This window comes from Chlamydotis macqueenii, chromosome 4 (assembly GCF_036417535.1).
Source record: "Chlamydotis macqueenii isolate bChlMac1 chromosome 4, bChlMac1.mat, whole genome shotgun sequence".
Taxonomy (NCBI): domain Eukaryota; kingdom Metazoa; phylum Chordata; class Aves; order Otidiformes; family Otididae; genus Chlamydotis; species Chlamydotis macqueenii.
In genome coordinates this window covers 27,039-166,650 of record NC_141559.1, presented here as the reverse complement: position 1 = coordinate 166,650, position 139,612 = coordinate 27,039, and positions in this window count along the sequence as shown.

Sequence of the window (139,612 nt, the reverse complement as noted above, 5' to 3'; positions counted from 1 at the left end):
GTCCGATGATCGTGATTTTTGCGGATTATATGTCAGTGGGCGCACCTGTGCAGCTGGTGGTAAATGGAGAAGCCCTGTTGGTCAGGGAAAGCCCGGAGCCCCGATGTCTGTGGTGCTGTAGATGCGCTGGGAATGGCCCATGAGGAGCATCAAGAGCTTGACTGGCTGGCACTTTCGGTGTGGAAGCAATTGTCCAACGTTTGTGATTTCGGGGGATTTTTTTTCAGTGGGCGCCCAGGTTTAGCTGGTGGTAAATTTCGAAGCCCTGTTGGTCAGGGAAAGCTCGGAGCACCGATGTCTGTGGTGCTGTAGATGCGCTGCCAATGGCCGGTGGGGAGCAGCAAGAGCTTGACTGGCTGGCACTTTTGGTGTGGGAGCAATCGTCCGACGTTTGTGATTTCGGGGGATTTTTTTTCAGTGGGCGCCCAGGTTCAGCTGGTGGTAAACGTCGAAGCCCTGTTCATCAGGGAAACCCCAGAGCCCCGATGTCTGTGGTGCTGTAGATGCGCTGCCAGTGGCCGGTGGGGAGCATCAAGAGCTTGACTGGCTGGCACTTTCGGTGTGGGGGCAATCGTCCGACGTTCGTGATTTTTCAGGGTTTTACTTTCAGTGGGCTCCCAGGTGCAGCTGGAGTTAAATTTCGAAGCCCTGTTGGTCAGGGAAAGCCCGGAGCCCCGACGTCTGTGGTGCTGTAGATGCGCTGGGAATGGGCGGTGAGGAGCAGCAAGAGCTTGTGTTGCTGGCAATTTCGGTGTGGGAGCAATCGTCCGATGGTCGTGATTTTTCGGGGTTTTTTTTCAGTGGGCGCCCCGGTGCAGTGGGTGGTAAACGTCGAAGCCCTGTTGGTCAGGGAAAGCCCGGAGCCCCGATGTCTGTGGTGCTGTAGATGCGCTGCCAATGGCCGGGGAGGAGCAGCAAGAGCTTAACAGGCTGGCATTTAAGGTGTGGGAGCAATCGTCCGACGTTTGTGATTTCGGGGGATTTTTTTTCAGTGGGCGCCCAGGTGCAGCTGGTGGTAAACGTCGAAGCCCTGTTGGTCAGGGAAAGCCCGGAGCCCCGATGTCTGTGGTCCTGTACATGCGCTGCCAATTGCCCATGAGGAGCATCAAGAGCTTGACAGGCTGGCACTTAAGGTGTGGGAGCAATCGTCCCACGTTTGTGATTTCTGGAGATGTTTTTTTGAGTTGTCGCCAACGTGCAGTGAGTGGTAAACACCAAAGTCCTGTTGGTCAGGGAAAGCCCGGAGCCGTAATGTCTGTGGTGCTGTAGATGTGCTGGGAATGGCTGGTGAGGAGCAGTAAGAGTTTGACTCGCTGGCACTTTTGGTGTGGGAGCAATCGTCCGATGATCGTGATTTTTCGGGGTTTTATTTCAGTGGGCGCACCTGTGCAGCTGGTGGTAAATGGAGAAGCCCTGTTGGTCAGGGAAAGCCCGGAGCCCCGATGTCTGTGGTGCTGTAGATGCGCTGCCAATGGCCCATGAGGAGCATCAAGAGCTTGACTGGCTGGCACTTTCGGTGTGGAAGCAATTGTCCAACGTTTGTGATTTCGGGGGATTATTTTTCAGTGGGCGCCCAGGTTTAGCTGGTGGTAAATTTCGAAGCCCTGTTGGTCAGGGAAAGCTCGGAGCACCGATGTCTGTGGTGCTGTAGATGCGCTCCCAATGGCCGGTGGGGAGCAGCAAGAGCTTGACTGGCTGGCACTTTTGGTGTGGGAGCAATCGTCCGACGTTTGTGATTTCGGGGGATTTTTTTTCAGTGGGCGCCCAGGTTCAGCTGGTGGTAAACGTCGAAGCCCTGTTCATCAGGGAAACCCCAGAGCCCCGATGTCTGTGGTGCTGTAGATGCGCTGCCAGTGGCCGGTGGGGAGCAGCAAGAGCTTGACAGGCTGGCACTTTCGGTGTGGGAGCAATCGTCCGATGTTCCTGATTTTTCAGGGTTTTACTTTCAGTGGGCTCCCAGGTGCAGCTGGAGTTAAATTTCGAAGCCCTGTTGGTCAGGGAAAGCCCGGAGCCCCGACGTCTGTGGTGCTGTAGATGCGCTGGGAATGGGCGGTGAGGAGCAGCAAGAGCTTGTGTTGCTGGCAATTTCGGTGTGGGAGCAATCGTCCGATGTTCGTGATTTTTCGGGGTTTTTTTTCAGTGGGCGCCCAGGTGCAGTGGGTGGTAAACGTCGAAGCCCTGTTGGTCAGGGAAACCCCGGAGTCCCGATGTCTGTGGTGCTGTAGATGCACTGCCAATGGCCGGGGAGGAGCAGCAAGAGCTTAACAGGCTGGCATTTAAGGTGTGGGAGCAATCGTCCGACGTTTGTGATTTCGGGGGATTTTTTTTCAGTGGGCGCCCAGGTGCAGCTGGTGGTAAACGTCGAAGCCCTGTTGGTCAGGGAAAGCCCGGAGCCCCGATGTCTGTGGTCCTGTACATGCGCTGCCAATTGCCCATGAGGAGCATCAAGAGCTTGACAGGCTGGCACTTAAGGTGTGGGAGCAATCGTCCGACATTTGGGATTTCTGGAGATGTTTTTTTGAGTTGTCGCCAACGTGCAGTGAGTGGTAAACACCAAAGTCCTGTTGGTCAGGGAAAGCCCGCAGCCGTAATGTCTGTGGTGCTGTAGATGTGCTGGGAATGGCTGGTGAGGAGCAGTAAGAGTTTGACTCGCTGGCACTTTTGGTGTGGGAGCAATCGTCCGATGTTCGTGATTTTTCGGGGTTTTTTTTCAGTGGGCGCCCAGGTGCAGTGGGTGGTAAACGTCGAAGCCCTGTTGGTCAGGGAAAGCCCGAAGCCCTGATGTCTGTGCTGCTGTAAATGCGCTGGGAATGGGCGGTGAGGAGGAGCAAGAGCTTGAGTGGCTGGCACTTCCGGTGTGGGAGCAATCGTCCGATGTTCGTGATTTCGGGGGATTTTTTTTCAGTGGGCGACCAGGTTCAGCTGGTGGTAAATGTCGAAGCCCTGTTGGTCAGGGAAAGCCCGGAGCACCGATGTCTGTGGTGCTGTAGATGCGCTGCCAGTGGCTGGTGAGGACCAGCAAGAGCTTGACTGGCTGGCACTTTCGGTGTGGGAGCAATCGTCCGACGTTATTGATTTTTCGGGGATTTTTTTCAGTGGGCGCCCATTTGCAGCGGGTGGTAAACGTCGAAGTCCTGTTGGTCAGGGAAAGCCCGGAGCCCCGAGGTCTGTGGTGCTGTGGATGTACTGGGAATGGCTGGTGAGGAGCAGTAAGGGCTTGACTGGCTGGCACTTTTAGTGTGTGGGAGCAATCGTCTGATATTCATGATTTTTCGGTGTTTTTTTTCAGTGGGCGCCCTGGTGCAGCTGGTGGTAAATGTCGAAGCCCTGTTGGTCAGGGAAAGCCCGGAGCCCCGATGTCTGTGGTGCTGTAGATGCGCTGCCAATGGCCGGTGAGGAGCAGCAAGAGCTTGACAGGCTGGCACTTTCGGTGTGGGAGCAATCGTCCGACGTTCGTGGTTTTTGGGGATTATTTTTCAGTGGGCACCCAGGTGCAAATGGTGGTATATGTCGAAGCCCTGTTGGTCAGGGAAAGCCCAGAGCCCCGATGTCTGTGGTGCTGTAGATGTGCTGGGAATGGGCGGTGAGGAGCAGCAAGAGCTTGACTGGCTGGCACTTTCGGTGTGAAAGCAGTCATCCGAATTTCGTGATTTTTGGGTGTTTTTTTCAGTTGGCGCCCAGGTGCAGCTGGTGGTAAACGTCGAAGCCCTGTTGGTCAGGTAAAGCCCAGAGCCCCGATGTCTGTGGTGCTGTAGATGCGCTGCCAATGGCCGGTGAGCAGCAGCAAGAGCTTGACTTGCTGGCATTTTCGGTGTGAAAGCAGTCGTCCGAAGTTCGTGATTTTGGGGGGTTTTTTTCAGTGGGCGCCCAGGTGCAGCTGGTGGTATACGTCGAAGCCCTGTTGGTCAGGGAAAGCCCGGAGCCCCGATGTCTGTGGTGCTGTACATGCGCTGCCAATTGCCCATGAGGAGCATCAAGAGCTTGACAGGCTGGCACTTAAGGTGTGGGAGCAATCGTCCGACGTTTGTGATTTCTGGAGATGTTTTTTTGAGTTGTCGCCAACGTGCAGTGAGTGGTAAACACCAAAGTCCTGTTGGTCAGGGAAAGCCCGGAGCCGTAATGTCTGTGGTGCTGTAGATGTGCTGGGAATGGCTGGTGAGGAGCAGTAAGAGTTTGACTCGCTGGCACTTTTGGTGTGGGAGCAATCGTCCGATGATCGTGATTTTTCGGGGTTTTATTTCAGTGGGCGCACCTGTGCAGCTGGTGGTAAATGGAGAAGCCCTGTTGGTCAGGGAAAGCCCGGAGCCCTGATGTCTGTGGTGCTGTAGATGCGCTGCCAATGGCCCATGAGGAGCATCAAGAGCTTGACTGGCTGGCACTTTCGGTGTGGAAGCAATTGTCCAACGTTTGTGATTTCGGGGGATTATTTTTCAGTGGGCGCCCAGGTTTAGCTGGTGGTAAATTTCGAAGCCCTGTTGGTCAGGGAAAGCTCGGAGCACCGATGTCTGTGGTGCTGTAGATGCGCTGCCAGTGGCCGGTGGGGAGCAGCAAGAGCTTGACTGGCTGGCACTTTTGGTGTGGGAGCAATCGTCCGACGTTTGTGATTTCGGGGGATTTTTTTTCCGTGGGCGCCCAGGTTCAGCTGGTGGTAAACGTCGAAGCCCTGTTCATCAGGGAAACCCCGGAGCCCCGATGTCTGTGGTGCTGTAGATGCGCTGCCAGTGGCCGGTGGGGAGCAGCAAGAGCTTGACAGGCTGGCACTTTTGGTGTGGGAGCAATCGTCCGAGGTTCGTGATTTTTCAGGGTTTTACTTTCAGTGGGCTCCCAGGTGCAGCTGGAGTTAAATTTCGAAGCCCTGTTGGTCAGGGAAAGCCCGGAGCCCCGACGTCTGTGGTGCTGTAGATGCGCTGGGAATGGGCGGTGAGGAGCAGTAAGAGCTTGTGTTGCTGGCAATTTCGGTGTGGGAGAAATCGTCCGATGTTCGTGATTTTTCGGGGTTTTTTTTCAGTGGGCGCCCAGGTGCAGTGGGTGGTAAACGTCGAAGCCCTGTTGGTCAGGGAAAGCCCGGAGCCCCGATGTCTGTGGTGCTGTAGATGCACTGCCAATGGCCGGGGAGGAGCAGCAAGAGCTTAACAGGCTGGCATTTAAGGTGTGGGAGCAATGGTCCGACATTTGTGATTTCGGGGGATTTTTTTTCAGTGGGCGCCCAGGTGCAGCTGGTGGTAAACGTCGAAGCCCTGTTGGTCAGGGAAAGCCCGGAGCCCCGACGTCTGTGGTGCTGTAGATGCGCTGGGAATGGGCGGTGAGGAGCAGCAAGAGCTTGTGTTGCTGGCAATTTCGGTGTGGGAGCAATCGTCCGATGTTCGTGATTTTTCGGGGTTTTTTTTCAGTGGGCGCCCAGGTGCAGTGGGTGGTAAACGTCGAAGCCCTCTTGGTCAGGGAAAGCCCGGAGCCCCGATGTCTGTGGTGCTGTAGATGCACTGCCAATGGCCGGGGAGGAGCAGCAAGAGCTTGACTGGCTGGCATTTAAGGTGTGGGAGCAATCGTCCGACGTTTGTGATTTCGGGGGATTTTTTTTCAGTGGGCGCCCAGGTGCAGCTGGTGATAAACGTCGAAGCCCTGTTGGTCAGGGAAAGCCCGGAGCCCCGATGTCTGTGGTGCTGTAGATGCACTGCCAATGGCCGGGGAGGAGCAGCAAGAGCTTAACAGGCTGGCATTTAAGGTGTGGGAGCAATGGTCCGACGTTTGTGATTTCGGGGGATTTTTTTTCAGTGGGCGCCCAGGTGCAGCTGGTGGTAAACGTCGAAGCCCTGTTGGTCAGGGAAAGCCCGGAGCCCCGACGTCTGTGGTGCTGTAGATGCGCTGGGAATGGCTGGTGAGGAGCAGTAAGAGTTTGACTCGCTGGCACTTTTGGTGTGGGAGCAATCGTCCGATGATCGTGATTTTTGCGGATTATATGTCAGTGGGCGCACCTGTGCAGCTGGTGGTAAATGGAGAAGCCCTGTTGGTCAGGGAAAGCCCGGAGCCCCGATGTCTGTGGTGCTGTAGATGCGCTGGGAATGGCCCATGAGGAGCATCAAGAGCTTGACTGGCTGGCACTTTCGGTGTGGAAGCAATTGTCCAACGTTTGTGATTTCGGGGGATTTTTTTTCAGTGGGCGCCCAGGTTTAGCTGGTGGTAAATTTCGAAGCCCTGTTGGTCAGGGAAAGCTCGGAGCACCGATGTCTGTGGTGCTGTAGATGCGCTCCCAATGGCCGGTGGGGAGCAGCAAGAGCTTGACTGGCTGGCACTTTTGGTGTGGGAGCAATCGTCCGACGTTTGTGATTTCGGGGGATTTTTTTTCAGTGGGCGCCCAGGTTCAGCTGGTGGTAAACGTCGAAGCCCTGTTAATCAGGGAAACCCCAGAGCCCCGATGTCTGTGGTGCTGTAGATGCGCTGCCAGTGGCCGGTGGGGAGCATCAAGAGCTTGACTGGCTGGCACTTTCGGTGTGGGGGCAATCGTCCGACGTTCGTGATTTTTCAGGGTTTTACTTTCAGTGGGCTCCCAGGTGCAGCTGGAGTTAAATTTCGAAGCCCTGTTGGTCAGGGAAAGCCCGGAGCCCCGACGTCTGTGGTGCTGTAGATGCGCTGGGAATGGGCGGTGAGGAGCAGCAAGAGCTTGTGTTGCTGGCAATTTCGGTGTGGGAGCAATCGTCCGATGGTCGTGATTTTTCGGGGTTTTTTTTCAGTGGGCACCCCGGTGCAGTGGGTGGTAAACGTCGAAGCCCTGTTGGTCAGGGAAAGCCCGGAGCCCCGATGTCTGTGGTGCTGTAGATGCGCTGCCAATGGCCGGGGAGGAGCAGCAAGAGCTTAACAGGCTGGCATTTAAGGTGTGGGAGCAATCGTCCGACGTTTGTGATTTCGGGGGATTTGTTTTCAGTGGGCGCCCAGGTGCAGCTGGTGGTAAACGTCGAAGCCCTGTTGGTCAGGGAAAGCCCGGAGCCCCGATGTCTGTGGTCCTGTACATGCGCTGCCAATTGCCCATGAGGAGCATCAAGAGCTTGACAGGCTGGCACTTAAGGTGTGGGAGCAATCGTCCGACGTTTGTGATTTCTGGAGATGTTTTTTTGAGTTGTCGCCAACGTGCAGTGAGTGGTAAACACCAAAGTCCTGTTGGTCAGGGAAAGCCCGGAGCCGTAATGTCTGTGGTGCTGTAGATGTGCTGGGAATGGCTGGTGAGGAGCAGTAAGAGTTTGACTCGCTGGCACTTTTGGTGTGGGAGCAATCGTCCGATGATCGTGATTTTTCGGGGTTTTATTTCAGTGGGCGCAACTGTGCAGCTGGTGGTAAATGGAGAAGCCCTGTTGGTCAGGGAAAGCCCGGAGCCCCGATGTCTGTGGTGCTGTAGATGCGCTGCCAATGGCCCATGAGGAGCATCAAGAGCTTGACTGGCTGGCACTTTCGGTGTGGAAGCAATTGTCCAACGTTTGTGATTTCGGGGGATTATTTTTCAGTGGGCGCCCAGGTTTAGCTGGTGGTAAATTTTGAAGCCCTGTTGGTCAGGGAAAGCTCGGAGCACCGATGTCTGTGGTGCTGTAGATGCGCTGCCAATGGCCGGTGGGGAGCAGCAAGAGCTTGACTGGCTGGCACTTTTGGTGTGGGAGCAATCGTCCGACGTTTGTGATTTCGGGGGATTTTTTTTCAGTGGGCGCCCATGTTCAGCTGGTGGTAAACGTCGAAGCCCTGTTCATCAGGGAAACCCCAGAGCCCCGATGTCTGTGGTGCTGTAGATGCGCTGCCAGTGGCCGGTGGGGAGCAGCAAGAGCTTGACAGGCTGGCACTTTCGGTGTGGGAGCAATCGTCCGATGTTCCTGATTTTTCAGGGTTTTACTTTCAGTGGGCTCCCAGGTGCAGCTGGAGTTAAATTTCGAAGCCCTGTTGGTCAGGGAAAGCCCGGAGCCCCGACGTCTGTGGTGCTGTAGATGCGCTGGGAATGGGCGGTGAGGAGCAGCAAGAGCTTGTGTTGCTGGCAATTTCGGTGTGGGAGCAATCGTCCGATGTTCGTGATTTTTCGGGGTTTTTTTTCAGTGGGCGCCCAGGTGCAGTGGGTGGTAAACGTCGAAGCCCTGTTGGTCAGGGAAAGCCCGGAGTCCCGATGTCTGTGGTGCTGTAGATGCACTGCCAATGGCCGGGGAGGAGCAGCAAGAGCTTAACAGGCTGGCATTTAAGGTGTGGGAGCAATCGTCCGACGTTTGTGATTTCGGGGGATTTTTTTTCAGTGGGCGCCCAGGTGCAGCTGGTGGTAAACGTCGAAGCCCTGTTGGTCAGGGAAAGCCCGGAGCCCCGATGTCTGTGGTCCTGTACATGCGCTGCCAATTGCCCATGAGGAGCATCAAGAGCTTGACAGGCTGGCACTTAAGGTGTGGGAGCAATCGTCCGACATTTGTGATTTCTGGAGATGTTTTTTTGAGTTGTCGCCAACGTGCAGTGAGTGGTAAACACCAAAGTCCTGTTGGTCAGGGAAAGCCCGGAGCCGTAATGTCTGTGGTGCTGTAGATGTGCTGGGAATGGCTGGTGAGGAGCAGTAAGAGTTTGACTCGCTGGCACTTTTGGTGTGGGAGCAATCGTCCGATGTTCGTGATTTTTCGGGGTTTTTTTTCAGTGGGCGCCCAGGTGCAGTGGGTGGTAAACGTCGAAGCCCTGTTGGTCAGGGAAAGCCCGAAGCCCTGATGTCTGTGCTGCTGTAAATGCGCTGGGAATGGGCGGTGAGGAGGAGCAAGAGCTTGAGTGGCTGGCACTTCCGGTGTGGGAGCAATCGTCCGATGTTCGTGATTTCGGGGGATTTTTTTTCAGTGGGCGCCCAGGTTCAGCTGGTGGTAAATGTCGAAGCCCTGTTGGTCAGGGAAAGCCCGGAGCACCGATGTCTGTGGTGCTGTAGATGCGCTGCCAGTGGCTGGTGAGGACCAGCAAGAGCTTGACTGGCTGGCACTTTCGGTGTGGGAGCAATCGTCCGACGTTATTGATTTTTCGGGGATTTTTTTCAGTGGGCGCCCATTTGCAGCGGGTGGTAAACGTCGAAGTCCTGTTGGTCAGGGAAAGCCCGGAGCCCCGAGGTCTGTGGTGCTGTGGATGTACTGGGAATGGCTGGTGAGGAGCAGTTAGGGCTTGACTGGCTGGCACTTTTAGTGTGTGGGAGCAATCGTCTGATATTCATGATTTTTCGGTGTTTTTTTTCAGTGGGCGCCCTGGTGCAGCTGGTGGTAAATGTCGAAGCCCTGTTGGTCAGGGAAAGCCCGGAGCCCCGATGTCTGTGCTGCTGTAGATGCGCTGCCAATGGCCGGTGAGGAGCAGCAAGAGCTTGACAGGCTGGCACTTTCGGTGTGGGAGCAATCGTCCGACGTTCGTGGTTTTTGGGGATTATTTTTCAGTGGGCACCCAGGTGCAAATGGTGGTATATGTCGAAGCCCTGTTGGTCAGGGAAAGCCCAGAGCCCCGATGTCTGTGGTGCTGTAGATGTGCTGGGAATGGGCGGTGAGGAGCAGCAAGAGCTTGACTGGCTGGCACTTTCGGTGTGAAAGCAGTCATCCGAATTTCGTGATTTTTGGGTGTTTTTTTCAGTTGGCGCCCAGGTGCAGCTGGTGGTAAACGTCGAAGCCCTGTTGGTCAGGTAAAGCCCAGAGCCCCGATGTCTGTGGTGCTGTAGATGCGCTGCCAATGGCCGGTGAGCAGCAGCAAGAGCTTGACTTGCTGGCATTTTCGGTGTGAAAGCAGTCGTCCGAAGTTCGTGATTTTGGGGGGTTTTTTTCAGTGGGCGCCCAGGTGCAGCTGGTGGTATACGTCGAAGCCCTGTTGGTCAGGGAAAGCCCGGAGCCCCGATGTCTGTGGTGCTGTACATGCGCTGCCAATTGCCCATGAGGAGCATCAAGAGCTTGACAGGCTGGCACTTAAGGTGTGGGAGCAATCGTCCGACGTTTGTGATTTCTGGAGATGTTTTTTTGAGTTGTCGCCAACGTGCAGTGAGTGGTAAACACCAAAGTCCTGTTGGTCAGGGAAAGCCCGGAGCCGTAATGTCTGTGGTGCTGTAGATGTGCTGGGAATGGCTGGTGAGGAGCAGTAAGAGTTTGACTCGCTGGCACTTTTGGTGTGGGAGCAATCGTCCGATGATCGTGATTTTTCGGGGTTTTATTTCAGTGGGCGCACCTGTGCAGCTGGTGGTAAATGGAGAAGCCCTGTTGGTCAGGGAAAGCCCGGAGTCCCGATGTCTGTGGTGCTGTAGATGCACTGCCAATGGCCGGGGAGGAGCAGCAAGAGCTTAACAGGCTGGCATTTAAGGTGTGGGAGCAATCGTCCGACGTTTGTGATTTCGGGGGATTTTTTTTCAGTGGGCGCCCAGGTGCAGCTGGTGGTAAACGTCGAAGCCCTGTTGGTCAGGGAAAGCCCGGAGCCCCGATGTCTGTGGTCCTGTACATGCGCTGCCAATTGCCCATGAGGAGCATCAAGAGCTTGACAGGCTGGCACTTAAGGTGTGGGAGCAATCGTCCGACATTTGTGATTTCTGGAGATGTTTTTTTGAGTTGTCGCCAACGTGCAGTGAGTGGTAAACACCAAAGTCCTGTTGGTCAGGGAAAGCCCGGAGCCGTAATGTCTGTGGTGCTGTAGATGTGCTGGGAATGGCTGGTGAGGAGCAGTAAGAGTTTGACTCGCTGGCACTTTTGGTGTGGGAGCAATCGTCCGATGTTCGTGATTTTTCGGGGTTTTTTTTCAGTGGGCGCCCAGGTGCAGTGGGTGGTAAACGTCGAAGCCCTGTTGGTCAGGGAAAGCCCGAAGCCCTGATGTCTGTGCTGCTGTAAATGCGCTGGGAATGGGCGGTGAGGAGGAGCAAGAGCTTGAGTGGCTGGCACTTCCGGTGTGGGAGCAATCGTCTGATATTCATGATTTTTCGGTGTTTTTTTTCAGTGGGCGCCCTGGTGCAGCTGGTGGTAAATGTCGAAGCCCTGTTGGTCAGGGAAAGCCCGGAGCCCCGATGTCTGTGCTGCTGTAGATGCGCTGCCAATGGCCGGTGAGGAGCAGCAAGAGCTTGACAGGCTGGCACTTTCGGTGTGGGAGCAATCGTCCGACGTTCGTGGTTTTTGGGGATTATTTTTCAGTGGGCACCCAGGTGCAAATGGTGGTATATGTCGAAGCCCTGTTGGTCAGGGAAAGCCCAGAGCCCCGATGTCTGTGGTGCTGTAGATGTGCTGGGAATGGGCGGTGAGGAGCAGCAAGAGCTTGACTGGCTGGCACTTTCGGTGTGAAAGCAGTCATCCGAATTTCGTGATTTTTGGGTGTTTTTTTCAGTTGGCGCCCAGGTGCAGCTGGTGGTAAACGTCGAAGCCCTGTTGGTCAGGTAAAGCCCAGAGCCCCGATGTCTGTGGTGCTGTAGATGCGCTGCCAATGGCCGGTGAGCAGCAGCAAGAGCTTGACTTGCTGGCATTTTCGGTGTGAAAGCAGTCGTCCGAAGTTCGTGATTTTGGGGGGTTTTTTTCAGTGGGCGCCCAGGTGCAGCTGGTGGTATACGTCGAAGCCCTGTTGGTCAGGGAAAGCCCGGAGCCCCGATGTCTGTGGTGCTGTACATGCGCTGCCAATTGCCCATGAGGAGCATCAAGAGCTTGACAGGCTGGCACTTAAGGTGTGGGAGCAATCGTCCGACGTTTGTGATTTCTGGAGATGTTTTTTTGAGTTGTCGCCAACGTGCAGTGAGTGGTAAACACCAAAGTCCTGTTGGTCAGGGAAAGCCCGGAGCCGTAATGTCTGTGGTGCTGTAGATGTGCTGGGAATGGCTGGTGAGGAGCAGTAAGAGTTTGACTCGCTGGCACTTTTGGTGTGGGAGCAATCGTCCGATGATCGTGATTTTTCGGGGTTTTATTTCAGTGGGCGCACCTGTGCAGCTGGTGGTAAATGGAGAAGCCCTGTTGGTCAGGGAAAGCCCGGAGTCCCGATGTCTGTGGTGCTGTAGATGCACTGCCAATGGCCGGGGAGGAGCAGCAAGAGCTTAACAGGCTGGCATTTAAGGTGTGGGAGCAATCGTCCGACGTTTGTGATTTCGGGGGATTTTTTTTCAGTGGGCGCCCAGGTGCAGCTGGTGGTAAACGTCGAAGCCCTGTTGGTCAGGGAAAGCCCGGAGCCCCGATGTCTGTGGTCCTGTACATGCGCTGCCAATTGCCCATGAGGAGCATCAAGAGCTTGACAGGCTGGCACTTAAGGTGTGGGAGCAATCGTCCGACATTTGTGATTTCGGGGGATGTTTTTTTGAGTTGTCGCCAACGTGCAGTGAGTGGTAAACACCAAAGTCCTGTTGGTCAGGGAAAGCCCGGAGCCGTAATGTCTGTGGTGCTGTAGATGTGCTGGGAATGGCTGGTGAGGAGCAGTAAGAGTTTGACTCGCTGGCACTTTCGGTGTGGGAGCAATCGTCCGATGTTCGTGATTTTTCGGGGTTTTTTTTCAGTGGGCGCCCAGGTGCAGTGGGTGGTAAACGTCGAAGCCCTGTTGGTCAGGGAAAGCCCGGAGCCCCGATGTCTGTGGTGCTGTAGATGCACTGCCAATGGCCGGGGAGGAGCAGCAAGAGCTTGACTGGCTGGCATTTAAGGTGTGGGAGCAATCGTCCGACGTTTGTGATTTCGGGGGATTTTTTTTCAGTGGGCGCCCAGGTGCAGCTGGTGGTAAATGTCGAAGCCCTGTTGGTCAGGGAAAGCCCGGAGCACCGATGTCTGTGGTGCTGTAGATGCGCTGCCAATGGCCGGTGAGGAGCAGCAAGAGCTTGACAGGCTGGCACTTTCGGTGTGGGAGCAATCGTCCGACGTTCGTGATTTTTGGGGATTATTTTTCAGTGGGCACCCAGGTGCAAATGGTGGTATATGTCGAAGCCCTGTTGGTCAGGGAAAGCCCAGAGCCCCGATGTCTGTGGTGCTGTAGATGTGCTGGGAATGGGCGGTGAGGAGCAGCAAGAGCTTGACTGGCTGGCACTTTCGGTGTGAAAGCAGTCATCCGAATTTCGTGATTTTTGGGTGTTTTTTTCAGTTGGCGCCCAGGTGCAGCTGGTGGTAAACGTCGAAGCCCTGTTGGTCAGGGAAAGCCCAGAGCCCCGATGTCTGTGGTGCTGTAGATGCGCTGCCAATGGCCGGTGAGCAGCAGCAAGAGTTTGACTTGCTGGCATTTTCGGTGTGAAAGCAGTCGTCCGAAGTTCGTGATTTTGGGGGGTTTTTTTCAGTTGGCGCCCAGGTGCAGCTGGTGGTATACGTCGAAGCCCTTTTGGTCAGGGAAAGCCCGGAGCCCCGATGTCTGTGGTGCTGTACATGCGCTGCCAATTGCCCATGAGGAGCATCAAGAGCTTGACAGGCTGGCACTTAAGGTGTGGGAGCAATCGTCCGACGTTTGTGATTTCTGGAGATGTTTTTTTGAGTTGTCGCCAACGTGCAGTGAGTGGTAAACACCAAAGTCCTGTTGGTCAGGGAAAGCCCGGAGCCGTAATGTCTGTGGTGCTGTAGATGTGCTGGGAATGGCTGGTGAGGAGCAGTAAGAGTTTGACTCGCTGGCACTTTTGGTGTGGGAGCAATCGTCCGATGATCGTGATTTTTCGGGGTTTTATTTCAGTGGGCGCACCTGTGCAGCTGGTGGTAAATGGAGAAGCCCTGTTGGTCAGGGAAAGCCCGGAGCCCCGATGTCTGTGGTGCTGTAGATGCGCTGCCAATGGCCCATGAGGAGCATCAAGAGCTTGACTGGCTGGCACTTTCGGTGTGGAAGCAATTGTCCAACGTTTGTGATTTCGGGGGATTATTTTTCAGTGGGCGCCCAGGTTTAGCTGGTGGTAAATTTCGAAGCCCTGTTGGTCAGGGAAAGCTCGGAGCACCGATGTCTGTGGTGCTGTAGATGCGCTGCCAATGGCCGGTGGGGAGCAGCAAGAGCTTGACTGGCTGGCACTTTTGGTGTGGGAGCAATCGTCCAACGTTTGTGATTTCGGGGGATTTTTTTTCAGTGGGCGCCCAGGTTCAGCTGGTGGTAAACGTCGAAGCCCTGTTCATCAGGGAAACCCCGGAGCCCCGATGTCTGTGGTGCTGTAGATGCGCTGCCAGTGGCCGGTGGGGAGCAGCAAGAGCTTGACAGGCTGGCACTTTCGGTGTGGGAGCAATCGTCCGACGTTCGTGATTTTTCAGGGTTTTACTTTCAGTGGGCTCCCAGGTGCAGCTGGAGTTAAATTTCGAAGCCCTGTTGGTCAGGGAAAGCCCGGAGCCCCGACGTCTGTGGTGCTGTAGATGCGCTGGGAATGGGCGGTGAGGAGCAGCAAGAGCTTGTGTTGCTGGCAATTTCGGTGTGGGAGCAATCGTCCGATGTTCGTGATTTTTCGGGGTTTTTTTTCAGTGGGCGCCCAGGTGCAGTGGGTGGTAAACGTCGAAGCCCTGTTGGTCAGGGATAGCCCGGAGCCCCGATGTCTGTGGTGCTGTAGATGCACTGCCAATGGCCGGGGAGGAGCAGCAAGAGCTTAACAGGCTGGCATTTAAGGTGTGGGAGCAATCGTCCGACGTTTGTGATTTCGGGGGATTTTTTTTCAGTGGGCGCCCAGGTGCAGCTGGTGGTAAACGTCGAAGCCCTGTTGGTCAGGGAAAGCCCGGAGCCCCGATGTCTGTGGTCCTGTACATGCGCTGCCAATTGCCCATGAGGAGCATCAAGAGCTTGACAGGCTGGCACTTAAGGTGTGGGAGCAATCGTCCGACGTTTGTGATTTCTGGAGATGTTTTTTTGAGTTGTCGCCAACGTGCAGTGAGTGGTAAACACCAAAGTCCTGTTGGTCAGGGAAAGCCCGGAGCCGTAATGTCTGTGGTGCTGTAGATGTGCTGGGAATGGCTGGTGAGGAGCAGTAAGAGTTTGACTCGCTGGCACTTTTGGTGTGGGAGCAATCGTCCGATGATCGTGATTTTTCGGGGTTTTATTTCAGTGGGCGCACCTGTGCAGCTGGTGGTAAATGGAGAAGCCCTGTTCATCAGGGAAAGCCCGGAGCCCCGATGTCTGTGGTGCTGTAGATGCGCTGCCAATGGCCCATGAGGAGCATCAAGAGCTTGACTGGCTGGCACTTTCGGTGTGGAAGCAATTGTCCAACGTTTGTGATTTCGGGGGATTATTTTTCAGTGGGCGCCCAGGTTTAGCTGGTGGTAAATTTCGAAGCCCTGTTGGTCAGGGAAAGCTCGGAGCACCAATGTCTGTGGTGCTGTAGATGCGCTGCCAATGGCCGGTGGGGAGCAGCAAGAGCTTGACTGGCTGGCACTTTTGGTGTGGGAGCAATCGTCCGACGTTTGTGATTTTGGGGGATTTTTTTTCAGTGGGCGCCCAGGTTCAGCTGGTGGTAAACGTCGAAGCCCTGTTCATCAGGGAAACCCCAGAGCTCCGATGTCTGTGGTGCTGTAGATGCGCTGCCAGTGGCCGGTGGGGAGCAGCAAGAGCTTGACAGGCTGGCACTTTCGGTATGGGGGCAATCGTCCGACGTTCGTGATTTTTCAGGGTTTTACTTTCAGTGGGCTCCCAGGTGCAGCTGGAGTTAAATTTCGAAGCCCTGTTGGTCAGGGAAAGCCCGGAGCCCCGACGTCTGTGGTGCTGTAGATGCGCTGGGAATGGGCGGTGAGGAGCAGCAAGAGCTTGTGTTGCTGGCAATTTCGGTGTGGGAGCAATCGTCCGATGTTCGTGATTTTTCGGGGTTTTTTTTCAGTGGGCGCCCAGGTCCAGTGGGTGGTAAACGTCGAAGCCCTGTTGGTCAGGGAAAGCCCGAAGCCCTGATGTCTGTGCTGCTGTAGATGCGCTGGGAATGGGCGGTGAGGAGGAGCAAGAGCTTGACAGGCTGTCACTTTCGGTGTGGGAGCAATCGTCCGATGTTCGTGATTTCGGGGGATTTTTTTTCAGTGGGCGCCCAGGTTCAGCTGGTGGTAAATGTCGAAGCCCTGTTGGTCAGGGAAAGCCCGGAGCACCGATGTCTGTGGTGCTGTAGATGCGCTGCCAGTGGCTGGTGAGGACCAGCAAGAGCTTGACTGGCTGGCACTTTCGGTGTGGGAGCAATCGTCCGACGTTATTGATTTTTCGGGGATTTTTTTCAGTGGGCGCCCTGGTGCAGCTGGTGGTAAATGTCGAAGCCCTGTTGGTCAGGGAAAGCCCGGAGCCCCGATGTCTGTGGTGCTGTAGATGTACTGGGAATGGCTGGTGAGGAGCAGTAAGGGCTTGACTGGCTGGCACTTTTAGTGTGTGGGAGCAATCGTCTGATATTCATGATTTTTCGGGGTTTTTTTTCAGTGGGCGCCCTGGTGCAGCTGGTGGTAAATGTCGAAGCCCTGTTGGTCAGGGAAAGCCCGGAGCCCCGATGTCTGTGGTGCTGTAGATGCGCTGCCAATGGCCGGGGAGGAGCAACAAGAGCTTGACAGGCTGGCACTTTCGGTGTGGGAGCAATCGTCCGACGTTCGTGATTTTTGGGGATTATTTTTCAGTGGGCACCCAGGTGCAAATGGTGGTATATGTCGAAGCCCTGTTGGTCAGGGAAAGCCCAGAGCCCCGACGTCTGTGGTGCTGTGGATGTACTGGGAATGGCTGGTGAGGAGCAGTAAGGGCTTGACTGGCTGGCACTTTTAGTGTGTGGGAGCAATCGTCTGATATTCATGATTTTTCGGTGTTTTTTTTCAGTGGGCGCCCTGGTGCAGCTGGTGGTAAATGTCGAAGCCCTGTTGGTCAGGGAAAGCCCGGAGCCCCGATGTCTGTGGTGCTGTAGATGTGCTGGGAATGGGCGGTGAGGAGCAGCAAGAGCTTGACTGGCTGGCACTTTCGGTGTGAAAGCAGTCATCCGAATTTCTTGATTTTTGGGTGTTTTTTTCAGTTGGCGCCCAGGTGCAGCTGGTGGTAAACGTCGAAGCCCTGTTGGTCAGGGAAAGCCCAGAGCCCCGACGTCTGTGGTGCTGTAGATGCGCTGCCAATGGCCGGTGAGCAGCAGCAAGAGCTTGACTTGCTGGCATTTTCGGTGTGAAAGCAGTCGTCCGAAGTTCGTGATTTTGGGGGGTTTTTTTCAGTGGGCGCCCAGGTGCAGCTGCTGGTATACGTCGAAGCCCTGTTGGTCAGGGAAAGCCCGGAGCCCCGATGTCTGTGGTGCTGTACATGCGCTGCCAATTGCCCATGAGGAGCATCAAGAGCTTGACAGGCTGGCACTTAATGTGTGGGAGCAATCGTCCGACGTTTGTGATTTCTGGAGATGTTTTTTTGAGTTGTTGCCAACGTGCAGTGAGTGGTAAACACCAAAGTCCTGTTGGTCAGGGAAAGCCCGGAGCCGTAATGTCTGTGGTGCTGTAGATGTGCTGGGAATGGCTGGTGAGGAGCAGTAAGAGTTTGACTCGCTGGCACTTTTGGTGTGGGAGCAATCGTCCGATGATCGTGATTTTTCGGGGTTTTATTTCAGTGGGCGCACCTGTGCAGCTGGTGGTAAATGGAGAAGCCCTGTTGGTCAGGGAAAGCCCGGAGCCCCGATGTCTGTGGTGCTGTAGATGCGCTGCCAATGGCCCATGAGGAGCATCAAGAGCTTGACTGGCTGGCACTTTCGGTGTGGAAGCAATTGTCCAACGTTTGTGATTTCGGGGGATTATTTTTCAGTGGGCGCCCAGGTTTAGCTGGTGGTAAATTTCGAAGCCCTGTTGGTCAGGGAAAGCTCGGAGCACCGATGTCTGTGGTGCTGTAGATGCGCTGCCAATGGCCGGTGGGGAGCAGCAAGAGCTTGACTGGCTGGCACTTTTGGTGTGGGAGCAATCGTCCGACGTTTGTGATTTCGGGGGATTTTTTTTCAGTGGGCACCCAGGTTCAGCTGGTGGTAAACGTCGAAGCCCTGTTCATCAGGGAAACCCCAGAGCCCCGATGTCTGTGGTGCTGTAGATGCGCTGCCAGTGGCCGGTGGGGAGCAGCAGGAGCTTGACAGGCTGGCACTTTCGGTGTGGGGGCAATCGTCCGACGTTCGTGATTTTTCAGGGTTTTACTTTCAGTGGGCTCCCAGGTGCAGCTGGAGTTAAATTTCGAAGCCCTGTTGGTCAGGGAAAGCCCGGAGCCCCGACGTCTGTGGTGCTGTAGATGCGCTGGGAATGGGCGGTGAGGAGCAGCAAGAGCTTGTGTTGCTGGCAATTTCGGTGTGGGAGCAATCGTCCGATGTTCGTGATTTTTCGGGGTTTTTTTTCAGTGGGCGCCCAGGTGCAGTGGGTGGTAAACGTTGAAGCCCTGTTGGTCAGGGAAAGCCCGGAGCCCCGATGTCTGTGGTGCTGTAGATGCACTGCCAATGGCCGGGGAGGAGCAGCAAGAGCTTAACAGGCTGGCATTTAAGGTGTGGGAGCAATCGTCCGACTTTTGTGATTTTTGCGGATATTTTTTCAGTGGGCGCCCAGGTGCAGCTGGTGGTAAACGTCGAAGCCCTGTTGGTCAGGGAAAGCCCGGAGCCCCGATGTCTGTGGTCCTGTACATGCGCTGCCAATTGCCCATGAGGAGCATCAAGAGCTTGACAGGCTGGCACTTAAGGTGTGGGAGCAATCGTCCGACGTTTGTGATTTCTGGAGATGTTTTTTTGAGTTGTCGCCAACGTGCAGTGAGTGGTAAACACCAAAGTCCTGTTGGTCAGGGATAGCCCGGAGCCGTAATGTCTGTGGTGCTGTAGATGTGCTGGGAATGGCTGATGAGGAGCAGTAAGAGTTTGACTCGCTGGCACTTTTGGTGTGGGAGCAATCGTCCGATGATCGTGATTTTTCGGGGTTTTATTTCAGTGGGCGCACCTGTGCAGCTGGTGGTAAATGGAGAAGCCCTGTTGGTCAGGGAAAGCCCGGAGCCCCGATGTCTGTGGTGCTGTAGATGCGCTGCCAATGGCCCATGAGGAGCATCAAGAGCTTGACTGGCTGGCACTTTCGGTGTGGGAGCAATCGTCCGACGTTTGTGATTTCGGGGGATTATTTTTCAGTGGGCGCCCAGGTTTAGCTGGTGGTAAATTTCGAAGCCCTGTTGGTCAGGGAAAGCTCGGAGCACCGATGTCTGTGGTGCTGTAGATGCGCTGCCAATGGCCGGTGGGGAGCAGCAAGAGCTTGACTGGCTGGCACTTTTGGTGTGGGAGCAATCGTCCGACGTTTGTGATTTCGGGGGATTTTTCTTCAGTGGGCGCCCAGGTTCAGCTGGTGGTAAACGTCGAAGCCCTGTTCATCAGGGAAACCCCAGAGCCCCGATGTCTGTGGTGCTGTAGATGCGCTGCCAGTGGCCGGTGGGGAGCAGCAAGAGCTTGACAGGCTGGCACTTTCGGTGTGGGGGCAATCGTCCGACGTTCGTGATTTTTCAGGGTTTTACTTTCAGTGGGCTCCCAGGTGCAGCTGGAGTTAAATTTCGAAGCCCTGTTGGTCAGGGAAAGCCCGGAGCCCCGACGTCTGTGGTGCTGTAGATGCGCTGGGAATGGGCGGTGAGGAGCAGCAAGAGCTTGTGTTGCTGGCAATTTCGGTGTGGGAGCAATCGTCCGATGTTCGTGATTTTTCGGGGTTTTTTTTCAGTGGGCGCCCAGGTGCAGTGGGTGGTAAACGTCAAAGCCCTGTTGGTCAGGGAAAGCCCGAAGCCCTGATGTCTGTGCTGCTGTAGATGCGCTGGGAATGGGCGGTGAGGAGGAGCAAGAGCTTGACAGGCTGGCACTTTCGGTGTGGGAGCAATCGTCCGATGTTCGTGATTTCGGGGGATTTTTTTTCAGTGGGCGCCCAGGTTCAGCTGGTGGTAAATGTCGAAGCCCTGTTGGTCAGGGAAAGCCCGGAGCACCGATGTCTGTGGTGCTGTAGATGCGCTGCCAGTGGCTGGTGAGGACCAGCAAGAGCTTGACTGGCTGGCACTTTCGGTGTGGGAGCAATCGTCCGACGTTATTGATTTTTCGGGGATTTTTTTCAGTGGGCGCCCATTTGCAGCGGGTGGTAAACGTCGAAGTCCTGTTGGTCAGGGAAAGCCCGGAGCCCCGAGGTCTGTGGTGCTGTGGATGTACTGGGAATGGCTGGTGAGGAGCAGTAAGGGCTTGACTGGCTGGCACTTTTAGTGTGTGGGAGCAATCGTCTGATATTCATGATTTTTCGGGGTTTTTTTTCAGTGGGCGCCCTGGTGCAGCTGGTGGTAAATGTCGAAGCCCTGTTGGTCAGGGAAAGCCCGGAGCCCCGATGTCTGTGGTGCTGTAGATGCGCTGCCAATGGCCGGGGAGGAGCAGCAAGAGCTTGACAGGCTGGCACTTTCGGTGTGGGAGCAATCGTCCGACGTTCGTGATTTTTGGGGATTATTTTTCAGTGGGCACCCAGGTGCAAATGGTGGTATATGTCGAAGCCCTGTTGGTCAGGGAAAGCCCAGAGCCCCGACGTCTGTGGTGCTGTGGATGTACTGGGAATGGCTGGTGAGGAGCAGTAAGGGCTTGACTGGCTGGCACTTTTAGTGTGTGGGAGCAATCGTCTGATATTCATGATTTTTCGGTGTTTTTTTTCAGTGGGCGCCCTGGTGCAGCTGGTGGTAAATGTCGAAGCCCTGTTGGTCAGGGAAAGCCCGGAGCCCCGATGTCTGTGGTGCTGTAGATGTGCTGGGAATGGGCGGTGAGGAGCAGCAAGAGCTTGACTGGCTGGCACTTTCGGTGTGAAAGCAGTCATCCGAATTTCTTGATTTTTGGGTGTTTTTTTCAGTTGGCGCCCAGGTGCAGCTGGTGGTAAACGTCGAAGCCCTGTTGGTCAGGGAAAGCCCAGAGCCCCGATGTCTGTGGTGCTGTAGATGCGCTGCCAATGGCCGGTGAGCAGCAGCAAGAGCTTGACTTGCTGGCATTTTCGGTGTGAAAGCAGTCGTCCGAAGTTCGTGATTTTGGGGGGTTTTTTTCAGTGGGCGCCCAGGTGCAGCTGGTGGTATACGTCGAAGCCCTGTTGGTCAGGGAAAGCCCGGAGCCCCGATGTCTGTGGTGCTGTACATGCGCTGCCAATTGCCCATGAGGAGCATCAAGAGCTTGACAGGCTGGCACTTAAGGTGTGGGAGCAATCGTCCGACGTTTGTGATTTCTGGAGATGTTTTTTTGAGTTGTTGCCAACGTGCAGTGAGTGGTAAACACCAAAGTCCTGTTGGTCAGGGAAAGCCCGGAGCCGTAATGTCTGTGGTGCTGTAGATGTGCTGGGAATGGCTGGTGAGGAGCAGTAAGAGTTTGACTCGCTGGCACTTTTGGTGTGGGAGCAATCGTCCGATGATCGTGATTTTTCGGGGTTTTATTTCAGTGGGCGCACCTGTGCAGCTGGTGGTAAATGGAGAAGCCCTGTTGGTCAGGGAAAGCCCGGAGCCCCGATGTCTGTGGTGCTGTAGATGCGCTGCCAATGGCCCATGAGGAGCATCAAGAGCTTGACTGGCTGGCACTTTCGGTGTGGAAGCAATTGTCCAACGTTTGTGATTTCGGGGGATTATTTTTCAGTGGGCGCCCAGGTTTAGCTGGTGGTAAATTTCGAAGCCCTGTTGGTCAGGGAAAGCTCGGAGCACCGATGTCTGTGGTGCTGTAGATGCGCTGCCAATGGCCGGTGGGGAGCAGCAAGAGCTTGACTGGCTGGCACTTTTGGTGTGGGAGCAATCGTCCGACGTTTGTGATTTCGGGGGATTTTTTTTCAGTGGGCACCCAGGTTCAGCTGGTGGTAAACGTCGAAGCCCTGTTCATCAGGGAAACCCCAGAGCCCCGATGTCTGTGGTGCTGTAGATGCGCTGCCAGTGGCCGGTGGGGAGCAGCAGGAGCTTGACAGGCTGGCACTTTCGGTGTGGGGGCAATCGTCCGACGTTCGTGATTTTTCAGGGTTTTACTTTCAGTGGGCTCCCAGGTGCAGCTGGAGTTAAATTTCGAAGCCCTGTTGGTCAGGGAAAGCCCGGAGCCCCGACGTCTGTGGTGCTGTAGATGCGCTGGGAATGGGCGGTGAGGAGCAGCAAGAGCTTGTGTTGCTGGCAATTTCGGTGTGGGAGCAATCGTCCGATGTTCGTGATTTTTCGGGGTTTTTTTTCAGTGGGCGCCCAGGTGCAGTGGGTGGTAAACGTTGAAGCCCTGTTGGTCAGGGAAAGCCCGGAGCCCCGATGTCTGTGGTGCTGTAGATGCACTGCCAATGGCCGGGGAGGAGCAGCAAGAGCTTAACAGGCTGGCATTTAAGGTGTGGGAGCAATCGTCCGACTTTTGTGATTTTTGCGGATATTTTTTCAGTGGGCGCCCAGGTGCAGCTGGTGGTAAACGTCGAACCCCTGTTGGTCAGGGAAAGCCCGGAGCCCCGATGTCTGTGGTCCTGTACATGCGCTGCCAATTGCCCATGAGGAGCATCAAGAGCTTGACAGGCTGGCACTTAAGGTGTGGGAGCAATCGTCCGACGTTTGTGATTTCTGGAGATGTTTTTTTGAGTTGTCGCCAACGTGCAGTGAGTGGTAAACACCAAAGTCCTGTTGGTCAGGGATAGCCCGGAGCCGTAATGTCTGTGGTGCTGTAGATGTGCTGGGAATGGCTGATGAGGAGCAGTAAGAGTTTGACTCGCTGGCACTTTTGGTGTGGGAGCAATCGTCCGATGATCGTGATTTTTCGGGGTTTTATTTCAGTGGGCGCACCTGTGCAGCTGGTGGTAAATGGAGAAGCCCTGTTGGTCAGGGAAAGCCCGGAGCCCCGATGTCTGTGGTGCTGTAGATGCGCTGCCAATGGCCCATGAGGAGCATCAAGAGCTTGACTGGCTGGCACTTTCGGTGTGGGAGCAATCGTCCGACGTTTGTGATTTCGGGGGATTATTTTTCAGTGGGCGCCCAGGTTTAGCTGGTGGTAAATTTCGAAGCCCTGTTGGTCAGGGAAAGCTCGGAGCACCGATGTCTGTGGTGCTGTAGATGCGCTGCCAATGGCCGGTGGGGAGCAGCAAGAGCTTGACTGGCTGGCACTTTTGGTGTGGGAGCAATCGTCCGACGTTTGTGATTTCGGGGGATTTTTCTTCAGTGGGCGCCCAGGTTCAGCTGGTGGTAAACGTCGAAGCCCTGTTCATCAGGGAAACCCCAGAGCCCCGATGTCTGTGGTGCTGTAGATGCGCTGCCAGTGGCCGGTGGGGAGCAGCAAGAGCTTGACAGGCTGGCACTTTCGGTGTGGGGGCAATCGTCCGACGTTCGTGATTTTTCAGGGTTTTACTTTCAGTGGGCTCCCAGGTGCAGCTGGAGTTAAATTTCGAAGCCCTGTTGGTCAGGGAAAGCCCGGAGCCCCGACGTCTGTGGTGCTGTAGATGCGCTGGGAATGGGCGGTGAGGAGCAGCAAGAGCTTGTGTTGCTGGCAATTTCGGTGTGGGAGCAATCGTCCGATGTTCGTGATTTTTCGGGGTTTTTTTTCAGTGGGCGCCCAGGTGCAGTGGGTGGTAAACGTCAAAGCCCTGTTGGTCAGGGAAAGCCCGAAGCCCTGATGTCTGTGCTGCTGTAGATGCGCTGGGACTGGGCGGTGAGGAGGAGCAAGAGCTTGACAGGCTGGCACTTTCGGTGTGGGAGCAATCGTCCGATGTTCGTGATTTCGGGGGATTTTTTTTCAGTGGGCGCCCAGGTTCAGCTGGTGGTAAATGTCGAAGCCCTGTTGGTCAGGGAAAGCCCGGAGCACCGATGTCTGTGGTGCTGTAGATGCGCTGCCAGTGGCTGGTGAGGACCAGCAAGAGCTTGACTGGCTGGCACTTTCGGTGTGGGAGCAATCGTCCGACGTTATTGATTTTTCGGGGATTTTTTTCAGTGGGCGCCCATTTGCAGCGGGTGGTAAACGTCGAAGTCCTGTTGGTCAGGGAAAGCCCGGAGCCCCGAGGTCTGTGGTGCTGTGGATGTACTGGGAATGGCTGGTGAGGAGCAGTAAGGGCTTGACTGGCTGGCACTTTTAGTGTGTGGGAGCAATCGTCTGATATTCATGATTTTTCGGGGTTTTTTTTCAGTGGGCGCCCTGGTGCAGCTGGTGGTAAATGTCGAAGCCCTGTTGGTCAGGGAAAGCCCGGAGCCCCGATGTCTGTGGTGCTGTAGATGCGCTGCCAATGGCTGGGGAGGAGCAGCAAGAGCTTGACAGGCTGGCACTTTCGGTGTGGGAGCAATCGTCCGACGTTCGTGATTTTTGGGGATTATTTTTCAGTGGGCACCCAGGTGCAAATGGTGGTATATGTCGAAGCCCTGTTGGTCAGGGAAAGCCCAGAGCCCCGACGTCTGTGGTGCTGTGGATATACTGGGAATGGCTGGTGAGGAGCAGTAAGGGCTTGACTGGCTGGCACTTTTAGTGTGTGGGAGCAATCGTCTGATATTCATGATTTTTCGGTGTTTTTTTTCAGTGGGCGCCCTGGTGCAGCTGGTGGTAAATGTCGAAGCCCTGTTGGTCAGGGAAAGCCCGGAGCCCCGATGTTCGTGGTGCTGTAGATGTGCTGGGAATGGGCGGTGAGGAGCAGCAAGAGCTTGACTGGCTGGCACTTTCGGTGTGAAAGCAGTCATCGAATTTCGTGATTTTTGGGTGTTTTTTTCAGTTGGCGCCCAGGTGCAGCTGGTGGTAAACGTCGAAGCCCTGTTGGTCAGGTAAAGCCCAGAGCCCCGATGTCTGTGGTGCTGTAGATGCGCTGCCAATGGCCGGTGAGCAGCAGCAAGAGCTTGACTTGCTGGCATTTTCGGTGTGAAAGCAGTCGTCCGAAGTTCGTGATTTTGGGGGGTTTTTTTCAGTGGGCGCCCAGGTGCAGCTGGTGGTATACGTCGAAGCCCTGTTGGTCAGGGAAAGCCCGGAGCCCCGATGTCTGTGGTGCTGTAGATGCACTGCCAATGGCCGGGGAGTAGCAGCAAGAGCTTAACAGGCTGGCATTTAAGGTGTGGGAGCAATCGTCCGACTTTTGTGATTTTTGCGGATATTTTTTCAGTGGGCGCCCAGGTGCAGCTGGTGGTAAACGTCGAAGCCCTGTTGGTCAGGGAAAGCCCGGAGCCCCGATGTCTGTGGTCCTGTACATGCGCTGCCAATTGCCCATGAGGAGCATCAAGAGCTTGACAGGCTGGCACTTAAGGTGTGGGAGCAATCGTCCGACGTTTGTGATTTCTGGAGATGTTTTTTTGAGTTGTCGCCAACGTGCAGTGAGTGGTAAACACCAAAGTCCTGTTGGTCAGGGATAGCCCGGAGCCGTAATGTCTGTGGTGCTGTAGATGTGCTGGGAATGGCTGATGAGGAGCAGTAAGAGTTTGACTCGCTGGCACTTTTGGTGTGGGAGCAATCGTCCGATGATCGTGATTTTTCGGGGTTTTATTTCAGTGGGCGCACCTGTGCAGCTGGTGGTAAATGGAGAAGCCCTGTTGGTCAGGGAAAGCCCGGAGCCCCGATGTCTGTGGTGCTGTAGATGCGCTGCCAATGGCCCATGAGGAGCATCAAGAGCTTGACTGGCTGGCACTTTCGGTGTGGGAGCAATCGTCCGACGTTTGTGATTTCGGGGGATTATTTTTCAGTGGGCGCCCAGGTTTAGCTGGTGGTAAATTTCGAAGCCCTGTTGGTCAGGGAAAGCTCGGAGCACCGATGTCTGTGGTGCTGTAGATGCGCTGCCAATGGCCGGTGGGGAGCAGCAAGAGCTTGACTGGCTGGCACTTTTGGTGTGGGAGCAATCGTCCGACGTTTGTGATTTCGGGGGATTTTTCTTCAGTGGGCGCCCAGGTTCAGCTGGTGGTAAACGTCGAAGCCCTGTTCATCAGGGAAACCCCAGAGCCCCGATGTCTGTGGTGCTGTAGATGCGCTGCCAGTGGCCGGTGGGGAGCAGCAAGAGCTTGACAGGCTGGCACTTTCGGTGTGGGGGCAATCGTCCGACGTTCGTGATTTTTCAGGGTTTTACTTTCAGTGGGCTCCCAGGTGCAGCTGGAGTTAAATTTCGAAGCCCTGTTGGTCAGGGAAAGCCCGGAGCCCCGACGTCTGTGGTGCTGTAGATGCGCTGGGAATGGGCGGTGAGGAGCAGCAAGAGCTTGTGTTGCTGGCAATTTCGGTGTGGGAGCAATCGTCCGATGTTCGTGATTTTTCGGGGTTTTTTTTCAGTGGGCGCCCAGGTGCAGTGGGTGGTAAACGTCAAAGCCCTGTTGGTCAGGGAAAGCCCGAAGCCCTGATGTCTGTGCTGCTGTAGATGCGCTGGGAATGGGCGGTGAGGAGGAGCAAGAGCTTGACAGGCTGGCACTTTCGGTGTGGGAGCAATCGTCCGATGTTCGTGATTTCGGGGGATTTTTTTTCAGTGGGCGCCCAGGTTCAGCTGGTGGTAAATGTCGAAGCCCTGTTGGTCAGGGAAAGCCCGGAGCACCGATGTCTGTGGTGCTGTAGATGCGCTGCCAGTGGCTGGTGAGGACCAGCAAGAGCTTGACTGGCTGGCACTTTCGGTGTGGGAGCAATCGTCCGACGTTATTGATTTTTCGGGGATTTTTTTCAGTGGGCGCCCATTTGCAGCGGGTGGTAAACGTCGAAGTCCTGTTGGTCAGGGAAAGCCCGGAGCCCCGAGGTCTGTGGTGCTGTGGATGTACTGGGAATGGCTGGTGAGGAGCAGTAAGGGCTTGACTGGCTGGCACTTTTAGTGTGTGGGAGCAATCGTCTGATATTCATGATTTTTCGGGGTTTTTTTTCAGTGGGCGCCCTGGTGCAGCTGGTGGTAAATGTCGAAGCCCTGTTGGTCAGGGAAAGCCCGGAGCCCCGATGTCTGTGGTGCTGTAGATGCGCTGCCAATGGCCGGGGAGGAGCAGCAAGAGCTTGACAGGCTGGCACTTTCGGTGTGGGAGCAATCGTCCGACGTTCGTGATTTTTGGGGATTATTTTTCAGTGGGCACCCAGGTGCAAATGGTGGTATATGTCGAAGCCCTGTTGGTCAGGGAAAGCCCAGAGCCCCGACGTCTGTGGTGCTGTGGATGTACTGGGAATGGCTGGTGAGGAGCAGTAAGGGCTTGACTGGCTGGCACTTTTAGTGTGTGGGAGCAATCGTCTGATATTCATGATTTTTCGGTGTTTTTTTTCAGTGGGCGCCCTGGTGCAGCTGGTGGTAAATGTCGAAGCCCTGTTGGTCAGGGAAAGCCCGGAGCCCCGATGTCTGTGGTGCTGTAGATGTGCTGGGAATGGGCGGTGAGGAGCAGCAAGAGCTTGACTGGCTGGCACTTTCGGTGTGAAAGCAGTCATCGAATTTCGTGATTTTTGGGTGTTTTTTTCAGTTGGCGCCCAGGTGCAGCTGGTGGTAAACGTCGAAGCCCTGTTGGTCAGGTAAAGCCCAGAGCCCCGATGTCTGTGGTGCTGTAGATGCGCTGCCAATGGCCGGTGAGCAGCAGCAAGAGCTTGACTTGCTGGCATTTTCGGTGTGAAAGCAGTCGTCCGAAGTTCGTGATTTTGGGGGGTTTTTTTCAGTGGGCGCCCAGGTGCAGCTGGCGGTATACGTCGAAGCCCTGTTGGTCAGAGAAAGCCCGGAGCCCCGATGTCTGTGGTGCTGTAGATGCACTGCCAATGGCCGGGGAGGAGCAGCAAGAGCTTAACAGGCTGGCATTTAAGGTGTGGGAGCAATCGTCCGACTTTTGTGATTTTTGCGGATATTTTTTCAGTGGGCGCCCAGGTGCAGCTGGTGGTAAACGTCGAAGCCCTGTTGGTCAGGGAAAGCCCGGAGCCCCGATGTCTGTGGTCCTGTACATGCGCTGCCAATTGCCCATGAGGAGCATCAAGAGCTTGACAGGCTGGCACTTAAGGTGTGGGAGCAATCGTCCGACGTTTGTGATTTCTGGAGATGTTTTTTTGAGTTGTCGCCAACGTGCAGTGAGTGGTAAACACCAAAGTCCTGTTGGTCAGGGATAGCCCGGAGCCGTAATGTCTGTGGTGCTGTAGATGTGCTGGGAATGGCTGATGAGGAGCAGTAAGAGTTTGACTCGCTGGCACTTTTGGTGTGGGAGCAATCGTCCGATGATCGTGATTTTTCGGGGTTTTATTTCAGTGGGCGCACCTGTGCAGCTGGTGGTAAATGGAGAAGCCCTGTTGGTCAGGGAAAGCCCGGAGCCCCAATGTCTGTGGTGCTGTAGATGCGCTGCCAATGGCCCATGAGGAGCATCAAGAGCTTGACTGGCTGGCACTTTCGGTGTGGAAGCAATTGTCCAACGTTTGTGATTTCGGGGGATTATTTTTCAGTGGGCGCCCAGGTTTAGCTGGTGGTAAATTTCGAAGCCCTGTTGGTCAGGGAAAGCTCGGAGCACCGATGTCTGTGGTGCTGTAGATGCGCTGCCAATGGCCGGTGGGGAGCAGCAAGAGCTTGACTGGCTGGCACTTTTGGTGTGGGAGCAATCGTCCGACGTTTGTGATTTCGGGGGACTTTTCCTTCAGTGGGCGCCCAGGTTCAGCTGGTGGTAAACGTCGAAGCCCTGTTCATCAGGGAAACCCCAGAGCCCCGATGTCTGTGGTGCTGTAGATGCGCTGCCAGTGGCCGGTGGGGAGCAGCAAGAGCTTGACAGGCTGGCACTTTCGGTGTGGGGGCAATCGTCCGACGTTCGTGATTTTTCAGGGTTTTACTTTCAGTGGGCTCCCAGGTGCAGCTGGAGTTAAATTTCGAAGCCCTGTTGGTCAGGGAAAGCCCGGAGCCCCGACGTCTGTGGTGCTGTAGATGCGCTGGGAATGGGCGGTGAGGAGCAGCAAGAGCTTGTGTTGCTGGCAATTTCGGTGTGGGAGCAATCGTCCGATGTTCGTGATTTTTCGGGGTTTTTTTTCAGTGGGCGCCCAGGTGCAGTGGGTGGTAAACGTCAAAGCCCTGTTGGTCAGGGAAAGCCCGAAGCCCTGATGTCTGTGCTGCTGTAGATGCGCTGGGAATGGGCGGTGAGGAGGAGCAAGAGCTTGACAGGCTGGCACTTTCGGTGTGGGAGCAATCGTCCGATGTTCGTGATTTCGGGGGATTTTTTTTCAGTGGGCGCCCAGGTTCAGCTGGTGGTAAATGTCGAAGCCCTGTTGGTCAGGGAAAGCCCGGAGCACCGATGTCTGTGGTGCTGTAGATGCGCTGCCAGTGGCTGGTGAGGAGCAGCAAGAGCTTGACAGGCTGGCACTTTCGGTGTGGGAGCAATCGTCCGACGTTATTGATTTTTCGGGGATTTTTTTCAGTGGGTGCCCATTTGCAGCGGGTGGTAAACGTCGAAGTCCTGTTGGTCAGGGAAAGCCCGGAGCCCCGAGGTCTGTGGTGCTGTGGATGTACTGGGAATGGCTGGTGAGGAGCAGTAAGGGCTTGACTGGCTGGCACTTTTAGTGTGTGGGAGCAATCGTCTGATATTCATGATTTTTCGGTGTTTTTTTTCAGTGGGCACCCTGGTGCAGCTGGTGGTAAATGTCGAAGCCCTGTTGGTCAGGGAAAGCCCGGAGCCCCGATGTCTGTGGTGCTGTAGATGCGCTGCCAATGGCCGGGGAGGAGCAGCAAGAGCTTGACAGGCTGGCACTTTCGGTGTGGGAGCAATCGTCCGACGTTCGTGATTTTTGGGGAATATTTTTCAGTGGGCACCCAGGTGCAAATGGTGGTATATGTCGAAGCCCTGTTGGTCAGGGAAAGCCCAGAGCCCCGACGTCTGTGGTGCTGTGGATGTACTGGGAATGGCTGGTGAGGAGCAGTAAGGGCTTGACTGGCTGGCACTTTTAGTGTGTGGGAGCAATCGTCTGATATTCATGATTTTTCGGTGTTTTTTTTCAGTGGGCGCCCTGGTGCAGCTGGTGGTAAATGTCGAAGCCCTGTTGGTCAGGGAAAGCCCGGAGCCCCGATGTCTGTGGTGCTGTAGATGTGCTGGGAATGGGCGGTGAGGAGCAGCAAGAGCTTGACTGGCTGGCACTTTCGGTGTGAAAGCAGTCATCGAATTTCGTGATTTTTGGGTGTTTTTTTCAGTTGGCGCCCAGGTGCAGCTGGTGGTAAACGTCGAAGCCCTGTTGGTCAGGTAAAGCCCAGAGCCCCGATGTCTGTGGTGCTGTAGATGCGCTGCCAATGGCCGGTGAGCAGCAGCAAGAGCTTGAATTGCTGGCATTTTCGGTGTGAAAGCAGTCGTCCGAAGTTCGTGATTTTGGGGGGTTCTTTTCAGTGGGCGCCCAGGTGCAGCTGGTGGTATACGTCGAAGCCCTGTTGGTCAGGGAAAGCCCGGAGCCCCGATGTCTGTGGTGCTGTACATGCGCTGCCAATTGCCCATGAGGAGCATCAAGAGCTTGACAGGCTGGCACTTAAGGTGTGGGAGCAATCGTCCGACGTTTGTGATTTCTGGAGATGTTTTTTTGAGTTGTCGCCAACGTGCAGTGAGTAGTAAACACCAAAGTCCTGTTGGTCAGGGAAAGCCCGGAGCCGTAATGTCTGTGGTGCTGTAGATGTGCTGGGAATGGCTGGTGAGGAGCAGTAAGAGTTTGACTCGCTGGCACTTTTGGTGTGGGAGCAATCGTCCGATGATCGTGATTTTTCGGGGTTTTATTTCAGTGGGCGCACCTGTGCAGCTGGTGGTAAATGGAGAAGCCCTGTTGGTCAGGGAAAGCCCGGAGCCCCGATGTCTGTGGTGCTGTAGATGCGCTGCCAATGGCCCATGAGGAGCATCAAGAGCTTGACTGGCTGGCACTTTCGGTGTGGAAGCAATTGTCCAACGTTTGTGATTTCGGGGGATTATTTTTCAGTGGGCGCCCAGGTTTAGCTGGTGGTAAATTTCGAAGCCCTGTTGGTCAGGGAAAGCTCGGAGCACCGATGTCTGTGGTGCTGTAGATGCGCTGCCAATGGCCGGTGGGGAGCAGCAAGAGCTTGACTGGCTGGCACTTTTGGTGTGGGAGCAATCGTCCGACGTTTGTGATTTCGGGGGATTTTTCTTCAGTGGGCGCCCAGGTTCAGCTGGTGGTAAACGTCGAAGCCCTGTTCATCAGGGAAACCCCAGAGCCCCGATGTCTGTGGTGCTGTAGATGCGCTGCCAGTGGCCGGTGGGGAGCAGCAAGAGCTTGACAGGCTGGCACTTTCGGTGTGGGGGCAATCGTCCGACGTTCGTGATTTTTCAGGGTTTTACTTTCAGTGGGCTCCCAGGTGCAGCTGGAGTTAAATTTCGAAGCCCTGTTGGTCAGGGAAAGCCCGGAGCCCCGACGTCTGTGGTGCTGTAGATGCGCTGGGAATGGGCGGTGAGGAGCAGCAAGAGCTTGTGTTGCTGGCAATTTCGATGTGGGAGCAATCGTCCGATGTTCGTGATTTTTCGGGGTTTTTTTTCAGTGGGCGCCCAGGTGCAGTGGGTGGTAAACGTCGAAGTCCTGTTGGTCAGGGAAAGCCCGGAGTCCCGACGTCTGTGGTGCTGTGGATGTACTGGGAATGGCTGGTGAGGAGCAGTAAGGGCTTGACTGGCTGGCACTTTTAGTGTGTGGGAGCAATCGTCTGATATTCATGATTTTTCGGTGTTTTTTTTCAGTGGGCGCCCTGGTGCAGCTGGTGGTAAATGTCGAAGCCCTGTTGGTCAGGGAAAGCCCGGAGCCCCAATGTCTGTGGTGCTGTAGATGCGCTGCCAATGGCCGGTGAGGAGCAGCAAGAGCTTGACAGGCTGGCACTTTCGGTGTGGAAGCAATCGTCCGACGTTCGTGATTTTTGGGGATTATTTTTCAGTGGGCACCCAGGTGCAAATGGTGGTATATGTCGAAGCCCTGTTGGTCAGGGAAAGCCCAGAGCCCCGACGTCTGTGGTGCTGTGGATGTACTGGGAATGGCTGGTGAGGAGCAGTAAGGCTTGACTGGCTGGCACTTTTAGTGTGTGGGAGCAATCGTCTGATATTCATGATTTTTCGGTGTTTTTTTTCAGTGGGCGCCCTGGTGCAGCTGGTGGTAAATGTCGAAGCCCTGTTGGTCAGGGAAAGCCCGGAGCCCCGATGTCTGTGGTGCTCTAGATGCGCTGCCAATGGCCGGTGAGGAGCAGCAAGAGCTTGACAGGCTGGCACTTTCGGTGTGGGTGCAATCGTCCGACGTTCGTGATTTTTGGGGATTATTTTTCAGTGGGCACCCAGGTGCAAATGGTGGTATATGTCGAAGCCCTGTTGGTCAGGGAAAGCCCAGAGCCCCGACGTCTGTGGTGCTGTGGATGTACTGGGAATGGCTGGTGAGGAGCAGTAAGGGCTTGACTGGCTGGCACTTTTAGTGTGTGGGAGCAATCGTCTGATATTCATGATTTTTCGGTGTTTTTTTTCAGTGGGCGCCCTGGTGCAGCTGGTGGTAAATGTCGAAGCCCTGTTGGTCAGGGAAAGCCCGGAGCCCCGATGTCTGTGGTGCTGTAGATGTGCTGGGAATGGGCGGTGAGGAGCAGCAAGAGCTTGACTGGCTGGCACTTTCGGTGTGAAAGCAGTCATCGAATTTCGTGATTTTTGGGTGTTTTTTTCAGTTGGCGCCCAGGTGCAGCTGGTGGTAAACGTCGAAGCCCTGTTGGTCAGGTAAAGCCCAGAGCCCCGATGTCTGTGGTGCTGTAGATGCGCTGCCAATGGCCGGTGAGCAGCAGCAAGAGCTTGACTTGCTGGCATTTTCGGTGTGAAAGCAGTCGTCCGAAGTTCGTGATTTTGGGGGGTTTTTTTCAGTGGGCGCCCAGGTGCAGCTGGTGGTATACGTCGAAGCCCTGTTGGTCAGAGAAAGCCCGGAGCCCCGATGTCTGTGGTGCTGTAGATGCACTGCCAATGGCCGGGGAGTAGCAGCAAGAGCTTAACAGGCTGGCATTTAAGGTGTGGGAGCAATCGTCCGACTTTTGTGATTTTTGCGGATATTTTTTCAGTGGGCGCCCAGGTGCAGCTGGTGGTAAACGTCGAAGCCCTGTTGGTCAGGGAAAGCCCGGAGCCCCGATGTCTGTGGTCCTGTACATGCGCTGCCAATTGCCCATGAGGAGCATCAAGAGCTTGACAGGCTGGCACTTAAGGTGTGGGAGCAATCGTCCGACGTTTGTGATTTCTGGAGATGTTTTTTTGAGTTGTCGCCAACGTGCAGTGAGTGGTAAACACCAAAGTCCTGTTGGTCAGGGATAGCCCGGAGCCGTAATGTCTGTGGTGCTGTAGATGTGCTGGGAATGGCTGATGAGGAGCAGTAAGAGTTTGACTCGCTGGCACTTTTGGTGTGGGAGCAATCGTCCGATGATCGTGATTTTTCGGGGTTTTATTTCAGTGGGCGCACCTGTGCAGCTGGTGGTAAATGGAGAAGCCCTGTTGGTCAGGGAAAGCCCGGAGCCCCGATGTCTGTGGTGCTGTAGATGCGCTGCCAATGGCCCATGAGGAGCATCAAGAGCTTGACTGGCTGGCACTTTCGGTGTGGAAGCAATTGTCCAACGTTTGTGATTTCGGGGGATTATTTTTCAGTGGGCGCCCAGGTTTAGCTGGTGGTAAATTTCGAAGCCCTGTTGGTCAGGGAAAGCTCGGAGCACCGATGTCTGTGGTGCTGTAGATGCGCTGCCAATGGCCGGTGGGGAGCAGCAAGAGCTTGACTGGCTGGCACTTTTGGTGTGGGAGCAATCGTCCGACGTTTGTGATTTCGGGGGATTTTTCTTCAGTGGGCGCCCAGGTTCAGCTGGTGGTAAACGTCGAAGCCCTGTTCATCAGGGAAACCCCAGAGCCCCGATGTCTGTGGTGCTGTAGATGCGCTGCCAGTGGCCGGTGGGGAGCAGCAAGAGTTTGACAGGCTGGCACTTTCGGTGTGGGGGCAATCGTCCGACGTTCGTGATTTTTCAGGGTTTTACTTTCAGTGGGCTCCCAGGTGCAGCTGGAGTTAAATTTCGAAGCCCTGTTGGTCAGGGAAAGCCCGGAGCCCCGACGTCTGTGGTGCTGTAGATGCGCTGGGAATGGGCAGTGAGGAGCAGCAAGAGCTTGTGTTGCTGGCAATTTCGGTGTGGGAGCAATCGTCCGATGTTCGTGATTTTTCGGGGTTTTTTTTCAGTGGGCGCCCAGGTGCAGTGGGTGGTAAACGTCAAAGCCCTGTTGGTCAGGGAAAGCCCGAAGCCCTGATGTCTGTGCTGCTGTAGATGCGCTGGGAATGGGCGGTGAGGAGGAGCAAGAGCTTGACAGGCTGGCACTTTCGGTGTGGGAGCAATCGTCCGATGTTCGTGATTTCGGGGGATTTTTTTTCAGTGGGCGCCCAGGTTCAGCTGGTGGTAAATGTCGAAGCCCTGTTGGTCAGGGAAAGCCCGGAGCACCGATGTCTGTGGTGCTGTAGATGCGCTGCCAGTGGCTGGTGAGGAGCAGCAAGAGCTTGACAGGCTGGCACTTTCGGTGTGGGAGCAATCGTCCGACGTTATTGATTTTTCGGGGATTTTTTTCAGTGGGCGCCCATTTGCAGCGGGTGGTAAACGTCGAAGTCCTGTTGGTCAGGGAAAGCCCGGAGCCCCGAGGTCTGTGGTGCTGTGGATGTACTGGGAATGGCTGGTGAGGAGCAGTAAGGGCTTGACTGGCTGGCACTTTTAGTGTGTGGGAGCAATCGTCTGATATTCATGATTTTTCGGGGTTTTTTTTCAGTGGGCGCCCTGGTGCAGCTGGTGGTAAATGTCGAAGCCCTGTTGGTCAGGGAAAGCCCGGAGCCCCGATGTCTGTGGTGCTGTAGATGCGCTGCCAATGGCCGGGGAGGAGCAGCAAGAGCTTGACAGGCTGGCACTTTCGGTGTGGGAGCAATCGTCCGACGTTCGTGATTTTTGGGGATTATTTTTCAGTGGGCACCCAGGTGCAAATGGTGGTATATGTCGAAGCCCTGTTGGTCAGGGAAAGCCCAGAGCCCCGACGTCTGTGGTGCTGTGGATGTACTGGGAATGGCTGGTGAGGAGCAGTAAGGGCTTGACTGGCTGGCACTTTTAGTGTGTGGGGGCAATCGTCTGATATTCATGATTTTTCGGTGTTTTTTTTCAGTGGGCGCCCTGGTGCAGCTGGTGGTAAATGTCGAAGCCCTGTTGGTCAGGGAAAGCCCGGAGCCCCGATGTCTGTGGTGCTGTAGATGTGCTGGGAATGGGCGGTGAGGAGCAGCAAGAGCTTGACTGGCTGGCACTTTCGGTGTGAAAGCAGTCATCGAATTTCGTGATTTTTGGGTGTTTTTTTCAGTTGGCGCCCAGGTGCAGCTGGTGGTAAACGTCGAAGCCCTGTTGGTCAGGTAAAGCCCAGAGCCCCGATGTCTGTGGTGCTGTAGATGCGCTGCCAATGGCCGGTGAGCAGCAGCAAGAGCTTGAATTGCTGGCATTTTCGGTGTGAAAGCAGTCGTCCGAAGTTCGTGATTTTGGGGGGTTTTTTTCAGTGGGCGCCCAGGTGCAGCTGGTGGTATACGTCGAAGCCCTGTTGGTCAGGGAAAGCCCGGAGCCCCGATGTCTGTGGTGCTGTACATGCGCTGCCAATTGCCCATGAGGAGCATCAAGAGCTTGACAGGCTGGCACTTAAGGTGTGGGAGCAATCGTCCAACGTTTGTGATTTCTGGAGATGTTTTTTTGAGTTGTCGCCAACGTGCAGTGAGTAGTAAACACCAAAGTCCTGTTGGTCAGGGAAAGCCCGGAGCCGTAATGTCTGTGGTGCTGTAGATGTGCTGGGAATGGCTGGTGAGGAGCAGTAAGAGTTTGACTCGCTGGCACTTTTGGTGTGGGAGCAATCGTCCGATGATCGTGATTTTTCGGGGTTTTATTTCAGTGGGCGCACCTGTGCAGCTGGTGGTAAATGGAGAAGCCCTGTTGGTCAGGGAAAGCCCGGAGCCCCGATGTCTGTGGTGCTGTAGATGCGCTGGGAATGGCCCATGAGGAGCATCAAGAGCTTGACTGGCTGGCACTTTCGGTGTGTAAGCAATTGTCCAACGTTTGTGATTTCGGGGGATTATTTTTCAGTGGGCGCCCAGGTTTAGCTGGTGGTAAATTTCGAAGCCCTGTTGGTCAGGGAAAGCTCGGAGCACCGATGTCTGTGGTGCTGTAGATGCGCTGCCAATGGCCGGTGGGGAGCAGCAAGAGCTTGACTGGCTGGCACTTTTGGTGTGGGAGCAATCGTCCGATGTTCGTGATTTTTCGGGGTTTTTTTTCAGTGGGCGCCCAGGTGCAGTGGGTGATAAACGTCGAAGCCCTGTTGGTCAGGGAAAGCCCGAAGCCCTGATGTCTGTGCTGCTGTAGATGCGCTGGGAATGGGCTGTGAGGAGGAGCAAGAGCTTGACAGGCTGGCACTTAAGGTGTGGGAGCAATCGTCCGATATTCGTGATTTCGGGGGATTTTTTTTCAGTGGGCGCCCAGGTTCAGCTGGTGGTAAATGTCGAAGCCCTGTTGGTCAGGGAAAGCCCGGAGCACCGATGTCTGTGGTGCTGTAGATGCGCTGCCAGTGGCTGGTGAGGACCAGCAAGAGCTTGACTGGCTGGCACTTTCGGTGTGGGAGCAATCGTCCGACGTTATTGATTTTTCGGGGATTTTTTTCAGTGGGCGCCCATTTGCAGCGGGTGGTAAACGTCGAAGTCCTGTTGGTCAGGGAAAGCCCGGAGCCCCGACGTCTGTGGTGCTGTGGATGTACTGGGAATGGCTGGTGAGGAGCAGTAAGGGCTTGACTGGCTGGCACTTTTAGTGTGTGGGAGCAATCGTCTGATATTCATGATTTTTCGGTGTTTTTTTTCAGTGGGAGCCCTGGTGCAGCTGGTGGTAAATGTCGAAGCCCTGTTGGTCAGGGAAAGCCCGGAGCCCCGATGTCTGTGGTGCTGTAGATGCGCTGCCAATGGCCGGTGAGGAGCAGCAAGAGCTTGACAGGTTGGCACTTTCGGTGTGGAAGCAATCGTCCGACGTTCGTGATTTTTGGGGATTATTTTTCAGTGGGCACCCAGGTGCAAATGGTGGTATATGTCGAAGCCCTGTTGGTCAGGGAAAGCCCAGAGCCCCGACGTCTGTGGTGCTGTGGATGTACTGGGAATGGCTGGTGAGGAGCAGTAAGGGCTTGACTGGCTGGCACTTTTAGTGTGTGGGAGCAATCGTCTGATATTCATGATTTTTCGGGGTTTTTTTTCAGTGGGCGCCCTGGTGCAGCTGGTGGTAAATGTCGAAGCCCTGTTGGTCAGGGAAAGCCCGGAGCCCCGATGTCTGTGGTGCTGTAGATGTGCTGGGAATGGGCGGTGAGGAGCAGCAAGAGCTTGACTGGCTGGCACTTTCGGTGTGAAAGCAGTCATCCGAATTTCTTGATTTTTGGGTGTTTTTTTCAGTTGGCGCCCAGGTGCAGCTGGTGGTAAACGTCGAAGCCCTGTTGGTCAGGGAAAGCCCGGAGCCGTAATGTCTGTGGTGCTGTAGATGCGCTGCCAATGGCCGGTGAGCAGCAGCAAGAGCTTGACTTGCTGGCATTTTCGGTGTGAAAGCAGTCGTCCGACGTTCGTGATTTTTGGGGGTTTTTTTCAGTGGGCGCCCAGGTGCAGCTGGTGGTATACGTCGAAGCCCTGTTGGTCAGGGAAAGCCCGGAGCCCCGATGTCTGTGGTGCTGTACATGCGCTGCCAATTGCCCATGAGGAGCATCAAGAGCTTGACAGGCTGGCACTTAAGGTGTGGGAGCAATCGTCCGACGTTTGTGATTTCTGGAGATGTTTTTTTGAGTTGTCGCCAACGTGCAGTGAGTGGTAAACACCAAAGTCCTGTTGGTCAGGGAAAGCCCGGAGCCGTAATGTCTGTGGTGCTGTAGATGTGCTGGGAATGGCTGATGAGGAGCAGTAAGAGTTTGACTCGCTGGCACTTTTGGTGTGGGAGCAATCGTCCGATGATCGTGATTTTTCGGGGTTTTATTTCAGTGGGCGCACCTGTGCAGCTGGTGGTAAATGGAGAAGCCCTGTTGGTCAGGGAAAGCCCGGAGCCCCGATGTCTGTGGTGCTGTAGATGCGCTGCCAATGGCCCATGAGGAGCATCAAGAGCTTGACTGGCTGGCACTTTCGGTGTGGAAGCAATTGTCCAACGTTTGTGATTTCGGGGGATTATTTTTCAGTGGGCGCCCAGGTTTAGCTGGTGGTAAATTTCGAAGCCCTGTTGGTCAGGGAAAGCTCGGAGCACCGATGTCTGTGGTGCTGTAGATGCGCTGCCAGTGGCCGGTGGGGAGCAGCAAGAGCTTGACAGGCTGGCACTTTCGGTGTGGGGGCAATCGTCCGACGTTCGTGATTTTTCAGGGTTTTACTTTCAGTGGGCTCCCAGGTGCAGCTGGAGTTAAATTTCGAAGCCCTGTTGGTCAGGGAAGGCCCGGAGCCCCGACGTCTGTGGTGCTGTAGATGCGCTGGGAATGGGCGGTGAGGAGCAGCAAGAGCTTGTGTTGCTGGCAATTTCGGTGTGGGAGAAATCGTCCAATGTTCGTGATTTTTCGGGGTTTTTTCAGTGGGCGCCCAGGTGCAGTGGGTGGTAAACGTCAAAGCCCTGTTGGTCAGGGAAAGCCCGAAGCCCTGATGTCTGTGCTGCTGTAGATGCGCTGGGAATGGGCGGTGAGGAGGAGCAAGAGCTTGACAGGCTGGCACTTTCGGTGTGGGAGCAATCGTCCGATGTTCGTGATTTCGGGGGATTTTTTTTCAGTGGGCGCCCAGGTTCAGCTGGTGGTAAATGTCGATGCCCTGTTGGTCAGGGAAAGCCCGGAGCACCGATGTCTGTGGTGCTGTAGATGCGCTGCCAGTGACTGGTGAGGACCAGCAAGAGCTTGACTGGCTGGCACTTTCGGTGTGGGAGCAATCGTCCGACGTTATTGATTTTTCGGGGATTTTTTTCAGTGGGCGCCCATTTGCAGCGGGTGGTAAACGTCGAAGTCCTGTTGGTCAGGGAAAGCCCGGAGCCCCGAGGTCTGTGGTGCTGTGGATGTACTGGGAATGGCTGGTGAGGAGCAGTAAGGGCTTGACTGGCTGGCACTTTTAGTGTGTGGGAGCAATCGTCTGATATTCATGATTTTTCGGTGTTTTTTTTCAGTGGGCGCCCTGGTGCAGCTGGTGGTAAATGTCGAAGCCCTGTTGGTCAGGGAAAGCCCGGAGCCCCGATGTCTGTGGTGCTGTAGATGCGCTGCCAATGGCCGGTGAGGAGCAGCAAGAGCTTGACAGGCTGGCACTTTCGGTGTGGGAGCAATCGTCCGACGTTCGTGATTTTTGGGGATTATTTTTCAGTGGGCACCCAGGTGCAAATGGTGGTATATGTCGAAGCCCTGTTGGTCAGGGAAAGCCCAGAGCTCCGACATCTGTGGTGCTGTGGATGTACTGGGAATGGCTGGTGAGGAGCAGTAAGGGCTTGACTGGCTGGCACTTTTAGTGTGTGGGAGCAATCGTCTGATATTCATGATTTTTCGGGGTTTTTTTCAGTGGGCGCCCTGGTGCAGCTGGTGGTAAATGTCGAAGCCCTGTTGGTCAGGGAAAGCCCGGAGCCCCGATGTCTGTGGTGCTGTAGATGTGCTGGGAATGGGCGGTGAGGAGCAGCAAGAGCTTGACTGGCTGGCACTTTCGGTGTGAAAGCAGTCATCCGAATTTCGTGATTTTTGGGTGTTTTTTTCAGTTGGCGCCCAGGTGCAGCTGGTGGTATACGTCGAAGCCGTGTTGGTCAGGGAAAGCCCGGAGCCCCGATGTCTGTGGTGCTGTACATGCGCTGCCAATTGCCCATGAGGAGCATCAAGAGCTTGACAGGCTGGCACTTAAGGTGTGGGAGCAATCGTCCGACGTTTGTGATTTCTGGAGATGTTTTTTTGAGTTGTCGCCAACGTGCAGTGAGTGGTAAACACCAAAGTCCTGTTGGTCAGGGAAAGCCCGGAGCCGTAATGTCTGTGGTGCTGTAGATGTGCTGGGAATGGCTGGTGAGGAGCAGTAAGAGTTTGACTCGCTGGCACTTTTGGTGTGGGAGCAATCGTCCGATGATCGTGATTTTTCGGGGTTTTATTTCAGTGGGCGCACCTGTGCAGCTGGTGGTAAATGGAGAAGCTCTGTTGGTCAGGGAAAGCCCGGAGCCCCGATGTCTGTGGTGCTGTAGATGCGCTGCCAATGGCCCATGAGGAGCATCAAGAGCTTGACTGGCTGGCACTTTCGGTGTGGAAGCAATTGTCCAACGTTTGTGATTTCGGGGGATTATTTTTCAGTGGGCGCCCAGGTTTAGCTGGTGGTAAATTTCGAAGCCCTGTTGGTCAGGGAAAGCTCGGAGCACCGATGTCTGTGGTGCTGTAGATGCGCTGCCAATGGCCGGTGGGGAGCAGCAAGAGCTTGACTGGCTGGCACTTTTGGTGTGGGAGCAATCGTCCGACGTTTGTGATTTCGGGGGATTTTTTTTCAGTGGGCGCCCAGGTTCAGCTGGTGGTAAACGTCGAAGCCCTGTTCATCAGGGAAAGCCCAGAGCCCCGATGTCTGTGGTGCTGTAGATGCGCTGCCAGTGGCCGGTGGGGAGCAGCAAGAGCTTGACAGGCTGGCACTTTCGGTGTGGGGGCAATCGTCCGACGTTCGTGATTTTTCAGGGTTTTACTTTCAGTGGGCTCCCAGGTGCAGCTGGAGTTAAATTTCGAAGCCCTGTTGGTCAGGGAAAGCCCGGAGACACGACGTCTGTGGTGCTGTAGATGCGCTGGGAATGGGCGGTGAGGAGCAGCAAGAGCTTGTGTTGCTGGCAATTTCGGTGTGGGAGCAATCGTCCAATGTTCGTGATTTTTCGGGGTTTTTTTTCAGTGGACGCCCAGGTGCAGTGGGTGGTAAACGTCGAAGCCCTGTTGGTCAGGGAAAGCCCGAAGCCCTGATGTCTGTGCTGCTGTAGATGCGCTGGGAATGGGCGGTGAGGAGGAGCAAGAGCTTGACAGGCTGGCACTTTCGGTGTGGGAGCAATCGTCCGATGTTCGTGTTTTCGGGGGATTTTTTTTCAGTGGGCGCCCAGGTGCAGCTGGTGGTAAATGTCGAAGCCCTGTTGGTCAGGGAAAGCCCGGAGCACCGATGTCTGTGGTGCTGTAGATGCGCTGCCAGTGGCTGGTGAGGACCAGCAAGAGCTTGACTGGCTGGCACTTTCGGTGTGTGAGCAATCGTCCGACGTTATTGATTTTTCCGGGATTTTTTTCAGTGGGCGCCCATTTGCAGCGGGTGGTAAACGTTGAAGTCCTGTTAGTCAGGGAAAGCCCGGAGCCCCGACGTCTGTGGTGCTGTGGATGTACTGGGAATGGCTGGTGAGGAGCAGTAAGGCCTTGACTGGCTGGCACTTTTAGTGTGTGGGAGCAATCGTCTGATATTCATGATTTTTCGGTGTTTTTTTTCAGTGGGCGCCCTGGTGCAGCTGGTGGTAAATGTCGAAGCCCTGTTGGTCAGGGAAAGCCCGGATCCCCGATGTCTGTGGTGCTGTAGATGTGCTGGGAATGGGCGGTGAGGAGCAGCAAGAGCTTGACTGGCTGGCACTTTCGGTGTGAAAGCAGTCATCCGAATTTCGTGATTTTTGGGTGTTTTTTTCAGTTGGCGCCTAGGTGCAGCTGGTGGTAAACGTCGAAGCCCTGTTGGTCAGGGAAAGCCCAGAGCCCCGATGTCTGTGGTGCTGTAGATGCGCTGCCAACGGCCGGTGAGCAGCAGCAAGAGCTTGACTTGCTGGCATTTTCGGTGTGAAAGCAGTCGTCCGAAGTTCGTGATTTTGGGGGGTTTTTTTCAGTGGGCGCCCAGGTGCAGCTGGTGGTATACGTCGAAGCCCTGTTGGTCAGGGAAAGCCCGGAGCCCCGATGTCTGTGGTCCTGTACATGCGCTGCCAATTGCCCATGAGGAGCATCAAGAGCTTGACAGGCTGGCACTTAAGGTGTGGGAGCAATCGTCCGACATTTGTGATTTCTGGAGATGTTTTTTTGAGTTGTCGCCAACGTGCAGTGAGTGGTAAACACCAAAGTCCTGTTGGTCAGGGAAAGCCCGGAGCCGTAATGTCTGTGGTGCTGTAGATGTGCTGGGAATGGCTGGTGAGGAGCAGTAAGAGTTTGACTCGCTGGCACTTTTGGTGTGGGAGCAATCGTCCGATGATCGTGATTTTTCGGGGTTTTATTTCAGTGGGCGCACCTGTGCAGCTGGTGGTAAATGGAGAAGCCCTGTTGGTCAGGGAAAGCCCGGAGCCCCGATGTCTGTGGTGCTGTAGATGCGCTGGGAATGGCCCATGAGGAGCATCAAGAGCTTGACTGGCTGGCACTTTCGGTGTGGAAGCAATTGTCCAACGTTTGTGATTTCGGGGGATTATTTTTCAGTGGGCGCCCAGGTTTAGCTGGTGGTAAATTTCGAAGCCCTGTTGGTCAGGGAACGCTCGGAGCACCGATGTCTGTGGTGCTGTAGATGCGCTGCCAATGGCCGGTGGGGAGCAGCAAGAGCTTGACTGGCTGGCACTTTTGGTGTGGGAGCAATCGTCCGACGTTTGTGATTTCGGGGGATTTTTCTTCAGTGGGCGCCCAGGTTCAGCTGGTGGTAAACGTCGAAGCCCTGTTCATCAGGGAAACCCCAGAGCCCCGATGTCTGTGGTGCTGTAGATGCGCTGCCAGTGGCCGGTGGGGAGCAGCAAGAGCTTGACAGGCTGGCACTTTCGGTGTGGGAGCAATCGTCCGACGTTCGTGATTTTTCAGGGTTTTACTTTCAGTGGGCTCCCAGGTGCAGCTGGAGTTAAATTTCGAAGCCCTGTTGGTCAGGGAAAGCCCAGAGCCCCGACGTCTGTGGTGCTGTAGATGCGCTGGGAATGGGCGGTGAGGAGCAGCAAGAGCTTGTGTTGCTGGCAATTTCGGTGTGGGAGCAATCGTCCGATGTTCGTGATTTTTCGGGGTTTTTTTTCAGTGGGCGCCCAGGTGCAGTGGGTGGTAAACGTCGAAGCCCTGTTGGTCAGGGAAACCCCGGAGTCCCGATGTCTGTGGTGCTGTAGATGCACTGCCAATGGCCGGGGAGGAGCAGCAAGAGCTTAACAGGCTGGCATTTAAGGTGTGGGAGCAATCGTCCGACTTTTGTGATTTTTGCGGATTTTTTTTCAGTGGGCGCCCAGGTGCAGCTAGTGGTAAACGTCGAAGCCCTGTTGGTCAGGGAAAGCCCGGAGCCCCGATGTCTGTGGTCCTGTACATGCGCTGCCAATTGCCCATGGGGAGCATCAAGAGCTTGACAGGCTGGCACTTAAGGTGTGGGAGCAATCGTCTGACGTTTGTGATTTCTGGAGATGTTTTTTTGAGTTGTCGCCAACGTGCAGTGAGTGGTAAACACCAAAGTCCTGTTGGTCAGGGAAAGCCCGGAGCCGTAATGTCTGTGGTGCTGTAGATGTGCTGGGAATGGCTGGTGAGGAGCAGTAAGAGTTTGACTCGCTGGCACTTTTGGTGTGGGAGCAATCGTCCGATGATCGTGATTTTTCGGGGTTTTATTTCAGTGGGCGCACCTGTGCAGCTGGTGGTAAATGGAGAAGCCCTGTTGGTCAGGGAAAGCCCGGAGCCCCGATGTCTGTGGTGCTGTAGATGCGCTGCCAATGGCCCATGAGGAGCATCAAGAGCTTGACTGGCTGGCACTTTCGGTGTGGAAGCAATTGTCCAACGTTTGTGATTTCGGGGGATTATTTTTCAGTGGGCGCCCAGGTTTAGCTGGTGGTAAATTTCGAAGCCCTGTTGGTCAGGGAAAGCTCGGAGCACCGATGTCTGTGGTGCTGTAGATGCGCTGCCAATGGCCGGTGGGGAGCAGCAAGAGCTTGACTGGCTGGCACTTTTGGTGTGGGAGCAATCGTCCGACGTTTGTGATTTCGGGGGATTTTTTTTCAGTGGGCGCCCAGGTTCAGCTGGTGGTAAACGTCGAAGCCCTGTTCATCAGGGAAACCCTAGAGCCCCGATGTCTGTGGTGCTGTAGATGCGCTGCCAGTGGCCGGTGGGGAGCAGCAAGAGCTTGACTGGCTGGCACTTTCGGTGTGGGAGCAATCGTCCGACGTTCGTGATTTTTCAGGGTTTTACTTTCAGTGGGCTCCCAGGTGCACCTGGAGTTAAATTTCGAAGTCCTGTTGGTCAGGGAAAGCCCGGAGCCCCGACGTCTGTGGTGCTGTGGATGTACTGGGAATGGCTAGTGAGGAGCAGTAAGGGCTTGACTGGCTGGCACTTTTAGTGTGTGGGAGCAATCGTCTGATATTCATGATTTTTCGGGGTTTTTTTTCAGTGGGCGCCCATTTGCAGCTGGTGGTAAATGTCGAAGCCCTGTTGGTCAGGGAAAGCCCGGAGCCCCGATGTCTGTGGTGCTGTAGATGCGCTGCCAATGGCCGGTGAGGAGCAGCAAGAGCTTGACAGGCTGGCACTTTCGGTGTGGGAGCAATCGTCCGACGTTCGTGGTTTTTGGGGGTTTTACTTTCAGTGGGCACCCAGGTGCAAATGGTGCTATATGTCGAAGCCCTGTTGGTCAGGGAAAGCCCGGAGCCCCGACGTCTGTGGTGCTGTAGATGCGCTGGGAATGGGCGGTGAGGAGCAGCAAGAGCTTGTGTTGCTGGCAATTTCGGTGTGGGAGCAATCGTCCGATGTTCGTGATTTTTCGGGGTTTTTTTTCAGTGGGCGCCCAGGTGCAGTGGGTGGTAAACGTCGAAGCCCTGTTGGTCAGGGAAAGCCCGGAGCCCCGATGTCTGTGGTGCTGTAGATGCACTGCCAATGGCCGGGGAGGAGCAGCAAGAGCTTAACAGGCTGGCATTTAAGATGTGGGAGCAATCGTCCGACTTTTGTGATTTTTGTGGATTTTTTTTCAGTGGGCGCCCAGGTGCAGCTGGTGGTAAACGTCGAAGCCCTGTTGGTCAGGGAAAGCCCGGAGCCCCGATGTCTGTGGTCCTGTACATGCGCTGCCAATTGCCCATGAGGAGCATCAAGAGCTTGACAGGCTGGCACTTAAGGTGTGGGAGCAATCGTCCGACGTTTGTGATTTCTGGAGATGTTTTTTTGAGTTGTCGCCAACGTGCAGTGAGTGGTAAACACCAAAGTCCTGTTGGTCAGGGAAAGCCCGGAGCCGTAATGTCTGTGGTGCTGTAGATGTGCTGGGAATGGCTGGTGAGGAGCAGTAAGAGTTTGACTCGCTGGCACTTTTGGTGTGGGAGCAATCGTCCGATGATCGTGATTTTTCGGGGTTTTATTTCAGTGGGCGCACCTGTGCAGCTGGTGGTAAATGGAGAAGCCCTGTTGGTCAGGGAAAGCCCGGAGCCCCGATGTCTGTGGTGCTGTAGATGCGCTGGGAATGGCCCATGAGGAGCATCAAGAGCTTGACTGGCTGGCACTTTCGGTGTGGAAGCAATTGTCCAACGTTTGTGATTTCGGGGGATTATTTTTCAGTGGGCGCCCAGGTTTAGCTGGTGGTAAATTTCGAAGCCCTGTTGGTCAGGGAAAGCTCGGAGCACCGATGTCTGTGGTGCTGTAGATGCGCTGCCAATGGCCGGTGGGGAGCAGCAAGAGCTTGACTGGCTGGCACTTTTGGTGTGGGAGCAATCGTCCGACGTTTGTGATTTCGGGGGATTTTTCTTCAGTGGGCGCCCAGGTTCAGCTGGTGGTAAACGTCGAAGCCCTGTTCATCAGGGAAACCCCAGAGCCCCGATGTCTGTGGTGCTGTAGATGCGCTGCCAGTGGCCGGTGGGGAGCAGCAAGAGCTTGACAGGCTGGCACTTTCGGTGTGGGAGCAATCGTCCGACGTTATTGATTTTTCAGGGTTTTACTTTCAGTGGGCTCCCAGGTGCAGCTGGAGTTAAATTTCGAAGTCCTCTTGGTCAGGGAAAGCCCGGAGCCCCGACGTCTGTGGTGCTGTGGATGTACTGGGAATGGCTAGTGAGGAGCAGTAAGGGCTTGACTGGCTGGCACTTTTGGTGTGTGGGAGCAATCGTCTGATATTCATGATTTTTCGGGGTTTTTTTTCAGTGGGCGCCCATTTGCAGCTGGTGGTAAATGTCGAAGCCCTGTTGGTCAGGGAAAGCCCGGAGCCCCGATGTCTGTGGTGCTGTAGATGCGCTGCCAATGGCCGGTGAGGAGCAGCAAGAGCTTGACAGGCTGGCACTTTCGGTGTGGGAGCAATCGTCCGACGTTCGTGGTTTTTGGGGATTATTTTTCAGTGGGCACCCAGGTGCAAATGGTGCTATATGTCGAAGCCCTGTTGGTCAGGGAAAGCCCGGAGCCCCGACGTCTGTGGTGCTGTAGATGCGCTGGGAATGGGCGGTGAGGAGCAGCAAGATCTTGTGTTGCTGGCAATTTCGGTGTGGGAGCAATCGTCCGATGTTCGTGATTTTTCGGGGTTTTTTTTCAGTGGGCGCCCAGGTGCAGTGGGTGGTAAACGTCGAAGCCCTGTTGGTCAGGGAAAGCCCGGAGCCCCGATGTCTGTGGTGCTGTAGATGCGCTGCCAGTGGCCGGTGGGGAGCAGGAAGAGCTTGACTGGCTGGCACTTTCGGTGTGGGAGCAATCGTCCGACATTCGTGATTTTTCAGGGTTTTACTTTCAGTGGGCTCCCAGGTGCAGCTGGAGTTAAATTTCGAAGCCCTGTTGGTCAGGGAAAGCCCGGAGCCCCGACGTCTGTGGTGCTGTAGATGCGCTGGGAATGGGCAGTGAGGAGCAGCAAGAGCTTGTGTTGCTGGCAATTTCGGTGTGGGAGCAATCGTCCGATGTTCGTGATTTTTCAGGGTTTTACTTTCAGTGGGCTCCCAGGTGCAGCTGGAGTTAAATTTCGAAGTCCTCTTGGTCAGGGAAAGCCCGGAGCCCCGACGTCTGTGGTGCTGTGGATGTACTGGGAATGGCTAGTGAGGAGCAGTAAGGGCTTGACTGGCTGGCACTTTTAGTGTGTGGGAGCAATCGTCTGATATTCATGATTTTTCGGGGTTTTATTTCAGTGGGCGCACCTGTGCAGCTGGTGGTAAATGGAGAAGCCCTGTTGGTCGGGGAAAGCCCGGAGCCCCGATGTCTGTGGTGCTGTAGATGCGCTGCCAATGGCCCAATGGCTCCGCGAAAGCCGCTATGATCTTTGTGCAAGCTGCGCAGAAGAAACAAGGCCCTAAACCGGCAAATGTCCAGCTACTCTCCCACGTGAAAAGGGTCAGCAAGGAAAGCTCTTGCTGCTCTTCACTCGCTCTTGCTAACAGCCCAGAAGCATTGCGACTCTTCTCTGGATGATTTGCCCACCAACACTTCACATCAGCTCAAGCCGGCTGCCCGGAGGAAAAGAGGCTAGGAAAGATCGTAGAAGGCACGGTTGTTGCCGCACGAGAAGTGCCTGCTCCGGAGGCTTCTTGCGAGCAGCGCTAAAAGCACGCGAACATCGCGTTTCTGTGCTTTCCTGAACAGCTTGCGCTGGGACAGTTACAGCCGTGTTTTGCAAGCTGTCCGGGGTTCTGAGGCACTAAAAGTGCGGATGTGTGGCGACTGTCCAAGACGAGAACCGGCTGCTCTGAAAGCCCTTCCTGCTCTTCACGTACGCTTTCTAGCAGCTCTACGGACACACACACGTCAGCCTCTTCACTGTCCTACACAGCTAGCACGCTGGCACTTACCGTCAACTGGGAACCAGCCGCGCAGAAGGCAGTCGCCCTCCAACCGGCGAACAGCGCATCATCGCGGCTACACGCGAGCTGGCCGCACTCGGAGCTTTCGCGGCTCTTCTCTCGCTCTTTCCCGCAGAGCTCCGGCGATGCACAACTCGAACCGCGAAAGCCGCAATGAGCTTTGTGCAAGCTGCGCAGAAGAAACAAGGCCCTAAACCGGCAAATGTCCAGCTACTCTCCCACGTGAAAAGGGTCAGCAAGGAAAGCTCTTGCTGCTCTTCACTCGCTCTTGCTAACAGCCCAGAAGCATTGCGACTCTTCTCTGGATGATTTGCCCACCAACACTTCACATCAGCTCAAGCCGGCTGCCCGGAGGAAAAGAGGCTAGGAAAGATCGTAGAAGGCACGGTTGTTGCCGCACGAGAAGTGCCTGCTCCGGAGGCTTCTTGCGAGCAGCGCTAAAAGCACGCGAACATCGCGTTTCTGTGCTTTCCTGAACAGCTTGCGCTGGGACAGTTACAGCCGTGTTTTGCAAGCTGTCCGGGGTTCTGAGGCACTAAAAGTGCGGATGTGTGGCGACTGTCCAAGACGAGAACCGGCTGCTCTGAAAGCCCTTCCTGCTCTTCACGTACGCTTTCTAGCAGCTCTACGGACACACACACGTCAGCCTCTTCACTGTCCTACACAGCTAGCACGCTGGCACTTACCGTCAACTGGGAACCAGCCGCGCAGAAGGCAGTCGCCCTCCAACCGGCGAACAGCGCATCATCGCGGCTACACGCGAGCTGGCCGCACTCGGAGCTTTCGCGGCTCTTCTCTCGCTCTTTCCCGCAGAGCTCCGGCGATGCACAACTCGAACCGCGAAAGCCGCAATGAGCTTTGTGCAAGCTGCGCAGAAGAAACAAGGCCCTAAACCGGCAAATGTCCAGCTACTCTCCCACGTGAAAAGGGTCAGCAAGGAAAGCTCTTGCTGCTCTTCACTCGCTCTTGCTAACAGCCCAGAAGCATTGCGACTCTTCTCTGGATGATTTGCCCACCAACACTTCACATCAGCTCAAGCCGGCTGCCCGGAGGAAAAGAGGCTAGGAAAGATCGTAGCAGGCACGGTTGTTGCCGCACGAGAAGTGCCTGCTCCGGAGGCTTCTTGCGAGCAGCGCTAAAAGCACGCGAACATCGCGTTTCTGTGCTTTCCTGAACAGCTTGCGCTGGGACAGTTACAGCCGTGTTTTGCAAGCTGTCCGGGGTTCTGAGGCACTAAAAGTGCGGATGTGTGGCGACTGTACAAGACGAGAACCGGCTGCTCTGAAAGCCCTTCCTGCTCTTCACGTACGCTTTCTAGCAGCTCTACGGACACACACGCGTCAGCCTCTTCACTGTCCTACGTAGCTAGCACGCTGGCAGTTACCGTCAACTGGGAACCAGCCGCGCAGAAGGCAGTCGCCCTGCAACCGGCGAACAGCGCATCATCGCGGCTACACGCGAGCTGGCCGCACTCGGAGCTTTCGCGGCTCTTCTCTCGCTCTTTCCCGCAGAGCTCCGGCGATGCACAACTCGAACCGCGAAAGCCGCAATGAGCTTTGTGCAAGCTGCGCAGAAGAAACAAGGCACTAAACCGGCAAATGTCCAGCTACTCTCCCACGTGAAAAGGGTCAGCAAGGAAAGCTCTTGCTGCTCTTCACTCGCTCTTGCTAACAGCCCAGAAGCATTGCGACTCTTCTCTGGATGATTTGCCCACCAACACTTCACATCAGCTCAAGCCGGCTGCCCGGAGGAAAAGAGGCTAGGAAAGATCGTAGAAGGCACGGTTGTTGCCGCACGAGAAGTGCCTGCTCCGGAGGCTTCTTGCGAGCAGCGCTAAAAGCACGCGAACATCGCGTTTCTGTGCTTTCCTGAACAGCTTGCGCTGGGACAGTTACAGCCGTGTTTTGCAAGCTGTCCGGGCTTCTGAGGCACTAAAAGTGCGGATGTGTGGCGACTGCCCAAGACGAGAACCGGCTGCTCTGAAAGCCCTTCCTGCTCTTCACGTACGCTTTCTAGCAGCTCTACGGACACACACGTGTCAGCCTCTTCACTGTCCTACACAGCTAGCACGCTGGCACTTACCGTCAACTGGGAACCAGCCGCGCAGAAGGCAGTCGCCCTCCAACCGGCGAACAGCGCATCATCGCGGCTACACGCGAGCTGGCCGCACTCGGAGCTTTCGCGGCTCTTCTCTCGCTCTTTCCCGCAGAGCTCCGGCGATGCACAACTCGAACCGCGAAAGCCGCAATGAGCTTTGTGCAAGCTGCGCAGAAGAAACAAGGCACTAAACCGGCAAATGTCCAGCTACTCTCCCACGTGAAAAGGGTCAGCAAGGAAAGCTCTTGCTGCTCTTCACTCGCTCTTGCTAACAGCCCAGAAGCATTGCGACTCTTCTCTGGATGATTTGCCCACCAACACTTCACATCAGCTCAAGCCGGCTGCCCGGAGGAAAAGAGGCTAGGAAAGATCGTAGCAGGCACGGTTGTTGCCGCACGAGAAGTGCCTGCTCCGGAGGCTTCTTGCGAGCAGCGCTAAAAGCACGCGAACATCGCGTTTCTGTGCTTTCCTGAACAGCTTGCGCTGGGACAGTTACAGCCGTGTTTTGCAAGCTGTCCGGGGTTCTGAGGCACTAAAAGTGCGGATGTGTGGCGACTGTCCAAGACGAGAACCGGCTGCTCTGAAAGCCCTTCCTGCTCTTCACGTACGCTTTCTAGCAGCTCTACGGACACACACGTGTCAGCCTCTTCACTGTCCTACACAGCTAGCACGCTGGCACTTACCGTCAACTGGGAACCAGCCGCGCAGAAGGCAGTCGCCCTCCAACCGGCGAACAGCGCATCATCGCGGCTACACGCGAGCTGGCCGCACTCGGAGCTTTCGCGGCTCTTCTCTCGCTCTTTCCCGCAGAGCTCCGGCGATGCACAACTCGAACCGCGAAAGCCGCAATGAGCTTTGTGCAAGCTGCGCAGAAGAAACAAGGCACTAAACCGGCAAATGTCCAGCTAATCTCCCACGTGAAAAGGGTCAGCAAGGAAAGCTCTTGCTGCTCTTCACTCGCTCTTGCTAACAGCCCAGAAGCATTGCGACTCTTCTCTGGATGATTTGCCCACCAACACTTCACATCAGCTCAAGCCGGCTGCCCGGAGGAAAAGAGGCTAGGAAAGATCGTAGCAGGCACGGTTGTTGCCGCACGAGAAGTGCCTGCTCCGGAGGCTTCTTGCGAGCAGCGCTAAAAGCACGCGAACATCGCGTTTCTGTGCTTTCCTGAACAGCTTGCGCTGGGACAGTTACAGCCGTGTTTTGCAAGCTGTCCGGGGTTCTGAGGCACTAAAAGTGCGGATGTGTGGCGACTGTCCAAGACGAGAACCGGCTGCTCTGAAAGCCCTTCCTGCTCTTCACGTACGCTTTCTAGCAGCTCTACGGACACACACGCGTCAGCCTCTTCACTGTCCTACACAGCTAGCACGCTGGCAGTTACCGTCAACTGGGAACCAGCCGCGCAGAAGGCAGTCGCCCTCCAACCGGCGAACAGCGCATCATCGCGGCTACACGCGAGCTGGCCGCACTCGGAGCTTTCGCGGCTCTTCTCTCGCTCTTTCCCGCAGAGCTCCGGCGATGCACAACTCGAACCGCGAAAGCCGCAATGAGCTTTGTGCAAGCTGCGCAGAAGAAACAAGGCACTAAACCGGCAAATGTCCAGCTAATCTCCCACGTGAAATGGGTCAGCAAGGAAAGCTCTTGCTGCTCTTCACTCGCTCTTGCTAACAGCCCAGAAGCATTGCGACTCTTCTCTGGATGATTTGCCCACCAACACTTCACATCAGCTCAAGCCGGCTGCCCGGAGGAAAAGAGGCTAGGAAAGATCGTAGCAGGCACGGTTGTTGCCGCACGAGAAGTGCCTGCTCCGGAGGCTTCTTGCGAGCAGCGCTAAAAGCACGCGAACATCGCGTTTCTGTGCTTTCCTGAACAGCTTGCGCTGGGACAGTTACAGCCGTGTTTTGCAAGCTGTCCGGGGTTCTGAGGCACTAAAAGTGCGGATGTGTGGCGACTGTACAAGACGAGAACCGGCTGCTCTGAAAGCCCTTCCTGCTCTTCACGTACGCTTTCTAGCAGCTCTACGGACACACACGCGTCAGCCTCTTCACTGTCCTACGTAGCTAGCACGCTGGCAGTTACCGTCAACTGGGAACCAGCCGCGCAGAAGGCAGTCGCCCTGCAACCGGCGAACAGCGCATCATCGCGGCTACACGCGAGCTGGCCGCACTCGGAGCTTTCGCGGCTCTTCTCTCGCTCTTTCCCGCAGAGCTCCGGCGATGCACAACTCGAACCGCGAAAGCCGCAATGAGCTTTGTGCAAGCTGCGCAGAAGAAACAAGGCACTAAACCGGCAAATGTCCAGCTAATCTCCCACGTGAAAAGGGTCAGCAAGGAAAGCTCTTGCTGCTCTTCACTCGCTCTTGCTAACAGCCCAGAAGCATTGCGACTCTTCTCTGGATGATTTGCCCACCAACACTTCACATCAGCTCAAGCCGGCTGCCCGGAGGAAAAGAGGCTAGGAAAGATCGTAGCAGGCACGGTTGTTGCCGCACGAGAAGTGCCTGCTCCGGAGGCTTCTTGCGAGCAGCGCTAAAAGCACGCGAACATCGCGTTTCTGTGCTTTCCTGAACAGCTTGCGCTGGGACAGTTACAGCCGTGTTTTGCAAGCTGTCCGGGGTTCTGAGGCACTAAAAGTGCGGATGTGTGGCGACTGTACAAGACGAGAACCGGCTGCTCTGAAAGCCCTTCCTGCTCTTCACGTACGCTTTCTAGCAGCTCTACGGACACACACGCGTCAGCCTCTTCACTGTCCTACGTAGCTAGCACGCTGGCAGTTACCGTCAACTGGGAACCAGCCGCGCAGAAGGCAGTCGCCCTGCAACCGGCAAACAGCGCATCATCGCGGCTACACGCGAGCTGGCCGCACTCGGAGCTTTCGCGGCTCTTCTCTCGCTCTTTCCCGCAGAGCTCCGGCGATGCACAACTCGAACCGCGAAAGCCGCAATGCGCTTTGTGCAAGCTGCGCAGAAGAAACAAGGCACTAAACCGGCAAATGTCCAGCTAATCTCCCACGTGAAAAGGGTCAGCAAGGAAAGCTCTTGCTGCTCTTCACTCGCTCTTGCTAACAGCCCAGAAGCATTGCGACTCTTCTCTGGATGATTTGCCCACCAACACTTCACATCAGCTCAAGCCGGCTGCCCGGAGGAAAAGAGGCTAGGAAAGATCGTAGAAGGCACGGTTGTTGCCGCACGAGAAGTGCCTGCTCCGGAGGCTTCTTGCGAGCAGCGCTAAAAGCACGCGAACATCGCGTTTCTGTGCTTTCCTGAACAGCTTGCGCTGGGACAGTTACAGCCGTGTTTTGCAAGCTGTCCGGGCTTCTGAGGCACTAAAAGTGCGGATGTGTGGCGACTGTCCAAGACGAGAACCGGCTGCTCTGAAAGCCCTTCCTGCTCTTCACGTACGCTTTCTAGCAGCTCTACGGACACACACGTGTCAGCCTCTTCACTGTCCTAAACAGCTAGCACGCTGGCACTTACCGTCAACTGGGAACCAGCCGCGCAGAAGGCAGTCGCCCTCCAACCCGCGAACAGCGCATCATCGCGGCTACACGCGAGCTGGCCGCACTCGGAGCTTTCGCGGCTCTTCTCTCGCTCTTTCCCGCAGAGCTCCGGCGATGCACAACTCGAACCGCGAAAGCCGCAATGAGCTTTGTGCAAGCTGCGCAGAAGAAACAAGGCACTAAACCGGCAAATGTCCAGCTACTCTCCCACGTGAAAAGGGTCAGCAAGGAAAGCTCTTGCTGCTCTTCACTCGCTCTTGCTAACAGCCCAGAAGCATTGCGACTCTTCTCTGGATGATTTGCCCACCAACACTTCACATCAGCTCAAGCCGGCTGCCCGGAGGAAAAGAGGCTAGGAAAGATCGTAGAAGGCACGGTTGTTGCCGCACGAGAAGTGCCTGCTCCGGAGGCTTCTTGCGAGCAGCGCTAAAAGCACGCGAACATCGCGTTTCTGTGCTTTCCTGAACAGCTTGCGCTGGGACAGTTACAGCCGTGTTTTGCAAGCTGTCCGGGCTTCTGAGGCACTAAAAGTGCGGATGTGTGGCGACTGTCCAAGACGAGAACCGGCTGCTCTGAAAGCCCTTCCTGCTCTTCACGTACGCTTTCTAGCAGCTCTACGGACACACACGTGTCAGCCTCTTCACTGTCCTACACAGCTAGCACGCTGGCACTTACCGTCAACTGGGAACCAGCCGCGCAGAAGGCAGTCGCCCTCCAACCGGCGAACAGCGCATCATCGCGGCTACACGCGAGCTGGCCGCACTCGGAGCTTTCGCGGCTCTTCTCTCGCTCTTTCCCGCAGAGCTCCGGCGATGCACAACTCGAACCGCGAAAGCCGCAATGAGCTTTGTGCAAGCTGCGCAGAAGAAACAAGGCACTAAACCGGCAAATGTCCAGCTAATCTCCCACGTGAAATGGGTCAGCAAGGAAAGCTCTTGCTGCTCTTCACTCGCTCTTGCTAACAGCCCAGAAGCATTGCGACTCTTCTCTGGATGATTTGCCCACCAACACTTCACATCAGCTCAAGCCGGCTGCCCGGAGGAAAAGAGGCTAGGAAAGATCGTAGAAGGCACGGTTGTTGCCGCACGAGAAGTGCCTGCTCCGGAGGCTTCTTGCGAGCAGCGCTAAAAGCACGCGAACATCGCGTTTCTGTGCTTTCCTGAACAGCTTGCGCTGGGACAGTTACAGCCGTGTTTTGCAAGCTGTCCGGGGTTCTGAGGCACTAAAAGTGCGGATGTGTGGCGACTGTCCAAGACGAGAACCGGCTGCTCTGAAAGCCCTTCCTGCTCTTCACGTACGCTTTCTAGCAGCTCTACGGACACACACGTGTCAGCCTCTTCACTGTCCTAAACAGCTAGCACGCTGGCACTTACCGTCAACTGGGAACCAGCCGCGCAGAAGGCAGTCGCCCTCCAACCGGCGAACAGCGCATCATCGCGGCTACACGCGAGCTGGCCGCACTCGGAGCTTTCGCGGCTCTTCTCTCGCTCTTTCCCGCAGAGCTCCGGCGATGCACAACTCGAACCGCGAAAGCCGCAATGAGCTTTGTGCAAGCTGCGCAGAAGAAACAAGGCACTAAACCGGCAAATGTCCAGCTAATCTCCCACGTGAAAAGGGTCAGCAAGGAAAGCTCTTGCTGCTCTTCACTCGCTCTTGCTAACAGCCCAGAAGCATTGCGACTCTTCTCTGGATGATTTGCCCACCAACACTTCACATCAGCTCAAGCCGGCTGCCCGGAGGAAAAGAGGCTAGGAAAGATCGTAGAAGGCACGGTTGTTGCCGCACGAGAAGTGCCTGCTCCGGAGGCTTCTTGCGAGCAGCGCTAAAAGCACGCGAACATCGCGTTTCTGTGCTTTCCTGAACAGCTTGCGCTGGGACAGTTACAGCCGTGTTTTGCAAGCTGTCCGGGCTTCTGAGGCACTAAAAGTGCGGATGTGTGGCGACTGTCCAAGACGAGAACCGGCTGCTCTGAAAGCCCTTCCTGCTCTTCACGTACGCTTTCTAGCAGCTCTACGGACACACACACGTCAGCCTCTTCACTGTCCTACACAGCTAGCACGCTGGCAGTTACCGTCAACTGGGAACCAGCCGCGCAGAAGGCAGTCGCCCTGCAACCGGCAAACAGCGCATCATCGCGGCTACACGCGAGCTGGCCGCACTCGGAGCTTTCGCGGCTCTTCTCTCGCTCTTTCCCGCAGAGCTCCGGCGATGCACAACTCGAACCGCGAAAGCCGCAATGCGCTTTGTGCAAGCTGCGCAGAAGAAACAAGGCACTAAACCGGCAAATGTCCAGCTAATCTCCCACGTGAAAAGGGTCAGCAAGGAAAGCTCTTGCTGCTCTTCACTCGCTCTTGCTAACAGCCCAGAAGCATTGCGACTCTTCTCTGGATGATTTGCCCACCAACACTTCACATCAGCTCAAGCCGGCTGCCCGGAGGAAAAGAGGCTAGGAAAGATCGTAGAAGGCACGGTTGTTGCCGCACGAGAAGTGCCTGCTCCGGAGGCTTCTTGCGAGCAGCGCTAAAAGCACGCGAACATCGCGTTTCTGTGCTTTCCTGAACAGCTTGCGCTGGGACAGTTACAGCCGTGTTTTGCAAGCTGTCCGGGCTTCTGAGGCACTAAAAGTGCGGATGTGTGGCGACTGTCCAAGACGAGAACCGGCTGCTCTGAAAGCCCTTCCTGCTCTTCACGTACGCTTTCTAGCAGCTCTACGGACACACACGTGTCAGCCTCTTCACTGTCCTAAACAGCTAGCACGCTGGCACTTACCGTCAACTGGGAACCAGCCGCGCAGAAGGCAGTCGCCCTCCAACCCGCGAACAGCGCATCATCGCGGCTACACGCGAGCTGGCCGCACTCGGAGCTTTCGCTGCTCTTCTCTCGCTCTTTCCCGCAGAGCTCCGGCGATGCACAACTCGAACCGCGAAAGCCGCAATGAGCTTTGTGCAAGCTGCGCAGAAGAAACAAGGCACTAAACCGGCAAATGTCCAGCTACTCTCCCACGTGAAAAGGGTCAGCAAGGAAAGCTCTTGCTGCTCTTCACTCGCTCTTGCTAACAGCCCAGAAGCATTGCGACTCTTCTCTGGATGATTTGCCCACCAACACTTCACATCAGCTCAAGCCGGCTGCCCGGAGGAAAAGAGGCTAGGAAAGATCGTAGAAGGCACGGTTGTTGCCGCACGAGAAGTGCCTGCTCCGGAGGCTTCTTGCGAGCAGCGCTAAAAGCACGCGAACATCGCGTTTCTGTGCTTTCCTGAACAGCTTGCGCTGGGACAGTTACAGCCGTGTTTTGCAAGCTGTCCGGGCTTCTGAGGCACTAAAAGTGCGGATGTGTGGCGACTGTCCAAGACGAGAACCGGCTGCTCTGAAAGCCCTTCCTGCTCTTCACGTACGCTTTCTAGCAGCTCTACGGACACACACGTGTCAGCCTCTTCACTGTCCTACACAGCTAGCACGCTGGCACTTACCGTCAACTGGGAACCAGCCGCGCAGAAGGCAGTCGCCCTCCAACCGGCGAACAGCGCATCATCGCGGCTACACGCGAGCTGGCCGCACTCGGAGCTTTCGCGGCTCTTCTCTCGCTCTTTCCCGCAGAGCTCCGGCGATGCACAACTCGAACCGCGAAAGCCGCAATGAGCTTTGTGCAAGCTGCGCAGAAGAAACAAGGCACTAAACCGGCAAATGTCCAGCTAATCTCCCACGTGAAATGGGTCAGCAAGGAAAGCTCTTGCTGCTCTTCACTCGCTCTTGCTAACAGCCCAGAAGCATTGCGACTCTTCTCTGGATGATTTGCCCACCAACACTTCACATCAGCTCAAGCCGGCTGCCCGGAGGAAAAGAGGCTAGGAAAGATCGTAGAAGGCACGGTTGTTGCCGCACGAGAAGTGCCTGCTCCGGAGGCTTCTTGCGAGCAGCGCTAAAAGCACGCGAACATCACGTTTCTGTGCTTTCCTGAACAGCTTGCGCTGGGACAGTTACAGCCGTGTTTTGCAAGCTGTCCGGGGTTCTGAGGCACTAAAAGTGCGGATGTGTGGCGACTGTCCAAGACGAGAACCGGCTGCTCTGAAAGCCCTTCCTGCTCTTCACGTACGCTTTCTAGCAGCTCTACGGACACACACGTGTCAGCCTCTTCACTGTCCTAAACAGCTAGCACGCTGGCACTTACCGTCAACTGGGAACCAGCCGCGCAGAAGGCAGTCGCCCTCCAACCGGCGAACAGCGCATCATCGCGGCTACACGCGAGCTGGCCGCACTCGGAGCTTTCGCGGCTCTTCTCTCGCTCTTTCCCGCAGAGCTCCGGCGATGCACAACTCGAACCGCGAAAGCCGCAATGAGCTTTGTGCAAGCTGCGCAGAAGAAACAAGGCACTAAACCGGCAAATGTCCAGCTAATCTCCCACGTGAAAAGGGTCAGCAAGGAAAGCTCTTGCTGCTCTTCACTCGCTCTTGCTAACAGCCCAGAAGCATTGCGACTCTTCTCTGGATGATTTGCCCACCAACACTTCACATCAGCTCAAGCCGGCTGCCCGGAGGAAAAGAGGCTAGGAAAGATCGTAGCAGGCACGGTTGTTGCCGCACGAGAAGTGCCTGCTCCGGAGGCTTCTTGCGAGCAGCGCTAAAAGCACGCGAACATCGCGTTTCTGTGCTTTCCTGAACAGCTTGCGCTGGGACAGTTACAGCCGTGTTTTGCAAGCTGTCCGGGGTTCTGAGGCACTAAAAGTGCGGATGTGTGGCGACTGTACAAGACGAGAACCGGCTGCTCTGAAAGCCCTTCCTGCTCTTCACGTACGCTTTCTAGCAGCTCTACGGACACACACGCGTCAGCCTCTTCACTGTCCTACGTAGCTAGCACGCTGGCAGTTACCGTCAACTGGGAACCAGCCGCGCAGAAGGCAGTCGCCCTGCAACCGGCAAACAGCGCATCATCGCGGCTACACGCGAGCTGGCCGCACTCGGAGCTTTCGCGGCTCTTCTCTCGCTCTTTCCCGCAGAGCTCCGGCGATGCACAACTCGAACCGCGAAAGCCGCAATGCGCTTTGTGCAAGCTGCGCAGAAGAAACAAGGCACTAAACCGGCAAATGTCCAGCTAATCTCCCACGTGAAAAGGGTCAGCAAGGAAAGCTCTTGCTGCTCTTCACTCGCTCTTGCTAACAGCCCAGAAGCATTGCGACTCTTCTCTGGATGATTTGCCCACCAACACTTCACATCAGCTCAAGCCGGCTGCCCGGAGGAAAAGAGGCTAGGAAAGATCGTAGAAGGCACGGTTGTTGCCGCACGAGAAGTGCCTGCTCCGGAGGCTTCTTGCGAGCAGCGCTAAAAGCACGCGAACATCGCGTTTCTGTGCTTTCCTGAACAGCTTGCGCTGGGACAGTTACAGCCGTGTTTTGCAAGCTGTCCGGGGTTCTGAGGCACTAAAAGTGCGGATGTGTGGCGACTGTCCAAGACGAGAACCGGCTGCTCTGAAAGCCCTTCCTGCTCTTCACGTACGCTTTCTAGCAGCTCTACGGACACACACGTGTCAGCCTCTTCACTGTCCTAAACAGCTAGCACGCTGGCACTTACCGTCAACTGGGAACCAGCCGCGCAGAAGGCAGTCGCCCTCCAACCGGCGAACAGCGCATCATCGCGGCTACACGCGAGCTGGCCGCACTCGGAGCTTTCGCGGCTCTTCTCTCGCTCTTTCCCGCAGAGCTCCGGCGATGCACAACTCGAACCGCGAAAGCCGCAATGAGCTTTGTGCAAGCTGCGCAGAAGAAACAAGGCACTAAACCGGCAAATGTCCAGCTACTCTCCCACGTGAAAAGGGTCAGCAAGGAAAGCTCTTGCTGCTCTTCACTCGCTCTTGCTAACAGCCCAGAAGCATTGCGACTCTTCTCTGGATGATTTGCCCACCAACACTTCACATCAGCTCAAGCCGGCTGCCCGGAGGAAAAGAGGCTAGGAAAGATCGTAGAAGGCACGGTTGTTGCCGCACGAGAAGTGCCTGCTCCGGAGGCTTCTTGCGAGCAGCGCTAAAAGCACGCGAACATCGCGTTTCTGTGCTTTCCTGAACAGCTTGCGCTGGGACAGTTACAGCCGTGTTTTGCAAGCTGTCCGGGCTTCTGAGGCACTAAAAGTGCGGATGTGTGGCGACTGTCCAAGACGAGAACCGGCTGCTCTGAAAGCCCTTCCTGCTCTTCACGTACGCTTTCTAGCAGCTCTACGGACACACACGTGTCAGCCTCTTCACTGTCCTACACAGCTAGCACGCTGGCACTTACCGTCAACTGGGAACCAGCCGCGCAGAAGGCAGTCGCCCTCCAACCGGCGAACAGCGCATCATCGCGGCTACACGCGAGCTGGCCGCACTCGGAGCTTTCGCGGCTCTTCTCTCGCTCTTTCCCGCAGAGCTCCGGCGATGCACAACTCGAACCGCGAAAGCCGCAATGAGCTTTGTGCAAGCTGCGCAGAAGAAACAAGGCACTAAACCGGCAAATGTCCAGCTAATCTCCCACGTGAAAAGGGTCAGCAAGGAAAGCTCTTGCTGCTCTTCACTCGCTCTTGCTAACAGCCCAGAAGCATTGCGACTCTTCTCTGGATGATTTGCCCACCAACACTTCACATCAGCTCAAGCCGGCTGCCCGGAGGAAAAGAGGCTAGGAAAGATCGTAGCAGGCACGGTTGTTGCCGCACGAGAAGTGCCTGCTCCGGAGGCTTCTTGCGAGCAGCGCTAAAAGCACGCGAACATCGCGTTTCTGTGCTTTCCTGAACAGCTTGCGCTGGGACAGTTACAGCCGTGTTTTGCAAGCTGTCCGGGCTTCTGAGGCACTAAAAGTGCGGATGTGTGGCGACTGTCCAAGACGAGAACCGGCTGCTCTGAAAGCCCTTCCTGCTCTTCACGTACGCTTTCTAGCAGCTCTACGGACACACACACGTCAGCCTCTTCACTGTCCTACACAGCTAGCACGCTGGCAGTTACCGTCAACTGGGAACCAGCCGCGCAGAAGGCAGTCGCCCTGCAACCGGCGAACAGCGCATCATCGCGCCTACACGCGAGCTGGCCGCACTCGGAGCTTTCGCGGCTCTTCTCTCGCTCTTTCCCGCAGAGCTCCGGCGATGCACAACTCGAACCGCGAAAGCCGCAATGAGCTTTGTGCAAGCTGCGCAGAAGAAACAAGGCACTAAACCGGCAAATGTCCAGCTAATCTCCCACGTGAAAAGGGTCAGCAAGGAAAGCTCTTGCTGCTCTTCACTCGCTCTTGCTAACAGCCCAGAAGCATTGCGACTCTTCTCTGGATGATTTGCCCACCAACACTTCACATCAGCTCAAGCCGGCTGCCCGGAGGAAAAGAGGCTAGGAAAGATCGTAGAAGGCACGGTTGTTGCCGCACGAGAAGTGCCTGCTCCGGAGGCTTCTTGCGAGCAGCGCTAAAAGCACGCGAACATCGCGTTTCTGTGCTTTCCTGAACAGCTTGCGCTGGGACAGTTACAGCCGTGTTTTGCAAGCTGTCCGGGCTTCTGAGGCACTAAAAGTGCGGATGTGTGGCGACTGTCCAAGACGAGAACCGGCTGCTCTGAAAGCCCTTCCTGCTCTTCACGTACGCTTTCTAGCAGCTCTACGGACACACACGTGTCAGCCTCTTCACTGTCCTACACAGCGAGCACGCTGGCACTTACCGTCAACTGGGAACCAGCCGCGCAGAAGGCAGTCGCCCTCCAACCGGCGAACAGCGCATCATCGCGGCTACACGCGAGCTGGCCGCACTCGGAGCTTTCGCGGCTCTTCTCTCGCTCTTTCCCGCAGAGCTCCGGCGATGCACAACTCGAACCGCGAAAGCCGCAATGAGCTTTGTGCAAGCTGCGCAGAAGAAACAAGGCACTAAACCGGCAAATGTACAGCTAATCTCCAACGTGAAAAGGGTCAGCAAGGAAAACTCTTGCTAACAGCCCAGAAGCATTGCGACGCTTCTCTGGATGATTTGCCCACCAACACTTCACATCAGCTAAAGCCGGCTGCCCGGAGGAAAAGAGGCTAGGAAAGATCGTAGAAGGCACGGTTGTTGCCGCACGAGAAGTGCCTGCTCCGGAGGCTTCTTGCGAGCAGCGCTAAAAGCACGCGAACATCGCGTTCCTGTGCTTTCCTGAACAGCTTGCGCTGGGACAGTTACAGCCGTGTTTTGCAAGCTATCCGGGGTTCTGAGGCACTAAAAGTGCGGATGTGTGGCGACTGTGCAAGACGAGAACCGGCTGCTCTGAAAGCCCTTCCTGCTCTTCACGTACGCTTTCTAGCAGCTCTACGGACACACACACGTCAGCCTCTTCACTGTCCTACACAGCTAGCACGCTGGCACTTACCGTCAACTTGGAAGCAGCCGCGCAGAAGGCAGTCGCCCTGCAACCGGCGAACAGCGCATCATCGCGGCTACACGCGAGCTGGCCGCACTCGGAGCTTTCGCGGCTCTTCTCTCGCTCTTTCCCGCAGAGCTCCGGCGATGCACAACTCGAACCGCGAAAGCCGCAATGAGCTTTGTGCAAGCTGCGCAGAAGAAACAAGGCACTAAACCGGCAAATGTACAGCTAATCTCCAACGTGAAAAGGGTCAGCAAGGAAAGCTCTTGCTAACAGCCCAGAAGCATTGCGACGCTTCTCTGGATGATTTGCCCACCAACACTTCACATCAGCTAAAGCCGGCTGCCCGGAGGAAAAGAGGCTAGGAAAGATCGTAGCAGGCACGGTTGTTGCCGCACGAGAAGTGCCTGCTCCGGAGGCTTCTTGCGAGCAGCGCTAAAAGCACGCGAACATCGCGTTTCTGTGCTTTCCTGAACAGCTTGCGCTGGGACAGTTACAGCCGTGTTTTGCAAGCTGTCCGGGCTTCTGAGGCACTAAAAGTGCGGATGTGTGGCGACTGTGCAAGACGAGAACCGGCTGCTCTGAAAGCCCTTCCTGCTCTTCACGTACGCTTTCTAGCAGCTCTACGGACACACACACGTCAGCCTCTTCACTGTCCTACACAGCTAGCACGCTGGCAGTTACCGTCAACTTGGAAGCAGCCGCGCAGAAGGCAGTCGCCCTGCAACCGGCGAACAGCGCATCATCGCGGCTACACGCGAGCTGGCCGCACTCGGAGCTTTCGCGGCTCTTCTCTCGCTCTTTCTCGCAGAGCTCCGGCGATGCACAACTCGAACCGCGAAAGCCGCAATGAGCTTTGTGCAAGCTGCGCAGAAGAAACAAGGCACTAAACCGGCAAATGTACAGCTAATCTCCAACGTGAAAAGGGTCAGCAAGGAAAACTCTTGCTAACAGCCCAGAAGCATTGCGACGCTTCTCTGGATGATTTGCCCACCAACACTTCACATCAGCTAAAGCCGGCTGCCCGGAGGAAAAGAGGCTAGGAAAGATCGTAGAAGGCACGGTTGTTGCCGCACGAGAAGTGCCTGCTCCGGAGGCTTCTTGCGAGCAGCGCTAAAAGCACGCGAACATCGCGTTCCTGTGCTTTCCTGAACAGCTTGCGCTGGGACAGTTACAGCCGTGTTTTGCAAGCTGTCCGGGGTTCTGAGGCACTAAAAGTGCGGATGTGTGGCGACTGTGCAAGACGAGAACCGGCTGCTCTGAAAGCCCTTCCTGCTCTTCACGTACGCTTTCTAGCAGCTCTACGGACACACACACGTCAGCCTCTTCACTGTCCTACACAGCTAGCACGCTGGCAGTTACCGTCAACTTGGAAGCAGCCGCGCAGAAGGCAGTCGCCCTCCAACCGGCGAACAGCGCATCATCGCGGCTACACGCGAGCTGGCCGCACTCGGAGCTTTCGCGGCTCTTCTCTCGCTCTTTCCCGCAGAGCTCCGGCGATGCACAACTCGAACCGCGAAAGCCGCAATGAGCTTTGTGCAAGCTGCGCAGAAGAAACAAGGCACTAAACCGGCAAATGTCCAGCTAATCTCCCACGTGAAAAGGGTCAGCAAGGAAAGCTCTTGCTGCTCTTCACTCGCTCTTGCTAACAGCCCAGAAGCATTGCGACTCTTCTCTGGATGATTTGCCCACCAACACTTCACATCAGCTCAAGCCGGCTGCCCGGAGGAAAAGAGGCTAGGAAAGATCGTAGCAGGCACGGTTGTTGCCGCACGAGAAGTGCCTGCTCCGGAGGCTTCTTGCGAGCAGCGCTAAAAGCACGCGAACATCGCGTTTCTGTGCTTTCCTGAACAGCTTGCGCTGGGACAGTTACAGCCGTGTTTTGCAAGCTGTCCGGGGTTCTGAGGCACTAAAAGTGCGGATGTGTGGCGACTGTCCAAGACGAGAACCGGCTGCTCTGAAAGCCCTTCCTGCTCTTCACGTACGCTTTCTAGCAGCTCTACGGACACACACGTGTCAGCCTCTTCACTGTCCTACACAGCTAGCACGCTGGCACTTACCGTCAACTTGGAACCAGCCGCGCAGAAGGCAGTCGCCCTCCAAACGGCGAACAGCGCATCATCGCGGCTACACGCGAGCTGGCCGCACTCGGAGCTTTCGCGGCTCTTCTCTCGCTCTTTCCCGCAGAGCTCCGGCGATGCACAACTCGAACCGCGAAAGCCGCAATGAGCTTTGTGCAAGCTGCGCAGAAGAAACAAGGCACTAAACCGGCAAATGTCCAGCTACTCTCCCACGTGAAAAGGGTCAGCAAGGAAAGCTCTTGCTGCTCTTCACTCGCTCTTGCTAACAGCCCAGAAGCATTGCGACTCTTCTCTGGATGATTTGCCCACCAACACTTCACATCAGCTCAAGCCGGCTGCCCGGAGGAAAAGAGGCTAGGAAAGATCGTAGAAGGCACGGTTGTTGCCGCACGAGAAGTGCCTGCTCCGGAGGCTTCTTGCGAGCAGCGCTAAAAGCACGCGAACATCGCGTTTCTGTGCTTTCCTGAACAGCTTGCGCTGGGACAGTTACAGCCGTGTTTTGCAAGCTGTCCGGGCTTCTGAGGCACTAAAAGTGCGGATGTGTGGCGACTGTACAAGACGAGAACCGGCTGCTCTGAAAGCCCTTCCTGCTCTTCACGTACGCTTTCTAGCAGCTCTACGGACACACACGTGTCAGCCTCTTCACTGTCCTACACAGCTAGCACGCTGGCACTTACCGTCAACTGGGAACCAGCCGCGCAGAAGGCAGTCGCCCTCCAACCGGCGAACAGCGCATCATCGCGGCTACACGCGAGCTGGCCGCACTCGGAGCTTTCGCGGCTCTTCTCTCGCTCTTTCCCGCAGAGCTCCGGCGATGCACAACTCGAACCGCGAAAGCCGCAATGAGCTTTGTGCAAGCTGCGCAGAAGAAACAAGGCACTAAACCGGCAAATGTCCAGCTAATCTCCCACGTGAAAAGGGTCAGCAAGGAAAGCTCTTGCTAACAGCCCAGAAGCATTGCGACGCTTCTCTGGATGATTTGCCCACCAACACTTCACATCAGCTAAAGCCGGCTGCCCGCAGGAAAAGAGGCTAGGAAAGATCGTAGCAGGCACGGTGGTTGCCGCACGAGAAGTGCCTGCTCCGGAGGCTTCTTGCGAGCAGCGCTAAAAGCACGCGAACATCGCGTTTCTGTGCTTTCCTGAACAGCTTGCGCTGGGACAGTTACAGCCGTGTTTTGCAAGCTGTCCGGGGTTCTGAGGCACTAAAAGTGCGGATGTGTGGCGACTGTGCAAGACGAGAACCGGCTGCTCTGAAAGCCCTTCCTGCTCTTCACGTACGCTTTCTAGCAGCTCTACGGACACACACACGTCAGCCTCTTCACTGTCCTACACAGCTAGCACGCTGGCAGTTACCGTCAACTTGGAAGCAGCCGCGCAGAAGGCAGTCGCCCTGCAACCGGCGAACAGCGCATCATCGCGGCTACACGCGAGCTGGCCGCACTCGGAGCTTTCGCGGCTCTTCTCTCGCTCTTTCCCGCAGAGCTCCGGCGATGCACAACTCGAACCGCGAAAGCCGCAATGAGCTTTGTGCAAGCTGCGCAGAAGAAACAAGGCACTAAACCGGCAAATGTACAGCTAATCTCCAACGTGAAAAGGGTCAGCAAGGAAAGCTCTTGCTAACAGCCCAGAAGCATTGCGACGCTTCTCTGGATGATTTGCCCACCAACACTTCACATCAGCTCAAGCCGGCTGCCCGGAGGAAAAGAGGCTAGGAAAGATCGTAGCAGGCACGGTTGTTGCCGCACGAGAAGTGCCTGCTCCGGAGGCTTCTTGCGAGCAGCGCTAAAAGCACGCGAACATCGCGTTTCTGTGCTTTCCTGAACAGCTTGCGCTGGGACAGTTACAGCCGTGTTTTGCAAGCTGTCCGGGGTTCTGAGGCACTAAAAGTGCGGATGTGTGGCGACTGTGCAAGACGAGAACCGGCTGCTCTGAAAGCCCTTCCTGCTCTTCACGTACGCTTTCTAGCAGCTCTACGGACACACACACGTCAGCCTCTTCACTGTCCTACACAGCTAGCACGCTGGCAGTTACCGTCAACTTGGAAGCAGCCGCGCAGAAGGCAGTCGCCCTGCAACCGGCGAACAGCGCATCATCGCGGCTACACGCGAGCTGGCCGCACTCGGAGCTTTCGCGGCTCTTCTCTCGCTCTTTCCCGCAGAGCTCCGGCGATGCACAACTCGAACCGCGAAAGCCGCAATGAGCTTTGTGCAAGCTGCGCAGAAGAAACAAGGCACTAAACCGGCAAATGTCCAGCTAATCTCCAACGTGAAAAGGGTCAGCAAGGAAAGCTCTTGCTAACAGCCCAGAAGCATTGCGACGCTTCTCTGGATGATTTGCCCACCAACACTTCACATCAGCTAAAGCCGGCTGCCCGGAGGAAAAGAGGCTAGGAAAGATCGTAGCAGGCACGGTTGTTGCCGCACGAGAAGTGCCTGCTCCGGAGGCTTCTTGCGAGCAGCGCTAAAAGCACGCGAACATCGCGTTTCTGTGCTTTCCTGAACAGCTTGCGCTGGGACAGTTACAGCCGTGTTTTGCAAGCTGTCCGGGGTTCTGAGGCACTAAAAGTGCGGATGTGTGGCGACTGTGCAAGACGAGAGCCGGCTGCTCTGAAAGCCCTTCCTGCTCTTCACGTACGCTTTCTAGCAGCTCTACGGACACACACACGTCAGCCTCTTCACTGTCCTACACAGCTAGCACGCTGGCAGTTACCGTCAACTTGGAAGCAGCCGCGCAGAAGGCAGTCGCCCTGCAACCGGCGAACAGCGCATCATCGCGGCTACACGCGAGCTGGCCGCACTCGGAGCTTTCGCGGCTCTTCTCTCGCTCTTTCCCGCAGAGCTCCGGCGATGCACAACTCGAACCGCGAAAGCCGCAATGAGCTTTGTGCAAGCTGCGCAGAAGAAACAAGGCACTAAACCGGCAAATGTCCAGCTAATCTCCCACGTGAAAAGGGTCAGCAAGGAAAGCTCTTGCTGCTCTTCACTCGCTCTTGCTAACAGCCCAGAAGCATTGCGACTCTTCTCTGGATGATTTGCCCACCAACACTTCACATCAGCTCAAGCCGGCTGCCCGGAGGAAAAGAGGCTAGGAAAGATCGTAGCAGGCACGGTTGTTGCCGCAGAGAAGTGCCTGCTCCGGAGGCTTCTTGCGAGCAGCGCTAAAAGCACGCGAACATCGCGTTTCTGTGCTTTCCTGAACAGCTTGCGCTGGGACAGTTACAGCCGTGTTTTGCAAGCTGTCCGGGGTTCTGAGGCACTAAAAGTGCGGATGTGTGGCGACTGTGCAAGACGAGAACCGGCTGCTCTGAAAGCCCTTCCTGCTCTTCACGTACGCTTTCTAGCAGCTCTACGGACACACACACGTCAGCCTCTTCACTGTCCTACACAGCTAGCACGCTGGCAGTTACCGTCAACTTGGAACCAGCCGCGCAGAAGGCAGTCGCCCTCCAAACGGCGAACAGCGCATCATCGCGGCTACACGCGAGCTGGCCGCACTCGGAGCTTTCGCGGCTCTTCTCTCGCTCTTTCCCGCAGAGCTCCGGCGATGCACAACTCGAACCGCGAAAGCCGCAATGAGCTTTGTGCAAGCTGCGCAGAAGAAACAAGGCACTAAACCGGCAAATGTACAGCTAATCTCCAACGTGAAAAGGGTCAGCAAGGAAAGCTCTTGCTAACAGCCCAGAAGCATTGCGACGCTTCTCTGGATGATTTGCCCACCAACACTTCACATCAGCTCAAGCCGGCTGCCCGGAGGAAAAGAGGCTAGGAAAGATCGTAGCAGGCACGGTTGTTGCCGCACGAGAAGTGCCTGCTCCGGAGGCTTCTTGCGAGCAGCGCTAAAAGCACGCGAACATCGCGTTTCTGTGCTTTCCTGAACAGCTTGCGCTGGGACAGTTACAGCCGTGTTTTGCAAGCTGTCCGGGGTTCTGAGGCACTAAAAGTGCGGATGTGTGGCGACTGTGCAAGACGAGAACCGGCTGCTCTGAAAGCCCTTCCTGCTCTTCACGTACGCTTTCTAGCAGCTCTACGGACACACACACGTCAGCCTCTTCACTGTCCTACACAGCTAGCACGCTGGCAGTTACCGTCAACTTGGAAGCAGCCGCGCAGAAGGCAGTCGCCCTGCAACCGGCGAACAGCGCATCATCGCGGCTACACGCGAGCTGGCCGCACTCGGAGCTTTCGCGGCTCTTCTCTCGCTCTTTCCCGCAGAGCTCCGGCGATGCACAACTCGAACCGCGAAAGCCGCAATGAGCTTTGTGCAAGCTGCGCAGAAGAAACAAGGCACTAAACCGGCAAATGTCCAGCTAATCTCCCACGTGAAAAGGGTCAGCAAGGAAAGCTCTTGCTAACAGCCCAGAAGCATTGCGACGCTTCTCTGGATGATTTGCCCACCAACACTTCACATCAGCTAAAGCCGGCTGCCCGGAGGAAAAGAGGCTAGGAAAGATCGTAGCAGGCACGGTTGTTGCCGCACGAGAAGTGCCTGCTCCGGAGGCTTCTTGCGAGCAGCGCTAAAAGCACGCGAACATCGCGTTTCTGTGCTTTCCTGAACAGCTTGCGCTGGGACAGTTACAGCCGTGTTTTGCAAGCTGTCCGGGGTTCTGAGGCACTAAAAGTGCGGATGTGTGGCGACTGTGCAAGACGAGAGCCGGCTGCTCTGAAAGCCCTTCCTGCTCTTCACGTACGCTTTCTAGCAGCTCTACGGACACACACACGTCAGCCTCTTCACTGTCCTACACAGCTAGCACGCTGGCAGTTACCGTCAACTTGGAAGCAGCCGCGCAGAAGGCAGTCGCCCTGCAACCGGCGAACAGCGCATCATCGCGGCTACACGCGAGCTGGCCGCACTCGGAGCTTTCGCGGCTCTTCTCTCGCTCTTTCCCGCAGAGCTCCGGCGATGCACAACTCGAACCGCGAAAGCCGCAATGAGCTTTGTGCAAGCTGCGCAGAAGAAACAAGGCACTAAACCGGCAAATGTCCAGCTAATCTCTCACGTGAAAAGGGTCAGCAAGGAAAGCTCTTGCTGCTCTTCACTCGCTCTTGCTAACAGCCCAGAAGCATTGCGACTCTTCTCTGGATGATTTGCCCACCAACACTTCACATCAGCTCAAGCCGGCTGCCCGGAGGAAAAGAGGCTAGGAAAGATCGTAGCAGGCACGGTTGTTGCCGCACGAGAAGTGCCTGCTCCGGAGGCTTCTTGCGAGCAGCGCTAAAAGCACGCGAACATCGCGTTTCTGTGCTTTCCTGAACAGCTTGCGCTGGGACAGTTACAGCCGTGTTTTGCAAGCTGTCCGGGGTTCTGAGGCACTAAAAGTGCGGATGTGTGGCGACTGTGCAAGACGAGAACCGGCTGCTCTGAAAGCCCTTCCTGCTCTTCACGTACGCTTTCTAGCAGCTCTACGGACACACACACGTCAGCCTCTTCACTGTCCTACACAGCTAGCACGCTGGCAGTTACCGTCAACTTGGAACCAGCCGCGCAGAAGGCAGTCGCCCTCCAAACGGCGAACAGCGCATCATCGCGGCTACACGCGAGCTGGCCGCACTCGGAGCTTTCGCGGCTCTTCTCTCGCTCTTTCCCGCAGAGCTCCGGCGATGCACAACTCGAACCGCGAAAGCCGCAATGAGCTTTGTGCAAGCTGCGCAGAAGAAACAAGGCACTAAACCGGCAAATGTCCAGCTAATCTCCAACGTGAAAAGGGTCAGCAAGGAAAGCTCTTGCTAACAGCCCAGAAGCATTGCGACGCTTCTCTGGATGATTTGCCCACCAACACTTCACATCAGCTCAAGCCGGCTGCCCGGAGGAAAAGAGGCTAGGAAAGATCGTAGAAGGCACGGTTGTTGCCGCACGAGAAGTGCCTGCTCCGGAGGCTTCTTGCGAGCAGCGCTAAAAGCACGCGAACATCGCGTTTCTGTGCTTTCCTGAACAGCTTGCGCTGGGACAGTTACAGCCGTGTTTTGCAAGCTGTCCGGGGTTCTGAGGCACTAAAAGTGCGGATGTGTGGCGACTGTGCAAGACGAGAACCGGCTGCTCTGAAAGCCCTTCCTGCTCTTCACGTACGCTTTCTAGCAGCTCTACGGACACACACACGTCAGCCTCTTCACTGTCCTACACAGCTAGCACGCTGGCAGTTACCGTCAACTTGGAAGCAGCCGCGCAGAAGGCAGTCGCCCTGCAACCCGCGAACAGCGCATCATCGCGGCTACACGCGAGCTGGCCGCACTCGGAGCTTTCGCGGCTCTTCTCTCGCTCTTTCCCGCAGAGCTCCGGCGATGCACAACTCGAACCGCGAAAGCCGCAATGAGCTTTGTGCAAGCTGCGCAGAAGAAACAAGGCACTAAACCGGCAAATGTACAGCTAATCTCCAACGTGAAAAGGGTCAGCAAGGAAAACTCTTGCTAACAGCCCAGAAGCATTGCGACGCTTCTCTGGATGATTTGCCCACCAACACTTCACATCAGCTAAAGCCGGCTGCCCGGAGGAAAAGAGGCTAGGAAAGATCGTAGAAGGCACGGTTGTTGCCGCACGAGAAGTGCCTGCTCCGGAGGCTTCTTGCGAGCAGCGCTAAAAGCACGCGAACATCGCGTTCCTGTGCTTTCCTGAACAGCTTGCGCTGGGACAGTTACAGCCGTGTTTTGCAAGCTGTCCGGGGTTCTGAGGCACTAAAAGTGCGGATGTGTGGCGACTGTGCAAGACGAGAACCGGCTGCTCTGAAAGCCCTTCCTGCTCTTCACGTACGCTTTCTAGCAGCTCTACGGACACACACACGTCAGCCTCTTCACTGTCCTACACAGCTAGCACGCTGGCAGTTACCGTCAACTTGGAAGCAGCCGCGCAGAAGGCAGTCGCCCTGCAACCGGCGAACAGCGCATCATCGCGGCTACACGCGAGCTGGCCGCACTCGGAGCTTTCGCGGCTCTTCTCTCGCTCTTTCCCGCAGAGCTCCGGCGATGCACAACTCGAACCGCGAAAGCCGCAATGAGCTTTGTGCAAGCTGCGCAGAAGAAACAAGGCACTAAACCGGCAAAGGTCCAGCTAATCTCCAACGTGAAAAGGGTCAGCAAGGAAAGCTCTTGCTAACAGCCCAGAAGCATTGCGACGCTTCTCTGGATGATTTGCCCACCAACACTTCACATCAGCTCAAGCCGGCTGCCCGGAGGAAAAGAGGCTAGGAAAGATCGTAGAAGGCACGGTTGTTGCCGCACGAGAAGTGCCTGCTCCGGAGGCTTCTTGCGAGCAGCGCTGAAAGCACGCGAACATCGCATTTCTGTGCTTTCCTGAACAGCTTGCGCTGGGACAGTTACAGCCGTGTTTTGCAAGCTGTCCGGGGTTCTGAGGCACTAAAAGTGCGGATGTGTGGCGACTGTCCAAGACGAGAACCGGCTGCTCTGAAAGCCCTTCCTGCTCTTCACGTACGCTTTCTAGCAGCTCTACGGACACACACGTGTCAGCCTCTTCACTGTCCTACACAGCTAGCACGCTGGCACTTACCGTCAACTTGGAACCAGCCGCGCAGAAGGCAGTCGCCCTCCAAACGGCGAACAGCGCATCATCGCGGCTACACGCGAGCTGGCCGCACTCGGAGCTTTCGCGGCTCTTCTCTCGCTCTTTCCCGCAGAGCTCCGGCGATGCACAACTCGAACCGCGAAAGCCGCAATGAGCTTTGTGCAAGCTGCGCAGAAGAAACAAGGCACTAAACCGGCAAATGTCCAGCTAATCTCCCACGTGAAAAGGGTCAGCAAGGAAAGCTCTTGCTAACAGCCCAGAAGCATTGCGACGCTTCTCTGGATGATTTGCCCACCAACACTTCACATCAGCTAAAGCCGGCTGCCCGCAGGAAAAGAGGCTAGGAAAGATCGTAGCAGGCACGGTTGTTGCCGCACGAGAAGTGCCTGCTCCGGAGGCTTCTTGCGAGCAGCGCTAAAAGCACGCGAACATCGCGTTTCTGTGCTTTCCTGAACAGCTTGCGCTGGGACAGTTACAGCCGTGTTTTGCAAGCTGTCCGGGGTTCTGAGGCACTAAAAGTGCGGATGTGTGGCGACTGTGCAAGACGAGAACCGGCTGCTCTGAAAGCCCTTCCTGCTCTTCACGTACGCTTTCTAGCAGCTCTACGGACACACACACGTCAGCCTCTTCACTGTCCTACACAGCTAGCACGCTGGCAGTTACCGTCAACTTGGAAGCAGCCGCGCAGAAGGCAGTCGCCCTGCAACCGGCGAACAGCGCATCATCGCGGCTACACGCGAGCTGGCCGCACTCGGAGCTTTCGCGGCTCTTCTCTCGCTCTTTCCCGCAGAGCTCCGGCGATGCACAACTCGAACCGCGAAAGCCGCAATGAGCTTTGTGCAAGCTGCGCAGAAGAAACAAGGCACTAAACCGGCAAATGTACAGCTAATCTCCAACGTGAAAAGGGTCAGCAAGGAAAGCTCTTGCTAACAGCCCAGAAGCATTGCGACGCTTCTCTGGATGATTTGCCCACCAACACTTCACATCAGCTCAAGCCGGCTGCCCGGAGGAAAAGAGGCTAGGAAAGATCGTAGCAGGCACGGTTGTTGCCGCACGAGAAGTGCCTGCTCCGGAGGCTTCTTGCGAGCAGCGCTAAAAGCACGCGAACATCGCGTTTCTGTGCTTTCCTGAACAGCTTGCGCTGGGACAGTTACAGCCGTGTTTTGCAAGCTGTCCGGGGTTCTGAGGCACTAAAAGTGCGGATGTGTGGCGACTGTGCAAGACGAGAACCGGCTGCTCTGAAAGCCCTTCCTGCTCTTCACGTACGCTTTCTAGCAGCTCTACGGACACACACACGTCAGCCTCTTCACTGTCCTACACAGCTAGCACGCTGGCAGTTACCGTCAACTTGGAAGCAGCCGCGCAGAAGGCAGTCGCCCTGCAACCGGCGAACAGCGCATCATCGCGGCTACACGCGAGCTGGCCGCACTCGGAGCTTTCGCGGCTCTTCTCTCGCTCTTTGCCGAAGAGCTCCGGCGATGCACAACTCGAACCGCGAAAGCCGCAATGAGCTTTGTGCAAGCTGCGCAGAAGAAACAAGGCACTAAACCGGCAAATGTACAGCTAATCTCCAACGTGAAAAGGGTCAGCAAGGAAAGCTCTTGCTAACAGCCCAGAAGCATTGCGACTCTTCTCTGGATGATTTGCCCACCAACACTTCACATCAGCTAAAGCCGGCTGCCCGGAGGAAAAGAGGCTAGGAAAGATCGTAGCAGGCACGGTTGTTGCCGCACGAGAAGTGCCTGCTCCGGAGGCTTCTTGCGAGCAGCGCTAAAAGCACGCGAACATCGCGTTTCTGTGCTTTCCTGAACAGCTTGCGCTGGGACAGTTACAGCCGTGTTTTGCAAGCTGTCCGGGGTTCTGAGGCACTAAAAGTGCGGATGTGTGGCGACTGTGCAAGACGAGAGCCGGCTGCTCTGAAAGCCCTTCCTGCTCTTCACGTACGCTTTCTAGCAGCTCTACGGACACACACACGTCAGCCTCTTCACTGTCCTACACAGCTAGCACGCTGGCAGTTACCGTCAACTTGGAAGCAGCCGCGCAGAAGGCAGTCGCCCTGCAACCGGCGAACAGCGCATCATCGCGGCTACACGCGAGCTGGCCGCACTCGGAGCTTTCGCGGCTCTTCTCTCGCTCTTTCCCGCAGAGCTCCGGCGATGCACAACTCGAACCGCGAAAGCCGCAATGAGCTTTGTGCAAGCTGCGCAGAAGAAACAAGGCACTAAACCGGCAAATGTCCAGCTAATCTCCCACGTGAAAAGGGTCAGCAAGGAAAGCTCTTGCTGCTCTTCACTCGCTCTTGCTAACAGCCCAGAAGCATTGCGACTCTTCTCTGGATGATTTGCCCACCAACACTTCACATCAGCTCAAGCCGGCTGCCCGGAGGAAAAGAGGCTAGGAAAGATCGTAGCAGGCACGGTTGTTGCCGCAGAGAAGTGCCTGCTCCGGAGGCTTCTTGCGAGCAGCGCTAAAAGCACGCGAACATCGCGTTTCTGTGCTTTCCTGAACAGCTTGCGCTGGGACAGTTACAGCCGTGTTTTGCAAGCTGTCCGGGGTTCTGAGGCACTAAAAGTGCGGATGTGTGGCGACTGTGCAAGACGAGAACCGGCTGCTCTGAAAGCCCTTCCTGCTCTTCACGTACGCTTTCTAGCAGCTCTACGGACACACACACGTCAGCCTCTTCACTGTCCTACACAGCTAGCACGCTGGCAGTTACCGTCAACTTGGAACCAGCCGCGCAGAAGGCAGTCGCCCTCCAAACGGCGAACAGCGCATCATCGCGGCTACACGCGAGCTGGCCGCACTCGGAGCTTTCGCGGCTCTTCTCTCGCTCTTTCCCGCAGAGCTCCGGCGATGCACAACTCGAACCGCGAAAGCCGCAATGAGCTTTGTGCAAGCTGCGCAGAAGAAACAAGGCACTAAACCGGCAAATGTCCAGCTAATCTCCAACGTGAAAAGGGTCAGCAAGGAAAGCTCTTGCTAACAGCCCAGAAGCATTGCGACTCTTCTCTGGATGATTTGCCCACCAACACTTCACATCAGCTAAAGCCGGCTGCCCGGAGGAAAAGAGGCTAGGAAAGATCGTAGCAGGCACGGTTGTTGCCGCACGAGAAGTGCCTGCTCCGGAGGCTTCTTGCGAGCAGCGCTAAAAGCACGCGAACATCGCGTTTCTGTGCTTTCCTGAACAGCTTGCGCTGGGACAGTTACAGCCGTGTTTTGCAAGCTGTCCGGGGTTCTGAGGCACTAAAAGTGCGGATGTGTGGCGACTGTGCAAGACGAGAGCCGGCTGCTCTGAAAGCCCTTCCTGCTCTTCACGTACGCTTTCTAGCAGCTCTACGGACACACACACGTCAGCCTCTTCACTGTCCTACACAGCTAGCACGCTGGCAGTTACCGTCAACTTGGAAGCAGCCGCGCAGAAGGCAGTCGCCCTGCAACCGGCGAACAGCGCATCATCGCGGCTACACGCGAGCTGGCCGCACTCGGAGCTTTCGCGGCTCTTCTCTCGCTCTTTCCCGCAGAGCTCCGGCGATGCACAACTCGAACCGCGAAAGCCGCAATGAGCTTTGTGCAAGCTGCGCAGAAGAAACAAGGCACTAAACCGGCAAATGTCCAGCTAATCTCCCACGTGAAAAGGGTCAGCAAGGAAAGCTCTTGCTGCTCTTCACTCGCTCTTGCTAACAGCCCAGAAGCATTGCGACTCTTCTCTGGATGATTTGCCCACCAACACTTCACATCAGCTCAAGCCGGCTGCCCGGAGGAAAAGAGGCTAGGAAAGATCGTAGCAGGCACGGTTGTTGCCGCAGAGAAGTGCCTGCTCCGGAGGCTTCTTGCGAGCAGCGCTAAAAGCACGCGAACATCGCGTTTCTGTGCTTTCCTGAACAGCTTGCGCTGGGACAGTTACAGCCGTGTTTTGCAAGCTGTCCGGGGTTCTGAGGCACTAAAAGTGCGGATGTGTGGCGACTGTGCAAGACGAGAACCGGCTGCTCTGAAAGCCCTTCCTGCTCTTCACGTACGCTTTCTAGCAGCTCTACGGACACACACACGTCAGCCTCTTCACTGTCCTACACAGCTAGCACGCTGGCAGTTACCGTCAACTTGGAACCAGCCGCGCAGAAGGCAGTCGCCCTCCAAACGGCGAACAGCGCATCATCGCGGCTACACGCGAGCTGGCCGCACTCGGAGCTTTCGCGGCTCTTCTCTCGCTCTTTCCCGCAGAGCTCCGGCGATGCACAACTCGAACCGCGAAAGCCGCAATGAGCTTTGTGCAAGCTGCGCAGAAGAAACAAGGCACTAAACCGGCAAATGTCCAGCTAATCTCCCACGTGAAAAGGGTCAGCAAGGAAAGCTCTTGCTAACAGCCCAGAAGCATTGCGACGCTTCTCTGGATGATTTGCCCACCAACACTTCACATCAGCTCAAGCCGGCTGCCCGGAGGAAAAGAGGCTAGGAAAGATCGTAGAAGGCACGGTTGTTGCCGCACGAGAAGTGCCTGCTCCGGAGGCTTCTTGCGAGCAGCGCTAAAAGCACGCGAACATCGCGTTTCTGTGCTTTCCTGAACAGCTTGCGCTGGGACAGTTACAGCCGTGTTTTGCAAGCTGTCCGGGGTTCTGAGGCACTAAAAGTGCGGATGTGTGGCGACTGTGCAAGACGAGAACCGGCTGCTCTGAAAGCCCTTCCTGCTCTTCACGTACGCTTTCTAGCAGCTCTACGGACACACACACGTCAGCCTCTTCACTGTCCTACACAGCTAGCACGCTGGCAGTTACCGTCAACTTGGAACCAGCCGCGCAGAAGGCAGTCGCCCTCCAAACGGCGAACAGCGCATCATCGCGGCTACACGCGAGCTGGCCGCACTCGGAGCTTTCGCGGCTCTTCTCTCGCTCTTTCCCGCAGAGCTCCGGCGATGCACAACTCGAACCGCGAAAGCCGCAATGAGCTTTGTGCAAGCTGCGCAGAAGAAACAAGGCACTAAACCGGCAAATGTCCAGCTAATCTCCAACGTGAAAAGGGTCAGCAAGGAAAGCTCTTGCTAACAGCCCAGAAGCATTGCGACTCTTCTCTGGATGATTTGCCCACCAACACTTCACATCAGCTAAAGCCGGCTGCCCGGAGGAAAAGAGGCTAGGAAAGATCGTAGCAGGCACGGTTGTTGCCGCACGAGAAGTGCCTGCTCCGGAGGCTTCTTGCGAGCAGCGCTAAAAGCACGCGAACATCGCGTTTCTGTGCTTTCCTGAACAGCTTGCGCTGGGACAGTTACAGCCGTGTTTTGCAAGCTGTCCGGGGTTCTGAGGCACTAAAAGTGCGGATGTGTGGCGACTGTGCAAGACGAGAGCCGGCTGCTCTGAAAGCCCTTCCTGCTCTTCACGTACGCTTTCTAGCAGCTCTACGGACACACACACGTCAGCCTCTTCACTGTCCTACACAGCTAGCACGCTGGCAGTTACCGTCAACTTGGAAGCAGCCGCGCAGAAGGCAGTCGCCCTGCAACCGGCGAACAGCGCATCATCGCGGCTACACGCGAGCTGGCCGCACTCGGAGCTTTCGCGGCTCTTCTCTCGCTCTTTCCCGCAGAGCTCCGGCGATGCACAACTCGAACCGCGAAAGCCGCAATGAGCTTTGTGCAAGCTGCGCAGAAGAAACAAGGCACTAAACCGGCAAATGTCCAGCTAATCTCCCACGTGAAAAGGGTCAGCAAGGAAAGCTCTTGCTGCTCTTCACTCGCTCTTGCTAACAGCCCAGAAGCATTGCGACTCTTCTCTGGATGATTTGCCCACCAACACTTCACATCAGCTCAAGCCGGCTGCCCGGAGGAAAAGAGGCTAGGAAAGATCGTAGCAGGCACGGTTGTTGCCGCAGAGAAGTGCCTGCTCCGGAGGCTTCTTGCGAGCAGCGCTAAAAGCACGCGAACATCGCGTTTCTGTGCTTTCCTGAACAGCTTGCGCTGGGACAGTTACAGCCGTGTTTTGCAAGCTGTCCGGGGTTCTGAGGCACTAAAAGTGCGGATGTGTGGCGACTGTGCAAGACGAGAACCGGCTGCTCTGAAAGCCCTTCCTGCTCTTCACGTACGCTTTCTAGCAGCTCTACGGACACACACACGTCAGCCTCTTCACTGTCCTACACAGCTAGCACGCTGGCAGTTACCGTCAACTTGGAACCAGCCGCGCAGAAGGCAGTCGCCCTCCAAACGGCGAACAGCGCATCATCGCGGCTACACGCGAGCTGGCCGCACTCGGAGCTTTCGCGGCTCTTCTCTCGCTCTTTCCCGCAGAGCTCCGGCGATGCACAACTCGAACCGCGAAAGCCGCAATGAGCTTTGTGCAAGCTGCGCAGAAGAAACAAGGCACTAAACCGGCAAATGTCCAGCTAATCTCCCACGTGAAAAGGGTCAGCAAGGAAAGCTCTTGCTAACAGCCCAGAAGCATTGCGACGCTTCTCTGGATGATTTGCCCACCAACACTTCACATCAGCTCAAGCCGGCTGCCCGGAGGAAAAGAGGCTAGGAAAGATCGTAGAAGGCACGGTTGTTGCCGCACGAGAAGTGCCTGCTCCGGAGGCTTCTTGCGAGCAGCGCTAAAAGCACGCGAACATCGCGTTTCTGTGCTTTCCTGAACAGCTTGCGCTGGGACAGTTACAGCCGTGTTTTGCAAGCTGTCCGGGGTTCTGAGGCACTAAAAGTGCGGATGTGTGGCGACTGTGCAAGACGAGAACCGGCTGCTCTGAAAGCCCTTCCTGCTCTTCACGTACGCTTTCTAGCAGCTCTACGGACACACACACGTCAGCCTCTTCACTGTCCTACACAGCTAGCACGCTGGCAGTTACCGTCAACTTGGAAGCAGCCGCGCAGAAGGCAGTCGCCCTGCAACCCGCGAACAGCGCATCATCGCGGCTACACGCGAGCTGGCCGCACTCGGAGCTTTCGCGGCTCTTCTCTCGCTCTTTCCCGCAGAGCTCCGGCGATGCACAACTCGAACCGCGAAAGCCGCAATGAGCTTTGTGCAAGCTGCGCAGAAGAAACAAGGCACTAAACCGGCAAATGTCCAGCTAATCTCCCACGTGAAAAGGGTCAGCAAGGAAAACTCTTGCTAACAGCCCAGAAGCATTGCGACGCTTCTCTGGATGATTTGCCCACCAACACTTCACATCAGCTAAAGCCGGCTGCCCGGAGGAAAAGAGGCTAGGAAAGATCGTAGAAGGCACGGTTGTTGCCGCACGAGAAGTGCCTGCTCCGGAGGCTTCTTGCGAGCAGCGCTAAAAGCACGCGAACATCGCGTTCCTGTGCTTTCCTGAACAGCTTGCGCTGGGACAGTTACAGCCGTGTTTTGCAAGCTGTCCGGGGTTCTGAGGCACTAAAAGTGCGGATGTGTGGCGACTGTGCAAGACGAGAACCGGCTGCTCTGAAAGCCCTTCCTGCTCTTCACGTACGCTTTCTAGCAGCTCTACGGACACACACACGTCAGCCTCTTCACTGTCCTACACAGCTAGCACGCTGGCAGTTACCGTCAACTTGGAAGCAGCCGCGCAGAAGGCAGTCGCCCTGCAACCGGCGAACAGCGCATCATCGCGGCTACACGCGAGCTGGCCGCACTCGGAGCTTTCGCGGCTCTTCTCTCGCTCTTTCCCGCAGAGCTCCGGCGATGCACAACTCGAACCGCGAAAGCCGCAATGAGCTTTGTGCAAGCTGCGCAGAAGAAACAAGGCACTAAACCGGCAAAGGTCCAGCTAATCTCCAACGTGAAAAGGGTCAGCAAGGAAAGCTCTTGCTAACAGCCCAGAAGCATTGCGACGCTTCTCTGGATGATTTGCCCACCAACACTTCACATCAGCTCAAGCCGGCTGCCCGGAGGAAAAGAGGCTAGGAAAGATCGTAGAAGGCACGGTTGTTGCCGCACGAGAAGTGCCTGCTCCGGAGGCTTCTTGCGAGCAGCGCTGAAAGCACGCGAACATCGCATTTCTGTGCTTTCCTGAACAGCTTGCGCTGGGACAGTTACAGCCGTGTTTTGCAAGCTGTCCGGGGTTCTGAGGCACTAAAAGTGCGGATGTGTGGCGACTGTCCAAGACGAGAACCGGCTGCTCTGAAAGCCCTTCCTGCTCTTCACGTACGCTTTCTAGCAGCTCTACGGACACACACGCGTCAGCCTCTTCACTGTCCTACACAGCTAGCACGCTGGCAGTTACCGTCAACTTGGAAGCAGCCGCGCAGAAGGCAGTCGCCCTCCAACCGGCGAACAGCGCATCATCGCGGCTACACGCGAGCTGGCCGCACTCGGAGCTTTCGCGGCTCTTCTCTCGCTCTTTCCCGCAGAGCTCCGGCGATGCACAACTCGAACCGCGAAAGCCGCAATGAGCTTTGTGCAAGCTGCGCAGAAGAAACAAGGCACTAAACCGGCAAATGTACAGCTAATCTCCAACGTGAAAAGGGTCAGCAAGGAAAGCTCTTGCTAACAGCCCAGAAGCATTGCGACGCTTCTCTGGATGATTTGCCCACCAACACTTCACATCAGCTCAAGCCGGCTGCCCGGAGGAAAAGAGGCTAGGAAAGATCGTAGAAGGCACGGTTGTTGCCGCACGAGAAGTGCCTGCTCCGGAGGCTTCTTGCGAGCAGCGCTAAAAGCACGCGAACATCGCGTTTCTGTGCTTTCCTGAACAGCTTGCGCTGGGACAGTTACAGCCGTGTTTTGCAAGCTGTCCGGGGTTCTGAGGCACTAAAAGTGCGGATGTGTGGCGACTGTGCAAGACGAGAACCGGCTGCTCTGAAAGCCCTTCCTGCTCTTCACGTACGCTTTCTAGCAGCTCTACGGACACACACACGTCAGCCTCTTCACTGTCCTACACAGCTAGCACGCTGGCAGTTACCGTCAACTTGGAAGCAGCCGCGCAGAAGGCAGTCGCCCTGCAACCGGCGAACAGCGCATCATCGCGGCTACACGCGAGCTGGCCGCACTCGGAGCTTTCGCGGCTCTTCTCTCGCGCTTTCCCGCAGAGCTCCGGCGATGCACAACTCGAACCGCGAAAGCCGCAATGAGCTTTGTGCAAGCTGCGCAGAAGAAACAAGGCACTAAACCGGCAAATGTCCAGCTAATCTCCCACGTGAAAAGGGTCAGCAAGGAAAGCTCTTGCTAACAGCCCAGAAGCATTGCGACGCTTCTCTGGATGTTTTGCCCACCAACACTTCACATCAGCTCAAGCCGGCTGCCCGGAGGAAAAGAGGCTAGGAAAGATCGTAGCAGGCACGGTTGTTGCCGCACGAGAAGTGCCTGCTCCGGAGGCTTCTTGCGAGCAGCGCTAAAAGCACGCGAACATCGCGTTTCTGTGCTTTCCTGAACAGCTTGCGCTGGGACAGTTACAGCCGTGTTTTGCAAGCTGTCCGGGGTTCTGAGGCACTAAAAGTGCGGATGTGTGGCGACTGTCCAAGACGAGAACCGGCTGCTCTGAAAGCCCTTCCTGCTCTTCACGTACGCTTTCTAGCAGCTCTACGGACACACACACGTCAGCCTCTTCACTGTCCTACACAGCTAGCACGCTGGCAGTTACCGTCAACTTGGAAGCAGCCGCGCAGAAGGCAGTCGCCCTGCAACCGGCGAACAGCGCATCATCGCGGCTACACGCGAGCTGGCCGCACTCGGAGCTTTCGCGGCTCTTCTCTCGCTCTTTGCCGCAGAGCTCCGGCGATGCACAACTCGAACCGCGAAAGCCGCAATGAGCTTTGTGCAAGCTGCGCAGAAGAAACAAGGCACTAAACCGGCAAATGTACAGCTAATCTCCCACGTGAAAAGGGTCAGCAAGGAAAGCTCTTGCTAACAGCCCAGAAGCATTGCGACGCTTCTCTGGATGATTTGCCCACCAACACTTCACATCAGCTAAAGCCGGCTGCCCGGAGGAAAAGAGGCTAGGAAAGATCGTAGCAGGCACGGTTGTTGCCGCACGAGAAGTGCCTGCTCCGGAGGCTTCTTGCGAGCAGCGCTAAAAGCACGCGAACATCGCGTTTCTGTGCTTTCCTGAACAGCTTGCGCTGGGACAGTTACAGCCGTGTTTTGCAAGCTGTCCGGGGTTCTGAGGCACTAAAAGTGCGGATGTGTGGCGACTGTGCAAGACGAGAACCGGCTGCTCTGAAAGCCCTTCCTGCTCTTCACGTACGCTTTCTAGCAGCTCTACGGACACACACACGTCAGCCTCTTCACTGTCCTACACAGCTAGCACGCTGGCAGTTACCGTCAACTTGGAAGCAGCCGCGCAGAAGGCAGTCGCCCTGCAACCGGCGAACAGCGCATCATCGCGGCTACACGCGAGCTGGCCGCACTCGGAGCTTTCGCGGCTCTTCTCTCGCTCTTTCCCGCAGAGCTCCGGCGATGCACAACTCGAACCGCGAAAGCCGCAATGAGCTTTGTGCAAGCTGCGCAGAAGAAACAAGGCACTAAACCGGCAAATGTCCAGCTAATCTCCCACGTGAAAAGGGTCAGCAAGGAAAGCTCTTGCTGCTCTTCACTCGCTCTTGCTAACAGCCCAGAAGCATTGCGACTCTTCTCTGGATGATTTGCCCACCAACACTTCACATCAGCTCAAGCCGGCTGCCCGGAGGAAAAGAGGCTAGGAAAGATCGTAGAAGGCACGGTTGTTGCCGCACGAGAAGTGCCTGCTCCGGGGGCTTCTTGCGAGCAGCGCTAAAAGCACGCGAACATCGCGTTTCTGTGCTTTCCTGAACAGCTTGCGCTGGGACAGTTACAGCCGTGTTTTGCAAGCTGTCCGGGGTTCTGAGGCACTAAAAGTGCGGATGTGTGGCGACTGTCCAAGACGAGAACCGGCTGCTCTGAAAGCCCTTCCTGCTCTTCACGTACGCTTTCTAGCAGCTCTACGGACACACACACGTCAGCCTCTTCACTGTCCTACACAGCTAGCACGCTGGCAGTTACCGTCAACTGGGAACCAGCCGCGCAGAAGGCAGTCGCCCTCCAACCGGCGAACAGCGCATCATCGCGGCTACACGCGAGCTGGCCGCACTCGGAGCTTTCGCGGCTCTTCTCTCGCTCTTTCCCGCAGAGCTCCGGCGATGCACAACTCGAACCGCGAAAGCCGCAATGAGCTTTGTGCAAGCTGCGCAGAAGAAACAAGGCACTAAACCGGCAAATGTCCAGCTAATCTCCCACGTGAAAAGGGTCAGCAAGGAAAGCTCTTGCTAACAGCCCAGAAGCATTGCGACGCTTCTCTGGATGATTTGCCCACCAACACTTCACATCAGCTAAAGCCGGCTGCCCGGAGGAAAAGAGGCTAGGAAAGATCGTAGCAGGCACGGTTGTTGCCGCACGAGAAGTGCCTGCTCCGGAGGCTTCTTGCGAGCAGCGCTAAAAGCACGCGAACATCGCGTTTCTGTGCTTTCCTGAACAGCTTGCGCTGGGACAGTTACAGCCGTGTTTTGCAAGCTGTCCGGGGTTCTGAGGCACTAAAAGTGCGGATGTGTGGCGACTGTGCAAGACGAGAACCGGCTGCTCTGAAAGCCCTTCCTGCTCTTCACGTACGCTTTCTAGCAGCTCTACGGACACACACACGTCAGCCTCTTCACTGTCCTACACAGCTAGCACGCTGGCAGTTACCGTCAACTTGGAAGCAGCCGCGCAGAAGGCACTCGCCCTGCAACCGGCGAACAGCGCATCATCGCGGCTACACGCGAGCTGGCCGCACTCGGAGCTTTCGCGGCTCTTCTCTCGCTCTTTCCCGCAGAGCTCCGGCGATGCACAACTCGAACCGCGAAAGCCGCAATGAGCTTTGTGCAAGCTGCGCAGAAGAAACAAGGCACTAAACCGGCAAATGTCCAGCTAATCTCCCACGTGAAAAGGGTCAGCAAGGAAAGCTCTTGCTGCTCTTCACTCGCTCTTGCTAACAGCCCAGAAGCATTGCGACTCTTCTCTGGATGATTTGCCCACCAACACTTCACATCAGCTCAAGCCGGCTGCCCGGAGGAAAAGAGGCTAGGAAAGATCGTAGCAGGCACGGTTGTTGCCACAGAGAAGTGCCTGCTCCGGAGGCTTCTTGCGAGCAGCGCTAAAAGCACGCGAACATCGCGTTTCTGTGCTTTCCTGAACAGCTTGCGCTGGGACAGTTACAGCCGTGTTTTGCAAGCTGTCCGGGCTTCTGAGGCACTAAAAGTGCAGATGTGTGGCGACTGTCCAAGACGAGAACCGGCTGCTCTGAAAGCCCTTCCTGCTCTTCACGTACGCTTTCTAGCAGCTCTACGGACACACACGCGTCAGCCTCTTCACTGTCCTACACAGCTAGCACGCAGGCAGTTACCGTCAACTTGGAACCAGCCGCGCAGAAGGCAGTCGCCCTGCAACCGGCGAACAGCGCATCATCGCGGCTACACGCGAGCTGGCCGCACTCGTAGCTTTCGCGGCTCTTCTCTCGCTCTTTGCCGCAGAGCTCCGGCGATGCACAACTCGAACCGCGAAAGCCGCAATGAGCTTTGTGCAAGCTGCGCAGAAGAAACAAGGCACTAAACCGGCAAATGTCCAGCTAATCTCCCACGTGAAAAGGGTCAGCAAGGAAAGCTCTTGCTAACAGCCCAGAAGCATTGCGACGCTTCTCTGGATGATTTGCCCACCAACACTTCACATCAGCTAAAGCCGGCTGCCCGGAGGAAAAGAGGCTAGGAAAGATCGTAGAAGGCACGGTTGTTGCCGCACGAGAAGTGCCTGCTCCGGAGGCTTCTTGCGAGCAGCGCTAAAAGCACGCGAACATCGCGTTCCTGTGCTTTCCTGAACAGCTTGCGCTGGGACAGTTACAGCCGTGTTTTGCAAGCTATCCGGGGTTCTGAGGCACTAAAAGTGCGGATGTGTGGCGACTGTGCAAGACGAGAACCGGCTGCTCTGAAAGCCCTTCCTGCTCTTCACGTACGCTTTCTAGCAGCTCTACGGACACACACACGTCAGCCTCTTCACTGTCCTACACAGCTAGCACGCTGGCAGTTACCGTCAACTTGGAAGCAGCCGCGCAGAAGGCAGTCGCCCTGCAACCGGCGAACAGTGCATCATCGCGGCTACACGCGAGCTGGCCGCACTCGGAGCTTTCGCGGCTCTTCTCTCGCTCTTTCCCGCAGAGCTCCGGCGATGCACAACTCGAACCGCGAAAGCCGCAATGAGCTTTGTGCAAGCTGCGCAGAAGAAACAAGGCACTAAACCGGCAAATGTCCAGCTAATCTCCAACGTGAAAAGGGTCAGCAAGGAAAGCTCTTGCTAACAGCCCAGAAGCATTGCGACGCTTCTCTGGATGATTTGCCCACCAACACTTCACATCAGCTAAAGCCGGCTGCCCGGAGGAAAAGAGGCTAGGAAAGATCGTAGCAGGCACGGTTGTTGCCGCACGAGAAGTGCCTGCTCCGGAGGCTTCTTGCGAGCAGCGCTAAAAGCACGCGAACATCGCGTTCCTGTGCTTTCCTGAACAGCTTGCGCTGGGACAGTTACAGCCGTGTTTTGCAAGCTATCCGGGGTTCTGAGGCACTAAAAGTGCGGATGTGTGGCGACTGTGCAAGACGAGAACCGGCTGCTCTGAAAGCCCTTCCTGCTCTTCACGTACGCTTTCTAGCAGCTCTACGGACACACACACGTCAGCCTCTTCACTGTCCTACACAGCTAGCACGCTGGCAGTTACCGTCAACTTGGAAGCAGCCGCGCAGAAGGCAGTCGCCCTCCAACCGGCGAACAGCGCATCATCGCGGCTACACGCGAGCTGGCCGCACTCGGAGCTTTCGCGGCTCTTCTCTCGCTCTTTCCCGCAGAGCTCCGGCGATGCACAACTCGAACCGCGAAAGCCGCAATGAGCTTTGTGCAAGCTGCGCAGAAGAAACAAGGCACTAAACCGGCAAATGTACAGCTAATCTCCCACGTGAAAAGGGTCAGCAAGGAAAGCTCTTGCTAACAGCCCAGAAGCATTGCGACGCTTCTCTGGATGATTTGCCCACCAACACTTCACATCAGCTCAAGCCGGCTGCCCGGAGGAAAAGAGGCTAGGAAAGATCGTAGAAGGCACGGTTGTTGCCGCACGAGAAGTGCCTGCTCCGGAGGCTTCTTGCGAGCAGCGCTAAAAGCACGCGAACATCGCGTTTCTGTGCTTTCCTGAACAGCTTGCGCTGGGACAGTTACAGCCGTGTTTTGCAAGCTGTCCGGGGTTCTGAGGCACTAAAAGTGCGGATGTGTGGCGACTGTGCAAGACGAGAACCGGCTGCTCTGAAAGCCCTTCCTGCTCTTCACGTACGCTTTCTAGCAGCTCTACGGACACACACACGTCAGCCTCTTCACTGTCCTACACAGCTAGCACGCTGGCAGTTACCGTCAACTTGGAAGCAGCCGCGCAGAAGGCAGTCGCCCTGCAACCGGCGAACAGCGCATCATCGCGGCTACACGCGAGCTGGCCGCACTCGGAGCTTTCGCGGCTCTTCTCTCGCGCTTTCCCGCAGAGCTCCGGCGATGCACAACTCGAACCGCGAAAGCCGCAATGAGCTTTGTGCAAGCTGCGCAGAAGAAACAAGGCACTAAACCGGCAAATGTCCAGCTAATCTCCCACGTGAAAAGGGTCAGCAAGGAAAGCTCTTGCTAACAGCCCAGAAGCATTGCGACGCTTCTCTGGATGATTTGCCCACCAACACTTCACATCAGCTCAAGCCGGCTGCCCGGAGGAAAAGAGGCTAGGAAAGATCGTAGCAGGCACGGTTGTTGCCGCACGAGAAGTGCCTGCTCCGGAGGCTTCTTGCGAGCAGCGCTAAAAGCACGCGAACATCGCGTTTCTGTGCTTTCCTGAACAGCTTGCGCTGGGACAGTTACAGCCGTGTTTTGCAAGCTGTCCGGGGTTCTGAGGCACTAAAAGTGCGGATGTGTGGCGACTGTCCAAGACGAGAACCGGCTGCTCTGAAAGCCCTTCCTGCTCTTCACGTACGCTTTCTAGCAGCTCTACGGACACACACGTGTCAGCCTCTTCACTGTCCTAAACAGCTAGCACGCTGGCACTTACCGTCAACTGGGAACCAGCCGCGCAGAAGGCAGTCGCCCTCCAACCGGCGAACAGCGCATCATCGCGGCTACACGCGAGCTGGCCGCACTCGGAGCTTTCGCGGCTCTTCTCTCGCTCTTTCCCACAGAGCTCCGGCGATGCACAACTCGAACCGCGAAAGCCGCAATGAGCTTTGTGCAAGCTGCGCAGAAGAAACAAGGCACTAAAACGGCAAATGTCCAGCTACTCTCCCACGTGAAAAGGGTCAGCAAGGAAAGCTCTTGCTGCTCTTCACTCGCTCTTGCTAACAGCCCAGAAGCATTGCGACTCTTCTCTGGATGATTTGCCCACCAACACTTCACATCAGCTCAAGCCGGCTGCCCGGAGGAAAAGAGGCTAGGAAAGATCGTAGAAGGCACGGTTGTTGCCGCACGAGAAGTGCCTGCTCCGGAGGCTTCTTGCGAGCAGCGCTAAAAGCACGCGAACATCGCGTTTCTGTGCTTTCCTGAACAGCTTGCGCTGGGACAGTTACAGCCGTGTTTTGCAAGCTGTCCGGGCTTCTGAGGCACTAAAAGTGCGGATGTGTGGCGACTGTCCAAGACGAGAACCGGCTGCTCTGAAAGCCCTTCCTGCTCTTCACGTACGCTTTCTAGCAGCTCTACGGACACACACGTGTCAGCCTCTTCACTGTCCTACACAGCGAGCACGCTGGCACTTACCGTCAACTGGGAACCAGCCGCGCAGAAGGCAGTCGCCCTCCAACCGGCGAACAGCGCATCATCGCGGCTACACGCGAGCTGGCCGCACTCGGAGCTTTCGCGGCTCTTCTCTCGCTCTTTCCCGCAGAGCTCCGGCGATGCACAACTCGAACCGCGAAAGCCGCAATGAGCTTTGTGCAAGCTGCGCAGAAGAAACAAGGCACTAAACCGGCAAATGTCCAGCTACTCTCCCACGTGAAAAGGGTCAGCAAGGAAAGCTCTTGCTGCTCTTCACTCGCTCTTGCTAACAGCCCAGAAGCATTGCGACTCTTCTCTGGATGATTTGCCCACCAACACTTCACATCAGCTCAAGCCGGCTGCCCGGAGGAAAAGAGGCTAGGAAAGATCGTAGAAGGCACGGTTGTTGCCGCACGAGAAGTGCCTGCTCCGGAGGCTTCTTGCGAGCAGCGCTAAAAGCACGCGAACATCGCGTTTCTGTGCTTTCCTGAACAGCTTGCGCTGGGACAGTTACAGCCGTGTTTTGCAAGCTGTCCGGGGTTCTGAGGCACTAAAAGTGCGGATGTGTGGCGACTGTCCAAGACGAGAACCGGCTGCTCTGAAAGCCCTTCCTGCTCTTCACGTACGCTTTCTAGCAGCTCTACGGACACACACACGTCAGCCTCTTCACTGTCCTACACAGCTAGCACGCTGGCACTTACCGTCAACTGGGAACCAGCCGCGCAGAAGGCAGTCGCCCTCCAAACGGCGAACAGCGCATCATCGCGGCTACACGCGAGCTGGCCGCACTCGGAGCTTTCGCGGCTCTTCTCTCGCTCTTTCCCGCAGAGCTCCGGCGATGCACAACTCGAACCGCGAAAGCCGCAATGAGCTTTGTGCAAGCTGCGCAGAAGAAACAAGGCACTAAACCGGCAAATGTACAGCTAATCTCCAACGTGAAAAGGGTCAGCAAGGAAAGCTCTTGCTAACAGCCCAGAAGCATTGCGACGCTTCTCTGGATGATTTGCCCACCAACACTTCACATCAGCTCAAGCCGGCTGCCCGGAGGAAAAGAGGCTAGGAAAGATCGTAGAAGGCACGGTTGTTGCCGCACGAGAAGTGCCTGCTCCGGAGGCTTCTTGCGAGCAGCGCTAAAAGCACGCGAACATCGCGTTTCTGTGCTTTCCTGAACAGCTTGCGCTGGGACAGTTACAGCCGTGTTTTGCAAGCTGTCCGGGGTTCTGAGGCACTAAAAGTGCGGATGTGTGGCGACTGTCCAAGACGAGAACCGGCTGCTCTGAAAGCCCTTCCTGCTCTTCACGTACGCTTTCTAGCAGCTCTACGGACACACACACGTCAGCCTCTTCACTGTCCTACACAGCTAGCACGCTGGCAGTTACCGTCAACTTGGAAGCAGCCGCGCAGAAGGCAGTCGCCCTGCAACCCGCGAACAGCGCATCATCGCGGCTACACGCGAGCTGGCCGCACTCGGAGCTTTCGCGGCTCTTCTCTCGCTCTTTCCCGCAGAGCTCCGGCGATGCACAACTCGAACCGCGAAAGCCGCAATGAGCTTTGTGCAAGCTGCGCAGAAGAAACAAGGCACTAAACCGGCAAATGTACAGCTAATCTCCAACGTGAAAAGGGTCAGCAAGGAAAACTCTTGCTAACAGCCCAGAAGCATTGCGACGCTTCTCTGGATGATTTGCCCACCAACACTTCACATCAGCTAAAGCCGGCTGCCCGGAGGAAAAGAGGCTAGGAAAGATCGTAGAAGGCACGGTTGTTGCCGCACGAGAAGTGCCTGCTCCGGAGGCTTCTTGCGAGCAGCGCTAAAAGCACGCGAACATCGCGTTCCTGTGCTTTCCTGAACAGCTTGCGCTGGGACAGTTACAGCCGTGTTTTGCAAGCTGTCCGGGGTTCTGAGGCACTAAAAGTGCGGATGTGTGGCGACTGTGCAAGACGAGAACCGGCTGCTCTGAAAGCCCTTCCTGCTCTTCACGTACGCTTTCTAGCAGCTCTACGGACACACACACGTCAGCCTCTTCACTGTCCTACACAGCTAGCACGCTGGCAGTTACCGTCAACTTGGAAGCAGCCGCGCAGAAGGCAGTCGCCCTGCAACCCGCGAACAGCGCATCATCGCGGCTACACGCGAGCTGGCCGCACTCGGAGCTTTCGCGGCTCTTCTCTCGCTCTTTCCCGCAGAGCTCCGGCGATGCACAACTCGAACCGCGAAAGCCGCAATGAGCTTTGTGCAAGCTGCGCAGAAGAAACAAGGCACTAAACCGGCAAATGTACAGCTAATCTCCCACGTGAAAAGGGTCAGCAAGGAAAGCTCTTGCTGCTCTTCACTCGCTCTTGCTAACAGCCCAGAAGCATTGCGACTCTTCTCTGGATGATTTGCCCACCAACACTTCACATCAGCTCAAGCCGGCTGCCCGGAGGAAAAGAGGCTAGGAAAGATCGTAGAAGGCACGGTTGTTGCCGCACGAGAAGTGCCTGCTCCGGGGGCTTCTTGCGAGCAGCGCTAAAAGCACGCGAACATCGCGTTTCTGTGCTTTCCTGAACAGCTTGCGCTGGGACAGTTACAGCCGTGTTTTGCAAGCTGTCCGGGCTTCTGAGGCACTAAAAGTGCGGATGTGTGGCGACTGTACAAGACGAGAACCGGCTGCTCTGAAAGCCCTTCCTGCTCTTCACGTACGCTTTCTAGCAGCTCTACGGACACACACACGTCAGCCTCTTCACTGTCCTACACAGCTAGCACGCTGGCAGTTACCGTCAACTGGGAACCAGCCGCGCAGAAGGCAGTCGCCCTCCAACCGGCGAACAGCGCATCATCGCGGCTACACGCGAGCTGGCCGCACTCGGAGCTTTCGCGGCTCTTCTCTCGCTCTTTCCCGCAGAGCTCCGGCGATGCACAACTCGAACCGCGAAAGCCGCAATGAGCTTTGTGCAAGCTGCGCAGAAGAAACAAGGCACTAAACCGGCAAATGTACAGCTAATCTCCCACGTGAAAAGGGTCAGCAAGGAAAGCTCTTGCTGCTCTTCACTCGCTCTTGCTAACAGCCCAGAAGCATTGCGACTCTTCTCTGGATGATTTGCCCACCAACACTTCACATCAGCTCAAGCCGGCTGCCCGGAGGAAAAGAGGCTAGGAAAGATCGTAGCAGGCACGGTTGTTGCCGCAGAGAAGTGCCTGCTCCGGAGGCTTCTTGCGAGCAGCGCTAAAAGCACGCGAACATCGCGTTTCTGTGCTTTCCTGAACAGCTTGCGCTGGGACAGTTACAGCCGTGTTTTGCAAGCTGTCCGGGGTTCTGAGGCACTAAAAGTGCAGATGTGTGGCGACTGTCCAAGACGAGAACCGGCTGCTCTGAAAGCCCTTCCTGCTCTTCACGTACGCTTTCTAGCAGCTCTACGGACACACACGCGTCAGCCTCTTCACTGTCCTACACAGCTAGCACGCAGGCAGTTACCGTCAACTTGGAACCAGCCGCGCAGAAGGCAGTCGCCCTCCAACCGGCGAACAGCGCATCATCGCGGCTACACGCGAGCTGGCCGCACTCGGAGCTTTCGCGGCTCTTCTCTCGCTCTTTGCCGCAGAGCTCCGGCGATGCACAACTCGAACCGCGAAAGCCGCAATGAGCTTTGTGCAAGCTGCGCAGAAGAAACAAGGCACTAAACCGGCAAATGTCCAGCTAATCTCCCACGTGAAAAGGGTCAGCAAGGAAAGCTCTTGCTGCTCTTCACTCGCTCTTGCTAACAGCCCAGAAGCATTGCGACTCTTCTCTGGATGATTTGCCCACCAACACTTCACATCAGCTCAAGCCGGCTGCCCGGAGGAAAAGAGGCTAGGAAAGATCGTAGAAGGCACGGTTGTTGCCGCACGAGAAGTGCCTGCTCCGGGGGCTTCTTGCGAGCAGCGCTAAAAGCACGCGAACATCGCGTTTCTGTGCTTTCCTGAACAGCTTGCGCTGGGACAGTTACAGCCGTGTTTTGCAAGCTGTCCGGGGTTCTGAGGCACTAAAAGTGCGGATGTGTGGCGACTGTACAAGACGAGAACCGGCTGCTCTGAAAGCCCTTCCTGCTCTTCACGTACGCTTTCTAGCAGCTCTACGGACACACACACGTCAGCCTCTTCACTGTCCTACACAGCTAGCACGCTGGCAGTTACCGTCAACTGGGAACCAGCCGCGCAGAAGGCAGTCGCCCTCCAACCGGCGAACAGCGCATCATCGCGGCTACACGCGAGCTGGCCGCACTCGGAGCTTTCGCGGCTCTTCTCTCGCTCTTTCCCGCAGAGCTCCGGCGATGCACAACTCGAACCGCGAAAGCCGCAATGAGCTTTGTGCAAGCTGCGCAGAAGAAACAAGGCACTAAACCGGCAAATGTACAGCTAATCTCCCACGTGAAAAGGGTCAGCAAGGAAAGCTCTTGCTGCTCTTCACTCGCTCTTGCTAACAGCCCAGAAGCATTGCGACTCTTCTCTGGATGATTTGCCCACCAACACTTCACATCAGCTAAAGCCGGCTGCCCGGAGGAAAAGAGGCTAGGAAAGATCGTAGCAGGCACGGTTGTTGCCGCAGAGAAGTGCCTGCTCCGGAGGCTTCTTGCGAGCAGCGCTAAAAGCACGCGAACATCGCGTTTCTGTGCTTTCCTGAACAGCTTGCGCTGGGACAGTTACAGCCGTGTTTTGCAAGCTGTCCGGGGTTCTGAGGCACTAAAAGTGCAGATGTGTGGCGACTGTCCAAGACGAGAACCGGCTGCTCTGAAAGCCCTTCCTGCTCTTCACGTACGCTTTCTAGCAGCTCTACGGACACACACGCGTCAGCCTCTTCACTGTCCTACACAGCTAGCACGCAGGCAGTTACCGTCAACTTGGAACCAGCCGCGCAGAAGGCAGTCGCCCTCCAACCGGCGAACAGCGCATCATCGCGGCTACACGCGAGCTGGCCGCACTCGGAGCTTTCGCGGCTCTTCTCTCGCTCTTTGCCGCAGAGCTCCGGCGATGCACAACTCGAACCGCGAAAGCCGCAATGAGCTTTGTGCAAGCTGCGCAGAAGAAACAAGGCACTAAACCGGCAAATGTCCAGCTAATCTCCCACGTGAAAAGGGTCAGCAAGGAAAGCTCTTGCTAACAGCCCAGAAGCATTGCGACGCTTCTCTGGATGATTTGCCCACCAACACTTCACATCAGCTCAAGCCGGCTGCCCGGAGGAAAAGAGGCTAGGAAAGATCGTAGAAGGCACGGTTGTTGCCGCACGAGAAGTGCCTGCTCCGTAGGCTTCTTGCAAGCAGCGCTAAAAGCACGCGAACATCGCGTTCCTGTGCTTTCCTGAACAGCTTGCGCTGGGACAGTTACAGCCGTGTTTTGCAAGCTATCCGGGGTTCTGAGGCACTAAAAGTGCGGATGTGTGGCGACTGTGCAAGACGAGAACCGGCTGCTCTGAAAGCCCTTCCTGCTCTTCACGTACGCTTTCTAGCAGCTCTACGGACACACACACGTCAGCCTCTTCACTGTCCTACACAGCTAGCACGCTGGCAGTTACCGTCAACTTGGAAGCAGCCGCGCAGAAGGCAGTCGCCCTGCAACCGGCGAACAGCGCATCATCGCGGCTACACGCGAGCTGGCCGCACTCGGAGCTTTCGCGGCTCTTCTCTCGCTCTTTGCCGCAGAGCTCCGGCGATGCACAACTCGAACCGCGAAAGCCGCAATGAGCTTTGTGCAAGCTGCGCAGAAGAAACAAGGCACTAAACCGGCAAATGTACAGCTAATCTCCAACGTGAAAAGGGTCAGCAAGGAAAGCTCTTGCTAACAGCCCAGAAGCATTGCGACGCTTCTCTGGATGATTTGCCCACCAACACTTCACATCAGCTCAAGCCGGCTGCCCGGAGGAAAAGAGGCTAGGAAAGATCGTAGAAGGCACGGTTGTTGCCGCACGAGAAGTGCCTGCTCCGGAGGCTTCTTGCGAGCAGCGCTAAAAGCACGCGAACATCGCGTTTCTGTGCTTTCCTGAACAGCTTGCGCTGGGACAGTTACAGCCGTGTTTTGCAAGCTGTCCGGGGTTCTGAGGCACTAAAAGTGCGGATGTGTGGCGACTGTGCAAGACGAGAACCGGCTGCTCTGAAAGCCCTTCCTGCTCTTCACGTACGCTTTCTAGCAGCTCTACGGACACACACACGTCAGCCTCTTCACTGTCCTACACAGCTAGCACGCTGGCAGTTACCGTCAACTTGGAAGCAGCCGCGCAGAAGGCAGTCGCCCTGCAACCGGCGAACAGTGCATCATCGCGGCTACACGCGAGCTGGCCGCACTCGGAGCTTTCGCGGCTCTTCTCTCGCTCTTTCTCGCAGAGCTCCGGCGATGCACAACTCGAACCGCGAAAGCCGCAATGAGCTTTGTGCAAGCTGCGCAGAAGAAACAAGGCACTAAACCGGCAAATGTCCAGCTAATCTCCCACGTGAAAAGGGTCAGCAAGGAAAGCTCTTGCTGCTCTTCACTCGCTCTTGCTAACAGCCCAGAAGCATTGCGACTCTTCTCTGGATGATTTGCCCACCAACACTTCACATCAGCTCAAGCCGGCTGCCCGGAGGAAAAGAGGCTAGGAAAGATCGTAGCAGGCACGGTTGTTGCCGCAGAGAAGTGCCTGCTCCGGAGGCTTCTTGCGAGCAGCGCTAAAAGCACGCGAACATCGCGTTTCTGTGCTTTCCTGAACAGCTTGCGCTGGGACAGTTACAGCCGTGTTTTGCAAGCTGTCCGGGGTTCTGAGGCACTAAAAGTGCGGATGTGTGGCGACTGTCCAAGACGAGAACCGGCTGCTCTGAAAGCCCTTCCTGCTCTTCACGTACGCTTTCTAGCAGCTCTACGGACACACACGTGTCAGCCTCTTCACTGTCCTAAACAGCTAGCACGCTGGCACTTACCGTCAACTGGGAACCAGCCGCGCAGAAGGCAGTCGTCCTCCAAACGGCGAACAGCGCATCATCGCGGCTACACGCGAGCTGGCCGCACTCGGAGCTTTCGCGGCTCTTCTCTCGCTCTTTCCCGCAGAGCTCCGGCGATGCACAACTCGAACCGCGAAAGCCGCAATGAGCTTTGTGCAAGCTGCGCAGAAGAAACAAGGCACTAAAACGGCAAATGTCCAGCTACTCACCCACGTGAAAAGGGTCAGCAAGGAAAGCTCTTGCTGCTCTTCACTCGCTCTTGCTAACAGCCCAGAAGCATTGCGACTCTTCTCTGGATGATTTGCCCACCAACACTTCACATCAGCTCAAGCCGGCTGCCCGGAGGAAAAGAGGCTAGGAAAGATCGTAGAAGGCACGGTTGTTGCCGCACGAGAAGTGCCTGCTCCGGAGGCTTCTTGCGAGCAGCGCTAAAAGCACGCGAACATCGCGTTTCTGTGCTTTCCTGAACAGCTTGCGCTGGGACAGTTACAGCCGTGTTTTGCAAGCTGTCCGGGGTTCTGAGGCACTAAAAGTGCGGATGTGTGGCGACTGTACAAGACGAGAACCGGCTGCTCTGAAAGCCCTTCCTGCTCTTCACGTACGCTTTCTAGCAGCTCTACGGACACACACGTGTCAGCCTCTTCACTGTCCTACACAGCGAGCACGCTGGCACTTACCGTCAACTGGGAACCAGCCGCGCAGAAGGCAGTCGCCCTCCAACCGGCGAACAGCGCATCATCGCGGCTACACGCGAGCTGGCCGCACTCGGAGCTTTCGCGGCTCTTCTCTCGCTCTTTCCCGCAGAGCTCCGGCGATGCACAACTCGAACCGCGAAAGCCGCAATGAGCTTTGTGCAAGCTGCGCAGAAGAAACAAGGCACTAAACCGGCAAATGTCCAGCTAATCTCCCACGTGAAAAGGGTCAGCAAGGAAAGCTCTTGCTGCTCTTCACTCGCTCTTGCTAACAGCCCAGAAGCATTGCGACTCTTCTCTGGATGATTTGCCCACCAACACTTCACATCAGCTCAAGCCGGCTGCCCGGAGGAAAAGAGGCTAGGAAAGATCGTAGAAGGCACGGTTGTTGCCGCACGAGAAGTGCCTGCTCCGGAGGCTTCTTGCGAGCAGCGCTAAAAGCACGCGAACATCGCGTTTCTGTGCTTTCCTGAACAGCTTGCGCTGGGACAGTTACAGCCGTGTTTTGCAAGCTGTCCGGGGTTCTGAGGCACTAAAAGTGCGGATGTGTGGCGACTGTCCAAGACGAGAACCGGCTGCTCTGAAAGCCCTTCCTGCTCTTCACGTACGCTTTCTAGCAGCTCTACGGACACACACACGTCAGCCTCTTCACTGTCCTACACAGCTAGCACGCTGGCACTTACCGTCAACTGGGAACCAGCCGCGCAGAAGGCAGTCGCCCTCCAAACGGCGAACAGCGCATCATCGCGGCTACACGCGAGCTGGCCGCACTCGGAGCTTTCGCGGCTCTTCTCTCGCTCTTTCCCGCAGAGCTCCGGCGATGCACAACTCGAACCGCGAAAGCCGCAATGAGCTTTGTGCAAGCTGCGCAGAAGAAACAAGGCACTAAACCGGCAAATGTCCAGCTAATCTCCAACGTGAAAAGGGTCAGCAAGGAAAGCTCTTGCTAACAGCCCAGAAGCATTGCGACGCTTCTCTGGATGATTTGCCCACCAACACTTCACATCAGCTCAAGCCGGCTGCCCGGAGGAAAAGAGGCTAGGAAAGATCGTAGAAGGCACGGTTGTTGCCGCACGAGAAGTGCCTGCTCCGGAGGCTTCTTGCGAGCAGCGCTAAAAGCACGCGAACATCGCGTTTCTGTGCTTTCCTGAACAGCTTGCGCTGGGACAGTTACAGCCGTGTTTTGCAAGCTGTCCGGGGTTCTGAGGCACTAAAAGTGCGGATGTGTGGCGACTGTGCAAGACGAGAACCGGCTGCTCTGAAAGCCCTTCCTGCTCTTCACGTACGCTTTCTAGCAGCTCTACGGACACACACACGTCAGCCTCTTCACTGTCCTACACAGCTAGCACGCTGGCAGTTACCGTCAACTTGGAAGCAGCCGCGCAGAAGGCAGTCGCCCTGCAACCCGCGAACAGCGCATCATCGCGGCTACACGCGACCTGGCCGCACTCGGAGCTTTCGCGGCTCTTCTCTCGCTCTTTGCCGCAGAGCTCCGGCGATGCACAACTCGAACCGCGAAAGCCGCAATGAGCTTTGTGCAAGCTGCGCAGAAGAAACAAGGCACTAAACCGGCAAATGTACAGCTAATCTCCCACGTGAAAAGGGTCAGCAAGGAAAGCTCTTGCTAACAGCCCAGAAGCATTGCGACGCTTCTCTGGATGATTTGCCCACCAACACTTCACATCAGCTAAAGCCGGCTGCCCGGAGGAAAAGAGGCTAGGAAAGATCGTAGCAGGCACGGTTGTTGCCGCACGAGAAGTGCCTGCTCCGGAGGCTTCTTGCGAGCAGCGCTAAAGGCACGCGAACATCGCGTTTCTGTGCTTTCCTGAACAGCTTGCGCTGGGACAGTTACAGCCGTGTTTTGCAAGCTGTCCGGGGTTCTGAGGCACTAAAAGTGCGGATGTGTGGCGACTGTGCAAGACGAGAACCGGCTGCTCTGAAAGCCCTTCCTGCTCTTCACGTACGCTTTCTAGCAGCTCTACGGACACACACACGTCAGCCTCTTCACTGTCCTACACAGCTAGCACGCTGGCAGTTACCGTCAACTTGGAAGCAGCCGCGCAGAAGGCAGTCGCCCTGCAACCGGCGAACAGCGCATCATCGCGGCTACACGCGAGCTGGCCGCACTCGGAGCTTTCGCGGCTCTTCTCTCGCTCTTTCCCGCAGAGCTCCGGCGATGCACAACTCGAACCGCGAAAGCCGCAATGAGCTTTGTGCAAGCTGCGCAGAAGAAACAAGGCACTAAACCGGCAAATGTCCAGCTAATCTCCCACGTGAAAAGGGTCAGCAAGGAAAGCTCTTGCTGCTCTTCACTCGCTCTTGCTAACAGCCCAGAAGCATTGCGACTCTTCTCTGGATGATTTGCCCACCAACACTTCACATCAGCTCAAGCCGGCTGCCCGGAGGAAAAGAGGCTAGGAAAGATCGTAGAAGGCACGGTTGTTGCCGCACGAGAAGTGCCTGCTCCGGGGGCTTCTTGCGAGCAGCGCTAAAAGCACGCGAACATCGCGTTTCTGTGCTTTCCTGAACAGCTTGCGCTGGGACAGTTACAGCCGTGTTTTGCAAGCTGTCCGGGCTTCTGAGGCACTAAAAGTGCGGATGTGTGGCGACTGTACAAGACGAGAACCGGCTGCTCTGAAAGCCCTTCCTGCTCTTCACGTACGCTTTCTAGCAGCTCTACGGACACACACACGTCAGCCTCTTCACTGTCCTACACAGCTAGCACGCTGGCAGTTACCGTCAACTGGGAACCAGCCGCGCAGAAGGCAGTCGCCCTCCAACCGGCGAACAGCGCATCATCGCGGCTACACGCGAGCTGGCCGCACTCGGAGCTTTCGCGGCTCTTCTCTCGCTCTTTCCCGCAGAGCTCCGGCGATGCACAACTCGAACCGCGAAAGCCGCAATGAGCTTTGTGCAAGCTGCGCAGAAGAAACAAGGCACTAAACCGGCAAATGTCCAGCTAATCTCCTACGTGAAAAGGGTCAGCAAGGAAAGCTCTTGCTGCTCTTCACTCGCTCTTGCTAACAGCCCAGAAGCATTGCGACTCTTCTCTGGATGATTTGCCCACCAACACTTCACATCAGCTCAAGCCGGCTGCCCGGAGGAAAAGAGGCTAGGAAAGATCGTAGCAGGCACGGTTGTTGCCGCAGAGAAGTGCCTGCTCCGGAGGCTTCTTGCGAGCAGCGCTAAAAGCACGCGAACATCGCGTTTCTGTGCTTTCCTGAACAGCTTGCGCTGGGACAGTTACAGCCGTGTTTTGCAAGCTGTCCGGGGTTCTGAGGCACTAAAAGTGCAGATGTGTGGCGACTGTGCAAGACGAGAACCGGCTGCTCTGAAAGCCCTTCCTGCTCTTCACGTACGCTTTCTAGCAGCTCTACGGACACACACGCGTCAGCCTCTTCACTGTCCTACACAGCTAGCACGCAGGCAGTTACCGTCAACTTGGAAGCAGCCGCGCAGAAGGCAGTCGCCCTCCAAACGGCGAACAGCGCATCATCGCGGCTACACGCGAGCTGGCCGCACTCGGAGCTTTCGCGGCTCTTCTCTCGCTCTTTGCCGCAGAGCTCCGGCGATGCACAACTCGAACCGCGAAAGCCGCAATGAGCTTTGTGCAAGCTGCGCAGAAGAAACAAGGCACTAAACCGGCAAATGTCCAGCTACTCTCCCACGTGAAAAGGGTCAGCAAGGAAAGCTCTTGCTGCTCTTCACTCGCTCTTGCTAACAGCCCAGAAGCATTGCGACTCTTCTCTGGATGATTTGCCCACCAACACTTCACATCAGCTCAAGCCGGCTGCCCGGAGGAAAAGAGGCTAGGAAAGATCGTAGAAGGCACGGTTGTTGCCGCACGAGAAGTGCCTGCTCCGGAGGCTTCTTGCGAGCAGCGCTAAAAGCACGCGAACATCGCGTTTCTGTGCTTTCCTGAACAGCTTGCGCTGGGACAGTTACAGCCGTGTTTTGCAAGCTGTCCGGGGTTCTGAGGCACTAAAAGTGCGGATGTGTGGCGACTGTCCAAGACGAGAACCGGCTGCTCTGAAAGCCCTTCCTGCTCTTCACGTACGCTTTCTAGCAGCTCTACGGACACACACACGTCAGCCTCTTCACTGTCCTACACAGCTAGCACGCTGGCACTTACCGTCAACTGGGAACCAGCCGCGCAGAAGGCAGTCGCCCTCCAAACGGCGAACAGCGCATCATCGCGGCTACACGCGAGCTGGCCGCACTCGGAGCTTTCGCGGCTCTTCTCTCGCTCTTTCCCGCAGAGCTCCGGCGATGCACAACTCGAACCGCGAAAGCCGCAATGAGCTTTGTGCAAGCTGCGCAGAAGAAACAAGGCACTAAACCGGCAAATGTCCAGCTAATCTCCAACGTGAAAAGGGTCAGCAAGGAAAGCTCTTGCTAACAGCCCAGAAGCATTGCGACGCTTCTCTGGATGATTTGCCCACCAACACTTCACATCAGCTCAAGCCGGCTGCCCGGAGGAAAAGAGGCTAGGAAAGATCGTAGAAGGCACGGTTGTTGCCGCACGAGAAGTGCCTGCTCCGGAGGCTTCTTGCGAGCAGCGCTAAAAGCACGCGAACATCGCGTTTCTGTGCTTTCCTGAACAGCTTGCGCTGGGACAGTTACAGCCATGTTTTGCAAGCTGTCCGGGGTTCTGAGGCACTAAAAGTGCGGATGTGTGGCGACTGTCCAAGACGAGAACCGGCTGCTCTGAAAGCCCTTCCTGCTCTTCACGTACGCTTTCTAGCAGCTCTACGGACACACACACATCAGCCTCTTCACTGTCCTACACAGCTAGCACGCTGGCAGTTACCGTCAACTTGGAAGCAGCCGCGCAGAAGGCAGTCGCCCTGCAACCCGCGAACAGCGCATCATCGCGGCTACACGCGAGCTGGCCGCACTCGGAGCTTTCGCGGCTCTTCTCTCGCTCTTTCCCGCAGAGCTCCGGCGATGCACAACTCGAACCGCGAAAGCCGCAATGAGCTTTGTGCAAGCTGCGCAGAAGAAACAAGGCACTAAACCGGCAAATGTCCAGCTAATCTCCAACGTGAAAAGGGTCAGCAAGGAAAGCTCTTGCTAACAGCCCAGAAGCATTGCGACGCTTCTCTGGATGATTTGCCCACCAACACTTCACATCAGCTCAAGCCGGCTGCCCGGAGGAAAAGAGGCTAGGAAAGATCGTAGAAGGCACGGTTGTTGCCGCACGAGAAGTGCCTGCTCCGGAGGCTTCTTGCGAGCAGCGCTAAAAGCACGCGAACATCGCGTTTCTGTGCTTTCCTGAACAGCTTGCGCTGGGACAGTTACAGCCGTGTTTTGCAAGCTGTCCGGGGTTCTGAGGCACTAAAAGTGCGGATGTGTGGCGACTGTGCAAGACGAGAACCGGCTGCTCTGAAAGCCCTTCCTGCTCTTCACGTACGCTTTCTAGCAGCTCTACGGACACACACACGTCAGCCTCTTCACTGTCCTACACAGCTAGCACGCTGGCAGTTACCGTCAACTTGGAAGCAGCCGCGCAGAAGGCAGTCGCCCTGCAACCCGCGAACAGCGCATCATCGCGGCTACACGCGACCTGGCCGCACTCGGAGCTTTCGCGGCTCTTCTCTCGCTCTTTGCCGCAGAGCTCCGGCGATGCACAACTCGAACCGCGAAAGCCGCAATGAGCTTTGTGCAAGCTGCGCAGAAGAAACAAGGCACTAAACCGGCAAATGTACAGCTAATCTCCCACGTGAAAAGGGTCAGCAAGGAAAGCTCTTGCTAACAGCCCAGAAGCATTGCGACGCTTCTCTGGATGATTTGCCCACCAACACTTCACATCAGCTAAAGCCGGCTGCCCGGAGGAAAAGAGGCTAGGAAAGATCGTAGCAGGCACGGTTGTTGCCGCACGAGAAGTGCCTGCTCCGGAGGCTTCTTGCGAGCAGCGCTAAAGGCACGCGAACATCGCGTTTCTGTGCTTTCCTGAACAGCTTGCGCTGGGACAGTTACAGCCGTGTTTTGCAAGCTGTCCGGGGTTCTGAGGCACTAAAAGTGCGGATGTGTGGCGACTGTGCAAGACGAGAACCGGCTGCTCTGAAAGCCCTTCCTGCTCTTCACGTACGCTTTCTAGCAGCTCTACGGACACACACACGTCAGCCTCTTCACTGTCCTACACAGCTAGCACGCTGGCAGTTACCGTCAACTTGGAAGCAGCCGCGCAGAAGGCAGTCGCCCTGCAACCGGCGAACAGCGCATCATCGCGGCTACACGCGAGCTGGCCGCACTCGGAGCTTTCGCGGCTCTTCTCTCGCTCTTTCCCGCAGAGCTCCGGCGATGCACAACTCGAACCGCGAAAGCCGCAATGAGCTTTGTGCAAGCTGCGCAGAAGAAACAAGGCACTAAACCGGCAAATGTCCAGCTAATCTCCCACGTGAAAAGGGTCAGCAAGGAAAGCTCTTGCTGCTCTTCACTCGCTCTTGCTAACAGCCCAGAAGCATTGCGACTCTTCTCTGGATGATTTGCCCACCAACACTTCACATCAGCTCAAGCCGGCTGCCCGGAGGAAAAGAGGCTAGGAAAGATCGTAGAAGGCACGGTTGTTGCCGCACGAGAAGTGCCTGCTCCGGGGGCTTCTTGCGAGCAGCGCTAAAAGCACGCGAACATCGCGTTTCTGTGCTTTCCTGAACAGCTTGCGCTGGGACAGTTACAGCCGTGTTTTGCAAGCTGTCCGGGCTTCTGAGGCACTAAAAGTGCGGATGTGTGGCGACTGTACAAGACGAGAACCGGCTGCTCTGAAAGCCCTTCCTGCTCTTCACGTACGCTTTCTAGCAGCTCTACGGACACACACACGTCAGCCTCTTCACTGTCCTACACAGCTAGCACGCTGGCAGTTACCGTCAACTGGGAACCAGCCGCGCAGAAGGCAGTCGCCCTCCAACCGGCGAACAGCGCATCATCGCGGCTACACGCGAGCTGGCCGCACTCGGAGCTTTCGCGGCTCTTCTCTCGCTCTTTCCCGCAGAGCTCCGGCGATGCACAACTCGAACCGCGAAAGCCGCAATGAGCTTTGTGCAAGCTGCGCAGAAGAAACAAGGCACTAAACCGGCAAATGTCCAGCTAATCTCCTACGTGAAAAGGGTCAGCAAGGAAAGCTCTTGCTGCTCTTCACTCGCTCTTGCTAACAGCCCAGAAGCATTGCGACTCTTCTCTGGATGATTTGCCCACCAACACTTCACATCAGCTCAAGCCGGCTGCCCGGAGGAAAAGAGGCTAGGAAAGATCGTAGCAGGCACGGTTGTTGCCGCAGAGAAGTGCCTGCTCCGGAGGCTTCTTGCGAGCAGCGCTAAAAGCACGCGAACATCGCGTTTCTGTGCTTTCCTGAACAGCTTGCGCTGGGACAGTTACAGCCGTGTTTTGCAAGCTGTCCGGGGTTCTGAGGCACTAAAAGTGCAGATGTGTGGCGACTGTGCAAGACGAGAACCGGCTGCTCTGAAAGCCCTTCCTGCTCTTCACGTACGCTTTCTAGCAGCTCTACGGACACACACGCGTCAGCCTCTTCACTGTCCTACACAGCTAGCACGCAGGCAGTTACCGTCAACTTGGAAGCAGCCGCGCAGAAGGCAGTCGCCCTCCAAACGGCGAACAGCGCATCATCGCGGCTACACGCGAGCTGGCCGCACTCGGAGCTTTCGCGGCTCTTCTCTCGCTCTTTGCCGCAGAGCTCCGGCGATGCACAACTCGAACCGCGAAAGCCGCAATGAGCTTTGTGCAAGCTGCGCAGAAGAAACAAGGCACTAAACCGGCAAATGTCCAGCTACTCTCCCACGTGAAAAGGGTCAGCAAGGAAAGCTCTTGCTGCTCTTCACTCGCTCTTGCTAACAGCCCAGAAGCATTGCGACTCTTCTCTGGATGATTTGCCCACCAACACTTCACATCAGCTCAAGCCGGCTGCCCGGAGGAAAAGAGGCTAGGAAAGATCGTAGAAGGCACGGTTGTTGCCGCACGAGAAGTGCCTGCTCCGGAGGCTTCTTGCGAGCAGCGCTAAAAGCACGCGAACATCGCGTTTCTGTGCTTTCCTGAACAGCTTGCGCTGGGACAGTTACAGCCGTGTTTTGCAAGCTGTCCGGGGTTCTGAGGCACTAAAAGTGCGGATGTGTGGCGACTGTCCAAGACGAGAACCGGCTGCTCTGAAAGCCCTTCCTGCTCTTCACGTACGCTTTCTAGCAGCTCTACGGACACACACACGTCAGCCTCTTCACTGTCCTACACAGCTAGCACGCTGGCACTTACCGTCAACTGGGAACCAGCCGCGCAGAAGGCAGTCGCCCTCCAAACGGCGAACAGCGCATCATCGCGGCTACACGCGAGCTGGCCGCACTCGGAGCTTTCGCGGCTCTTCTCTCGCTCTTTCCCGCAGAGCTCCGGCGATGCACAACTCGAACCGCGAAAGCCGCAATGAGCTTTGTGCAAGCTGCGCAGAAGAAACAAGGCACTAAACCGGCAAATGTCCAGCTAATCTCCAACGTGAAAAGGGTCAGCAAGGAAAGCTCTTGCTAACAGCCCAGAAGCATTGCGACGCTTCTCTGGATGATTTGCCCACCAACACTTCACATCAGCTCAAGCCGGCTGCCCGGAGGAAAAGAGGCTAGGAAAGATCGTAGAAGGCACGGTTGTTGCCGCACGAGAAGTGCCTGCTCCGGAGGCTTCTTGCGAGCAGCGCTAAAAGCACGCGAACATCGCGTTTCTGTGCTTTCCTGAACAGCTTGCGCTGGGACAGTTACAGCCATGTTTTGCAAGCTGTCCGGGGTTCTGAGGCACTAAAAGTGCGGATGTGTGGCGACTGTCCAAGACGAGAACCGGCTGCTCTGAAAGCCCTTCCTGCTCTTCACGTACGCTTTCTAGCAGCTCTACGGACACACACACATCAGCCTCTTCACTGTCCTACACAGCTAGCACGCTGGCAGTTACCGTCAACTTGGAAGCAGCCGCGCAGAAGGCAGTCGCCCTGCAACCCGCGAACAGCGCATCATCGCGGCTACACGCGAGCTGGCCGCACTCGGAGCTTTCGCGGCTCTTCTCTCGCTCTTTGCCGCAGAGCTCCGGCGATGCACAACTCGAACCGCGAAAGCCGCAATGAGCTTTGTGCAAGCTGCGCAGAAGAAACAAGGCACTAAACCGGCAAATGTACAGCTAATCTCCAACGTGAAAAGGGTCAGCAAGGAAAACTCTTGCTAACAGCCCAGAAGCATTGCGACGCTTCTCTGGATGATTTGCCCACCAACACTTCACATCAGCTCAAGCCGGCTGCCCGGAGGAAAAGAGGCTAGGAAAGATCGTAGAAGGCACGGTTGTTGCCGCACGAGAAGTGCCTGCTCCGGAGGCTTCTTGCGAGCAGCGCTAAAAGCACGCGAACATCGCGTTCCTGTGCTTTCCTGAACAGCTTGCGCTGGGACAGTTACAGCCGTGTTTTGCAAGCTGTCCGGGGTTCTGAGGCACTAAAAGTGCGGATGTGTGGCGACTGTGCAAGACGAGAACCGGCTGCTCTGAAAGCCCTTCCTGCTCTTCACGTACGCTTTCTAGCAGCTCTACGGACACACACACGTCAGCCTCTTCACTGTCCTACACAGCTAGCACGCTGGCAGTTACCGTCAACTTGGAAGCAGCCGCGCAGAAGGCAGTCGCCCTGCAACCCGCGAACAGCGCATCATCGCGGCTACACGCGAGCTGGCCGCACTCGGAGCTTTCGCGGCTCTTCTCTCGCTCTTTCCCGCAGAGCTCCGGCGATGCACAACTCGAACCGCGAAAGCCGCAATGAGCTTTGTGCAAGCTGCGCAGAAGAAACAAGGCACTAAACCGGCAAATGTACAGCTAATCTCCCACGTGAAAAGGGTCAGCAAGGAAAGCTCTTGCTGCTCTTCACTCGCTCTTGCTAACAGCCCAGAAGCATTGCGACTCTTCTCTGGATGATTTGCCCACCAACACTTCACATCAGCTCAAGCCGGCTGCCCGGAGGAAAAGAGGCTAGGAAAGATCGTAGCAGGCACGGTTGTTGCCGCAGAGAAGTGCCTGCTCCGGAGGCTTCTTGCGAGCAGCGCTAAAAGCACGCGAACATCGCGTTTCTGTGCTTTCCTGAACAGCTTGCGCTGGGACAGTTACAGCCGTGTTTTGCAAGCTGTCCGGGGTTCTGAGGCACTAAAAGTGCGGATGTGTGGCGACTGTCCAAGACGAGAACCGGCTGCTCTGAAAGCCCTTCCTGCTCTTCACGTACGCTTTCTAGCAGCTCTACGGACACACACGCGTCAGCCTCTTCACTGTCCTACACAGCTAGCACGCTGGCAGTTACCGTCAACTTGGAACCAGCCGCGCAGAAGGCAGTCGCCCTCCAACCGGCGAACAGCGCATCATCGCGGCTACACGCGAGCTGGCCGCACTCGGAGCTTTCGCGGCTCTTCTCTCGCTCTTTGCCGCAGAGCTCCGGCGATGCACAACTCGAACCGCGAAAGCCGCAATGAGCTTTGTGCAAGCTGCGCAGAAGAAACAAGGCACTAAACCGGCAAATGTCCAGCTAATCTCCCACGTGAAAAGGGTCAGCAAGGAAAGCTCTTGCTAACAGCCCAGAAGCATTGCGACGCTTCTCTGGATGATTTGCCCACCAACACTTCACATCAGCTAAAGCCGGCTGCCCGGAGGAAAAGAGGCTAGGAAAGATCGTAGAAGGCACGGTTGTTGCCGCACGAGAAGTGCCTGCTCCGGAGGCTTCTTGCAAGCAGCGCTAAAAGCACGCGAACATCGCGTTCCTGTGCTTTCCTGAACAGCTTGCGCTGGGACAGTTACAGCCGTGTTTTGCAAGCTATCCGGGGTTCTGAGGCACTAAAAGTGCGGATGTGTGGCGACTGTGCAAGACGAGAACCGGCTGCTCTGAAAGCCCTTCCTGCTCTTCACGTACGCTTTCTAGCAGCTCTACGGACACACACACGTCAGCCTCTCCACTGTCCTACACAGCTAGCACGCTGGCAGTTACCGTCAACTTGGAAGCAGCCGCGCAGAAGGCAGTCGCCCTGCAACCCGCGAACAGCGCATCATCGCGGCTACACGCGAGCTGGCCGCACTCGGAGCTTTCGCGGCTCTTCTCTCGCTCTTTGCCGCAGAGCTCCGGCGATGCACAACTCGAACCGCGAAAGCCGCAATGAGCTTTGTGCAAGCTGCGCAGAAGAAACAAGGCACTAAACCGGCAAATGTACAGCTAATCTCCAACGTGAAAAGGGTCAGCAAGGAAAGCTCTTGCTAACAGCCCAGAAGCATTGCGACGCTTCTCTGGATGATTTGCCCACCAACACTTCACATCAGCTCAAGCCGGCTGCCCGGAGGAAAAGAGGCTAGGAAAGATCGTAGAAGGCACGGTTGTTGCCGCACGAGAAGTGCCTGCTCCGGAGGCTTCTTGCGAGCAGCGCTAAAAGCACGCGAACATCGCGTTTCTGTGCTTTCCTGAACAGCTTGCGCTGGGACAGTTACAGCCGTGTTTTGCAAGCTGTCCGGGGTTCTGAGGCACTAAAAGTGCGGATGTGTGGCGACTGTGCAAGACGAGAACCGGCTGCTCTGAAAGCCCTTCCTGCTCTTCACGTACGCTTTCTAGCAGCTCTACGGACACACACACGTCAGCCTCTTCACTGTCCTACACAGCTAGCACGCTGGCAGTTACCGTCAACTTGGAAGCAGCCGCGCAGAAGGCAGTCGCCCTGCAACCGGCGAACAGTGCATCATCGCGGCTACACGCGAGCTGGCCGCACTCGGAGCTTTCGCGGCTCTTCTCTCGCTCTTTCTCGCAGAGCTCCGGCGATGCACAACTCGAACCGCGAAAGCCGCAATGAGCTTTGTGCAAGCTGCGCAGAAGAAACAAGGCACTAAACCGGCAAATGTCCAGCTAATCTCCCACGTGAAAAGGGTCAGCAAGGAAAGCTCTTGCTGCTCTTCACTCGCTCTTGCTAACAGCCCAGAAGCATTGCGACTCTTCTCTGGATGATTTGCCCACCAACACTTCACATCAGCTCAAGCCGGCTGCCCGGAGGAAAAGAGGCTAGGAAAGATCGTAGCAGGCACGGTTGTTGCCGCAGAGAAGTGCCTGCTCCGGAGGCTTCTTGCGAGCAGCGCTAAAAGCACGCGAACATCGCGTTTCTGTGCTTTCCTGAACAGCTTGCGCTGGGACAGTTACAGCCGTGTTTTGCAAGCTGTCCGGGGTTCTGAGGCACTAAAAGTGCGGATGTGTGGCGACTGTCCAAGACGAGAACCGGCTGCTCTGAAAGCCCTTCCTGCTCTTCACGTACGCTTTCTAGCAGCTCTACGGACACACACGTGTCAGCCTCTTCACTGTCCTAAACAGCTAGCACGCTGGCACTTACCGTCAACTGGGAACCAGCCGCGCAGAAGGCAGTCGTCCTCCAAACGGCGAACAGCGCATCATCGCGGCTACACGCGAGCTGGCCGCACTCGGAGCTTTCGCGGCTCTTCTCTCGCTCTTTCCCGCAGAGCTCCGGCGATGCACAACTCGAACCGCGAAAGCCGCAATGAGCTTTGTGCAAGCTGCGCAGAAGAAACAAGGCACTAAACCGGCAAATGTCCAGCTAATCTCCCACGTGAAAAGGGTCAGCAAGGAAAGCTCTTGCTGCTCTTCACTCGCTCTTGCTAACAGCCCAGAAGCATTGCGACTCTTCTCTGGATGATTTGCCCACCAACACTTCACATCAGCTCAAGCCGGCTGCCCGGAGGAAAAGAGGCTAGGAAAGATCGTAGAAGGCACGGTTGTTGCCGCACGAGAAGTGCCTGCTCCGGAGGCTTCTTGCGAGCAGCGCTAAAAGCACGCGAACATCGCGTTTCTGTGCTTTCCTGAACAGCTTGCGCTGGGACAGTTACAGCCGTGTTTTGCAAGCTGTCCGGGGTTCTGAGGCACTAAAAGTGCGGATGTGTGGCGACTGTACAAGACGAGAACCGGCTGCTCTGAAAGCCCTTCCTGCTCGTCACGTACGCTTTCTAGCAGCTCTACGGACACACACGTGTCAGCCTCTTCACTGTCCTACACAGCGAGCACGCTGGCACTTACCGTCAACTGGGAACCAGCCGCGCAGAAGGCAGTCGCCCTCCAACCGGCGAACAGCGCATCATCGCGGCTACACGCGAGCTGGCCGCACTCGGAGCTTTCGCGGCTCTTCTCTCGCTCTTTCCCGCAGAGCTCCGGCGATGCACAACTCGAACCGCGAAAGCCGCAATGAGCTTTGTGCAAGCTGCGCAGAAGAAACAAGGCACTAAAACGGCAAATGTCCAGCTACTCTCCCACGTGAAAAGGGTCAGCAAGGAAAGCTCTTGCTGCTCTTCACTCGCTCTTGCTAACAGCCCAGAAGCATTGCGACTCTTCTCTGGATGATTTGCCCACCAACACTTCACATCAGCTCAAGCCGGCTGCCCGGAGGAAAAGAGGCTAGGAAAGATCGTAGAAGGCACGGTTGTTGCCGCACGAGAAGTGCCTGCTCCGGAGGCTTCTTGCGAGCAGCGCTAAAAGCACGCGAACATCGCGTTTCTGTGCTTTCCTGAACAGCTTGCGCTGGGACAGTTACAGCCGTGTTTTGCAAGCTGTCCGGGGTTCTGAGGCACTAAAAGTGCGGATGTGTGGCGACTGTCCAAGACGAGAACCGGCTGCTCTGAAAGCCCTTCCTGCTCTTCACGTACGCTTTCTAGCAGCTCTACGGACACACACACGTCAGCCTCTTCACTGTCCTACACAGCTAGCACGCTGGCACTTACCGTCAACTGGGAACCAGCCGCGCAGAAGGCAGTCGCCCTCCAAACGGCGAACAGCGCATCATCGCGGCTACACGCGAGCTGGCCGCACTCGGAGCTTTCGCGGCTCTTCTCTCGCTCTTTCCCGCAGAGCTCCGGCGATGCACAACTCGAACCGCGAAAGCCGCAATGAGCTTTGTGCAAGCTGCGCAGAAGAAACAAGGCACTAAACCGGCAAATGTCCAGCTAATCTCCAACGTGAAAAGGGTCAGCAAGGAAAGCTCTTGCTAACAGCCCAGAAGCATTGCGACGCTTCTCTGGATGATTTGCCCACCAACACTTCACATCAGCTCAAGCCGGCTGCCCGGAGGAAAAGAGGCTAGGAAAGATCGTAGAAGGCACGGTTGTTGCCGCACGAGAAGTGCCTGCTCCGGAGGCTTCTTGCGAGCAGCGCTAAAAGCACGCGAACATCGCGTTTCTGTGCTTTCCTGAACAGCTTGCGCTGGGACAGTTACAGCCGTGTTTTGCAAGCTGTCCGGGGTTCTGAGGCACTAAAAGTGCGGATGTGTGGCGACTGTGCAAGACGAGAACCGGCTGCTCTGAAAGCCCTTCCTGCTCTTCACGTACGCTTTCTAGCAGCTCTACGGACACACACACGTCAGCCTCTTCACTGTCCTACACAGCTAGCACGCTGGCAGTTACCGTCAACTTGGAAGCAGCCGCGCAGAAGGCAGTCGCCCTGCAACCCGCGAACAGCGCATCATCGCGGCTACACGCGAGCTGGCTGCACTCGGAGCTTTCGCGGCTCTTCTCTCGCTCTTTGCCGCAGAGCTCCGGCGATGCACAACTCGAACCGCGAAAGCCGCAATGAGCTTTGTGCAAGCTGCGCAGAAGAAACAAGGCACTAAACCGGCAAATGTACAGCTAATCTCCAACGTGAAAAGGGTCAGCAAGGAAAACTCTTGCTAACAGCCCAGAAGCATTGCGACGCTTCTCTGGATGATTTGCCCACCAACACTTCACATCAGCTAAAGCCGGCTGCCCAGAGGAAAAGAGGCTAGGAAAGATCGTAGAAGGCACGGTTGTTGCCGCACGAGAAGTGCCTGCTCCGGAGGCTTCTTGCGAGCAGCGCTAAAAGCACGCGAACATCGCGTTCCTGTGCTTTCCTGAACAGCTTGCGCTGGGACAGTTACAGCCGTGTTTTGCAAGCTGTCCGGGGTTCTGAGGCACTAAAAGTGCGGATGTGTGGCGACTGTGCAAGACGAGAACCGGCTGCTCTGAAAGCCCTTCCTGCTCTTCACGTACGCTTTCTAGCAGCTCTACGGACACACACACGTCAGCCTCTTCACTGTCCTACACAGCTAGCACGCTGGCAGTTACCGTCAACTTGGAAGCAGCCGCGCAGAAGGCAGTCGCCCTGCAACCGGCGAACAGCGCATCATCGCGGCTACACGCGAGCTGGCCGCACTCGGAGCTTTCGCGGCTCTTCTCTCGCTCTTTCCCGCAGAGCTCCGGTGATGCACAACTCGAACTGCGAAAGCCGCAATGAGCTTTGTGCAAGCTGCGCAGAAGAAACAAGGCACTAAACCGGCAAAGGTCCAGCTAATCTCCAACGTGAAAAGGGTCAGCAAGGAAAGCTCTTGCTAACAGCCCAGAAGCATTGCGACGCTTCTCTGGGTGATTTGCCCACCAACACTTCACATCAGCTCAAGCCGGCTGCCCGGAGGAAAAGAGGCTAGGAAAGATCGTAGAAGGCACGGTTGTTGCCGCACGAGAAGTGCCTGCTCCGGAGGCTTCTTGCGAGCAGCGCTGAAAGCACGCGAACATCGCATTTCTGTGCTTCCCTGAACAGCTTGCGCTGGGACAGTTACAGCCGTGTTTTGCAAGCTGTCCGGGGTTCTGAGGCACTAAAAGTGCGGATGTGTGGCGACTGTGCAAGACGAGAACCGGCTGCTCTGAAAGCCCTTCCTGCTCTTCACGTACGCTTTCTAGCAGCTCTACGGACACACACACGTCAGCCTCTTCACTGTCCTACACAGCTAGCACGCTGGCAGTTACCGTCAACTTGGAAGCAGCCGCGCAGAAGGCAGTCGCCCTGCAACCGGCGAACAGCGCATCATCGCGGCTACACGCGAGCTGGCCGCACTCGGAGCTTTCGCGGCTCTTCTCTCGCTCTTTGCCGCAGAGCTCCGGCGATGCACAACTCGAACCGCGAAAGCCGCAATGAGCTTTGTGCAAGCTGCGCAGAAGAAACAAGGCACTAAACCGGCAAATGTCCAGCTAATCTCCCACGTGAAAAGGGTCAGCAAGGAAAGCTCTTGCTGCTCTTCACTCGCTCTTGCTAACAGCCCAGAAGCATTGCGACTCTTCTCTGGATGATTTGCCCACCAACACTTCACATCAGCTCAAGCCGGCTGCCCGGAGGAAAAGAGGCTAGGAAAGATCGTAGAAGGCACGGTTGTTGCCGCACGAGAAGTGCCTGCTCCGGAGGCTTCTTGCGAGCAGCGCTAAAAGCACGCGAACATCGCGTTCCTGTGCTTTCCTGAACAGCTTGCGCTGGGACAGTTACAGCCGTGTTTTGCAAGCTATCCGGGGTTCTGAGGCACTAAAAGTGCGGATGTGTGGCGACTGTGCAAGACGAGAACCGGCTGCTCTGAAAGCCCTTCCTGCTCTTCACGTACGCTTTCTAGCAGCTCTACGGACACACACACGTCAGCCTCTTCACTGTCCTACACAGCTAGCACGCTGGCAGTTACCGTCAACTTGGAAGCAGCCGCGCAGAAGGCAGTCGCCCTGCAACCGGCGAACAGCGCATCATCGCGGCTACACGCGAGCTGGCCGCACTCGGAGCTTTCGCGGCTCTTCTCTCGCTCTTTCCCGCAGAGCTCCGGCGATGCACAACTCGAACCGCGAAAGCCGCAATGAGCTTTGTGCAAGCTGCGCAGAAGAAACAAGGCACTAAACCGGCAAATGTACAGCTAATCTCCAACGTGAAAAGGGTCAGCAAGGAAAGCTCTTGCTAACAGCCCAGAAGCATTGCGACGCTTCTCTGGATGATTTGCCCACCAACACTTCACATCAGCTAAAGCCGGCTGCCCGGAGGAAAAGAGGCTAGGAAAGATCGTAGCAGGCACGGTTGTTGCCGCACGAGAAGTGCCTGCTCCGGAGGCTTCTTGCGAGCAGCGCTAAAAGCACGCGAACATCGCGTTTCTGTGCTTTCCTGAACAGCTTGCGCTGGGACAGTTACAGCCGTGTTTTGCAAGCTGTCCGGGGTTCTGAGGCACTAAAAGTGCGGATGTGTGGCGACTGTGCAAGACGAGAACCGGCTGCTCTGAAAGCCCTTCCTGCTCTTCACGTACGCTTTCTAGCAGCTCTACGGACACACACACGTCAGCCTCTTCACTGTCCTACACAGCAAGCACGCTGGCAGTTACCGTCAACTTGGAAGCAGCCGCGCAGAAGGCAGTCGCCCTCCAACCGGCGAACAGCGCATCATCGCGGCTACACGCGAGCTGGCCGCACTCGGCGCTTTCGCGGCTCTTCTCTCGCTCTTTCCCGCAGAGCTCCGGCGATGCACAACTCGAACCGCGAAAGCCGCAATGAGCTTTGTGCAAGCTGCGCAGAAGAAACAAGGCACTAAACCGGCAAATGTACAGCTAATCTCCAACGTGAAAAGGGTCAGCAAGGAAAACTCTTGCTAACAGCCCAGAAGCATTGCGACGCTTCTCTGGATGATTTGCCCACCAACACTTCACATCAGCTAAAGCCGGCTGCCCGGAGGAAAAGAGGCTAGGAAAGATCGTAGAAGGCACGGTTGTTGCCGCACGAGAAGTGCCTGCTCCGGAGGCTTCTTGCGAGCAGCGCTAAAAGCACGCGAACATCGCGTTCCTGTGCTTTCCTGAACAGCTTGCGCTGGGACAGTTACAGCCGTGTTTTGCAAGCTATCCGGGGTTCTGAGGCACTAAAAGTGCGGATGTGTGGCGACTGTGCAAGACGAGAACCGGCTGCTCTGAAAGCCCTTCCTGCTCTTCACGTACGCTTTCTAGCAGCTCTACGGACACACACACGTCAGCCTCTTCACTGTCCTACACAGCTAGCACGCTGGCAGTTACCGTCAACTTGGAAGCAGCCGCGCAGAAGGCAGTCGCCCTCCAACCGGCGAACAGCGCATCATCGCGGCTACACGCGAGCTGGCCGCACTCGGAGCTTTCGCGGCTCTTCTCTCGCTCTTTCCCGCAGAGCTCCGGCGATGCACAACTCGAACCGCGAAAGCCGCAATGAGCTTTGTGCAAGCTGCGCAGAAGAAACAAGGCACTAAACCGGCAAATGTACAGCTAATCTCCAACGTGAAAAGGGTCAGCAAGGAAAGCTCTTGCTAACAGCCCAGAAGCATTGCGACGCTTCTCTGGATGATTTGCCCACCAACACTTCACATCAGCTCAAGCCGGCTGCCCGGAGGAAAAGAGGCTAGGAAAGATCGTAGCAGGCACGGTTGTTGCCGCACGAGAAGTGCCTGCTCCGGAGGCTTCTTGCGAGCAGCGCTAAAAGCACGCGAACATCGCGTTTCTGTGCTTTCCTGAACAGCTTGCGCTGGGACAGTTACAGCCGTGTTTTGCAAGCTGTCCGGGGTTCTGAGGCACTAAAAGTGCGGATGTGTGGCGACTGTGCAAGACGAGAACCGGCTGCTCTGAAAGCCCTTCCTGCTCTTCACGTACGCTTTCTAGCAGCTCTACGGACACACACACGTCAGCCTCTTCACTGTCCTACACAGCTAGCACGCTGGCAGTTACCGTCAACTTGGAAGCAGCCGCGCAGAAGGCAGTCGCCCTGCAACCGGCGAACAGCGCATCATCGCGGCTACACGCGAGCTGGCCGCACTCGGAGCTTTCGCGGCTCTTCTCTCGCGCTTTCCCGCAGAGCTCCGGCGATGCACAACTCGAACCGCGAAAGCCGCAATGAGCTTTGTGCAAGCTGCGCAGAAGAAACAAGGCACTAAACCGGCAAATGTACAGCTAATCTCCAACGTGAAAAGGGTCAGCAAGGAAAACTCTTGCTAACAGCCCAGAAGCATTGCGACGCTTCTCTGGATGATTTGCCCACCAACACTTCACATCAGCTAAAGCCGGCTGCCCGGAGGAAAAGAGGCTAGGAAAGATCGTAGAAGGCACGGTTGTTGCCGCACGAGAAGTGCCTGCTCCGGAGGCTTCTTGCGAGCAGCGCTAAAAGCACGCGAACATCGCGTTCCTGTGCTTTCCTGAACAGCTTGCGCTGGGACAGTTACAGCCGTGTTTTGCAAGCTGTCCGGGGTTCTGAGGCACTAAAAGTGCGGATGTGTGGCGACTGTGCAAGACGAGAACCGGCTGCTCTGAAAGCCCTTCCTGCTCTTCACGTACGCTTTCTAGCAGCTCTACGGACACACACACGTCAGCCTCTTCACTGTCCTACACAGCTAGCACGCTGGCAGTTACCGTCAACTTGGAAGCAGCCGCGCAGAAGGCAGTCGCCCTGCAACCGCCGAACAGCGCATCATCGCGGCTACACGCGAGCTGGCTGCACTCGGAGCTTTCGCGGCTCTTCTCTCGCTCTTTGCCGCAGAGCTCCGGCGATGCACAACTCGAACCGCGAAAGCCGCAATGAGCTTTGTGCAAGCTGCGCAGAAGAAACAAGGCACTAAACCGGCAAATGTACAGCTAATCTCCAACGTGAAAAGGGTCAGCAAGGAAAGCTCTTGCTAACAGCCCAGAAGCATTGCGACGCTTCTCTGGATGATTTGCCCACCAACACTTCACATCAGCTAAAGCCGGCTGCCCGGAGGAAAAGAGGCTAGGAAAGATCGTAGAAGGCACGGTTGTTGCCGCACGAGAAGTGCCTGCTCCGGAGGCTTCTTGCGAGCAGCGCTAAAAGCACGCGAACATCGCGTTTCTGTGCTTTCCTGAACAGCTTGCGCTGGGACAGTTACAGCCGTGTTTTGCAAGCTGTCCGGGGTTCTGAGGCACTAAAAGTGCGGATGTGTGGCGACTGTGCAAGACGAGAACCGGCTGCTCTGAAAGCCCTTCCTGCTCTTCACGTACGCTTTCTAGCAGCTCTACGGACACACACACGTCAGCCTCTTCACTGTCCTACACAGCTAGCACGCTGGCAGTTACCGTCAACTTGGAAGCAGCCGCGCAGAAGGCAGTCGCCCTGCAAGCGGCGAACAGTGCACATTCGCGGCTACACGCGAGCTGGCCGCACTCGGAGCTTTCGCGGCTCTTCTCTCGCTCTTTCTCGCAGAGCTCCGGCGATGCACAACTCGAACCGCGAAAGCCGCAATGAGCTTTGTGCAAGCTGCGCAGAAGAAACAAGGCACTAAACCGGCAAATGTCCAGCTAATCTCCCACGTGAAAAGGGTCAGCAAGGAAAGCTCTTGCTAACAGCCCAGAAGCATTGCGACGCTTCTCTGGATGATTTGCCCACCAACACTTCACATCAGCTAAAGCCGGCTGCCCGGAGGAAAAGAGGCTAGGAAAGATCGTAGAAGGCACGGTTGTTGCCGCACGAGAAGTGCCTGCTCCGGAGGCTTCTTGCGAGCAGCGCTAAAAGCACGCGAACATCGCGTTCCTGTGTTTTCCTGAACAGCTTGCGCTGGGACAGTTACAGCCGTGTTTTGCAAGCTATCCGGGGTTCTGAGGCACTAAAAGTGCGGATGTGTGGCGACTGTGCAAGACGAGAACCGGCTGCTCTGAAAGCCCTTCCTGCTCTTCACGTACGCTTTCTAGCAGCTCTACGGACACACACACGTCAGCCTCTTCACTGTCCTACACAGCTAGCACGCTGGCAGTTACCGTCAACTTGGAAGCAGCCGCGCAGAAGGCAGTCGCCCTGCAACCGGCGAACAGCGCATCATCGCGGCTACACGCGAGCTGGCCGCACTCGGAGCTTTCGCGGCTCTTCTCTCGCTCTTTCCCGCAGAGCTCCGGCGATGCACAACTCGAACCGCGAAAGCCGCAATGAGCTTTGTGCAAGCTGCGCAGAAGAAACAAGGCACTAAACCGGCAAATGTACAGCTAATCTCCAACGTGAAAAGGGTCAGCAAGGAAAGCTCTTGCTAACAGCCCAGAAGCATTGCGACGCTTCTCTGGATGATTTGCCCACCAACACTTCACATCAGCTAAAGCCGGCTGCCCGGAGGAAAAGAGGCTAGGAAAGATCGTAGCAGGCACGGTTGTTGCCGCACGAGAAGTGCCTGCTCCGGAGGCTTCTTGCGAGCAGCGCTAAAAGCACGCGAACATCGCGTTTCTGTGCTTTCCTGAACAGCTTGCGCTGGGACAGTTACAGCCGTGTTTTGCAAGCTGTCCGGGGTTCTGAGGCACTAAAAGTGCGGATGTGTGGCGACTGTCCAAGACGAGAACCGGCTGCTCTGAAAGCCCTTCCTGCTCTTCACGTACGCTTTCTAGCAGCTCTACGGACACACACGCGTCAGCCTCTTCACTGTCCTACACAGCTAGCACGCTGGCAGTTACCGTCAACTGGGAACCAGCCGCGCAGAAGGCAGTCGCCCTCCAACCGGCGAACAGCGCATCATCGCGGCTACACGCGAGCTGGCCGCACTCGGAGCTTTCGCGGCTCTTCTCTCGCTCTTTCCCGCAGAGCTCCGGCGATGCACAACTCGAACCGCGAAAGCCGCAATGAGCTTTGTGCAAGCTGCGCAGAAGAAACAAGGCACTAAACCGGCAAATGTACAGCTAATCTCCAACGTGAAAAGGGTCAGCAAGGAAAGCTCTTGCTAACAGCCCAGAAGCATTGCGACGCTTCTCTGGATGATTTGCCCACCAACACTTCACATCAGCTAAAGCCGGCTGCCCGGAGGAAAAGAGGCTAGGAAAGATCGTAGAAGGCACGGTTGTTGCCGCACGAGAAGTGCCTGCTCCGGAGGCTTCTTGCGAGCAGCGCTAAAAGCACGCGAACATCGCGTTTCTGTGCTTTCCTGAACAGCTTGCGCTGGGACAGTTACAGCCGTGTTTTGCAAGCTGTCCGGGGTTCTGAGGCACTAAAAGTGCGGATGTGTGGCGACTGTGCAAGACGAGAACCGGCTGCTCTGAAAGCCCTTCCTGCTCTTCACGTACGCTTTCTAGCAGCTCTACGGACACACACACGTCAGCCTCTTCACTGTCCTACACAGCTAGCACGCTGGCAGTTACCGTCAACTTGGAAGCAGCCGCGCAGAAGGCAGTCGCCCTGCAACCGGCGAACAGCGCATCATCGCGGCTACACGCGAGCTGGCCGCACTCGGAGCTTTCGCGGCTCTTCTCTCGCGCTTTCCCGCAGAGCTCCGGCGATGCACAACTCGAACCGCGAAAGCCGCAATGAGCTTTGTGCAAGCTGCGCAGAAGAAACAAGGCACTAAACCGGCAAATGTCCAGCTAATCTCCCACGTGAAAAGGGTCAGCAAGGAAAGCTCTTGCTAACAGCCCAGAAGCATTGCGACGCTTCTCTGGATGATTTGCCCACCAACACTTCACATCAGCTCAAGCCGGCTGCCCGGAGGAAAAGAGGCTAGGAAAGATCGTAGCAGGCACGGTTGTTGCCGCACGAGAAGTGCCTGCTCCGGAGGCTTCTTGCGAGCAGCGCTAAAAGCACGCGAACATCGCGTTTCTGTGCTTTCCTGAACAGCTTGCGCTGGGACAGTTACAGCCGTGTTTTGCAAGCTATCCGGGGTTCTGAGGCACTAAAAGTGCGGATGTGTGGCGACTGTGCAAGACGAGAACCGGCTGCTCTGAAAGCCCTTCCTGCTCTTCACGTACGCTTTCTAGCAGCTCTACGGACACACACACGTCAGCCTCTTCACTGTCCTACACAGCTAGCACGCTGGCAGTTACCGTCAACTTGGAAGCAGCCGCGCAGAAGGCAGTCGCCCTGCAACCGGCGAACAGCGCATCATCGCGGCTACACGCGAGCTGGCCGCACTCGGAGCTTTCGCGGCTCTTCTCTCGCTCTTTGCCGCAGAGCTCCGGCGATGCACAACTCGAACCGCGAAAGCCGCAATGAGCTTTGTGCAAGCTGCGCAGAAGAAACAAGGCACTAAACCGGCAAATGTCCAGCTAATCTCCAACGTGAAAAGGGTCAGCAAGGAAAGCTCTTGCTAACAGCCCAGAAGCATTGCGACGCTTCTCTGGATGATTTGCCCACCAACACTTCACATCAGCTCAAGCCGGCTGCCCGGAGGAAAAGAGGCTAGGAAAGATCGTAGAAGGCACGGTTGTTGCCGCACGAGAAGTGCCTGCTCCGGAGGCTTCTTGCGAGCAGCGCTAAAAGCACGCGAACATCGCGTTTCTGTGCTTTCCTGAACAGCTTGCGCTGGGACAGTTACAGCCGTGTTTTGCAAGCTGTCCGGGGTTCTGAGGCACTAAAAGTGCGGATGTGTGGCGACTGTGCAAGACGAGAACCGGCTGCTCTGAAAGCCCTTCCTGCTCTTCACGTACGCTTTCTAGCAGCTCTACGGACACACACACGTCAGCCTCTTCACTGTCCTACACAGCTAGCACGCTGGCAGTTACCGTCAACTTGGAAGCAGCCGCGCAGAAGGCAGTCGCCCTGCAACCGGCGAACAGTGCATCATCGCGGCTACACGCGAGCTGGCCGCACTCGGAGCTTTCGCGGCTCTTCTCTCGCTCTTTCTCGCAGAGCTCCGGCGATGCACAACTCGAACCGCGAAAGCCGCAATGAGCTTTGTGCAAGCTGCGCAGAAGAAACAAGGCACTAAACCGGCAAATGTCCAGCTAATCTCCAACGTGAAAAGGGTCAGCAAGGAAAGCTCTTGCTGCTCTTCACTCGCTCTTGCTAACAGCCCAGAAGCATTGCGACTCTTCTCTGGATGATTTGCCCACCAACACTTCACATCAGCTCAAGCCGGCTGCCCGGAGGAAAAGAGGCTAGGAAAGATCGTAGCAGGCACGGTTGTTGCCGCAGAGAAGTGCCTGCTCCGGAGGCTTCTTGCGAGCAGCGCTAAAAGCACGCGAACATCGCGTTTCTGTGCTTTCCTGAACAGCTTGCGCTGGGACAGTTACAGCCGTGTTTTGCAAGCTGTCCGGGGTTCTGAGGCACTAAAAGTGCGGATGTGTGGCGACTGTCCAAGACGAGAACCGGCTGCTCTGAAAGCCCTTCCTGCTCTTCACGTACGCTTTCTAGCAGCTCTACGGACACACACGTGTCAGCCTCTTCACTGTCCTAAACAGCTAGCACGCTGGCACTTACCGTCAACTGGGAACCAGCCGCGCAGAAGGCAGTCGCCCTGCAACCGGCGAACAGCGCATCATCGCGGCTACACGCGAGCTGGCCGCACTCGGAGCTTTCGCGGCTCTTCTCTCGCGCTTTCCCGCAGAGCTCCGGCGATGCACAACTCGAACCGCGAAAGCCGCAATGAGCTTTGTGCAAGCTGCGCAGAAGAAACAAGGCACTAAACCGGCAAATGTCCAGCTAATCTCCCACGTGAAAAGGGTCAGCAAGGAAAGCTCTTGCTAACAGCCCAGAAGCATTGCGACGCTTCTCTGGATGATTTGCCCACCAACACTTCACATCAGCTCAAGCCGGCTGCCCGGAGGAAAAGAGGCTAGGAAAGATCGTAGCAGGCACGGTTGTTGCCGCACGAGAAGTGCCTGCTCCGGAGGCTTCTTGCGAGCAGCGCTAAAAGCACGCGAACATCGCGTTTCTGTGCTTTCCTGAACAGCTTGCGCTGGGACAGTTACAGCCGTGTTTTGCAAGCTATCCGGGGTTCTGAGGCACTAAAAGTGCGGATGTGTGGCGACTGTGCAAGACGAGAACCGGCTGCTCTGAAAGCCCTTCCTGCTCTTCACGTACGCTTTCTAGCAGCTCTACGGACACACACACGTCAGCCTCTTCACTGTCCTACACAGCTAGCACGCTGGCAGTTACCGTCAACTTGGAAGCAGCCGCGCAGAAGGCAGTCGCCCTGCAACCGGCGAACAGCGCATCATCGCGGCTACACGCGAGCTGGCCGCACTCGGAGCTTTCGCGGCTCTTCTCTCGCTCTTTGCCGCAGAGCTCCGGCGATGCACAACTCGAACCGCGAAAGCCGCAATGAGCTTTGTGCAAGCTGCGCAGAAGAAACAAGGCACTAAACCGGCAAATGTCCAGCTAATCTCCAACGTGAAAAGGGTCAGCAAGGAAAGCTCTTGCTAACAGCCCAGAAGCATTGCGACGCTTCTCTGGATGATTTGCCCACCAACACTTCACATCAGCTCAAGCCGGCTGCCCGGAGGAAAAGAGGCTAGGAAAGATCGTAGAAGGCACGGTTGTTGCCGCACGAGAAGTGCCTGCTCCGGAGGCTTCTTGCGAGCAGCGCTAAAAGCACGCGAACATCGCGTTTCTGTGCTTTCCTGAACAGCTTGCGCTGGGACAGTTACAGCCGTGTTTTGCAAGCTGTCCGGGGTTCTGAGGCACTAAAAGTGCGGATGTGTGGCGACTGTGCAAGACGAGAACCGGCTGCTCTGAAAGCCCTTCCTGCTCTTCACGTACGCTTTCTAGCAGCTCTACGGACACACACACGTCAGCCTCTTCACTGTCCTACACAGCTAGCACGCTGGCAGTTACCGTCAACTTGGAAGCAGCCGCGCAGAAGGCAGTCGCCCTGCAACCGGCGAACAGTGCATCATCGCGGCTACACGCGAGCTGGCCGCACTCGGAGCTTTCGCGGCTCTTCTCTCGCTCTTTCTCGCAGAGCTCCGGCGATGCACAACTCGAACCGCGAAAGCCGCAATGAGCTTTGTGCAAGCTGCGCAGAAGAAACAAGGCACTAAACCGGCAAATGTCCAGCTAATCTCCAACGTGAAAAGGGTCAGCAAGGAAAGCTCTTGCTGCTCTTCACTCGCTCTTGCTAACAGCCCAGAAGCATTGCGACTCTTCTCTGGATGATTTGCCCACCAACACTTCACATCAGCTCAAGCCGGCTGCCCGGAGGAAAAGAGGCTAGGAAAGATCGTAGCAGGCACGGTTGTTGCCGCAGAGAAGTGCCTGCTCCGGAGGCTTCTTGCGAGCAGCGCTAAAAGCACGCGAACATCGCGTTTCTGTGCTTTCCTGAACAGCTTGCGCTGGGACAGTTACAGCCGTGTTTTGCAAGCTGTCCGGGGTTCTGAGGCACTAAAAGTGCGGATGTGTGGCGACTGTCCAAGACGAGAACCGGCTGCTCTGAAAGCCCTTCCTGCTCTTCACGTACGCTTTCTAGCAGCTCTACGGACACACACGTGTCAGCCTCTTCACTGTCCTAAACAGCTAGCACGCTGGCACTTACCGTCAACTGGGAACCAGCCGCGCAGAAGGCAGTCGCCCTGCAACCGGCGAACAGCGCATCATCGCGGCTACACGCGAGCTGGCCGCACTCGGAGCTTTCGCGGCTCTTCTCTCGCTCTTTCCCGCAGAGCTCCGGCGATGCACAACTCGAACCGCGAAAGCCGCAATGAGCTTTGTGCAAGCTGCGCAGAAGAAACAAGGCACTAAACCGGCAAATGTCCAGCTACTCTCCCACGTGAAAAGGGTCAGCAAGGAAAGCTCTTGCTGCTCTTCACTCGCTCTTGCTAACAGCCCAGAAGCATTGCGACTCTTCTCTGGATGATTTGCCCACCAACACTTCACATCAGCTCAAGCCGGCTGCCCGGAGGAAAAGAGGCTAGGAAAGATCGTAGAAGGCACGGTTGTTGCCGCACGAGAAGTGCCTGCTCCGGAGGCTTCTTGCGAGCAGCGCTAAAAGCACGCGAACATCGCGTTTCTGTGCTTTCCTGAACAGCTTGCGCTGGGACAGTTACAGCCGTGTTTTGCAAGCTGTCCGGGCTTCTGAGGCACTAAAAGTGCGGATGTGTGGCGACTGTCCAAGACGAGAACCGGCTGCTCTGAAAGCCCTTCCTGCTCTTCACGTACGCTTTCTAGCAGCTCTACGGACACACACGCGTCAGCCTCTTCACTGTCCTACACAGCTAGCACGCTGGCAGTTACCGTCAACTGGGAACCAGCCGCGCAGAAGGCAGTCGCCCTCCAACCGGCGAACAGCGCATCATCGCGGCTACACGCGAGCTGGCCGCACTCGGAGCTTTCGCGGCTCTTCTCTCGCTCTTTCTCGCAGAGCTCCGGCGATGCACAACTCGAACCGCGAAAGCCGCAATGAGCTTTGTGCAAGCTGCGCAGAAGAAACAAGGCACTAAACCGGCAAATGTCCAGCTAATCTCCCACGTGAAAAGGGTCAGCAAGGAAAGCTCTTGCTAACAGCCCAGAAGCATTGCGACGCTTCTCTGGATGATTTGCCCACCAACACTTCACATCAGCTAAAGCCGGCTGCCCGGAGGAAAAGAGGCTAGGAAAGATCGTAGCAGGCACGGTTGTTGCCGCACGAGAAGTGCCTGCTCCGGAGGCTTCTTGCGAGCAGCGCTAAAAGCACGCGAACATCGCGTTTCTGTGCTTTCCTGAACAGCTTGCGCTGGGACAGTTACAGCCGTGTTTTGCAAGCTGTCCGGGGTTCTGAGGCACTAAAAGTGCGGATGTGTGGCGACTGTGCAAGACGAGAACCGGCTGCTCTGAAAGCCCTTCCTGCTCTTCACGTACGCTTTCTAGCAGCTCTACGGACACACACGCGTCAGCCTCTTCACTGTCCTACACAGCTAGCACGCTGGCAGTTACCGTCAACTTGGAAGCAGCCGCGCAGAAGGCAGTCGCCCTCCAACCGGCGAACAGCGCATCATCGCGGCTACACGCGAGCTGGCCGCACTCGGAGCTTTCGCGGCTCTTCTCTCGCTCTTTCTCGCAGAGCTCCGGCGATGCACAACTCGAACCGCGAAAGCCGCAATGAGCTTTGTGCAAGCTGCGCAGAAGAAACAAGGCACTAAACCGGCAAATGTCCAGCTAATCTCCAACGTGAAAAGGGTCAGCAAGGAAAGCTCTTGCTAACAGCCCAGAAGCATTGCGACTCTTCTCTGGATGATTTGCCCACCAACACTTCACATCAGCTCAAGCCGGCTGCCCGGAGGAAAAGAGGCTAGGAAAGATCGTAGCAGGCACGGTTGTTGCTGCACGAGAAGTGCCTGCTCCGGAGGCTTCTTGCGAACAGCGCTAAAAGCACGCGAACATCGCGTTTCTGTGCTTTCCTGAACAGCTTGCGCTGGGACAGTTACAGCCGTGTTTTGCAAGCTGTCCGGGTTTCTGAGGCACTAAAAGTGCGGATGTGTGGTACTGTCCAAGACGAGAACCGGCTGCTCTGAAAGCCCTTCCTGCTCTTCACGTACGCTTTCTAGCAGCTCTACGGACACACACGCGTCAGCCTCTTCACTGTCCTACACAGCTAGCACGCTGGCAGTTACCGTCAACTTGGAAGCAGCCGCGCAGAAGGCAGTCGCCCTGCAACCGGCGAACAGCGCATCATCGCGGCTACACGCGAGCTGGCCGCACTCGGAGCTTTCGCGGCTCTTCTCTCGCTCTTTCTCGCAGAGCTCCGGCGATGCACAACTCGAACCGCGAAAGCCGCAATGAGCTTTGTGCAAGCTGCGCAGAAGAAACAAGGCACTAAACCGGCAAATGTACAGCTAATCTCCAACGTGAAAAGGGTCAGCAAGGAAAGCTCTTGCTAACAGCCCAGAAGCATTGCGACTCTTCTCTGGGTGATTTGCCCACCAACACTTCACATCAGCTCAAGCCGGCTGCCCGGAGGAAAAGAGGCTAGGAAAGATCGTAGCAGGCACGGTTGTTGCTGCACGAGAAGTGCCTGCTCCGGAGGCTTCTTGCGAACAGCGCTAAAAGCACGCGAACATCGCGTTTCTGTGCTTTCCTGAACAGCTTGCGCTGGGACAGTTACAGCCGTGTTTTGCAAGCTGTCCGGGGTTCTGAGGCACTAAAAGTGCGGATGTGTGGCGACTGTGCAAGACGAGAACCGGCTGCTCTGAAAGCCCTTCCTGCTCTTCACGTACGCTTTCTAGCAGCTCTACGGACACACACGCGTCAGCCTCTTCACTGTCCTACACAGCTAGCACGCTGGCACTTACCGTCAACTTGGAAGCAGCCGCGCAGAAGGCAGTCGCCCTGCAACCGGCGAACAGCGCATCATCGCGGCTACACGCGAGCTGGCCGCACTCGGAGCTTTCGCGGCTCTTCTCTCGCTCTTTCTCGCAGAGCTCCGGCGATGCACAACTCGAACCGCGAAAGCCGCAATGAGCTTTGTGCAAGCTGCGCAGAAGAAACAAGGCACTAAACCGGCAAATGTCCAGCTAATCTCCAACGTGAAAAGGGTCAGCAAGGAAAGCTCTTGCTGCTCTTCACTCGCTCTTGCTAACAGCCCAGAAGCATTGCGACTCTTCTCTGGATGATTTGCCCACCAACACTTCACATCAGCTCAAGCCGGCTGCCCGGAGGAAAAGAGGCTAGGAAAGATCGTAGCAGGCACGGTTGTTGCCGCAGAGAAGTGCCTGCTCCGGAGGCTTCTTGCGAGCAGCGCTAAAAGCACGCGAACATCGCGTTTCTGTGCTTTCCTGAACAGCTTGCGCTGGGACAGTTACAGCCGTGTTTTGCAAGCTGTCCGGGGTTCTGAGGCACTAAAAGTGCGGATGTGTGGCGACTGTCCAAGACGAGAACCGGCTGCTCTGAAAGCCCTTCCTGCTCTTCACGTACGCTTTCTAGCAGCTCTACGGACACACACGTGTCAGCCTCTTCACTGTCCTAAACAGCTAGCACGCTGGCACTTACCGTCAACTGGGAACCAGCCGCGCAGAAGGCAGTCGCCCTGCAACCGGCGAACAGCGCATCATCGCGGCTACACGCGAGCTGGCCGCACTCGGAGCTTTCGCGGCTCTTCTCTCGCTCTTTCCCGCAGAGCTCCGGCGATGCACAACTCGAACCGCGAAAGCCGCAATGAGCTTTGTGCAAGCTGCGCAGAAGAAACAAGGCACTAAACCGGCAAATGTCCAGCTACTCTCCCACGTGAAAAGGGTCAGCAAGGAAAGCTCTTGCTGCTCTTCACTCGCTCTTGCTAACAGCCCAGAAGCATTGCGACTCTTCTCTGGATGATTTGCCCACCAACACTTCACATCAGCTCAAGCCGGCTGCCCGGAGGAAAAGAGGCTAAGAAAGATCGTAGGAGGCACGGTTGTTGCCGCACGAGAAGTGCCTGCTCCGGAGGCTTCTTGCGAGCAGCGCTAAAAGCACGCGAACATCGCGTTTCTGTGCTTTCCTGAACAGCTTGCGCTGGGACAGTTACAGCCGTGTTTTGCAAGCTGTCCGGGCTTCTGAGGCACTAAAAGTGCGGATGTGTGGCGACTGTCCAAGACGAGAACCGGCTGCTCTGAAAGCCCTTCCTGCTCTTCACGTACGCTTTCTAGCAGCTCTACGGACACACACGCGTCAGCCTCTTCACTGTCCTACACAGCTAGCACGCTGGCAGTTACCGTCAACTGGGAACCAGCCGCGCAGAAGGCAGTCGCCCTCCAACCGGCGAACAGCGCATCATCGCGGCTACACGCGAGCTGGCCGCACTCGGAGCTTTCGCGGCTCTTCTCTCGCTCTTTCTCGCAGAGCTCCGGCGATGCACAACTCGAACCGCGAAAGCCGCAATGAGCTTTGTGCAAGCTGCGCAGAAGAAACAAGGCACTAAACCGGCAAATGTCCAGCTAATCTCCCACGTGAAAAGGGTCAGCAAGGAAAGCTCTTGCTAACAGCCCAGAAGCATTGCGACGCTTCTCTGGATGATTTGCCCACCAACACTTCACATCAGCTAAAGCCGGCTGCCCGGAGGAAAAGAGGCTAGGAAAGATCGTAGCAGGCACGGTTGTTGCCGCACGAGAAGTGCCTGCTCCGGAGGCTTCTTGCGAGCAGCGCTAAAAGCACGCGAACATCGCGTTTCTGTGCTTTCCTGAACAGCTTGCGCTGGGACAGTTACAGCCGTGTTTTGCAAGCTGTCCGGGGTTCTGAGGCACTAAAAGTGCGGATGTGTGGCGACTGTGCAAGACGAGAACCGGCTGCTCTGAAAGCCCTTCCTGCTCTTCACGTACGCTTTCTAGCAGCTCTACGGACACACACGCGTCAGCCTCTTCACTGTCCTACACAGCTAGCACGCTGGCAGTTACCGTCAACTTGGAAGCAGCCGCGCAGAAGGCAGTCGCCCTCCAACCGGCGAACAGCGCATCATCGCGGCTACACGCGAGCTGGCCGCACTCGGAGCTTTCGCGGCTCTTCTCTCGCTCTTTCTCGCAGAGCTCCGGCGATGCACAACTCGAACCGCGAAAGCCGCAATGAGCTTTGTGCAAGCTGCGCAGAAGAAACAAGGCACTAAACCGGCAAATGTCCAGCTAATCTCCAACGTGAAAAGGGTCAGCAAGGAAAGCTCTTGCTAACAGCCCAGAAGCATTGCGACTCTTCTCTGGATGATTTGCCCACCAACACTTCACATCAGCTCAAGCCGGCTGCCCGGAGGAAAAGAGGCTAGGAAAGATCGTAGCAGGCACGGTTGTTGCTGCACGAGAAGTGCCTGCTCCGGAGGCTTCTTGCGAACAGCGCTAAAAGCACGCGAACATCGCGTTTCTGTGCTTTCCTGAACAGCTTGCGCTGGGACAGTTACAGCCGTGTTTTGCAAGCTGTCCGGGTTTCTGAGGCACTAAAAGTGCGGATGTGTGGTACTGTCCAAGACGAGAACCGGCTGCTCTGAAAGCCCTTCCTGCTCTTCACGTACGCTTTCTAGCAGCTCTACGGACACACACGCGTCAGCCTCTTCACTGTCCTACACAGCTAGCACGCTGGCAGTTACCGTCAACTTGGAAGCAGCCGCGCAGAAGGCAGTCGCCCTGCAACCGGCGAACAGCGCATCATCGCGGCTACACGCGAGCTGGCCGCACTCGGAGCTTTCGCGGCTCTTCTCTCGCTCTTTCTCGCAGAGCTCCGGCGATGCACAACTCGAACCGCGAAAGCCGCAATGAGCTTTGTGCAAGCTGCGCAGAAGAAACAAGGCACTAAACCGGCAAATGTACAGCTAATCTCCAACGTGAAAAGGGTCAGCAAGGAAAGCTCTTGCTAACAGCCCAGAAGCATTGCGACTCTTCTCTGGGTGATTTGCCCACCAACACTTCACATCAGCTCAAGCCGGCTGCCCGGAGGAAAAGAGGCTAGGAAAGACCGTAGCAGGCACGGTTGTTGCTGCACGAGAAGTGCCTGCTCCGGAGGCTTCTTGCGAACAGCGCTAAAAGCACGCGAACATCGCGTTTCTGTGCTTTCCTGAACAGCTTGCGCTGGGACAGTTACAGCCGTGTTTTGCAAGCTATCCGGGGTTCTGAGGCACTAAAAGTGCGGATGTGTGGCGACTGTGCAAGACGAGAACCGGCTGCTCTGAAAGCCCTTCCTGCTCTTCACGTACGCTTTCTAGCAGCTCTACGGACACACACACGTCAGCCTCTTCACTGTCCTACACAGCTAGCACGCTGGCAGTTACCGTCAACTTGGAAGCAGCCGCGCAGAAGGCAGTCGCCCTGCAACCGGCGAACAGCGCATCATCGCGGCTACACGCGAGCTGGCCGCACTCGGAGCTTTCGCGGCTCTTCTCTCGCTCTTTCCCGCAGAGCTCCGGCGATGCACAACTCGAACCGCGAAAGCCGCAATGAGCTTTGTGCAAGCTGCGCAGAAGAAACAAGGCACTAAACCGGCAAATGTACAGCTAATCTCCAACGTGAAAAGGGTCAGCAAGGAAAGCTCTTGCTAACAGCCCAGAAGCATTGCGACGCTTCTCTGGATGATTTGCCCACCAACACTTCACATCAGCTCAAGCCGGCTGCCCGGAGGAAAAGAGGCTAGGAAAGATCGTAGCAGGCACGGTTGTTGCCGCACGAGAAGTGCCTGCTCCGGAGGCTTCTTGCGAGCAGCGCTAAAAGCACGCGAACATCGCGTTTCTGTGCTTTCCTGAACAGCTTGCGCTGGGACAGTTACAGCCGTGTTTTGCAAGCTGTCCGGGGTTCTGAGGCACTAAAAGTGCGGATGTGTGGCGACTGTGCAAGACGAGAACCGGCTGCTCTGAAAGCCCTTCCTGCTCTTCACGTACGCTTTCTAGCAGCTCTACGGACACACACACGTCAGCCTCTTCACTGTCCTACACAGCTAGCACGCTGGCAGTTACCGTCAACTTGGAAGCAGCCGCGCAGAAGGCAGTCGCCCTCCAACCGGCGAACAGCGCATCATCGCGGCTACACGCGAGCTGGCCGCACTCGGAGCTTTCGCGGCTCTTCTCTCGCTCTTTCCCGCAGAGCTCCGGCGATGCACAACTCGAACCGCGAAAGCCGCAATGAGCTTTGTGCAAGCTGCGCAGAAGAAACAAGGCACTAAACCGGCAAATGTACAGCTAATCTCCAACGTGAAAAGGGTCAGCAAGGAAAGCTCTTGCTAACAGCCCAGAAGCATTGCGACGCTTCTCTGGATGATTTGCCCACCAACACTTCACATCAGCTAAAGCCGGCTGCCCGGAGGAAAAGAGGCTAGGAAAGATCGTAGCAGGCACGGTTGTTGCCGCACGAGAAGTGCCTGCTCCGGAGGCTTCTTGCGAGCAGCGCTAAAAGCACGCGAACATCGCGTTTCTGTGCTTTCCTGAACAGCTTGCGCTGGGACAGTTACAGCCGTGTTTTGCAAGCTGTCCGGGGTTCTGAGGCACTAAAAGTGCGGATGTGTGGCGACTGTGCAAGACGAGAACCGGCTGCTCTGAAAGCCCTTCCTGCTCTTCACGTACGCTTTCTAGCAGCTCTACGGACACACACACGTCAGCCTCTTCACTGTCCTACACAGCTAGCACGCTGGCAGTTACCGTCAACTTGGAAGCAGCCGCGCAGAAGGCAGTCGCCCTGCAACCGGCGAACAGCGCATCATCGCGGCTACACGCGAGCTGGCCGCACTCGGAGCTTTCGCGGCTCTTCTCTCGCGCTTTCCCGCAGAGCTCCGGCGATGCACAACTCGAACCGCGAAAGCCGCAATGAGCTTTGTGCAAGCTGCGCAGAAGAAACAAGGCACTAAACCGGCAAATGTCCAGCTAATCTCCCACGTGAAAAGGGTCAGCAAGGAAAGCTCTTGCTAACAGCCCAGAAGCATTGCGACGCTTCTCTGGATGATTTGCCCACCAACACTTCACATCAGCTCAAGCCGGCTGCCCGGAGGAAAAGAGGCTAGGAAAGATCGTAGCAGGCACGGTTGTTGCCGCACGAGAAGTGCCTGCTCCGGAGGCTTCTTGCGAGCAGCGCTAAAAGCACGCGAACATCGCGTTTCTGTGCTTTCCTGAACAGCTTGCGCTGGGACAGTTACAGCCGTGTTTTGCAAGCTGTCCGGGGTTCTGAGGCACTAAAAGTGCGGATGTGTGGCGACTGTGCAAGACGAGAACCGGCTGCTCTGAAAGCCCTTCCTGCTCTTCACGTACGCTTTCTAGCAGCTCTACGGACACACACACGTCAGCCTCTTCACTGTCCTACACAGCTAGCACGCTGGCAGTTACCGTCAACTTGGAAGCAGCCGCGCAGAAGGCAGTCGCCCTGCAACCGGCGAACAGCGCATCATCGCGGCTACACGCGAGCTGGCCGCACTCGGAGCTTTCGCGGCTCTTCTCTCGCTCTTTGCCGCAGAGCTCCGGCGATGCACAACTCGAACCGCGAAAGCCGCAATGAGCTTTGTGCAAGCTGCGCAGAAGAAACAAGGCACTAAACCGGCAAATGTACAGCTAATCTCCAACGTGAAAAGGGTCAGCAAGGAAAGCTCTTGCTAACAGCCCAGAAGCATTGCGACGCTTCTCTGGATGATTTGCCCACCAACACTTCACATCAGCTAAAGCCGGCTGCCCGGAGGAAAAGAGGCTAGGAAAGATCGTAGAAGGCACGGTTGTTGCCGCACGAGAAGTGCCTGCTCCGGAGGCTTCTTGCGAGCAGCGCTAAAAGCACGCGAACATCGCGTTCCTGTGCTTTCCTGAACAGCTTGCGCTGGGACAGTTACAGCCGTGTTTTGCAAGCTATCCGGGGTTCTGAGGCACTAAAAGTGCGGATGTGTGGCGACTGTGCAAGACGAGAACCGGCTGCTCTGAAAGCCCTTCCTGCTCTTCACGTACGCTTTCTAGCAGCTCTACGGACACACACACGTCAGCCTCTTCACTGTCCTACACAGCTAGCACGCTGGCAGTTACCGTCAACTTGGAAGCAGCCGCGCAGAAGGCAGTCGCCCTGCAACCGGCGAACAGCGCATCATCGCGGCTACACGCGAGCTGGCCGCACTCGGAGCTTTCGCGGCTCTTCTCTCGCTCTTTCCCGCAGAGCTCCGGCGATGCACAACTCGAACCGCGAAAGCCGCAATGAGCTTTGTGCAAGCTGCGCAGAAGAAACAAGGCACTAAACCGGCAAATGTACAGCTAATCTCCAACGTGAAAAGGGTCAGCAAGGAAAGCTCTTGCTAACAGCCCAGAAGCATTGCGACGCTTCTCTGGATGATTTGCCCACCAACACTTCACATCAGCTCAAGCCGGCTGCCCGGAGGAAAAGAGGCTAGGAAAGATCGTAGAAGGCACGGTTGTTGCCGCACGAGAAGTGCCTGCTCCGGAGGCTTCTTGCGAGCAGCGCTAAAAGCACGCGAACATCGCGTTTCTGTGCTTTCCTGAACAGCTTGCGCTGGGACAGTTACAGCCGTGTTTTGCAAGCTGTCCGGGGTTCTGAGGCACTAAAAGTGCGGATGTGTGGCGACTGTGCAAGACGAGAACCGGCTGCTCTGAAAGCCCTTCCTGCTCGTCACGTACGCTTTCTAGCAGCTCTACGGACACACACACGTCAGCCTCTTCACTGTCCTACACAGCTAGCACGCTGGCAGTTACCGTCAACTTGGAAGCAGCCGCGCAGAAGGCAGTCGCCCTGCAACCGGCGAACAGTGCATCATCGCGGCTACACGCGAGCTGGCCGCACTCGGAGCTTTCGCGGCTCTTCTCTCGCTCTTTCTCGCAGAGCTCCGGCGATGCACAACTCGAACCGCGAAAGCCGCAATGAGCTTTGTGCAAGCTGCGCAGAAGAAACAAGGCACTAAACCGGCAAATGTCCAGCTAATCTCCAACGTGAAAAGGGTCAGCAAGGAAAGGTCTTGCTGCTCTTCACTCGCTCTTGCTAACAGCCCAGAAGCATTGCGACTCTTCTCTGGATGATTTGCCCACCAACACTTCACATCAGCTCAAGCCGGCTGCCCGGAGGAAAAGAGGCTAGGAAAGATCGTAGCAGGCACGGTTGTTGCCGCACGAGAAGTGCCTGCTCCGGAGGCTTCTTGCGAGCAGCGCTAAAAGCACGCGAACATCGCGTTTCTGTGCTTTCCTGAACAGCTTGCGCTGGGACAGTTACAGCCGTGTTTTGCAAGCTGTCCGGGGTTCTGAGGCACTAAAAGTGCGGATGTGTGGCGACTGTCCAAGACGAGAACCGGCTGCTCTGAAAGCCCTTCCTGCTCTTCACGTACGCTTTCTAGCAGCTCTACGGACACACACGCGTCAGCCTCTTCACTGTCCTACACAGCTAGCACGCTGGCAGTTACCGTCAACTGGGAACCAGCCGCGCAGAAGGCAGTCGCCCTCCAACCGGCGAACAGCGCATCATCGCGGCTACACGCGAGCTGGCCGCACTCGGAGCTTTCGCGGCTCTTCTCTCGCTCTTTCTCGCAGAGCTCCGGCGATGCACAACTCGAACCGCGAAAGCCGCAATGAGCTTTGTGCAAGCTGCGCAGAAGAAACAAGGCACTAAACCGGCAAATGTCCAGCTAATCTCCCACGTGAAAAGGGTCAGCAAGGAAAGCTCTTGCTAACAGCCCAGAAGCATTGCGACGCTTCTCTGGATGATTTGCCCACCAACACTTCACATCAGCTAAAGCCGGCTGCCCGGAGGAAAAGAGGCTAGGAAAGATCGTAGAAGGCACGGTTGTTGCCGCACGAGAAGTGCCTGCTCCGGAGGCTTCTTGCGAGCAGCGCTAAAAGCACGCGAACATCGCGTTTCTGTGCTTTCCTGAACAGCTTGCGCTGGGACAGTTACAGCCGTGTTTTGCAAGCTGTCCGGGGTTCTGAGGCACTAAAAGTGCGGATGTGTGGCGACTGTGCAAGACGAGAACCGGCTGCTCTGAAAGCCCTTCCTGCTCTTCACGTACGCTTTCTAGCAGCTCTACGGACACACACACGTCAGCCTCTTCACTGTCCTACACAGCTAGCACGCTGGCAGTTACCGTCAACTTGGAAGCAGCCGCGCAGAAGGCAGTCGCCCTGCAACCGGCGAACAGCGCATCATCGCGGCTACACGCGAGCTGGCCGCACTCGGAGCTTTCGCGGCTCTTCTCTCGCTCTTTCCCGCAGAGCTCCGGCGATGCACAACTCGAACCGCGAAAGCCGCAATGAGCTTTGTGCAAGCTGCGCAGAAGAAACAAGGCACTAAACCGGCAAATGTCCAGCTAATCTCCAACGTGAAAAGGGTCAGCAAGGAAAGCTCTTGCTAACAGCCCAGAAGCATTGCGACGCTTCTCTGGATGATTTGCCCACCAACACTTCACATCAGCTCAAGCCGGCTGCCCGGAGGAAAAGAGGCTAGGAAAGATCGTAGCAGGCACGGTTGTTGCCGCACGAGAAGTGCCTGCTCCGGGGGCTTCTTGCGAGCAGCGCTAAAAGCACGCGAACATCGCGTTTCTGTGCTTTCCTGAACAGCTTGCGCTGGGACAGTTACAGCCGTGTTTTGCAAGCTGTCCGGGGTTCTGAGGCACTAAAAGTGCGGATGTGTGGCGACTGTGCAAGACGAGAACCGGCTGCTCTGAAAGCCCTTCCTGCTCTTCACGTACGCTTTCTAGCAGCTCTACGGACACACACGCGTCAGCCTCTTCACTGTCCTACACAGCTAGCACGCTGGCACTTACCGTCAACTTGGAAGCAGCCGCGCAGAAGGCAGTCGCCCTGCAACCGGCGAACAGCGCATCATCGCGGCTACACGCGAGCTGGCCGCACTCGGAGCTTTCGCGGCTCTTCTCTCGCTCTTTCTCGCAGAGCTCCGGCGATGCACAACTCGAACCGCGAAAGCCGCAATGAGCTTTGTGCAAGCTGCGCAGAAGAAACAAGGCACTAAACCGGCAAATGTCCAGCTAATCTCCAACGTGAAAAGGGTCAGCAAGGAAAGCTCTTGCTAACAGCCCAGAAGCATTGCGACTCTTCTCTGGGTGATTTGCCCACCAACACTTCACATCAGCTCAAGCCGGCTGCCCGGAGGAAAAGAGGCTAGGAAAGATCGTAGCAGGCACGGTTGTTGCTGCACGAGAAGCGCCTGCTCCGGAGGCTTCTTGCGAACAGCGCTAAAAGCACGCGAACATCGCGTTTCTGTGCTTTCCTGAACAGCTTGCGCTGGGACAGTTACAGCCGTGTTTTGCAAGCTGTCCGGGGTTCTGAGGCACTAAAAGTGCGGATGTGTGGCGACTGTGCAAGACGAGAACCGGCTGCTCTGAAAGCCCTTCCTGCTCTTCACGTACGCTTTCTAGCAGCTCTACGGACACACACGCGTCAGCCTCTTCACTGTCCTACACAGCTAGCACGCTGGCAGTTACCGTCAACTTGGAAGCAGCCGCGCAGAAGGCAGTCGCCCTGCAACCGGCGAACAGCGCATCATCGCGGCTACACGCGAGCTGGCCGCACTCGGAGCTTTCGCGGCTCTTCTCTCGCTCTTTCTCGCAGAGCTCCGGCGATGCACAACTCGAACCGCGAAAGCCGCAATGAGCTTTGTGCAAGCTGCGCAGAAGAAACAAGGCACTAAACCGGCAAATGTCCAGCTAATCTCCAACGTGAAAAGGGTCAGCAAGGAAAGCTCTTGCTAACAGCCCAGAAGCATTGCGACTCTTCTCTGGGTGATTTGCCCACCAACACTTCACATCAGCTCAAGCCGGCTGCCCGGAGGAAAAGAGGCTAGGAAAGATCGTAGCAGGCACGGTTGTTGCTGCACGAGAAGTGCCTGCTCCGGAGGCTTCTTGCGAACAGCGCTAAAAGCACGCGAACATCGCGTTTCTGTGCTTTCCTGAACAGCTTGCGCTGGGACAGTTACAGCCGTGTTTTGCAAGCTGTCCGGGGTTCTGAGGCACTAAAAGTGCGGATGTGTGGCGACTGTGCAAGACGAGAACCGGCTGCTCTGAAAGCCCTTCCTGCTCTTCACGTACGCTTTCTAGCAGCTCTACGGACACACACACGTCAGCCTCTTCACTGTCCTACACAGCTAGCACGCTGGCAGTTACCGTCAACTTGGAAGCAGCCGCGCAGAAGGCAGTCGCCCTGCAACCGGCGAACAGCGCATCATCGCGGCTACACGCGAGCTGGCCGCACTCGGAGCTTTCGCGGCTCTTCTCTCGCTCTTTGCCGCAGAGCTCCGGCGATGCACAACTCGAACCGCGAAAGCCGCAATGAGCTTTGTGCAAGCTGCGCAGAAGAAACAAGGCACTAAACCGGCAAATGTACAGCTAATCTCCAACGTGAAAAGGGTCAGCAAGGAAAGCTCTTGCTAACAGCCCAGAAGCATTGCGACGCTTCTCTGGATGATTTGCCCACCAACACTTCACATCAGCTAAAGCCGGCTGCCCGGAGGAAAAGAGGCTAGGAAAGATCGTAGAAGGCACGGTTGTTGCCGCACGAGAAGTGCCTGCTCCGGAGGCTTCTTGCGAGCAGCGCTAAAAGCACGCGAACATCGCGTTCCTGTGCTTTCCTGAACAGCTTGCGCTGGGACAGTTACAGCCGTGTTTTGCAAGCTATCCGGGGTTCTGAGGCACTAAAAGTGCGGATGTGTGGCGACTGTGCAAGACGAGAACCGGCTGCTCTGAAAGCCCTTCCTGCTCTTCACGTACGCTTTCTAGCAGCTCTACGGACACACACACGTCAGCCTCTTCACTGTCCTACACAGCTAGCACGCTGGCAGTTACCGTCAACTTGGAAGCAGCCGCGCAGAAGGCAGTCGCCCTGCAACCGGCGAACAGCGCATCATCGCGGCTACACGCGAGCTGGCCGCACTCGGAGCTTTCGCGGCTCTTCTCTCGCTCTTTCCCGCAGAGCTCCGGCGATGCACAACTCGAACCGCGAAAGCCGCAATGAGCTTTGTGCAAGCTGCGCAGAAGAAACAAGGCACTAAACCGGCAAATGTACAGCTAATCTCCAACGTGAAAAGGGTCAGCAAGGAAAGCTCTTGCTAACAGCCCAGAAGCATTGCGACGCTTCTCTGGATGATTTGCCCACCAACACTTCACATCAGCTCAAGCCGGCTGCCCGGAGGAAAAGAGGCTAGGAAAGATCGTAGAAGGCACGGTTGTTGCCGCACGAGAAGTGCCTGCTCCGGAGGCTTCTTGCGAGCAGCGCTAAAAGCACGCGAACATCGCGTTTCTGTGCTTTCCTGAACAGCTTGCGCTGGGACAGTTACAGCCGTGTTTTGCAAGCTGTCCGGGGTTCTGAGGCACTAAAAGTGCGGATGTGTGGCGACTGTGCAAGACGAGAACCGGCTGCTCTGAAAGCCCTTCCTGCTCTTCACGTACGCTTTCTAGCAGCTCTACGGACACACACACGTCAGCCTCTTCACTGTCCTACACAGCTAGCACGCTGGCAGTTACCGTCAACTTGGAAGCAGCCGCGCAGAAGGCAGTCGCCCTGCAACCGGCGAACAGTGCATCATCGCGGCTACACGCGAGCTGGCCGCACTCGGAGCTTTCGCGGCTCTTCTCTCGCTCTTTCTCGCAGAGCTCCGGCGATGCACAACTCGAACCGCGAAAGCCGCAATGAGCTTTGTGCAAGCTGCGCAGAAGAAACAAGGCACTAAACCGGCAAATGTCCAGCTAATCTCCAACGTGAAAAGGGTCAGCAAGGAAAGGTCTTGCTGCTCTTCACTCGCTCTTGCTAACAGCCCAGAAGCATTGCGACTCTTCTCTGGATGATTTGCCCACCAACACTTCACATCAGCTCAAGCCGGCTGCCCGGAGGAAAAGAGGCTAGGAAAGATCGTAGCAGGCACGGTTGTTGCCGCACGAGAAGTGCCTGCTCCGGAGGCTTCTTGCGAGCAGCGCTAAAAGCACGCGAACATCGCGTTTCTGTGCTTTCCTGAACAGCTTGCGCTGGGACAGTTACAGCCGTGTTTTGCAAGCTGTCCGGGGTTCTGAGGCACTAAAAGTGCGGATGTGTGGCGACTGTCCAAGACGAGAACCGGCTGCTCTGAAAGCCCTTCCTGCTCTTCACGTACGCTTTCTAGCAGCTCTACGGACACACACGCGTCAGCCTCTTCACTGTCCTACACAGCTAGCACGCTGGCAGTTACCGTCAACTTGGAAGCAGCCGCGCAGAAGGCAGTCGCCCTGCAACCGGCGAACAGCGCATCATCGCGGCTACACGCGAGCTGGCCGCACTCGGAGCTTTCGCGGCTCTTCTCTCGCTCTTTCTCGCAGAGCTCCGGCGATGCACAACTCGAACCGCGAAAGCCGCAATGAGCTTTGTGCAAGCTGCGCAGAAGAAACAAGGCACTAAACCGGCAAATGTCCAGCTAATCTCCAACGTGAAAAGGGTCAGCAAGGAAAGCTCTTGCTAACAGCCCAGAAGCATTGCGACTCTTCTCTGGGTGATTTGCCCACCAACACTTCACATCAGCTCAAGCCGGCTGCCCGGAGGAAAAGAGGCTAGGAAAGATCGTAGCAGGCACGGTTGTTGCTGCACGAGAAGTGCCTGCTCCGGAGGCTTCTTGCGAACAGCGCTAAAAGCACGCGAACATCGCGTTTCTGTGCTTTCCTGAACAGCTTGCGCTGGGACAGTTACAGCCGTGTTTTGCAAGCTGTCCGGGGTTCTGAGGCACTAAAAGTGCGGATGTGTGGCGACTGTGCAAGACGAGAACCGGCTGCTCTGAAAGCCCTTCCTGCTCTTCACGTACGCTTTCTAGCAGCTCTACGGACACACACACGTCAGCCTCTTCACTGTCCTACACAGCTAGCACGCTGGCAGTTACCGTCAACTTGGAAGCAGCCGCGCAGAAGGCAGTCGCCCTGCAACCGGCGAACAGCGCATCATCGCGGCTACACGCGAGCTGGCCGCACTCGGAGCTTTCGCGGCTCTTCTCTCGCTCTTTGCCGCAGAGCTCCGGCGATGCACAACTCGAACCGCGAAAGCCGCAATGAGCTTTGTGCAAGCTGCGCAGAAGAAACAAGGCACTAAACCGGCAAATGTACAGCTAATCTCCAACGTGAAAAGGGTCAGCAAGGAAAGCTCTTGCTAACAGCCCAGAAGCATTGCGACGCTTCTCTGGATGATTTGCCCACCAACACTTCACATCAGCTAAAGCCGGCTGCCCGGAGGAAAAGAGGCTAGGAAAGATCGTAGAAGGCACGGTTGTTGCCGCACGAGAAGTGCCTGCTCCGGAGGCTTCTTGCGAGCAGCGCTAAAAGCACGCGAACATCGCGTTCCTGTGCTTTCCTGAACAGCTTGCGCTGGGACAGTTACAGCCGTGTTTTGCAAGCTATCCGGGGTTCTGAGGCACTAAAAGTGCGGATGTGTGGCGACTGTGCAAGACGAGAACCGGCTGCTCTGAAAGCCCTTCCTGCTCTTCACGTACGCTTTCTAGCAGCTCTACGGACACACACACGTCAGCCTCTTCACTGTCCTACACAGCTAGCACGCTGGCAGTTACCGTCAACTTGGAAGCAGCCGCGCAGAAGGCAGTCGCCCTGCAACCGGCGAACAGCGCATCATCGCGGCTACACGCGAGCTGGCCGCACTCGGAGCTTTCGCGGCTCTTCTCTCGCTCTTTCCCGCAGAGCTCCGGCGATGCACAACTCGAACCGCGAAAGCCGCAATGAGCTTTGTGCAAGCTGCGCAGAAGAAACAAGGCACTAAACCGGCAAATGTACAGCTAATCTCCAACGTGAAAAGGGTCAGCAAGGAAAGCTCTTGCTAACAGCCCAGAAGCATTGCGACGCTTCTCTGGATGATTTGCCCACCAACACTTCACATCAGCTCAAGCCGGCTGCCCGGAGGAAAAGAGGCTAGGAAAGATCGTAGAAGGCACGGTTGTTGCCGCACGAGAAGTGCCTGCTCCGGAGGCTTCTTGCGAGCAGCGCTAAAAGCACGCGAACATCGCGTTTCTGTGCTTTCCTGAACAGCTTGCGCTGGGACAGTTACAGCCGTGTTTTGCAAGCTGTCCGGGGTTCTGAGGCACTAAAAGTGCGGATGTGTGGCGACTGTGCAAGACGAGAACCGGCTGCTCTGAAAGCCCTTCCTGCTCTTCACGTACGCTTTCTAGCAGCTCTACGGACACACACACGTCAGCCTCTTCACTGTCCTACACAGCTAGCACGCTGGCAGTTACCGTCAACTTGGAAGCAGCCGCGCAGAAGGCAGTCGCCCTGCAACCGGCGAACAGTGCATCATCGCGGCTACACGCGAGCTGGCCGCACTCGGAGCTTTCGCGGCTCTTCTCTCGCTCTTTCTCGCAGAGCTCCGGCGATGCACAACTCGAACCGCGAAAGCCGCAATGAGCTTTGTGCAAGCTGCGCAGAAGAAACAAGGCACTAAACCGGCAAATGTCCAGCTAATCTCCAACGTGAAAAGGGTCAGCAAGGAAAGGTCTTGCTGCTCTTCACTCGCTCTTGCTAACAGCCCAGAAGCATTGCGACTCTTCTCTGGATGATTTGCCCACCAACACTTCACATCAGCTCAAGCCGGCTGCCCGGAGGAAAAGAGGCTAGGAAAGATCGTAGCAGGCACGGTTGTTGCCGCACGAGAAGTGCCTGCTCCGGAGGCTTCTTGCGAGCAGCGCTAAAAGCACGCGAACATCGCGTTTCTGTGCTTTCCTGAACAGCTTGCGCTGGGACAGTTACAGCCGTGTTTTGCAAGCTGTCCGGGGTTCTGAGGCACTAAAAGTGCGGATGTGTGGCGACTGTCCAAGACGAGAACCGGCTGCTCTGAAAGCCCTTCCTGCTCTTCACGTATGCTTTCTAGCAGCTCTACGGACACACACGCGTCAGCCTCTTCACTGTCCTACACAGCTAGCACGCTGGCAGTTACCGTCAACTGGGAACCAGCCGCGCAGAAGGCAGTCGCCCTCCAACCGGCGAACAGCGCATCATCGCGGCTACACGCGAGCTGGCCGCACTCGGAGCTTTCGCGGCTCTTCTCTCGCTCTTTCTCGCAGAGCTCTGGCGATGCACAACTCGAACCGCGAAAGCCGCAATGAGCTTTGTGCAAGCTGCGCAGAAGAAACAAGGCACTAAACCGGCAAATGTCCAGCTAATCTCCCACGTGAAAAGGGTCAGCAAGGAAAGCTCTTGCTAACAGCCCAGAAGCATTGCGACGCTTCTCTGGATGATTTGCCCACCAACACTTCACATCAGCTAAAGCCGGCTGCCCGGAGGAAAAGAGGCTAGGAAAGATCGTAGAAGGCACGGTTGTTGCCGCACGAGAAGTGCCTGCTCCGGAGGCTTCTTGCGAGCAGCGCTAAAAGCACGCGAACATCGCGTTTCTGTGCTTTCCTGAACAGCTTGCGCTGGGACAGTTACAGCCGTGTTTTGCAAGCTGTCCGGGGTTCTGAGGCACTAAAAGTGCGGATGTGTGGCGACTGTGCAAGACGAGAACCGGCTGCTCTGAAAGCCCTTCCTGCTCTTCACGTACGCTTTCTAGCAGCTCTACGGACACACACGCGTCAGCCTCTTCACTGTCCTACACAGCTAGCACGCTGGCAGTTACCGTCAACTTGGAAGCAGCCGCGCAGAAGGCAGTCGCCCTGCAACCGGCGAACAGCGCATCATCGCGGCTACACGCGAGCTGGCCGCACTCGGAGCTTTCGCGGCTCTTCTCTCGCTCTTTCTCGCAGAGCTCCGGCGATGCACAACTCGAACCGCGAAAGCCGCAATGAGCTTTGTGCAAGCTGCGCAGAAGAAACAAGGCACTAAACCGGCAAATGTCCAGCTAATCTCCAACGTGAAAAGGGTCAGCAAGGAAAGCTCTTGCTAACAGCCCAGAAGCATTGCGACTCTTCTCTGGGTGATTTGCCCACCAACACTTCACATCAGCTCAAGCCGGCTGCCCGGAGGAAAAGAGGCTAGGAAAGATCGTAGCAGGCACGGTTGTTGCTGCACGAGAAGTGCCTGCTCCGGAGGCTTCTTGCGAGCAGCGCTAAAAGCACGCGAACATCGCGTTTCTGTGCTTTCCTGAACAGCTTGCGCTGGGACAGTTACAGCCGTGTTTTGCAAGCTGTCCGGGGTTCTGAGGCACTAAAAGTGCGGATGTGTGGCGACTGTGCAAGACGAGAACCGGCTGCTCTGAAAGCCCTTCCTGCTCTTCACGTACGCTTTCTAGCAGCTCTACGGACACACACGCGTCAGCCTCTTCACTGTCCTACACAGCTAGCACGCTGGCACTTACCGTCAACTTGGAAGCAGCCGCGCAGAAGGCAGTCGCCCTGCAACCGGCGAACAGCGCATCATCGCGGCTACACGCGAGCTGGCCGCACTCGGAGCTTTCGCGGCTCTTCTCTCGCTCTTTCTCGCAGAGCTCCGGCGATGCACAACTCGAACCGCGAAAGCCGCAATGAGCTTTGTGCAAGCTGCGCAGAAGAAACAAGGCACTAAACCGGCAAATGTCCAGCTAATCTCCAACGTGAAAAGGGTCAGCAAGGAAAGCTCTTGCTAACAGCCCAGAAGCATTGCGACTCTTCTCTGG